Genomic DNA, 144,179 nt, shown 5'->3' on the forward strand with positions numbered 1-144,179 from the left:
AATAATACAACTTGATAATTTTATTTTTGTAGTTGTTGAGTCAATCAAGAATAGCTCTAGGGTCCTGTCACTGTTTTGCATTCCATCAGGACTGCTGGTGGCTGAGTGCTTCTGTAAAAGGATAGAAAGGTCTGACATAGATAATAGGGCTCAAATTTTTCCAAAGCTATTATATTAACATACGAAAGATCCTTCAGCCAGACTAGGTCATGGGACCACAATCAAAGACCCTGCAAGAAATCTAGCAGAAACAGGAGAACCCGAGGCAAAGCTTTATTTATTGTTTTTACCAGAGGCAAGGGGAAAGAGCTGCCGGACTTTTCTCAAACAATGGAGAGAGAGAGTGAGAGACTGAGTGAGGTTTATAAAGGGTTGTGTGGCGGGAGAGCATTGTTGGGGTTGAGGATTGGTTGTATTGCTGGGGCAGGTGACAGAGTTTTAACTTATTGGCGGATGAGTTGCAGGAGGGGTGATGAGTTCAGTTCCACCTTCCTGGAAAGGAAATGGCCCATTTAAGAGAAGCGGGCGCCATTTTGAGTAACAGATCTCCCTGCGGCCATTTTGTCTAACAGACCCCTAAGGAGTCAGGGATTTAGTTCAGTGGCACCACGCCTTCCCAGTACAGGGGGGGGAAAAAAAAAAAGACCCCCAAAGAAAGTTTATTATTGTTTTGGTCTATTCCTCTGGCATCCCAGTGCTTGATGAAATTGAATAATGACATCTATGATGTAGCTATATGTTGTTTACACTTCACAAATCAATGTCACATACACTATTTTATTTAATACACCTGTAAGAAATGTGTTCACTGGGTCAGGGATTTAGCTCAGTGGTGCCACCACCTGCCTGGCAAGCACAAGGCCCTGAGTTCAAACCCTGGTACCAAAAAAAGAAAAAAGAAAAGAAAAGAAATGTGTACACATATCTGATTTGTAGCATAGAAAACTAATTCCAGAGCACTGCCCCAAATTTTCATGGGAACAATTATCAGAGGGCAGTCAATCCTCTGACTGCCTAGAAAGGGGGATAGCAGGGGCTAAAGAAAAAAAGACAACAGAGACCTGCATAATTTCAAAGTATATGGGGGAGCTAGGAGGTCAGTGCCTCAGAGTGGGTGGAGACAAAGACTCTCCATTGGAGGGAGTATCTGGTGACTTAGGGGCTGTGGTAATCCTATGTGGATGCAGATCTTATGCTGATGAGGATCTTAGGTCATGAGGTTCTTACATGTATGAGGGCTCAGTTGTCAAGGAACCAGGATGTCTTTAGCTGATGTAATCTTGCCCTTGAGTATCACAGCATCATGGGACCATTGAGGTCCCTCTGTGACAGGAGACAAAAATGGAATTGTTTCAGTGTGTCATAGCCAGCCTGTAGGCAAGAAGACTAAGCCTAATCATAATTTAATTGTGAAATGATTTTTCCCCAAAATTATGTAGAATGGCTCCTGACAAACAATGAAAAAGACAACATGCTTCCTTAATAGAAGGAGGTCAGTGCTACATCTAACTAATGTAATACTTTATTTCATATGTCAAATTGACTGAATCATAAGATGTCCAACTATCTAGAACTATTTTTCTTGGTGTGTCAGTAAAGGTGTCTGAAAAAGATTAGCTATTGGGATAGTGAACTAAATACATTAGGTAGGTGGCCCTCCTTGACATGGATAGGCATCGTGCAATTCATTGAGGATCTGAACAGAATAAAAAGGATGGAAAAGTGAATTCAGAGGGAGGCTGAATTCACTGTCTGCCTGATTACTTGAGCTGAGATGTGACATTGATCTTCTGCTCTCTGCGTTTCTGGTTTTCAGGCTCTCAGATTTGGGCTGGAGCCTACACCAATGCACCTACTGGATCTCAGGCTTTTGAACTACACCCTAAACTTTTCTGGCTCCCCAGCTTGCAAATAGCATGTTCAACTTTTCATCCTCCCTAATTGCATGAGCTAATGCCTTATAATAAATTTCTTTCTAGATGTGTTCTATTAGGTCTACTTCTCTTGAGAATTGTAATACAATTAAAAAGGAGATGCATCAACAGTTTCCCCTTAACCCCACCAGAAGAAATTCAAAATTTTACACACACACCCCCAAAATAGAGAAGTGAATTGTAAATGAAGAACAGTTAAAGCCTTCATGCAGTGTCATTTCCCAGAGTACTGCCACTGTGAAGAGTTCTGTCCTCTAATAGTCCTCTCTCTGTAGTTTATAATCTTATTCATCTCAGAATCCACTTAAGGCTTTCCTTTTATGCAGCTTTCCTCTTCCTTTCAGCTTTCCTTGCACACCACATCCAGAAGTGAACACTCTTTCCTTTGAACTTGGACAGTAGAAATACTGACTGGACAGAAGTCATCATATAATCTCTTGCATAAGGGTTAGTCACAACCATGGCTTGCAGCCTATTTTGAATGTAGGCTCTGAACTGCAGGAGCTGTATCTTACATGCAAGACAAAATAGCCTTGTATGGAAACCATGGACTTTGAAGTCAGCTATATGTGGGATCAAATCCCAGTGTTTCTACTTCAGAGCCAGGAAAACTTTTTTGCACATCTTTGAGACTGCTTCATATAATATCTATAAATTTTGCATTAAATTGCCACAAATTATAAGCATAATAATATATATTTGCCAAATATTTTATTTTAATTCTTAGCATGGGTATCCAGAATGCTCTCAAGAAGTCCAAGGTGCTCAGCTCCATTCTGACCAAAGATCCATAGTACAGTATCCACTGCATCTTCTTTTATTGATAATCTTCATCTGCAACAAACCTCCTGCTAGTTTGCATACTAGATGTTGAAAACATTTTTTACCCCTTGATGAAACCAACACCCTTTTAATTTATATGATAGATAGAGAGTGAGTCTCATTAACAAAATTAGAAGCACTCAAGACTTGTGGATTGATCAAAATGACTGATAGTCTGGCATACCACTGCAGGAAGAGGGGATAAGAATGCATTAACCACTACATCTTGCATCCCTTGGAGACCACACTTGAGGCTGGATTCCAAAATGGTCTTTTGCCCAGCCAGCTCTTTAAGGGATTCCTAACTGTAGGATGCTTCTAAAAAGGATGTTAACCCTGGTTTAACCTTTCACATAGGTTGTGCTCATAGGTCCTAGAAGGCAAGACTTTATCAATTATTTGTCCTTTCTTGAGGTGTTTTATTAACTGAGCTTCATGATGACTATTCATTCAAATGATGCTTTTACTTCACTATTCACTTTTTCTTCTTGTCCTTGGCTGATTCTTCTTTATATCCCTGACCTTCACAAGTTAGAGTGGCCAGGTCTCAGTCTTCAGTACTCTCCATCTTCACTCACTACCTATGAGCTCATCCATATCTTTAAATAAACTTTGATAAGGTGACAGTCTTGTCTAATTAACATTTCCAGCCACAACATCTCTCTTGGACTCCAGACTCATTTCTTTTATCCTATCCTGACATCTTTAGGATACCTAATATATATCTCAAACTTGGCATGCCTATAAGCCAAATTCCTCACCATCTTTTCCATCTTATGTCAGTTCACAGCAACTTCAGCCCTACTCCAGCTGTACAGGGTAAACTGTCTTGAAGTAATCTTTGATCTTTTTCTTTATCTCACATTCCATATCTAGTCCACCAGCAAATCCTGTTGGCTTTTATCTCAGAACCCTGCTTCTCTCCAACGGGATCCCTATTGCCCTAGTATTAACTATTCTAGGTTATTGCAAGGAATTCTAACTAGCTTCTCTGCTTCTTCTTTGGCCTTTATAGACTTGATTCTCTACACAAGAGATGAGGCCATGCTCTTAAAAACATTTCAACTTGTCGTGGTTCTGCTCAAAAAGCCAAAGTCCTCTTAGTGAGCCAAGAGACCCTGTAATCTGGTCCTACCATCCCCTTTCCTGGTTTATTTGACCTTATGTCTCCTCATTCACTTCTCTAATTGTATTGGTACTATTGTTGTTCTTCTGGAAAACCAAGCACACTCTCCCCTTAGTATCTGAAAGAGCCTGGCTTTTCGTTCTGCATGGAAACCTCATCTCCAAGGTAACTTCATTGTAAACAAAGTGATTTTCATATGTCACATGATTGGGGAGGCCTTTTCTAACTATCCTACCTAAAAACTATTCTTTAGTAGCTCTAATCTGCGTTCTTTTCCTAAAGACTTTATCATTAGCTGACATATATGATAAACATACCTGCTCACTTATGATTCCTGTTTCTCTTCATAATAATGTGAACCTTATCTATACTCAGAGGTTAGAAGTAAGCCTTGGGTACATAGTAGCAGTTCAATAAATGTGTATTGATTAAATGAATAGCAACTACTCTGTAACTTTCACTGTTGCCCTTGTCATCTTCATCATTGTCTCATAGAGTCTCACCCCAGGGCTTACTCCAGGAGAACAACATGGTTACTCAGTGCTGATGGTTTATATATAGTATGTGGATGGTGATGAACATAAATCTCTGCTTCCTTCTCAGTACTGATGGATATATAACCCTATGATTTAAACAGAAATCCCAGAGTAAATTATATGGTGATGGGAGAACTACCTCTATCCACACAGAAGCTCTTGAGGGTGATACTGATTATGCTGTTTTTAAAGGAAAACCGAAAATAGCATTGTGCACTGAATAACACATAGGAAAAACAATTTTCTTGTTATTTCATCTACAACAGTTTCTATAGCCTAAAAAGTGGTGAGACTATACCATTTTCTAAAATGATAATATCTATTTTTATATTGACCATAAAAGTTAAGTACATGTAAATTTAATTAACATCTTCTTTGTTCTAGCTCCTCTTTACCTCCTACCATCCAACTTCCACATGAGAATTAACCCACCATCAATCACAACTTTTTAAAAAAACTTACTAGGTCAAAGTGTTTTCCTAGTCATACTATGTCATCTTCTACATTTGTTTCATTTTCCTAAAGTCCCATTTACAAATTGTTCCTAATATCAAATAACCATAAATGATTAAGCACATAATAATTGTAAATTGAAAAATCTACATATGGGATTAGCTCAATTACTCATTTTTGTGAATAATTTAAGCCTCCAAAGAAACTTGCAACCCATTGCTATGTTATTTATTCTGGAACTATGAATACAGCAAGACTGTATTTATACAGGGTTCACCAATTTGGAATTTGAAGAAATTCAGACAAGGTGAAAGCTGGAGGTTATCTTTGATTAGGATGCTCTTCTTAATAGGTTGGCTAAATTAATCTTGCAACCAAATACAAAGGGGAAAAAAGTTGAGAGGAAGTAGTATTGAAGAAACTTTGGAAATAATAGAAATAACCTTTTGTAATTCAAAGTCAAAAAGTACTCAAATATTCATTCAATTATTTGAGTATAATTTACTAAAGTGTCCAAACTAACAGCATAGTCCTTTTGAATCTGACTCAAAAGTTCCCTCAAATATTTTATTTTATTGTTTTAATCTATAAATACTAGCACTAACCCTATAATTTGTACTGATTTATAACTATTATATTATTAGTAGCAGTTTAAAAGCAATGAACTGCATTACCATTTCTTTTAAAATACCATAAACTAGGTCGCTTATAAAGTACAGAAATTTATTGCTCTCAGTTTTTGAGGCTAGGAAATCTAAGATCAAGTTGTGGTAGATTCACTCTATGGTGAAAGCTATGAACTTTCTGGTCCATAGATGGCATCTTCTAGCTGGGCCTGGGAAGGAGGTGGTAGCAAGGCAGCTCTCTGATTCCTCTTATAAGAGCACTAATGCCATCCCCAAGAACCTCAGCTAACACTGTAACCTTGGAGGGTAGGGTCTCAACATATGACTTTGGGGAGCACACAAAAATTCAGACCATACCAGCAATGAAAATAAATTATGTAATTCAATATTGCTCTTAGACTTGCTCTTCCTCATTTAGTAGGAATTATTAATGTATTAGTACAAAAGAATTCTATAGATGCACACAAAGAACTTTAAAGACCACTAAGATTTTAAATTTTTTTTTTTTTTTCAGTACTGGGGATCGAACTCGGGTCCTTGAGCTTGCACAAAATTTTTTTATTTAGGTGTTTAAAAAACTTTCAAATTAATTACATTGTAACTTCCATGAAAATTATATATTCTGAATTTCACTGACTAATATAAATAATGATATTACTTCAGTGTGACTTTAACAAGGACAGACTTTCAAAGCTGGTAATTAACTTGGAAGACTTTGCTTTAACTTTCCCATTTAAAAAAATGAAAAAGATTGCTCTTTGTTGACCTTCAGAATTTATTAATTCACTACTTATTGGCCTGTTATTTTCATTGTTTGAAATAACTCAAAGAGCCATCAGACCCACATATCAAATAATTCAGGCATAAATCATATGAATCAGTACCATCTCAGCACACACAATGTTAGGATATGGAAAAAATATATTTTGCACCTGATGGTCAACAAGCTAGCAGTTTGCTTTTCCAGAAGGAAAGGGAATTTCAGTGGCAGGAGTCCTCCAAAAACTTCTGTGTCTGCTTACCTGAGATTCAAATATGGTCTTGTTCTTTCAGAGCCTCAAGGCTTGAAAGTCATCCAAGAGCCAGGGACCAATCTAAAGTAGATTGGCTTATACCCAAATTTAATGAAACTTCCTTGGAGGGAACTGATTTCCCTCATTATCCTCTATGTAGGTAATATGTGGAATTAATTCTCCTTCACTAAGTTATCATTACATCAAGCAGACAAACACAGATATAATGTTATTAAAAGTAATGGAATGAGTTCAGCCACTGTTAACTGTAATGCTTTGTATCCTCTCCAGTGTCCCAGAGAAATGCCTCTATCTCACTGCTTAAGCAGATTAAAGGTCAGGGCTAAGGTCACTAATTTCATGCTCACTAGATACAGATCTGCTCTCTCAGGCCTTACTCCCTTGGAGTGCTGAATAAAGGTGGGAGGAGCAAATATAAGTCTTCTGAAAGACTTCTTTCTAACTGTGGTGGTGAAAGATATTTCCACACATTTATCATTGTGTGGAAATGCAATTTTATTTTTTCAATGAAATTATTTAAAATTATGCATGAGCTATTTAACTAACATTTGTTATGATTTTTTTCCTTTCTGGTCTTATAACTGGTGTTTCTTCTTTAATATTCAACAATCGTGCTTACATACTTATTAATATTCAATGTGAGTAAAGATTGAGCAAGTAACACCTTTACTTTCTAAGCATCAATCTTGTTGCTCATTTTGTCTAAATAAAACCTAATCAACCTTTTTTGCTGCAAAAAGCATCTCTTAGCAGTGCAAAAAAAGGAATTGCAGAACAGTTAATTCCATCTAAGAGATAAACACATGTGTATATTCATCAATGCATACACTCACATATATACATATATACAATGTGCATTCTATACATATATCTATAAGATATAATAATAAGCTATCACAGAATAACACACTTATACTCATTTGGTTTCATTCATTCAACAAGCACATATTGAACTCTTACTCTGTGTTAGGCATGATAGTAGTACTAAGAATACAGAGATAAAGGATAAAGGCTTTGTGCTCTTAAATTAATAATTGAGGAAGAAGGAAGACAAGTAAATATTCACAATTATAATTACATAAAGACTGCTCAATGCACTAAAACAAGTTCTTAGGATTCAAACAATAATAAGAAAAATAAGGCTTCCAGCCAATATGTAGTAACATGAACCAAATTTATTCTCCTGTTTGAAACAACTAAAATACCAGAAAAAATATGTAAAACCATAGTTGTCAACACATTAGAAATGCAGGTAAGTGATCTCTGTGAAACATGAAACAAAGGGATTGAGCCCTATCTAAAACTGCCCCAGTGTATTTACCCAAGAATGTGTCCAGGCTGGGACACACAAAAAGGAGCCAAGTAGAGCCGGGTAGACTTCCTTAAGTGAAGAAACTCAGCTGGGGGTCCAGGGAAGTCAAGATTCCTAGTGTTTGCCAGCAGAATTCCTAAGAAGGAGAAAACACAGAAAGAGAATTCTGGGGAACTGCGTATGGTCCCCATACTTAGCAGTTAAATACTGAAGCATAAATTCATGTAAAGAAACTGCCCAAGGCCTGCAAAGGAACCACTCAAAGGGTTAGAGGGGACAATACTCAGGAATCATGCTTGTCCTCAATAGAACAATGGATAACCTCATCCTTCATTGGTATCAGTTAAAACATGAAGAAGAGTGTTGACTCAAGTGGTGCCAAACACATCTTTAGTTTCACCTAATAAAGACTCAAGGAAAGACCCTATAGGATTAACCTAGTTTCAAATAATTTAACCAAAATTAAATATAAGGCTCAAAAAATACAAATATAATACCCAGCATTCATCAGGGAAAAATTCATAATGCCTGGCATCCATAAAAAATTATAAAGTATGCAAAGATGGAAAATACAGCCCACAATGAGGAAAAAGACTAACTCAGATATGACACAGATGGTATTAAAACCATTATTATAATCTGATTTGATATATTCAAAATGTTCAAAAAGATTGAGCATTTTAAGAAGAAACATAAAAAAGATACAATTTGAGTTCCTAGAAGTAGAAATTATAACACCTGCTTTGTAAAATACTGCTGGGAATAATGGCAGATGACATTTCAGAAAAAAAAGATTAGTGAACTTGAAGGCATAGTAACAAAAATGATCCAAAATCAAAGACAATGAAAAAATGCTGACACAAAATGAAGAGAACATCAATGAAATGTTAAGACAATTTCAAGTGACCAAATTATATGAGTAACTGAAATCTCTAAAAGGGAGGAACAGAAAAAATATTTGAAAAAAATAGTGGCTGAAAAATTTCCAAACTTGATGAAAAGTATAAACCCTATTTCTAAGAAAGTAAGAAATTTCAATTAGCCAAGCACAAATACATATATGTATATATATATATGTGTGTATGTATGTATATATCACATATATGAAGATAGAACATATACATGTAAAGCCCACATATGTATAAGTCAAGTATACACACACATACATACATATATGTAAAGAAAACTACACCTGACACATAATAAGACAAATGTTTACAGCCAGTTATAAAATCTTAGAAGCAACTGAGGGAAAAATACAAATTACATACAAAAGCAGAAATGTATGGATGATAACAATATCTTGTGAAAACATAAGTAAGAAGACAGTAGAGCAATATATTTAAAATACTAGAAGAAAAAAATTAACCTAGAATTTTCTATCCTACAAAAATATTTTTCAAAAACTAAAGTGAATTAAGGACTTTTTTCAAATATTCAAATGCTGAAATATCTCATTACTGGCAAAAAGAAACTTTAATAAATGTTAAAGGAAGTCCTTCAAGCAAAAGGAGAATAATGCTAGATCTATTCAACAGAAAAGAGAATGGTAGTGATTCATGCATGGGGAAGCATCAAGGTTTTACTTTTATTACTTAAATCCCTTAAAAGATAATTGATCACTCAAAGTGAAAACAGTAACTGTGCATTGTGGAGTTTAAAACTTATATTAAGTACAATGTATGACAATAGCAGCACAAAATGTATACTATAAACACTAAATGAACTACTTAAATGTCAACATCAAGAGTTTTAGTTAATAAACAAATAAAACAGAAAAAATACAATCCTAACACACTGAAAGAAGAGGCCAAGTAAACACAGGAAAGATGAGACAAATAGGAAACAAAGACTAGGTTGATATATTTAAACTAAAATATATTGTAATTACATCAAAAGTAAATAGTCTAAGCACTCCATTTGAAAACCAGAGACTATAAAATTTAATAAGAGAAAAATGACTGTATGCTACCTGCAAGAAATCCATATTAAATATACAGACATAAACACGTTAAAAGTAAAAAAATGGGAGACAAATGGAAAGTAGGAATGGATACACTGATGTCAAACAACTTAAATCTCAACAATAAAGGGAGTAGCCCAAAACCTATGAAATAATTCGGATTTTTAGTTAAAAAGCTTCCCTCAAAGAAAACTCTGGGTCCACATGGCATCACTAATGTATTGGTCACATTTCCCATTACACCACACCTACAACTTAAAGGAGGAGAGACAAAATTTGGCTCACAGTTTCAGAAGATTCAGTAAAGGATCAGTTGGCTCCAACGCAGAAACATTAATACAAAAGGGTGTGGTTGGGCAAAAACACTTAGTTCATGGCAGCTGAAAAGCAGAGAAGGGAACAGTGACAGAGAAGAATGGATGAGGGATGGGAGATAGTACCCAAGGTCCACCTCCAAGACTCACCCAGACACTCCCAGAAGTGTGCTTTACTGATGCCCACAGTGGCTCCAAAGTCAATCAAGTTGACCTAAATTTAACCATCATAATCCATCCACTCCTTTTCAACTTGACATCTCAACATATCTTCTTAAATCACACCCAATCTCCAAATAAACACAAGTTAATTCTCCTAAAACATCACATCTATCTTGCTGTCTTAGTCACTGTTCAATCACTAGGACAAGTTATCTGACAGTCACAAATTTAAGGGAGGAGAAGGCTATTTTGGCTCAGGGTTTCTCTACTTGATTTTCTGGTTCCAAAGCAGAAATATCATTGTGGAAGGGCTGTTCAACCCATGGCTGCTAGGAAGCAGAGAGAAAAAGGAGGAGCTGAGGATGAGAATGTATCCTTGCAGGTCACACTCCCAGTAACTCACCTCTAATCAATCCTCACCTCCTATCACCAAGTCATCAGCAAGTAATCTGATAAGTATAGTGCCTCCATGATCCAATCAACTTTCAAACACATGTGACTTTTAGGGAATATTTTAGATCTAAACCATAACATTGTGTTCCCTGAGCCCCCAAAAGACCCAGGTCCATCTCATTATGCAAAATCCATTTATTTTTCTAAGAGTCACCAAAGTTTCAACAATATTGCTGAAAAATTTAAGTTCAAAGTTTCTGAGATTCAAGGCAAATGCTTAGCTGTGCACCCCTATCAAAAAAATAGTTAAATACTTCCAAATAACAATGACACAGGGAAAATATTATCATTCCAAAAGAGAAAAATCAAAGAATAGAAAGGAAAGGGACTAAAGTAGGACCTCTGAAGAGTTTGGGCAGCACCACTTGTGTAGCACTGCCACCTGTGGCCTAAATTGTCCCTCTCATGGGGTAGCTCTGTTCACTGCCTGAGCTTTCCTCAGAAAGTGTTCATATTCCTGACATGTCCAACCTCCTGGGATTTCTGGTTAATGTTGTTTTTTTTTTTTAAATGTTTGTAGTACCTGCAGTTTGCAGTCATCTTGGTGAGTGGGTACATGCACATATTACAGCTTGATTCTTTTTTTAATAAACCTGTCTGTCCCTCCTACTTTCCTCCTTCCTCTTCTAAATTCTCTCCCCATTTTCATTCTTGTTGATATTATTAATCTTATCTCATGTTTATGACATAATGTTTACATTCATTTAAGTTATTAGGTTCCTGTACATGGCATATCTTTATTCTACTTCTTTCCCCTTCCCTTCCCTCTCTCCTCTTGCCCATATTCTCTTGATCCCTTCTCATTTGCAAATGATCTATTCCCTTGTCTCTTTCCATCAATCCTTTATTGTGCTCTTTGTTTGTACTTTGTCTCACCCAAATGAGAGATACTACATAGTATTCAAACTTGTTCATCTGATTTATTTCACTCAACATTATATTTTCTAAATGTATCCATTTTCCTACAATGCCTTAAATTTGCCCTTCTTTATAGCTGATTAGTATTCCATTATATATAAATGTCATGTTATCTGTATCCAATTGTCTGATGATGGATATATAGGCTGCTTTCAGGATTTAACTATTAGGAATTGCAGTTGTATGAACATTGGTATCCATGTATCACTGTTTGGTTTCATTCTCATAGCTTTACATTCTTCCATCTTAGGAGCACACTACCTTACCACCCAGGCAATCTTCTGAAATCTTGGTGAATACATCCATGACCCTGTAACACTTTCATTCTGCAAGCCTATAAAACTAGCACTACATGGATGATGCCAAGGTCTGCAACTACCTCGCGCAATAGTATGGCTCCCTTGAATCATGGCTACAGAAGCCCCTGAGGACCTGGATGGCTGAGCATTTTGAAAGGAATCCTGGAGAAGCAACTTGATAGATGGCCCTTTTCCAGCAGGGGGCCTAGAGGTTCTCTTCCAAAATGAAAAATTTAGTTTTGCTAGAAAGGGCAGAATCTTGATGATTTCCGAGGTGTGTTCAAGCCATCTTTTATGTTGTCCTGATGCAAAATACCTGGCTTCTTTTTTGGTCATCTTTTCAACAACCATGCTCTCCATGGTTCCAATTTTACAGGCACTTCTTTTCTAGTGAAATTGCAAACTTTTCACAACTGCTTTTTGCTCTTAATGTTCAATGTAGATCTGGCTAAATCCAGCCAGCAGTACCCATGCTGCAGCCTGAACATTCAGCTGCTTTCAAATTTGCTCTGCCAGATTGATTAGTCCAGAGTCCTCAATCTCAGTGCCCTGAAAGTCTCATGATTAGGGAAAAATGAAGACAAATTTTTTTTTGCCAATGTTTAAGCAACATGCCCACTAATCCACATGCAAACAGGGTCCTTGTTCCCAACTGAAACCTTCTGAACCTAGATTTTACTGTCAGCATTAATATCAGCATTCTGGATTCTCAAGCACAAAAAAAGAACCTCCCAGGCTGGGGATTTAGCTCAGTGGCACCATGCCCACCTCACAAACACAAGGTCCTGTGTTTGATCCCCAGTACAAAAAAAAAAAGATCCCATTAAATTCATCTAAGGGTTCTCTAGCTGGCATCTTCTAACCTGTCCAAACTCCTCCAGTAAACCAGCTCCAAAGGCTTCTGAGTTACATGGTCAGAGAGTCCCCATAGTGAATCCACTTCTCCTGTTCCAAAATATATCTTGCCCACTTTTTCATTGCTCAATATATTCACATCCACAATTTAAAGAAGAATAAGAGAAAACACCAAATCAGCCTGCTGCAGACAGGCAGGTCTGCGGACATGGTCCCGAGGTGGCCAGTAGTGCTGAAAACAACAAATCAGCCCGCGCCCTAGAAGCAATCCACTGGATGCCCCCCCAACTGCTGCTTTGGCCTCTTCTCTGTACAGACACCTGGTTGCACACTACAAAGATGCAGAGGACACCGGACCACCAGACCACTGTAATGGAGCTAATCAAGTTCTCAACATTTAAAGAATTCCTGCCCAGAGGTAGGGGCTTCTGAGACGCCACCCCACTGCTCCTGGTACAGAAGAAGGGGCTTCCAGGATGCCAAACATCCCGCCGCTCCAGGCCCAGAGGAAGGGGATTTCGGGCCACCATCCCTACCGCCATGGCTGGCCCCTGGCCCACCTCTCCCAGCTCAGAGGAGGTGAGCCAAGTGGACGGCAACAGCACTCTCCCTGCCCCCCTCAGTGAAAATGAGAAAACACCTAAATAAGTCTCAAAACCAGACTTTCATTTCACCTAAAGCAACCCCAAAGGGAAATGAGATGGAACACTCTGATATCCAACCACCTGGACCCACTGAAATGGCACCAAAAGGGGATATGGAAAAAATGAAATCAGATACTGTCTCATATAACAAGAGAAATTGTGCTAATAGTTCAAGACATGATTAATAAATCTAGAGAGGAGCTGAGGAACATGATGTAATCCCAACATAGGAAACAAATGGAATCCATAAAACAGATGCAAATAGATTTCCAGGAGATTAAAAACTCCATTGAATGTATACACAGCAGAATGAGCCAATGTGAGGACAGAATTTCAGATATAGAAGATAAGATTGCAATTAGTGACCAGGAAAAGAAAAATTGCTTCAAAATTATAAGGGAACATGAGAAATCAATCCAGCAGCTGCTAGATGATGCAAAGAAGAATAACGTAAGACTGATTGGGCTCAATGAAGAAACAGGAGAGAGTGGAGATGACATAAAAAATCTCTTCACAGAAATAATGGCAGAAAGCTTCCCAAGCATGGGAAAAGAGCTTGACATACAGATAAGTGAAGTATATAGGACTTCAAATAGCCTTGGTCAAAAAAATCTACACATAGGCATATAATTGTTAAGATTCCAGAAACACAACAGAAGAACAAAGTTCTACAAGCAGTTAGAGAAAAGAAACAAATCACATACAAAGGAAAGCCCATCAGAATCACAGCAGACTTCTCAACACAAACCATCAAGGCAAGAAGAGCTTGGAGTGATACATTCCAAGCCCTAAAAGAAAACAGCCTCCAACCCAGGTTGATCTACCCTACAAAACTATCTTTCAAAATGTATGGAGAAATAAGATACTTTCATGACAAAGAGCACCTTAGGAACTTTGTGAATACCAAACCAGCACTCCAAAGAACTTTGCACAATATCTTAGGAACAGACATTGAGGATCACAACCCCAGGAAGCAAAGCAGAATGAAGCCATCTGGCATGACAAGAAATTAAATGTAAAGAGGGAGAACCCAACAAAAAGAAAAAGTCATGGAAATGACAAGTCAATATATTTCAGTTATAACCACCAATGTTAATGGTCTCAATTCACCAATCAAAAGAAATAGACTAGCAGAATGAGTCAAGAAGCACAATCCAACAATATGCTGCATACAAGAAACACACTTAATTCAGACTGAAACTCATAGACTGAAAGTTAAAGGGTGGAACACAATACTCCATGTGATGGGAACCCGAAAAAAAGCAGGAGTAGCTATCCTCTTATGCAGATAAAGTAGATTTCAAACCCACACTGATTAAGAGAGACAAAGAAGGACACTACATCCTTGTAAAGGGAACAATCCAAGAGGAAGAGATGACAGTCATAAATATATATGCACCAAACACTAGTGCACCCAACTATATAAAACAAATACTAATGGACATAAAAAGTCATTAATGAACTAATATAATTGTAGCGGGGGACCTCAACACCCCCACTGTCACAAATAGATAGATCAACTAGACAAAAAATCAGAAATAAAATACTACAACTCAATCGAACTCTTGAACAAATGAACTTAACAGATGCTTACAGAGGCTTCCACTCCATAAAATCAGAATACACATTCTTCTCAGCTGCACATGGGTCATTCTCCAAAATAGACCACATACTCACACATAGAACATGCTTAAGTAAGTGCAAAAGAATTGAAGTTATCCCCTGTATATTATCAGACCATAGTGCGATGAAATTGGAGAACAATAGCAAAAGAAACCACAAGAATTTCATAAACACTTGCAAATTGAACAACACACTTCTGAATAACCAATGGGTCACAGAGGAAATTAAAGAAGAAATCAGACAGTTCCTTCAATTAAATGACAATGACAATACAACATATCAGAATCTATAGGACACAATGAAAGCAGGCTTACGAGGGAAATACATAACAGTGAATACTCATATTAGGAAAACAGAATGAGCCCAATTAAACCACCTAATGCTGAACCTCAGGCTTATAGAAAAAGAAGAGCAAGACAAACCCAAAGCTCATACAAGGGAGGAAATTATAAAGATCAGAGGAGAAATTAATGCAATGGGGACTAAGAGAATGATACAAAGAATCAGTGAAGCCAAGAGTTGGTTCTTGGAAAGAATCAACAAAATTGACAAACCTTTAGCCAACCTTATCAGAAAAAGGAAAGAAAAGGCCCAAATCCATGCAATTAGGAATGAAAAGGGTGAAATTACAACAGTCCAAACAGAAATCCAGAGGATCATCAACACATGCTTCCAGAACCTATACACCAATAACATGGAAAACACAGAAGAAATGGACAGATTCCTAGATACATATGAATTGCCAAAGTTGAATGAAGAAGACCTAGAAATTCTAAACAACCCAATATCAACCAATGAAATTGAAAACGTAATGAAAAACTTATCAACTAAGAAAAGCTTGGGCCCTGATGGCTTCACTGCTGAATTCTACAAGACATTTAGAGAGGAACTACTGCCACTACTGTTTAAACTCTTCAATGAAATTGAAAGGGAAGCAATACTCCCAAATTCATTCCTGGAAGCTAGCATCACCTTGATCCGCAAAGCAGAGAAAGACCCAACTGAAAAAGACAACTATAGGCCAATCTCACTAATGAACATAGATGCAAAAATCCTTAATAAGATACTGGCAAGTAGAATGCAGAAGATCATCAAGAAGTCATACATCCTGATCAAGTGGGATCCATCCCAGGGATGCAGGGATGGGGCAACATACACAAATCAATCAATGTAATACACTATATCAATAGAGCCAAGGACAAAAACCATATGATTATCTCCATAGATGCAGAAAAAGCATTTGACAAAATCCAACATGCATTTATGATAAAAACCCTACAAAAAATTGGAATAGAGGGTCTCTACCTCAAACTGATAAAAGTCATCTAAGAAAAACCAACAGCCAGTAGGATACTAAATGGTCAGAAGTTGAAATCCTTCACACTAAGATCAGAAACAAGACAAGGATGTCCACTATCACCACTCTTGCTCAATATAGTTTTGGAAACACTAGCCACTACAATTAGAGAAGAGAAAGAAATAAAAGGAATAAAGATAGGAAATGAAGAAATCAAATTGTCATTATTTGCAGATGACATGATACTCTATATAGAAGACCCCAAGAACTCCACCAAAAGTCTTCCAGAATTAATAACCAAATTCAGTAAAATAGCTAGATACAAGATCAACACACAAAAATCAATAGCTTTCCTCTACACGAATGACAGACTCACTGAGAGAGAAATAGGACAAATAATTCCTTTCACAACAGCATCCAAAAACCAGAAATACCTAGGAATCAACCTAATGAAAAAAATCAAAGACTTCTTCTCTGAAAACTATAGCACTCTGAAAAGAGAGATTGAAAAAGTTATCAGAAAATGGAAAGACATTCCCTGCTCCTGGTTAGGCAGGATCAACATAGTGAAAATGGCCATACTTCCAAAACTGCTATATAGATTCAATGCAATCTCAATTGAAATCCCAGCAGCATCCTTCACGGACCTTGAGAAAACAATCCAAAAATTCATTTGGAACAAGAAGAGACCTAGAAAAGCAGAAGCAAATCTAGGTAACAGGGATATGGCAGGGGGCATCACAATCCCCAACCTGCAACTCTACTACAAACTACTGTGATAAAAACAGCATGGTACTGGCAAAGAAACAGACCTGAGGACCAGTGGAACAGAATAGAAAATGCAGAAACAACTCCAGACACACTCAGCCCCTCATTTTCAATAAAGGAGCCAAATACCCTCACTGCAGGAAAGATAGCCTCTTTAATAAATGGTGCTGGAGAAATTGGGCTTCAACTTGCCAAAGATTAAAACTAGACCTATATCTCTCACCATGCACTAAACTAAAATTGAAATAGATTAAAGATCTAAATATTAAAATAGAAACTCTGAACCAGTTGGAACACAGGTTAGGTAGAACTCTTGAAGACATTGGTTTAGGAAAATATTTTATGAACAAAACCTCAGTCACCTGTGAACTAGCACAAACAATCAACAAGTGAAATCTCTTCTTATTAAAAAGATTCTGCACAGGAAGAGAAACCACCAGCAGTGTGAAGACACAACCCACAATGTGGGGAAAAAATCTTCCCCTGCTTTTCCTCAGACAAAGGTCTACTATCTTGAATCTATAAAGAACTTAAAAAGATCAGATCTCCCAAATTTAAAGACCCAATCCAAAAATGAGCATCTGAGATGACCAGATATTTCTCAAAGAAATAGAAATAGAAAAGAAATACATGAAAAAATGTTCAACATCAGTGGTCATTTGAGAGATGCAAATTAAAACAATGCTGAGATTTAACCTCTCCCCAGAAAGAATGGCTGCTATCATGAAATCAACTAATCACAAATGCTGTCAGGTCTTTGGGAAAGAGGAACCCTGCTCCACTGTTGTTGGCAGTGTAGACTGGTGCAACCACTGTGGAAATCAGTATGGAGATACCTCAAAGAACTAGGACTGGAAGTCCCATTTGACCCCGCTATTCCCCTGCTGGGGATCTTCCCCAAAGAATTAAAAGAATCATACCACAGTGATATATGTGCACCCATGTTTATAGCAGCACAGTTTGTGATAGCTAGAGCTATCACAAACAGCCCAAATGCCCATCAACTGGAGACTGGATAAAGAAAATGTGGGTTTTTTTATAAAATGGAGTACTACTCAGCCATAAAAAATGAGAAATTAGAGACATTTATAGCTAAATGAAAGCACATTGAGGTGATACTCTTAAGTGAAATAAATAAGACACACATGTATAAATACCAATTAGTTTCTATGGTGTGAGAAAGTGACAGTGTAAATAAGGACTAAAACTTATAATGGTAATGTGAAATAGGATGAAAAGGGGCAAAGGGGAAGGAAGTGGGAGGGGTAGGGGAAAGGAAAAAAGGGAATGGAATTAATATGAGAAAATAGAAAAATAGGAACAAAATCTTTGTAAATAGGGAGCAATGGAGGGGGTGAAGGGAGGGCTGGGCAAGGGTGAAAAATAAGAACCAAGAGAGATTATATAAATGTGCAAATTTCCAATGATGAATGTCATTATATTATATTCCTAAAATGTACCAATGATTAGGATGAATTATCGATAATATAAAATAAGAAGAAAAGGGCCAAAGGGGAAGGGGTAGTGGGAGGGGCAGGGGAAAGGAAAGAAGGGAAAGGAAAAATGATGAGAAATGGAAAAATTGGAAATAAAGTCTTTGTAAATAGGGAAGGGTGGAGGAAGTGAAGGGAGGGCTAGGAATGGGGAAAAAATAAGAACCAAGTTTCTTCATGTAAAGGTACAATTCCCAGTGAGAAATGTAAATGCGTTGTATACCGAAAATGTACCAATAAAGAATTTAAGAAAAAAAAAAATCCCACTTCCTAACAGCAGAAAAAATCCACTAATGAGTACAGTGCCCCTGTGATCCAATCACTTTTCATACCTATTAGACTTTGGCAAGCAAGTATTTTAGATCCAAACCATAACACCTGTATACAGTTGAGTTTCAGCAGTTTCAGCAGTTTTAAAAGTTCAAATCTACATTTCTTTTGAGACTCAAGGCAAACTCTGTGCTTTAAACCTCTGCAAAACTAAAAAATAACTTATGTAATCCTAAGGTACAATGGCCAACATAAACATTCTCATTCCAAACGGGGAATAATGGAGAGATAGAAAATAAAGATAGAAAACAAAACAAGACCAAAATCCCTCAAGGCAAACATTAGGTCTTTAAATTCCATATCCAGAATTCTGGCCATTTAATGGTGAGATGTGAGTTCCAGAGTGCTTGGACAGCCCCAGCCCTCTATAACGTTGCTCGGTATAGTCCACATGGCATCTTTCTTAGGCTGGCTCTGCTTATGGCTTACAGCTTTCCTCAGTAGATGTTTCATATTCCTGGCATCTCTGATTTCCTGGATTCCTCAAAGAACTTTTGGCTTCATTCCCACAGCTTTACACACTGCTCTCTCAGGGACTTAAGCCTTGGCCTCCAGGCCTTCTGTAGAAATCTAGACAAAAGCTTCCATGAATTTATAATTCTTATATTCTGCATTCATGATACCAAACACTGCCACCAGCATGAGTAGTAGCAAGGACCCCATTGGAACATAGCTGCAAAGTCAACTAATTGTGAACATGGCTGAGCATAATGAAGCAAATTCTGGGCGACCAATTCTCAAGACAGCCTCTTAAGCGGGGGACCCAGAAGCTCTCTCAAATGAAAGATTTATACTTTCATTCCCCTGAGCCTGCAATGAGAGGAGTCCTGCTGATTCATGAGATGATCTCAAGGCATCTTTCTTCCTCTCCCAGTTCAAAGTAATTGGTTCTTTATTAGCATTAATCTCTTCAATAACCACATCTTCTTTGGCACCAAATTTACACATGGTTCCTTTGGGCCAAAATTGCTTTTCAAGTTTTTTGGAAGTTGTGCTTTTGGCCTCTGATTCTAATTACAAATCTGGCTAAAAGTAGCCCGTTGTACCAATGCCACAGCCTGAACACTGGGACACCTTGAAATTTCATCTCTCTGACCAATTCATCTGATATTTAACCTCACACAAATTTTAGGACTTGGACAAAATGTGTACAAATTCTTAGTGAGAGTGTAATATGCATGGCCTCTAGTCTAATGTCCCACAGAGGCCTCATTCCCAACTAAAACCTCATAAGGCTGGCCTTTTACTGTCCACATTCTTATTTGCACTCTAGTACTCTTAGTTTCACCCAGAATCACCTATCAGGCTATGCTTCTAGCTTTCTAGACTTTCTCCATCCTGACTTTCCAAGTTTTCCAAAATAACCTCATAAACCAATTCCAAATGTTTCTGAACCACATGGTCAGGTATACACACAGCAACAGTCACACTTCAATTATGAATATTTTGTATTAGCTTTCCCATTTTTGATGAATGTCTTAAAAAATAAGAGATTTGATATGGCTCAAAATTTCATGGGATTAAATAATTTGGCTGGCTCTATTGGAGAAACATTATGGTAAAAGGTCATAGCAGAACGAAGATATTTAGTTCATGATGGTTGGGGAGCACAGCATGCAAACAGAGCTTGAGAAGAAGGTTAAGGGACTATAGCACCTAAGGTCATGCCTACATGACTCACCTAGACAGACTGAGAATGTGTTTTACTAACCCATTCAGAAGTTTGGTATTTATGAAGTTTTTCAGGTGCTGTTTGTCATGAAAGTATCTTATTTCTCCAGTTTTGAACGATAATTTTGTAAGGTACATCAATCTGAGTTTGAAGCTGTTTTCCTTTAGGGCTTGGAATACATCACTCCAAGCTTTTCTTGCCTTACACTGAGAAGTCTGCTGTGATTCTGATGGGCTTTCCTTTGCATGTGATTTGTTTCTTTTCTCTGTTTGTAGAATTTTGTTCTTCTGTTGGGTTTCTGGTATCTTAACAATTATATGCCTACGTGTTGATTTTTTTTTAATCAAGGCTAGTTGGAGTCCTATATGTCTCACTTTTCAGTATGTCAAGTTCTTTTCCCCTGCTTGGGAAGTTTTGTTCCATCACTTCTGTGAACAGTTTTTTCATGTCATCTCAATTATCTCCTGTTTCTTCTTTGACTCCAATCAGTGTTATGTTATTCTTCTTTGCTTCATGTAGCAGCTGCTGGATTGATTTCTCATGGTCCCTTTCAATTTTGTAGTAATTTTTCTTTTCCTGTTCACTACTTGCAATCTTATCTTCTATATCTGAAGTTCCATTCTCACATTGGCTCATTCTGCTGTTTACACTTTCAATGGAGCTTTTAATCTCCTGGAAATCTGTTTGCATCTGTTTTATGGATTTCATTTATTTCCTATATTGGGACGCCATCATGTTCCTCAGCTCCTCTCTAGATTTATTAATCATGTCTTACTATGGGCACAATCTCTGCTGTCATCTTTTTCCAGATCCTCCTTTGTTGCCAATTCACGGAGTCCAGGTGGTTAAGTATCAGAGTGTTTCGTATCATTTCCTTTTGAGCTTGCTGTTGGTGATGTGGAATCCTGGTTTTGAGACTTGTTTAAGTGTCTTCTCATTTTGAATGGTGTAGGGGTACTGCCGCAAGGCTTACCTCCTCTGCACTAGGAGTGGTGTTATGGTGGCCTGGAAGCCTCCTCTGCCAGAGAAAAACATTTATGAGAAAAAAACTACACATTGTATATATAGATGAAAAAACTATAAAATTTAAACACATCAAATCCAAGAAAATATAAAAGAACAATATATGTTGACCTATATAGGTCTAACCCAGCATTGTAAACTTGTTGTTGAGTTTGAAAATTGGTGTTATCCACTCTGTTGACAAAATGAGAAAGAAAAACTACATGCTTTTCTCTATAGATCAGCAAAATCTTTTGAAAAGACCGAAATTCTAACACATACTCCTGACTTTAAACAAAAATAAATCTTCCATCAAATAAGGAACTGAAAGGCATTTCCAGGGAAATCTATGAAAAATCTATAGCTCCAGCATACTCAATTGTGAAAGACTGAATGCTTTCCTCATAAGATCAGTAAAACACACAATTATGTCATCTAATACACTTTCTATTTGGCATTGTATAGTGTAACACTTAAGAATAAAGAAATAAAAGTCATTCACAATGGGAAATAAGAACAAAATAGCCTTCATTCATAAATAACATGACATCTACCTACACAAACTTATGAAATCTACAAAAAAAGCTGCAGAATAATAAGTGAATTTAACAGGTTGCTAGATATAAAGCTAACATACAAAACTTAGTTTCACTTCTACAAACTATCAACAAAAATGAAAAAAAAGTATTTATAATAGTGTATAATTTCATTTACAATAGCATGAAAATTTTAGAAATACTGGAAGGTAAACTTAATAAAAAGTAATACAACATCTGTACAGTGAAAATTACAAACATTGTTGAAAGAAATTAAAGATGAGTTAAATGAAATGGAGAATTATACCATGTCCTTGACTGACAAAAAGATCTACAATTTATACAGCAAGGAAAAGAACCAAGAATAGCCAAACCAGTTCGGAAGAGAAGAATGCAGTTAAAGGATGGCACTGTCTGGCATTCTAAAGCTATAGTAATTAATATGGTGCAGTATTGTCATCAAGACAGACAAATAGATCAATGGAATAGAATAGAAGGTACAGAAATAGATACTCATATACAGTGTCAATTGATCGGTAACGAGACAAAGACAATTCAGTGGAGATAGTACAGACTATTAAAAAATGATGAAGGACCCAAGTTTGATCCCCAGTACCGAAAAAAAAATAGAAAAGAAATATTCCCGGGGATTTAGCTCAGTGGTTCCCCTGCCTGCCTCACAAGTGCAAGGTCCCAAGTTTGATCCCCAGTACAAAAAAAAATGATGATGGAAGAAAAAGATTTTCATACAGAAAAGATGAACTTTGATTCATATTTTGTATTATAGATCTAAAATCTAAAACTATAAAACTTCTACAGAAAAGCCTAGAAAAAATATTTTCACTGCTCAGTTTATAGCAGTGATGGATCTCTTTATTAAAATTAAAAAATTGCTCTTCAAAAAAAAAGTCATCATTAAGTGAATGAAAAGAGAAGCCATAGACTCGTAGAAAGTATTTCCAAACCATAAATCTGACAAAATACTTGTATCTAGATTATATAAGAATTCCCCAAACTCAATAACAACAAAACAAACAGCTAAATTCCTAAAGTTTGCCAAGATTTGAAAAACACATTTCCAAAGAAAATATCTTTATGATAAGTTAGCATACAAAATGATGCTTACCATCATTTTTCTTTAGGGGAATACAAATTAAAAGCTCAGTTAGAAACAATTGCACACTTACTTAAATGCTCAATATTAAAAACACTTGTCATACAAATATTTGCAAGAATCCAGAGCAATGCAAACTCTCATATACTGCTGGTGATAATATAAAAATATATATTCATGGGCTAGGGATTTAGCTCAATCACACCATGCCTGCCTTGCAAGCACAAGGTCCTGAGTTTTATCCCTGGTACAAAAAAGATAGATAGATAGATAGATAGATAGATAGATAGATAGATAGATAGATAACACTTTGGTAAATGATTTAGCAGTTTCTTAAACACTTATTCATAAAAATGACCCAGGCTTTTCATGTTTAGACATTTATCTACTCTCTAGAAAAGAAATCAAAGTAATTTGACACTGTTTTTGTTAGCCTTCCCGTTTCTGGGACAAAACACCTAAATACACAACTTAAAGGAAGAGAGGTTTGCTTGGCTCAAGATATCAGAGTTTTCAATCTATTGTCAATCGGCTCCAAGGAATAAACATCGTAGCAAAGGAAAATCATTTATCTCACAGCAGCCAGAAGCACAAAGAGGAAGGATTGGAGCACAAAAACACACCCTTCTGGGTCATGTTCCCAGTTTCTCACCTCCTCCAACCAAGTCCCACGTCCTATGGCACATTCAGCTATGAACTCATCAGTAGGTAAACCCATTGATGAGAATAAAGTTTCCATGACCCAATCATCTTCCAAAACCCCGTCCTTTGAACACACGAGGCTTTAGGGGAGTAAATTTGATTCTAATCATAATCACACACACACACACACACACACACACACACACACACACACATGCACACAAAGACTTAAACATGACTGCTTATAGCTGCTATATTTATTATTTTGACTGTATATTAATAAGTAAATGTATAAGCAAATTATTTATTAACAAGTAAATGTAGAAACAACTACACAATGTGCTATAGTTTGGATGTGGAATGTTTCCCAAGCCCCTAAATGTTAAATTTTTGGTCCCCATCTTGGCAGTATTTGGAGGGGGTGGAAGCTATAAGAGATGAGACCTAGAAGGTCTTTAAGTCATTGAAGATGTGACCTCAAAGGGGAGAGTAGGATCCCAGACTCATCTTCTCCCTCTTTTTCACTTCCTGGACATGAGTGAATGGTTTGCTCTACCATGTGCTTCTTTGGCATGTCTAAAAGAAACAGAGCCAAGAAATTCTGGATTGGAACCTTTAAAACTGTGAGTTAAAAATAAGCTTTTTCTCTTTAGACATTATCTCAGTGTTTTTGTTATAGCAATAGAAGGGGGACTGATGCACAATGGAAACTTGGGAAGAAAAAGAATGGACTATTGACAGACAAAAATATGGATTAATCTCAAAATAATTACTCTGAGTGAATGAAGCCAGATCAAAAAAGAACAAGCACATATTATACATGTATGAATTTTTATTAAATTCCAGAAAGTAAAAATTCATATATAATAACATAAAATGGATTAGTGTCTGCTTGGGCATACAAATAAGGCAAGAAAGGGCTAAAGGGGTTGTGGAAACTTGGAGGGGTGTGGACATGTTCATTACCTAATTGTGGTGATAATTTAACACTTTTATACATACTCAAATGATATGCTTTAAAAATGTGTAAGGTGTATAACATATGAGTTTTACTTCAGTGAAGTTGAAAAATTAGGAAGAATTATGCTTGATATGTTCAGAATTTAAGGTAAAATGTAAGTCAAAACTGGATATCTCAAAAAATGACAAGGAAAAATCAGTTTGGGACTTTAGCCCAGGACACCAAAAGAAAAAATATATATACAATTGTAAATGGTTTTCAAGATATTAAAAGGCTCAAGTATGTATTTCAGAATATGAAGAAGGTAATATAATTTGGCCTTTTCCAGGCACTGGTGATTTTTTAGGAACACAATTTGATTAGAGGGTGAAGTCATGTTAAAATGAGATTAAGAAATAAATGGAGATTATAGCAATAGAAATGGTGAAAATATTTTGATGCGGGATGAAAGAAATGGAATTAGAGAATGAGGAATCTGTATCTTTAAGGGGGCAAGATCAGACTTGGAAGGGTTTTCTGGGATGTGGATCACTGAGCATGTTTGAGGACTGAGAGGAAGGAACAGTGGGCAGGTAAAAGATGAAGCAATAGATGAAGTCTGTTTGAGTGGACAAATTGATAAGAGTTGATACTGAGAGTAAAAGTGGATAAGGACATCACAGGAAAGAGGATGCTTACCTTCCATTAACAAAGGAGTGAAGAAATTTTTAAAAAGACATTTCTATCTCCTTTATTTTATTTGGTGGTATTAGGGATTAAACCCAGGGCATTTACACTGAATTACACCCCATTTTTTTTTATTTTTTAGTTTCAGAGACAGTCTCACTAAGTTGCCCAGCCAGCCTTGCACTTAGGATCCTTCTGGCCCAGCCTCCCAGAGTGCTGACAGTGCCAAGGAAGGTAAACATAATCAACAGTATTATACCAATAGCTTTAGAAGAGGGCTACAACCTTAGAATAGCTGTTTCAGGATCACCTAGATATAAGTAAAAATTTGGACAGATCAGAGTAATGGCTTAACCAAGATTTTAAAATGCAAATATAAAGCTAATAAATGAACCGATACTATTTTCTTTATTCTACAAGCAAAAGCAGAAAAAACAAATTGTTGGTTTGACTAAAAGTTGAAAGTTGACCAAGTAGATATAAGCAAAGATCAAGAGAGAGACATAGTTGTGGTTGCTGGTTTTTTTAATCGGTACGTGTTTGCATTATATAATGATTATACTTATTATGGGGATCTAGTACCTGTTCATATACATCTTAATTCACCTTGTATTTTCCTCTTAAAGTGTATTTGAAATGGTTATTAAATTCTGACACACCCATCCACTCACTGCAAAAAAAAATATTTAATATATTGTAGAGCCTGTGTTGTTGAGCATGCAAGAGCAATTATCTTCAATGAAGGCTAATAGTATATAATCAGTAGAAGAATAAAAACATTTATTGATTGCTATTCTCTGCTCTGGACATTAGGCTGCAATTGAATCACACTCTTAAAACCAGAACAGATTTTGTGGGGTATAAAACTCAATCCTGTTATTTATTGTTGAGGAAACGTGCAGAAAAGTTGAAAGTTTTTCCAAAGGTAGTAGGGGACAGAGCACAATTTTTCTAGTTTCCAGTCAATATTTTGGTCATTCACCAAACTTCTTTCAAATATTCTGATCATCATTAAAGGTAGCATATTGTGCATTATATTTACAAACACCTACAACAACAAAGAACTTATTTTGAGTAATAAATTGGGTAGGGGAACACTACTGCACAAGTGAGTTTAAAAGTATACTAACAGTAGATATACCATTATCTCCAAGGTAGTTAAGTAAATGGGTTTTCTTTTACTTAAACATGCTTTAAACTTGAGAGAATTCTAACACAAGGCAATACCTGTTAGCATATTCCAATTCTGACATTGTTCTTTACATTTAAACTGAAAATACAACCATTCCAAATAATGACATTTTATAGCCCAGTTTCTCCAGTTTCTAAATAATTTCCTAATTATAAAGAACAAGTCATCATCTGGGGCTGATGTGAACTAGACATTCTGGAATTACAGCAACAGAAAACAAGCCAGAAGTTATTCACAAATGGGCACATGAAATTACAGTTTCTTTGAGGTCAAGGACTACATTATCACCCAGCACTTAGAACATACAGTAAGTGCTTGAAAACACTCATTGAATGAATTCATAAAATGAAACAAAGGGACACAACTGATATTAGTAGCAGATGTGTACAGTGTTTAATGTCAAAGGAAATGAGCTTTGTTCATGTAGGCATTGAGGCCTTCAGGGAAGGCCTAATCCAATAAATGTAGTTCCAGGCAAAAGGAAACTTCAGTATTCATTACAGCAAAGGAATCTAAGCAGTGCATAGAAAATTCAAGGGCTGGAAAAGTACAAGCTTAATGTATCACTCAGTGGCTTCACTGGGTTCTGAGGATTGAGCCCTAGTATGCAGAATGGGCTTTGCAGCAAAGATGAACTGGGAAATAAGTGGATGTAGTTTGGAGTCCAAGACAGTAGGTTCCAAATTTAATTCGGTTATAAAACAGTAATATAAATTGAGCAATTTTCTTCACTCACTGCCATTCTATATTTACCTTCCTGCTGTGAGACTGTACCATGTCACCACTAATTATATCACTGACAAAAACAGAGAACATTTTATATTTTGTGTAGCTAAAACTCTACTGCCTTGCTGTACAAACACTTGTTTCCCAAACATTTCTGTTGCTGCTTTCCTACCATATGCTCTGGGGAATCACTTTTACACTTTCTTTTGGGAATTCTTCTTCTAAAAATTAGACAGTTTCCCCAAATATTCTGTTCTCAACCCTCTTTCTCATTCTGTATGCTCTCCCTGTCAATCTTATCTACTGCATTGTTTTAAATGTCCTATCTATAACGCTAGGTTTCTTCTAAACATCTCCATCCAAAAGATCAATTTTCAATCCCTTGAATCTGAGATATGGGCAGGAAGAAATTCATTATTTTTTCTCCTTGTCCCCTCCTCATCTCAACTATCTTTCTTCTCCATGAGGTCTAATGGTATCATCCCGTTACTGAAACCAAGACTGGTTCTAGATACTACCACCTTCCTCATATATATATTTAAGCAATGATTAAATTTTGTATTTTCAACCTGTTAAATATTGTTATATCTTCCTTTCACTTCTATTCTCATTGCTATCCAGATCACCCTAACTTCCTCCTATAGTACTTCCTGTAAGACATTCACCTGCCATATTCTTTCCATGTGAATTAACCACTTTTTCTGTTGCTGGACACAATATCTGACATCCACAATTTAAACGAGGAGAGGTTTAATTTGGTTCATGGTTTTAGGGGATCCAGTCCATGATTATCTCACTCCAAAGCAGAAAAATATCATGGTGAAGGGGCATGGCAGAGCATGTATGCTCAGTCCATGGTATTCAGGTAGCAAAGTAGGGAAACAGTGCCACAGAGGAAGGGGCCAGGGACTGTATATCTATACCACACAAGATTATGCCTCCACAATCCACCTAGATACACCCAAAAGTATGCCCCACCAAGTCTCTGATGGCACCCATGGCAATCAAATTGACACAATCAAGCTTAACTGCCATACTATTGAGCTTCCACAGTGATCTTCTAAAGAGGCAAGTCTAATCTCAACATATTCCTATTTGAAGTATTTTAATTCCTCCTTAGAAAGTTAACTATATGTTATAGTCTTCCTGGCATATTTGTTAATGATGCCTCCTTCACTACATATTAAATATGAAATATTATAATCACTCTACCCTTTCCTAACGTCCAAATTCACAATCATTATGTGCAAAACACCTTTCATGACCCTAACTTTCTGAACTCTTCAGTCTCATCTCCAGTCATCTTCATCTTGTTCCAGTCATATTGAATTACTTGCTATTTCTGCATGTGCCAAATTCTTCTTGTGTTTTTGTGGAGAAAGTCGTCTCCCACCTAAGTCACAATATAGTCTTACCCATCCTTTAAGACTGAAATCAAAGATTTTCTGTGATACCTTACCTAACCTTCAGGGCATCTCTGGGAAGGATGAACCTTTTTTCTTTCTTTTTTTTTTTTTTTTTTTTTTTTTGCACATCTACATCTTTTATAACAGTTGTCCAATGTCTTTCTTCTTTCTTTTAATTATATCAATATTTATGAAATTGTAATTCCTTAGATATCAGGAGCTATGTCTTATTTACATTTTGTTTCTCAACACATAGTACTGTTACTGGCACTGTGCTTGACAAATGTTGAAATGACTGATAATTGAAATAATGAGCATGTCGGAAAGTTCTAGTGGATGAGAAAGTGGAAATGAGTAAAAGAATTTTAGGATCAAGAACATGAATCAACATTGTAAATTCTGTAGCCTATTCTACCCCCAGTGTCTGAGTTTTAATCTCTCAGTTCGGATTCCATTTATGTACAGAAGTCTTTGGCTTTGAAATATCACCAGCAGCAAAGCCAGCCTCTGGCACCACTGGATCTCACAACAGGAAATCAGGGAATCAACTGCCTGTAGGACTCTTTATAAAAGTCAATTTTCAATTAAAACAGTAGGGAATTGCCATTTAAATAATTTTTGTTTTGCTAGAAACCTGGAACCTAGAATGAGTCAGTCTCAAAATATACATAAATACCATCAATAATTTGATTTAGAAAGCTTCATTCCCACCCACATAAAGCTGCTTATTCTTCTAGGAGAGGCTGTTGGTTTCCTTTCCAAGTGATTTACCTCACTATTTCAGAGCTCACTAAACCTTATCCTAGAAAGACTTTGGACTCCTTTAATATTTATCTGAGAACCGTCAGAATTGGACTGGTCTTTAGAGATGCCTAACCCTACCCCATCTTATTTGTGGAACTGAAGCCTAGGGAATGTTAAGTTCCCAAGATCAGACTCATGCCCTGTGAAGCCAAGCCCTTCTCCTTTCTACTCACCTTAATCACCCATTTATCTATTTGGAGTCAAATAAAATCAAGTAAATGAGGCAATATCCAAACACTACCCACATCTACTATTGTTGGAAATCTTGCAACACCAGATATACTCTCAGTATTCCACTACTCACTGCTCAAGACGCAAGTTTGAACCAAAAAGATCACATCCTTTGCCATGTGTATTTTTAACCTGCCTCTTTGTTCCACCCTCTATTCAATCCTCTCTGAAAAGAGTGGCAGTTTCTGCTTTCTTCCTACATACAAACTGAGAAATGACTCAGTAAACCTCATAACCCTTCGGTCTAGCAAACACTCATCTTATATGAAATATCATTCTTTTTTCACTTCATCACTCTGGACTCTCCTATCCTTTACTCCCTTTAAATTGATAATTATGGTAATGATCTCATCATCAGGTGTTTTTTGGGAATTAATGATCAACAAGGTTAATGGTCCACAGAATAGCCATGGTCCATCAACTCCACCCAGTCTGGCATTAATCCCCAGGAAATGTCCTGCTTCCCAATTGTTATTGCTTAATTTAGACTCTCTTCATTTTCCTCAAGCCTTGCAATATTGCTACCTGCACCAAGAATCTTTGTGTTTTATTTTATTAGTCTATGTCCTAATGATTCAGTAAGAGTGGTTTTCCTAACTGGTGATCAAATAAAACTAGAATATACCGTATTAAAAGTTAGCTTAGAAGCCATTAAACATCTCTAGACAGTTTAATATTTTATAAAATTTTTACATGACTTTTAAATCAATAAATAGGATAGGTGCTGTGTCCGTAAAACAATAAACCTTTACACACTCTCCAATTCACCTATTTCCTTTCTTCACCTCACAGAATAAATCTAATCATTTTATTTGTTTTCACAAGTTGCTCTCTCAGGCTCAAAGTGGTTTTAAACACTAAATGGTGTCGTAAGTTGTGGTCAACACTAAATGTTACATATCCCCTATAAGCAGTTTCCAGACATTACTCAGCCCACCACATTCCTACCTTTTTTAGTTGCTGTATCTACAATTCTACATTTCATCCAGGGATGTACAAAGCTTTGCTGGCCCTCTTTTTGATTCTTTCCTTTCTTCCATTTGACAAATGAAGCTATGTAGGGCTAAGGGAGTTGGAAACAGAAGGCATGAAGAGAGAGGTCTAGGAATAGCACTTCACACACCAGAGCTCTTTCAACACCAATGTGCATTTTGAAATTACAAAAAGGTCCATATAGTTGGCAAATATATATATATATACATATATATATAATCAACAAATAATGCTTAATTAAAATAGAGAATAGTATATATGTATGGTAATATTTTCTTAGCACAAAGAATTAGAAAAAATGGAGGTGGAGGCACAGTATGAAACAAATCCTTCTTGTTAATTTCATAATAATTCTTAAAGCAAGTATAATGCTGATACAAATATTGAGAGATTAAAAAATAAGTATAGGTTTCAAAAGCACTCATCAGTAAGATCAGAGACCTATATTCTACAATCTATCAATGGCTATATGAACTTTCACAAGTTGTTTACTATCTTTAGATCTCAGATTCCTCATCCTCAAAGTAAGGTATTGGTATAGTTAACATCCCTGTTTCTTTTCAGTGATAACCTATCAATGAATCCATATAATAACCATCATTAATAGAATTTCATCATATATGACATGGAATTTTTTTCAAAGCATTTATTTTGTTTTTTCCAAGCTCAGTTATTAACTTATATATGTATTTGTTTCCTAAATTTAAGAGCACATGCAATGAGGCAAACAATGTAAATATATGGGGAATGTGATAGTGTTAACATTTTTAAAGGTATAGAAACCAATATGTGATCTCTACTCCCATGCCACATAGCTTAAAATCTAAGGGAGGAAACAGAAAATATTATTCATAATGACAAACAGAGATAAGTGTAAAATGAGGGCAAAAAAAGGAGAATAAAATGGACTTGGACCAGGAGGAAGTTGAGAAACTGAAGCTGAAGAAAATAGTCATATATTTAAGCTGAAAGCATGGAGAAAGAAATGAAGGTGGGAAAATACACAAGGTTAGGTCAAGTTAGATTCGTAGTTCATAGAAAGAATTTTGGGTTTTAATTGAAGTGAAATGGTAGCTATTGGAGACTTTTAACAATGATTCATAGCTTAATTTTTAACCATGTCAAAGAAAACAAAAAATTACTTTTTTCAATACTTCATTAAGATGAGAAAATATTTTAGGCCTACCAAACTTTGAACAAAACTTTTTAAAACATATTTTTTAAAAGTTAGTACATTCGATAAATGGCTAGAATAATTGGTTGAATTATTTCTTCTATGCTAAATTTATACAGTAAGTCCCCAACTTACACACATTTGAGCTGTGAACTTTCACAGATACCAATGGCCCTCACCTTACAGACATTCATAGATGAGAACAAATGGTGGAAGTAGCTCACCTTTCTGCAGAACATTGTCAGAGATGTGCTGCTCTGTGCTTACTTTATAGTGTGGTACTATGTAGTAATACAGTGCTCAGTGAGAGCCCAGGATGTCTGAAACCAAGACAAAAGGAAGTGGCAGTGGTGACGTGGAGGAGACTACTAGGAAGCATAAAGCAATAATCATGGAAACAAAAATGAAAATAATTGAGAGATTGGACCTAGGTAAAAAGATGGTAGACATCACTCTTCTTATAACATGAATCATTATAACACATGTGAAGTTTTTTATGCTTTACATTGTATACTTATGTCAAAGGTGCATAAGAATGTTCAAAGACAAGAAGAACAAAAAGTCACTGCAGGCATGCATCAGGAAAGGAAGAGAGCTATGTTTGAACAGCAAAACCTTACAAATGACAGCAATGAGGTAGAGGAAGCTTCCAGGTCGGCTTGCCACAGCTCCAAGCCCAGAGGAGACCTCCAGATTGGCACACCACGGCTCCCAGGAAGGACAAGGCATGCTATAGCTCCCAGCATAGAGGAAGCTTCCAGGTAGGCATGCCACAGCTCTGAGTCCAGAGGAGGTGAGCCGTGTGGATGCCAGGAACACAAACCCACTTTACCACCCCTGCCACATCAAAATGAGAAGACAGGAAAACAAGCCACAGAACCACACTGCCAGATCACCTACAGCAACCCCAAAGGGAAACAAGATGGAGCACTCTGATATTCAACCACCTGGACTCCCTGAACTAGCAACAAAAGAGGATCTGCAAAAAATGAAATCAGAAATAATTTCTCACATAACAGCAAATATTGTGCCCATAGGGCAGGATATGATTAATAAAACTAGAGAAGATACAGATAAAAAAATAGAGGAGCTGAGGAACATGATGGAATGCCAACATAGGAAAAAAATTGAATCCATAAAAAAAGATGCAAACAGATTTTCAGGAGATTAAAAACTCCACTGAAAGTCTATGCAGCAGAATGAGCCAATGTGAAGACAGAATTTCAGATGTAGAAGATAAGATTGCAATTAGTGAGCAGGAAAAGAAAAAATTCTTTAAAATTTTAAGGGATCACGAGAAATCAATCCAGCAGCTGCTAGATGTTCCAAAGAAAAATAACGTAAGACTAATTGGAGGCAACGAAGAAACAGGAGAGAGTGCAGATGACATAAAAAAATTGTTTATGGAAGTGATGGCAAAAAACTTCCAAAGTAGGGGAAAAGAATTTGACATACAGATAAGTGAGGCATATAGGACTCCAACTAGCCTTGATCAAAATAATCTACAGATAGCCATATAATTGATAAGATTCCAGAAACCTAACAGAAGAATAAAATTCTACAAGTACTTAGAGAAAAGAAACAAATCACATACAAAGGAAAGCCCCATCAGAATCACAGCAGACTTCTCAGTGCAAACCCTCAAGGCAAGAAGAGCTTGGAATGATGTGTTTCAAGCCCTAAAGGAAAACAACCTCCAACACAGATTGATGTACCCGGCAAAACTATCTTTCAAAATTGATGGAGAAATAAGATACTTTCATGACAAAGAGCGCCTTAGGAACTTCGTGAATACCAAACCAGCACTCCAAAAAATTTTAGACAAAATCCTAAGAAAAGACAATGAGGATCACAACCCCAGGAAGCCCAGCAGAATGAATTCACCAGGCATGACAAGAAATTAAAAGCAAAGGAGGAGGATCAAACAAAAAGAAAAAGTCATGACAATGATAACTCAATACATATCAGCTATAACCATCAATTTTAATGGTCTCAACTCACCAGTCAAAAGAAATAAACTGGAAGAATGGGTCAAGAAGCAAGATCCAACAATATGCTGCATACAAGAAACACACTTAATTCAAAAAGAAACTCATAGACTGAAAATTAAAGAGTGGAAAACAATACTCCATGAGACAGGAACCCGAAAAAAAGTAGTAGTAGCTATCCTCTTTCCAGATCAGGTAGATTTCAAACCAACACTGATTAAGAGAGACAAAGAAGGACACTATATCCTTTTAAAGGGAACAATCCAAGAGGAAGAAATGACAATCATAAATATCTATGCACTAAACACTAGTGCACCTAACTATATAAAACAAATACTAATGGACATGAAAAACTATATAAGCACTAATACAATCAATAGTAGTGGGGGACCTCAATACCACATTGTCACAAATAGATAGATCAACTAGACAAAAAACAATCAATGAAATACTAGAACTCAATCAAACTATTGAAGATATGAACCTAACAGATGTTTACAGAGTGTTTCACCCAATAAAATCAGAATACACATTCTTTTCAGCTGCACATGGGTCATTTTCCAAAATAGACCACATACTTGCTCATAGAACACATTTAGGTAAGTGCAAAGGAATAGAAGTTATCCCATGTATATTATCAGACCATAGTGTGATGAACTTGGAGATCAACAGCAAAAGAAACTGCAAAAACTTCATAAACACATGGAAATTGAACAACACACTTCTGAATAAACAATGGGTCACAGAGGAAATTAAAGAAGAAATCAGACAGTTCCTTCAAATAAATGACAATGACAATACAACATATTGGAATCTATGGGACACAATGAAAGTGGTCTTACAAGGGAAATTCATAGCAGTGAATAATCATATTAGGAAAACAGAGTGAGCCCAATTAAACAACCTGATGCTGAACCTCAGGCTTCTAGAAAAAGAAGAGCAGGACAAATCCAAAGCCCATAGAAAGAAGGAAATTATAAAGATCAGAGCAGAAATCAATGCAATGGAGACTAAGAAAACAATATAAAAAAATCAATGAAGCCAAGAGTTGGTTCTTCGAAAGAATCAACAAAATTGACAAACCTTTAGCCAACTTATCAGAAAAAGGAAAGAAAAGGCCCAAATCCATGAAATTAGGAATGAAAAGGGTGAAGTTACAACAGACCCAGCAGAAATCCAGAGAATCATCAATACCTACTTCCAGAACCTATACGTCAATAAGATGGAAAACACAGAAGAAATGGACAGATTCCTAGACATGCATGCATCACCAAAGTTGAATGAAGAAGACCTAAAAATTCCAAACAACCCAATGTCAATCAATGAAATAGAAAATGTAATTAAAAATTTACCAACCAAGAAAAGGCCAGGTCCTGATGGCTTCACTGCTGAATTCTATAAGACATTTAGAGAGGAACTACTGCCACTACTGTTTAAACTCTTCAATGAAATTGAAAGGGAAGTAATACTTCCAAAATAATTCTTGGAAGCAAATATCATCTTGATCCCAAAAGCAGAGAAAGACCCCACCAAAAAAGAGAACAATAGGCCAATCTCACTAATGAACATAGATGCAAAAATCCTTAATAGGATACTGGCAAACAGAATGCAGAAGATCATACACCCTGACCAAGTGGGATTCATCCCAGGGATGCAGGGATGGTTCAATATATGCAAATCAATCAATGTAATACACTATATCAATAGAGCCAGGGACAAAAAACATATGATCATCTCAATAGACACAGAAAAAGCATTTGAAAAATTCCAACATGCATTTACGATAAAAACTCTACAAAAAATTGGACTAGATGGTCCCTACCTCAATCTGATAAAAGCCATCTATGAAAAACCAACAGCCAGTATACTAAATGGTCAAAAACTGAAATCCTTCACACTAAAATCAGGAACAAGACAAAATGTCCACTATCACCACTCCTGTTCAATATAGTTTTGGAAACATTAGCCCCAGTAATTAGACTAGAGAAAGAAATAAATGGAATAAAGATAGGAAATGAAGAAGATAAATTGTCATTATTTGCAGATGACATGATATTCTAAATAGAAGAACCCAAGGACTCCACCAAAAGTCTTCTAGACTTAATAACCAAATTCAGTCAAGTAGCTGGTTACAAAGTTAACACACAAAAATCAATAGCTTTCCTCTACACCAATGACAGATTCACTGAGAGAGAAATAGGGCAAACAACTCCTTTCACAATACCATCCCAAAAACTGAAATACCTAGGAATCAACCTAATGAAAGAAACCAAAGACCTCTTCTCTGAAAACTATAGCACTTTGAAAAAAAGATATTGAAGGGGATATCAGAAAATAGAAAGACATCCCTTGCTCCTGGGTAGAAAGGATCAACATAGTGAAAATGACTATACTCCCAAAATTGCTATATAGATTCAATGCAATCCCAATTGAAATCCCAGCAGCATACTTCATACGCCTTGAGAAAACAATTCACAAATTTATTTGGAACAAGAAGAGACCCAGAATAGCAAAAACAATTCTAGGTAACAGAGACATGGCTGGGGGTATTACAACCCCCAACTTGAAACTATACTACAAAGCTACTGTGATAAAAACAGCATGGTACTGACAAAAAAAGAGACCTGAAGACCAGTGGAACAGATTAGAAGATGCAGATACACTCAGCCGCCTCATCTTTGACAAAGGAGCCAAACACCTCACTGGAGGAAAGTAGGCTCTTTAATAAGTAGTGCTGGAAAAATTGGGTTTCAACTTGCCAAAGACTAAAAGTAAATGTATATCTCTCACCCTGCACTAATCTAAAATTGAATTGGATTAAAGATCTAAATATAAAAACAGAAATGCTGAACCAGCTGGAACAGAGGATAGGTATAAGTCTTGAAGACATTGGTGTAGGAAAAGACTTTATGAACAAAACCTCAGTTGCCCATGAACTAGCACAAATAATCAACAAGTGGGATCTCTTCTTACTAAAAAGCTTCTGCACAGCAAGAGAAACCACCAGCAGTGTGAAAAGACAACCCATAATGTGGGAAAAAATTTTCACCAGCAGTCCCTCAGACAAAGGTCTACTACTGTAGAATCTATTAAGAACTTAATAAAAATCAGACCTCCCAAATTTAAAGATCCAATCCAAAAATGGGCATCTGAAATGAACAGACATTTCTCAGACAAAGAAGTAGAAATGGCAAATAAACATATGAAAAAATGTTCAACATCACTGGTCATTAGAGAGTTGCAAATGAAAACAAAGCTGAGATTCTGCCTCACCCCAGAAAGAATGGCTGCTATCATGAAATCAACCAATAACAAATGCTGGCAGGGCTGTGGGGAAAGAGGAACCCTGCTCCACTGCTGGTGGGAGTGTGGAGTGTGGACTGGTGAAACCACTGTGGAAATCAGTATGGAGATACCTCAAAGAACTAGGACTGGAAGTCCCATTTGACCCAGCTATTCCACTGCTGGGGATCTTTCCCAAAGAATTAAAAGAATCATACCACAGTGATATATGAGCACCCATGTTCATAGCAGCACAGTTTGTAATAGCTAAAACTTGGAAACAGCCCAAATGCCCATCAACTGGAGACTGGATAAAGAAAATGTGGTTTTTTTAAATAAAATGGTGTACTACTCAGCCATAAAAAATGAGAAATTAGAGACATTTATAGCTAAATGGATGCACATTGAGGCGATACTCTTAAGTGAAATAAATAGGACACATGTAAATACCGAATAGTTTCTCTGCTGTGAGAAAGTGAAAGTGTAAATAAGGACTAAAAGGTATAATAGATAATCTGAAATAGGAAAAAAAGGGGCAAAGGGGATGGGGAAGTGGGAGGGGGTGGGGAAAGGAAAGAAAGGAGTAGAATTAATATGAGAAAATGGAAAAATGGAAACAAAGTCTTTGTAAATAGGGAGGGATGGAGGGGTTGAAGGGAGGGCAGGGGAAGGGGGAAAAATAAGAACCAAGAGAGTATGTAAAGGTGCATATCTCCAATGATGAATGTCATTATATTGTACACCTAAAATGTACCAATAAAAGGATACACACACAAAAAAACCACAAATTACAGCAATGAGTATGCTTACTATAGGTTTCTGGAGCTATTTTATATGATCCAATCTACTATGTGATGTGTAATCTTCCAAGATAAAAGCCTCAGCAGCTGGGACTATTAAACTCAGACTGGATAACATGTTAGGAAGGATTTTCAAGGAATCAGTTCTGCACTAGGAAGAATCTGAACTAGATGACATGTTTCGTCCTTCTACATTTGTCCTGAAATAAAATTTTAAAGAATGTGAAATCTCTTTGCTACAGTTGAGTGTTTGTGTTCCTTCAAAATTTATATGTTCAAATCACAAACTCTAAGGTGACCTTATTAGAAAGTAGGGCCTTAGGCCGGGGATTTAGCTCAGTGGTTTTGCCTCCTGCTGCGCAAGTGCAAGGACCGGAGTTTGATCCCCAGTACCAAACAAACAAACAAACAAACAAAGTAGGGCCTTTGGGAAGGTCCTTATATCATAAGGACAGAGTCCTCATGAATTGTTTAGTGCAATCTATTGAAAAGAGTACCAACTGAGGTCACAGAGATAAGGTGCCATGTGCGAACAAGGAACAAGGCTTCACCTGGCTCTGAATCCGCTGGTAAATTAATCTTGGCTGTACCAGCTTCTAGAACCATGAGAAATACATTTTTGTTGTTTATAAACTACCCAGAAATGGTATTTTGTTATAGCAGTTCAAATAAACTAAGACAGACTCTCTACTTTAAAAAAAAAAAAAAAAAAGAATGCGAAAGGGAAGATTATTCAGAATTCTTTTTATTTTCACATATATATATTTTTTCCTCTCAAGAATAACTATACTAGTAACACTAATAAAAGAAAAACTACAGCTCTTATTATGCCATTGCAACTTTGTATGTATAATAGTTTAAGTGACATTAAGGAAGTAGGTCCAATTTCCAACTGACTGGAAGTTAAGAAGTCACTGGTTTGACTGGGTCTTGAGGCAAATCATGCAGCTCCTTTGCAGCTCATATTTTTCTGTTGTAATACGGGAGGACTAGGATTAGATCTGTGTATAGCATGTTTACATGTTAATCTATTTTTCATCAACATTTAAAACATTATCAACATATAACATGTTTATAAGTAATAAATTCATCAATAAATATATTCTTACTCTTCAGTAAATAACCTTTTTCTAGCAAATCAAAATTGATCTAAGCAAAAGAAAAAAAAAAAGGAAACGTACAGCTCCATAACAGAAAAATCTACAGAGAATTCCAGGCAGTTTGATCCAGAATCTAAAATAATGTTTTCCCGAGTAAACTCTATACATTAAGTATGAGGATTGGGGTGTAGGTGGGGTTGTGCTGGGTGAAAGGGGAAGATGTACAAACACTCTGAACAAATAAAAACAATAAAATCAATTGAAAATTCAAGCATAATGCTTTCATATGCATTGGCTTCAGCTTCTAGTAAACAGCCATCCACATTAAGACAGAATTTGATTTCTCTTTTCCAACACAATCCACATATAAATAATCCAGAGCTGGTTTGAAAGCTCCTCTATTTGAGACTTCTGCTCTGCCATCCCGGATGTGCCTTTTTTTTTTTTTTTTTTTTCCAGAATGGTGCCCTAGCCAATATATCCATATGGCAAGTATCAAGGAAGAGGAGGGAGGAAAGGCATCAATGAGACTTATCAATGCTCTTTGAAAGAAATTGCCTGGAAGCAGCCATACTAGACTGGACTACTTATTCCAACTGCAAGGAGTGTTGTGACTTGTGTTTATTCAGGCTGCTATCTTTCACCTTAAATTTGTGGCCCCTAAGAGGGAAAGTATGCATTTTAAATAAGAAACTAAATATTTGCCAAAATGTTGACATATATAGTAAAACATAAGTGCAATGATTGGAGTTCTCTGTGTTTTTTACTCCATCCAAGATTGCTAAACAAATTTTGAAATACAGTAATTACTCAAATTATACATGTTCAGAGAATAAATCAGTGAATGCTCACATACGTAGATGCTAAAACACCTAAAATATGTTATGAGTAATGCAGCTTACCAAAACTTTGTGTTAGATTGCAACAGCATAAAAGCAGCTTCTTTGTATTCTACAAATGACATGGAGAGAACATGAAATCTGAAGTCACACAAACAGTACAGTATTGTTATGCCAAGTCTGCCACTTGCTAACTTTGTGACCTTTAGAAATTTATCTTAACTTGCTCTTAAGATAAAAAAACTGGGTCTAAAATCTAAATTTGCAGGATATTTTAACTGAGTTAAAGTATGTGAAAACACAGAAGATAGTGTATGACACATCATAAGCCCTCAGTAATGACTGCATCTTTTCTTTAATCTGTATTCCTACGTAAACTCTGGACAACTAGAAGATTTCCTCCAAAAGATTCTGTGTTTCTAAATGTTTTCTGTGGATGGGATTGATCAGTCCTCACATATAAGAACAGGTACTAGCAACTTAAGTCTTACAAAATTTTAGCCCAAATTTCCCTTTGGTAGATTTTTACAGGCAAATATATTAAACTCAAAAGTAAATGAATAACAAACAAAGCCTTTAAAGAGAATGTTAAATTTTGGAATATAATTCTATTAATTATGGACATATTTTTGTTCTTAAATATATACACATGCATAAAATAATTTAACTTATTAATAATTATAAGTTATCATAAATTGATACTCACAAAAATCTAATTTGAAGAAAGAACAGTGGCAATAATGGAAAAATATTATGGTGTGCTTCCTTACTACAACACAAAACAACACATAAAATATGCTACCTATTTTCAAAATTATTTTTCTTCAATTGATATAATTCTAAAAAGAAAAAATAGATAACAGACTAAAATATATTAAACCTGGTCCAGATACATTTATCTTTCAGAAGTCATCTGAAGAAAGATTTGTGGCTAAGATAATCACTAAAGGTTGAGTTTACTAAAAAAACTCATTTTGAAGTAGGTCAAGAATTCCTTCAAAGCATAGATACCCTTAAAAACATCTAAACTGTCAACTGCAAATTGAGTAACTGTTGATCCTGCAAAATTTCTTAGTGTCACTATGAAGTGAACTAAAAAGAATGAAGAAAATGGTCAACATCATGAAAATCATAAATTGCTTTTAGGATTTATTTTTTTCATCCTTCTAAAGGCAGCATTTAATAAAATAATCTGATTCTTTCTCCAAATCAATCATAATAAAACAGAGATTCCCAAATCCAATTTGTTATTATTTTTTTACTGAGATTTAAGCATTGTTCATCCTTACAACCAGAGTCTTGTTATCAGCAAAAGTATTTATCAGTAAGCTCAGTAAGTGTTATAAATTTTTGAAAGAAGATAGCAATGATCTACTGCTGAGGTGTTTTCCTTTCTAAGCTACTTGTATGGACAAACCACTAAATGACATCAATCCCTGTGAATTTACTTGGCCTGTGTTTGTGGGAGTTGTTGTTTTGTCTCTTGATAGAGAAGAACAGAGAGGGAATTTGTATTTGTTGAATGCTTACTTTTGGTCCTACATTTTACATCCAATAGCATCTTATTCTCAAATAATACAGGCAAGTAGAAGTTAATATTCCCATTTAAATGTGGGAAATTGATCCTCCAAAAAGCAGTGAAAGATAATCTATCATGGCGGGATCAGACCCTGATTAAGGCAGGACTCTGTCTTTATCAGAAGGCCCCTGTTTTTTACAATAATGTAAAGCTATACAATGCTGCTTTCCCAATGGAAAAAGCCAAAGAAAGCTGGGAAAAAGATATACTCTGTCAGGGAGAAGTGAAAGGCCTTCTTGCCAAAGAGAGGTAATTATCTAGGAAAGAGCCCAAAGTAGTGAGCTGTCTGTCATAGGCAGAACTTTAGAACTTTAGAATAGCAAAGTGAATTTTCAGTCACTCACAATTCTTACCTGCCATCTCCTATATCCATAGCCCACCACAGATACCAAATTTAAACTTGTGATCCCAGTAATCTTTCAGGGAATAGATATTTGCAATTTATGTCAAATTTTCAGCCAAGGGAATAACAAGCATTGAACCTCATTTGGGAAAGTTTCCTTCCTTTCTGTGATCAGAACAGTAGTAAATACAGCAATAATAACATATGCCATTTATTGAGAGTTTGCTAGGTAACATATAAGGGCATTCAAGTATTACATTAACTTATCTTCAATAAATCTTGAGTGGTAACAATTATTATTTCTCCATTTCATAGCTGTAAGCCATGTGAGTTAAGATTAAGAGGTTAAGCAACTGAGTTGAGGCTGCTCAGATGGTAAGCAGCAGTCTGGAGACTGAGGAGCTGACCTGTCCGATGCCCAGATCCATGCTGCTTGGTGCCTCCAACACTACTGAAAACCCTTCTGATCTTCATCTGCATCCTTGCCTCCTCGCATGGACAGATTTATTAAAGCTTCAGAGCAAGCAGCACAGAATTTATGAATAGCAAATTTTCTCTAATTATGCCCTAAATACTTTCTCTAATTTTTACAATTTATATGATTTATACAAAGTAAATTTTTCTTCTTTCAGCATCTCTTATTACAATCAGCTTTTCTCCTTTTACCACCTTTTCAAGATCTACATAACTGAAAATGTGGGGCTCCATTCCCAGACTCTCTTAAGCAATATAATTTGAAAACAAAAGAGACTCACTTGTGAGGAAGACAAAAATCTTTCCCTATTCATTTTCTTCATTTATCTCCTTTGGAATATTTTCTAGTGCCTTTGTTTAAAAAGTGTCTCAGTATCTTTCCTCTTTTGATTTCATTAGCAGTGTCTCATTTATTTGCAGTCTTCTCTTGTTATCAGAATTTTGTTCCTATCTTAAAAGCAGAGTTATGAGATTTCTATCCCTTCAGAGTTTATAAGATAGTAAAAATATAACCCCATGGAGGCTTTTAACTTATTCAAATTTTTACTCAGCTTACATATCTGAATCAAATCATTTCAGCGTTAATTGACTGGAAATAGTGGTTTACTAGTTCACAACTAAAAATAAAAATTGATGGATTCAACCTTGTCTCTAGGGACATATATCACCAAGTCTTTGTCAGGAATTCTATTTTTAAAGAAGACAAAAATGAAAATAGCCAGGTGAATTTTGTTGGCATGTCACTTCAAAGGATGGGTGTCAGAAATGAGGAATACATTTTTCTTTTTTTCAGTCTCTTGGACACTGTTGTTCTGTGTTGTGAATCTCTAAAGTAATGAAGCTGGCTCCATCATGTTTCACTTGACAATCTCCTTCTAACTTTCCAAGCCCCTTTATTTATACATTTCTCTCCATCCATCAGTGGGAGTATCCACTGCCATGTCCCACAATATTTAAAAATCAGAATGTTGTGTGGCCTCAGAAAATTTAACTGACAATCTAAAACACAAGACTTGGAGAAAGAAACCAAAACCTCTGCTATTGATAGAAGACTTCCCTGTTTATTCTGCCAGTCATTCTGATTACCTGAATCACAGAATGACTTCCTTCTAATTGCTGAAAATATCCTCTTTAATTGAGCTTTAAAGGGGTTTCTAAATCACTTGTATTTCCTGTTCACATTTGGAGAGTAAATACTATATGAAAACTTTAGAATTGATTGTAAAATTAAAATAAAGTAAGTAAAGTTCCAATGATTCGACCTCTTTGGTCATTTTTTTCTTCCATTCTGTGAATCAGGATCATCAGTTTTATCTCAGGCACTCTTGGAAGACTAAAATCACTTAGCAGCCAAAGTAAAACACAGTTGTAGGTGGGAGGTTTCCAGTCACACCTCTGATACAAATCAGCTAGAAAGCCTCAGGAAACAAGACCAAGATATTAGCTCACTGGTCTGGAATCACTGGCTGCAGGCCTTAATAGAAAGCCTTCCAGAAAGTCAAACACGGACAGCAGGTAGTTTCAGTAGTGGCAGATCTCAGTGAGGAAGGAGGGACGTTTTTGCTATTGTCACAGATAATCTGATATGTCTGTCACTTTTGTCAGCTGCAAAATCCATGTTAAATCCTGGCTGTATACAATGATCACATATTTAGGATTAGTGGAGCAAAGATCATAGCCCTATTCACTAATTGGATTCCAAGTAGATGACCTGCTATGTATAGTTTCAAGCCCAAACATAGATGGGGAAATTAGGTTTATCTGTTCTTTTCTGAAATGAGGAAGGACTTCCATTTTTCAATGGAGAATGGTAAGTTTCATAATTAAAAAATACTTTCTTAAAATGAGGAGAGTAGTAGCACCTGAAATACCTCTTTTACAGGGATCTGGGGGTTGGGGCCTTATCTTCAGCATCCCCATGTTCTCTTGTCTTCAGGGGTTACATTTTCCCCTAGATGTATTCCATACTCCCAAAATAATGGGTCAAAACTTCATGATACACAACCTCAAGAGTCCAGCATTTTACCAAGTTCTCCTCCCTGCTGAGGGCTTCTTACTCACTAAATAAACAATTGGGGAAGCAGACAGATATAGTGCTCTACACATAGTAACAGGAGCATGAAACACTTCAAAGAAAGGAATAAAAGAGTCTGAAGGCTCTTTTGTGTCATTCTCCCTGAAATACTTAAATGGCCATCTTCAGGTAGAATGAATTGCTCCTGAGGATGAAGTGTAGTGTTCTACTACCTACCAGGTGTGATCACAAAATACAGTGAATGTTCATATTAAACAAAATTTATTACAGTAAAAGACATATGGCCATTAATCCCTTTAAAATACTCCCCCTCACTTTAAACATACTTATCCCATTGTTCTTGCACTTTCTGAAGCAGTTCAAGAAGTTCTTTCCCAAGCGTCTTTAGTAGTGCTGTCATGGCTACCTCACTGTCCTTAATCAAGTCAAACCTTTACTTTTCATGGTCATTTTTTTTTTTTTTTTTTGGTACGGGGATCGAACTTGGGTCTTTGCACTTGCAAGGCAGGCGGCGGAACCCCTGAGCTAAATCCCTGGCCCTTTCATGGTCATTTTGACATTGAGGACAAGCAAGAACACTAAGGGTACCAGATCCAGTGTATAAGGTGAATGAAGACACTCCATAATGTTTTTATGAGCCTGAATTTCCATTGAATGGCATTTGGCAGCACCATTCACTGTAGTTTTGATCACACCCCATTAAGAAATGAAAGAAGATATTCAGAACTGCTTTTGAAAATGGCAAGAAGGGTGGGATAAGTATGTTAGAAGCAAAGGGGAATATTTTGAGGGGTGGGGGGATTAACAGTAATGTGTCTTTTACTATAGTAAATTTTAAAAAAATTTAATCATTCATCATATTTTGTGATCACACCTCATATCTCTCTCTTCCTACAGACACTTTGGATCTGGTACACTATGTCCTGCTTTGTAGTATCAATATCTAGCACAACTCCTGGTATACCAAGAATGCTTAATAAATGTTTATTGTTTAAATATTTTTTTTGAGACAAGATCTCGCTCTGTGGTTTAGGCTGGTCTTAAACCCACTATGTAGCCCAAGCTGGCCTTGAATAGGCTGCAATTCTCCTGCCTCAGCCTCTGGGATGCAGGGAGTACAGGGATTACAGGAGTGAACCACCACACCCAGCAGTTTAAATGTATTTTGTGTGAAGGAAAACTATAAAAGTTAGGCATTTAGCTAATATAACTGGGTCTGGGTACCTACAGTACTTGTAATGACTTAAATTATTTCAAAGATGCCCTGAGAACAGACTAAAATATATTTTTCTCCTTCTTACTCTTTGAAGACTATTAGGGGACAAGTTTTCCCTGGTGAGTTTGGCTATTCACATTCATGGGAGAGTGAAAGTAAAGTAAGCAAATGTACTTATTAATCTTTTACAATGTACTAAGTATGAGAGAATAAGAGAAAGATTTATTTAAGCCACTTATCAACATTGCAAAATTAATGTTTACAATGAAAGACAATTGACTGAAAAATAAAAGGAGTATAAATTAAGAAACATTCATTTAATCGAGATTCTTAGTAATGGATTTTTAAAAACTAAAATGATAACATTTTAAAATACATTGATATTGTTAAATCGTAAAAATTTTTATTCTTTCTTGTTGATTTCTATTGCATGTCTAAATATGGTTCCTTAATCATTCTTTTGTTATGGTTCACATTTTAGTTGTTTTTAAACAGAGAGACAAAATGTTTATACATTAAATTATATTTACATAGTCTCATCTCATCTTTTTTTTTATGATATTTTAGGTCGAACCCAGGGCCTTCACAGAGAGCTACATCCTCAGCCCCTTGTTATTGTTTATTATTTATTTTTTATTTTTGAGACAGAGTCTCACTAAGTCTCTAAACTACCCAGGCAAATCTTCCCTAAGTGTTGGGATTACAGGCATACACCTCTGTACCTGGCTCTAATCTCATCTTTTAAATTATCATAAAAGAGTTTTCTCCAAAGTTTCCTGCCCCTGATCATAAATTCACTACATCACTATTCTCAAATGTTTTATACAAACTTAGAACTTTTTTTAAAGACAAAAATCTTACCATAATAATTTTTTAAAAGACAAAAATCTATATCTCTACATGGCAAGTTGCTGCCACAGCTTACTGTAAAGTTAAAAGTTCTCATCCTAAGGCCTAAGTGGGCTCCTAATAAGAATGAGGTTCCCAAAAAGTATTCTAATAAATAAACATTAAGTGCAGTCTCATAGATATTTTATAATTAAAACAAATAACCAGGAAAAGTTCATACATGCTGATTAGTTCATTTAAATAACGCCTATATCTATGGCCATGAAAATAAGCATTGGTTCTCTTGTGCCAATAAAAATTAAGATTAAAAAAGTTGAGTAATGTTTGGAAATTAATATATTCAATTATTCTTCTAATTTTTTTTTGTTTCCTGGGATTGTCATTATGTTACAACCTCACAGGGTTAATAATACATAAAAATTCAACAAAATACATAAGCAGCAACTCTCTAGCACATAATAATGCACAACTTTTGTTTCACTTTGCAATTTTTTTACATAACATTTCATTCTTGCCCAACTTTAACAAGAAAGACCTTCATTTCCTTTTGCAAATGAAGAAACTAAGATTCTTTAATGTTAGTGATATTTTCAAAAACCTGTTATTCATAGTAGTAGACTAACAATTAAATTTTTGTTTCTCAAAATGACTAGTGCTTTGCTGCCATGTATTGTTAAGTAATAATTCTTTTTTTTTTTTTGGTACCGGGGATTGAACTCAGGACCTCCTGGTTGCCAGGCAGGCACTGTCCCACTGAGCTAAATCCCCACCCCTAAGGATTAGGTTTTTTAAATTAATTTCATTGGTACATTTAAGGTATACAATATAATGACATTCATCATTAGAAATTTGTACCTTCACATAATCTCTCTTGCTTCTTATTTTTCCCCATTCCCCTGCCCTCCCTTCAACCCCTCCACCCCTTCCTATCCAAAAAGACATTATTTCCATTTTTTCCTTTTCTCATATTAATTTCATTCCCTTCTTTCCTTTCCCCTACCCCTCCTATTTCCCCTTCCCCTTTACACCTTTTCGTTCTATTTTACATTATCTATTATACCTCTTAGTCCTTATTTACACTTTCACTTTCTCACACTAGAGAAACTATTCAGTATGTACGCGTGTGTGTCCTATTTATTTCACTTAAGTGTATTGCCTCAAAGTACATCCATTTAGCTATAAATGTCTCTAGTTTCTCATTCTTTATGGCTCAGTAATACTCCATTTTATATATAAAAAAAAAAACAACATTTACTTTATTCAATCTCCAGTTGATGGGCAATTAGTTTCCTTCCAAGTTTTAGCTATCACAAATTGTGATGCTATGAACATAGGTGCACATATATCACTGTGGTATGATTCTTTTAAACCTTTGAGGAAGATCCCCAGCACTGGAATAGCTGGGCCAAATGGGACTTCTAGTCCTAGTTCTTTGAGGTATCTCCATACTGATTTCCACAGTGGTTGCACCAGTCTACACTTCCACCAGCAGTGGAGCAGGGTTCCTCTTTCCCCACAGCCCTGCCAGCATTTGTAATTGGTTGATTTCATGATAGCAGCCATTCTTTCTGGGGTGAGATGAAATCTCAGCATTGTTTTCATTTGCATCTCTCCAATGAACAGTGATGTTGAACATTTTTTCATATGTTTACTTGCCATTTCTACTTCTTTTTGTCTGAGAAATGTCTGTTCATTTCAGCTGGCCCATTTTTGGATTGGGTCTTTAAATTTGGGAGGTCTGATTTTTTTAAGTTCTTTATAGATTCTAGATAGCAGACCTTTGTCTGAGGGATAGCTGCTGAAAGTTTTTTCCCACATTGTGGGTTTTCTGTTCACACTGTTGGTGGTTCCTCTTGCTATGCAGAAGCCTTTAGCAAGAAGGGATCCCATTTGTTGATTGTTTGTGCTAGTGCACATGCAACTGAGATTTTGTTCCTAAAATCTTTTCCTACACTAATGTCTTCAAGAGTTCTACCTAACCTCTCTTCTAGAGGGTTTAGTATTTCTATTTTAATATTTAGATGTTTAATCCATTTTGATTTTAGTTTAGTGCATGGTGAGAGATATAGGGCTACTTTTAATCTTTGGCAAGTTGAAACCAAATTTTTCCAGCACCATTTATTAAAGAGGCTATATTTCCTGCAGTGAGGGTATTTGGTTCCTTTGTGGAAGATGAGGTGGCTGAGTATGTCTGGAGTTGTTTCGGCATCTTCTAATCTGTTCCACTGGTCCTAAGGTCTGTTTCTTTGTCAGTACCATGCTGTTTTTATCACAGTAGCTTTGCAGTATAGTTTGAAGTTGGGGGTTGTGATACCCCCTGCCATGTCTCTGTTGCCTAGAATGGCTTTTGCTATACTAGGTCTCTTCTTGTTCCAAATGAATATTTGGATTGTTTTCTCAAGGTCTGTGAAGAATCCTGCTGGGATTTCAATTGGGATTGCCTTGAATCTATATAGCAGTTTTGGAAGTATGGCCTTTTTCACTAAGTTGATCCTTACTACCCAGGAGCAAGGGATGTCTTTCCATTTTCTGACATCATCTTCAATCTCTCTTTTCAGAGTGCTACAGTTTTCAGAGAAGAGGTCTTTAATTTCTTTTGTTAGATTTCCTAGGTATTTCAGTTTTTTGGATGCTATCGTGAAAGGAATTGTTTGCCCTATTTCTCTCTCAGTGAGTCTGTTGCTCATGTAGAGGAAAGCGATTGATTTTTGTGTGTTGACCTTGTAACCAGCTACTCTTCTGAATTTGGTTATTAAGTCTAGAAGACTTTTGGTGGAGTTCTTGGGGTCTTCTATATAGAGTATCATGTCATCTGCAAATAATGACAATTTGACTTCTTCATTTCCTATCTTTATTCCTTTTATTTCTTTCTCTTGTCTAATTGCTGTGGCTAATGTTTCCAAAACTATGTTGAACAAGAGTGGTGATAGTGGACATTTTCTCTTGTTCCTGATTTGAGTGTGAAGGATTTCAGTTTTTGACCATTTAGTATGATATTGGCTGTTGGTTTTTCATACATGGCTTTTATCAAATTAAGGAAGAGACCATCTATTCTAACTTTTTGTAGGGTTTTTATCAAAAATGCATGTTGGATTTTGTCAAGTGCTTTTTCTGCATCTATGGACATAATCATATGTTTTTTGTCCCTGGCTCTATTGATATAGTGTATTACATTAATTGATTTTCATATACTAAACCATCCCTGCATCCCTGCAATGAATCCCACTTGATCAGGGTGTATGATCTCCTTGATGATGTTCTACATTCTATTTGCCAGTATCTTATTAAGGATTTTTGCATCTATGTTCATTAGTGAGATTGGCCTATAGTTGTCTTTTTTGGTTGGGTCTTTCTCTGGTTTGGGGATCAAGGTGATGCTTGCTTCCAGGAATGAATTCTGGAGTACTGCTTTCCTTTCAATTTCATTGAAGAGTTTAAACAGTAGTGACAGTAGTTCCTCTCTAAATGTCTTGTAGAATTCAGCAGTGAAGCCATCAAGACCTGGGCTTTTCTTAGTTGGTAAGTTTTTAATTACATTTTCAATTTCATTGATTGATATTGGGTTGTTTAGAATTCTTAGGTCTTCTTCGTTCAACTTTGGTAATTCATACTCGTCTAGGAATCTGACCATTTCTTCTGTGTTTTCCATGTTATTGGCGTATAGGTTCTGGAAGTATGTGTTGATGATCCTCTGGATTTCTGCTGGGTCTGTTGTAACATCATCCTTTTCATTCCTAATTGCATGGATTTGGGCATTTTCTTTCCTTTTTCTGATAAGGTTGGTTAAGGCTTTGTCAATTTTGTTTATTCTTTCAAAGAACCAACTCCTGGCTTCATTGATTTTTTATATCATTCTCTTAGACTCCATTCTATTGATTTTTGCACTGATCTATAATTTCCCTCCCTTGTATGAGCTTTGGGTTTGTCCTGCTCTTCTTTTTCTAGAAGCTTGAGGTTCAGCATCAGGTTGTTTAAGTGGGCCTGCTCTGCTTTCCTAATATGAGTATTCACTGCTATGAATTTCCTTCACAAGACTGCTTTCATTGTGTCCTTTAGATTCTGATATGTTGTATTGTCATTGTCATTTAATTAAAGGAACTGTCTGATTTCTTCTTTAATTTCCTCTGTGATCCATTGGTTATTCAGAAGTGTGTTGTGCAGTTCCCATGTGTTTATGAAATTCTTGCAGTTTCTTCTGCTTTTGATCTCCAATTTCATTGCAATCTGGTTGATAATATACAGAGATAACTTCAATTCCTTTGCACTTACTTAAACATGTTATATGAGCGAGTATGTGGTCTATTTTGGAGAACGATCCATGTGCAGCTGAAAAGAATAAGAATAATTTCAAAAAGTAAAATTGTAACTCTCAACAAGCATAAAATGAATATTGTTGATCGTTTAATATAATTTATTTAATGAGGTCATTATTACGATGATTAAAACTGGTCCAAAGACATAAATATATGAACCAATGGATTGTTGAGTTAGATATGAAGCTGGTTAATATCTAACAGAGCCATAAACCAAAACCTTTGGAGTTATCTGCTCTCCTTAACAAAAATCTACAAATTAGCCTCTGCCAATATATATTTAAGAATATCCTAATAAATAAAAAGTCAAAGTTCAGCTCTTTTCTGAAAGAACACCCATTATTCTCTTTTGCTTATTTCTATATTTCACATAATTTTTTTGACAGTGTATTATGGCAGTTCTATTACAGATAGAAGAAAACTTAAAGACACATTGCTATGAATTTTTTCAAATAATGGCGAATTGGCTGTGAAATGTAGAAAAATTATAGTACTGTAAAGTGAAAACTTGGCCTGAAGGCATTAGAAATAGTAGCTATTAATTTTCAGTGAGGGAATCAAGAGTGTCTGACTAAAAGGAAGAATTGCAAATAATGCTAAGCTCAGAAATAACAGTACATCCATAAACTAAAAGTTTATCTTTATGATTCCATGCTCATTTCCTTCTTTGCAAAGTTCATGCTCTTGGCTAGGTAAATGGAGAACAAAAAAAGGCAAAGCATTACCTGCCTCTGAGGTACAAACTGTACAGAGGGGAAACTATTTCTGCAACAGTAATCTGGTGGTAATAGACAGGTTCCTTGTGGAAACTGAGGAAGAATTGCCTCCATTCTGGAGAAGAGGTGAAGAGATTATAAAAGACTTCCTGGAGTCCTGGAGGACTTCCAGCCCTTGTGTTTGATGGAAACATGACAGTTGCACAGGAGAAGGGGAGGGAATGCTATGGTGAGCAGGTGAAAAGTTCTGAAGTACTTAGTGTTACAGAGCAGGAAGTGAGGGGAAGGCAGAGACTAGGAAATGAAGTCAGGTGACATCAGGAGGAGACAAGAGAATCTTTGTTTTGCTGAGTGGATTCTTTCTTCTTGCAGACAAAGGAGGCTGGTGCAGGATTTTACACTGGGAAATATAATGATACAATTGTATCGCTGATGTCAGGAAGAATGAAGAATGTACTTAAAAGGGAAGGGACCAGTGTAGAGAGACCAGTTAGACATACTGGGTATAAGATACAGAGGTGATAATGGAGATATGAGAGTCTTATTCAAGGGTGTGCTAACATCTGGGGGAAGATGCCTTGTTCCTGTGGAATCTTGCCTAACTAGTTCTCTTCCTGCTGGCTCTGACTTCTTTGACAACTGGAAAAACTGACTTTCTGCTTCACAAGATGAGTTAACTGGAGAAGAGCCATGACCAATGTCCCTATAAGCCAAAGGCAGGAGGCAGGAGGCAGCAGGCTGAACTCAGACTGCTACTCCATCCTCACTGTCCTTCTTCTGTCCTCCTCCCTAACCTGAAACCACATATGTTATTTCTTCAGCTCATTTTTCACTTTCCACATTCCAGGCACCATCAGTGACTTTTGAAAGGAAGCACTTGTTCCTGAACAAGCCATATATTTTAACACTGAAAAATAATTTAAGCTGCTTTATTCAGAAGTTTCTTCACAATTAACTGTTTCTCAGGGCCAAAAAATTTAATCAGCTTTGAAATCCAAATAAAAGCCCAAGAACTACTAGGTACTTCATTTTAAAAGTAAAGGAGTCAGGGTAAATATATTTACAGTGCAAGGGGCGGGAGGGAAGGAAAGTCCTTTCTTCTACCCAAATCCATCAGCTGCCTCCACATTAGTTCTTCAAATTTTCTGTCTTGCCACTTCCTGGGAAATATGTTTTTGTGAGTTTTTTTTCTCTTCTTGTTTTTTCCTTCCTTTTTGCCTTTTGCATCTCCCTTCCTTCCTTCCTTCCTTCCTTCCTTTTCTTCTTTCTTTCTTTTTTATTTCTCTCTTTAAGGTATGTACTGAACAAGAGTTACTGCTACATCTTTTTTGACATTTTCTGAGTGGAAGGGTACTCAGGAATGAAAACACACAGACCCAGTCGAAATATAGAAACATCCCATGGATGCTGAGAACCTCAAAGATGCTTTCTAATTTTTTATCGTTCAAGACATGAGACCTTTAATTAAGAAAGGATATAAATATAACAAATGTGGAAGAATTCCCTGACGTTTAAGATAGGGACCCCAACATTATGCCAGGGATAAAAATTGTGCCTTGAAAACTCTTGATTGACTCCACTAATGAGAGGCTGAGATTTCTTCCTCATAACCCTGCGCTTGTCTCCCGATTAATTTCCTGCAGTACTTAATCTTCAGTGCATGACACTTTAACCACTAAGCTTATTATTCTAAAAATAGTATTCTAGCTGTGCCGTCTTAGCAGATATATGTGAAGACCTCATTTCTACATGATTTCCTTGGTTGTTTAAATGTTAATATCAGGCTTGCACAAAATAAAATAAACAACCATACCAACAAAGATAAATAAATTTTTATCCAGCTCAATTTCCCAACTCCTATATGTAAAAAGATTTTCACATATTTTCCTACTCAGAAACCTCACTGGAATTGATAGATGTTCTTTTATGGGAACAAAGAGGAAATTCACTATGTTTCCATCTGAGAGCAGCAGTGTATCTCTATCTATACAAACAGATCAAGGTAGCTCATCCCATACCACCTTGGGCTGTGCCTTTCAGTGAATTTTTATGACAACTTCTAAGATAAAAATAAATTTTGGAGGATTTTATTGAGACTCTGGGTTAAGAAATTCATTATGCCAAGGGAACAAGGCAAGAGTCAGGCATCCAGACAGAATCAGAGGGAACAATTTAGGTTTGGTAATAAGATGAGATTTATGTTTCAATCCTTTTCTCTCTCTTGGCAGTATTAGGTGAATGGATGCACAGAAAGACATTTCAGTTCACATAAAACCTTTACTAGAAGAATGAGACATCCTAACACCTCACTGTGGTCTATTGAAAGCAAAGTACTTACTGTCATGAATGTGGTTGCCTTGCTGTATCAGGTTTTCCTAAAATTATAATGTGATGCCTGCTATTACCACTTGCTGAAAATATGGCCCTGCTTCCTGGACACCCTGCTCCCTCCCTCTCAAGCAAAAGACTCAGATAGCTGGAATTCAAGATGAGCTTGGCTCCTTGCCAGTTTGCCCAGGAATACATAATAAGAAAAACACACCGACCTTGAATTTCTCCTTCACCGGTCTTCCAAGGACAGGCTCTTACCTCACTCTCTGCACAAAATAATTAAATAACAAAGTTTTAAGACTCAGGTTACCCATCTATTTAACTTTTTAGATAACAGTGTTAAATATATTTCTGGAAAAAAAAGACCTCCTCAGTAGCATATTAAAGCACATCCTAAAATTTTTCTCTTCTTCATCATAGCTTTTAACCCCAGTGGTTCAGGTATGAAACAATTTCCTGGTCACTTCAAAAGTCTGGGAAATCATAAACACAGACGAATGATATTGTGCTTTCAGTATTTTTTAAGTGCTTATTTTAAATAAGGTCCAGTAAGCTATTTACACTTTCTTGTGCATTGTGCAAGGACCTTGAAATTGAAGTGCTTAATTATGTGACAGCTATTTTAAGATGGTCAGAAAATATCACACTCCTCTGACTTTATCCTCTTACCAACCACAACAAAATAGAGGAAAAAGATGGAACATGTGTAAATTGAAAAATCTCTTGGCTGTACAATGCCTAACACATGTTTGCTTCTAGGTATCAATAATGCAACAAATTCATCCGTGTCATCTCCAGACCTCTGGGTCATTCTTCATCCATTAAGTCCCTACTCCTAGTTCAAGGTCCAGTATTATCCCATAGTCAATGGGCAATATGTACATGCTGGTTTGTTAAGTGACTTGTCTTCTTGTTTTTTGTTGTCATCATCACTAGAGACAGCCTCTCTCACATGTGAAGTTTCCATCTGCTTTATAATAGTATTATAGACACTGACTCCTTCTCTTCTGAAATGATAAATTTAGACAACCCACTCTCTCACCAGGACTTGGTAGCTTTCCACTATTCTTACACATTACTACAAATGAGCTTTCTACAGGATTCCTGAACCACAAGCCTATCTTCCTTCTCCATCTTTATCAATCTCCTATAGGGTTCACTTTCCATTTCAGATTAGTCCATATTATCTCCAAAATGCTGTTACCCACATCACCTTCTTCCCTTGACTCCCTCCTCCAACCACATTGAATCTCTGAATATCTGTGCTGCTCTCTCTTACCTCTATGGCTTACTATAGACACAATGTTCTATCTCTCAGGGACAAGATCCCCACTATTTTCCTGTCTAGCACATGCTTGATCTCTAATATTATAATTGTTTCTCTAGGGAAGCTTTCCCTGTCTCCAAGGGAAAAATCAAGGGTCATACATCCACACGTCTATACTCCCTTCCTCATCACACCTTTCTCCCCAGCATATCCTATAATTGTCTCTGTCTGTCTCTGTCACCACATGAACTCCATGAGAACAGAAATCACATCTGTTATTTCCAATACTAGGTATATTAACTACCATATATAGTTGGTGAATAAAAACATGTTCTGAAATGCCAAATAAAAGCTCTTTTTCTTTTTTGCTCATTGACACATTTCCATAAAACAATGTCCTGGCACATGAATAAATAAAAGAATGACTGAAATCTATAGGCAGTGTTTCTACATGTTCTTTTCATAAATTAGAAATTTTTTAAATGTATAACTTTACTCCACCTATGTCTGAAAGTGTGTAAACATTCAAATATAGTGAAGCTAACTCATATGTATTAAGTAGATTGAGTTACTCAAAAGCAGCAGAGCATCCTATAATTACATTTGAGAATATTACAATTCTTGGAAAATAAATTCAATAGATAAGATAAGGAAGAAATTCTGTTGTATTGTTTTAATTTCTCTGACAACAAAAAGGGTAAAACTTGCATCTACAGAGCCAAAACTGTTCTTGCAATTGTTATCATGTAGGAATTTATTGCAGTACTTCCTGTATAAGTACACGGTCTTACAAAGGATGATATTAAAAATTACATTTTTAACCAAAGGCATAAATATAAATAGCAAGAGGATTATTCTCTCTTCAACAGAAGGCATATCATTTTATCATAACTCAGCAAAAGCATTTTTGTAAAAGTTTGATAAGATAGGGTCTAGACATTCTCCTTTTGGTATTCCAGCAATACAGACAAACAATCTTTGTGGATGAAAATGAAAATAGAGACAAATTAGCATTGTACTGTGGAAGTTTAAGAGGCAAATATAATATATAATAACATTTTTAAAAATAATTTTGTCATATTGAAAAAGCAGTACCTTTTAATTTTTCAAAATTTGTGATATAAAATAGAGTACACACACAAAGCAACAGAAATCCTGCTATCATGCTACTCCAGAACTTGTGTTGGTATAAATATTTCTATAGAAATCTTCAATACACACACATCCCCAGTCAGTTTTATGTAAAGTGAAATTAATAGATCATTCTCAGGTTATGAGAATATTTATTTATACATTATATATCTTATATTTATATAATTATGAAATATTTATATAATTATATGTATTATATGTTTTAACTGAAGTAGTATCTTAATATACACAATGTTTTATAATCTGGCCTCTCTTTAATTATAAATATGCCACAGGCACCATCCACTTAAGGTCAGAACTTATGTATTTTATTTTATTTATTTATTTTTGGTGCCGGGGATCAAACTCAGGACCTTGCACTTGCAAGGCAGGTGCCAGAACCACTGAGATAAATCCCTGGCCCAGAACTTAGGTATTTTAAAGCCTAATACACACGTGCGAGCACACACACACACATATTTTTAAGTTGTTTCATACTTTCTTACTAGTAATTCATTGTAACCTTAAAGTTCAACATCATATAACGTATAACAATATAACCTGAGAATATTTTTAATTTGTTTAATGTAATTATCCCTTCTCTTCGACAAAGTAAAGGAATGTGATCATTAATTGTGATACGTCAACTGTTAATTGTGATATGACCTGAGTAAGACCACTGAGCAGATTAGTAAAGCTCTGGTTGTGTCTGTAGATGATTGACATATAGGCTGCACACCTAGGAGGGGAGACCCACCTCCATATGTGGGTGGTAGCAACCAATAGGCTTGCAGCCTGGGAAGAATAGAAAAGGAAAGAAGGAAGTGTTCCTTTTTTCTTCTTTAGAGGAGCTTTAGTTTTCACCATTGCCTTTGGATGTTGTCTCCAGTTCTCTAGTTACTTCAGCCTTCCTGCAGAGACTTTTCTGCCTTTGAATGCTGACCCATTAGCTATCCAACACCTGTAGCATGAGTCTCTGCAGTAGTCTTTGATCTTTAATCTTTTACTGGGTCCTCTGGCTCTCCAGTGTACAGATGGCTACTTTGAATTCTTCCACCCTTGATTCTGCAAGCAGCCATTGTAAGATTACCTAGGAAACCCTTTATAAAATCATAGAACTATAATGCTATAGTTTTAAACCTGTTCCTCTAGTGAACCCTGATACAAGGAGTATCAGTGAGTCTTTGCTTATGGAGCACAAAATGCTCCTGGATCAACAAAATTATTTTAACTGCAAAATAGATCCTTGAATAACTGAATAACTTTGTTGACTGACATGCTCTAACATTTAAAATAAAGAATATCCTCAGATTGAAGGATATTGCTAATTTTAAGTCATCTCTTTGGGATAACTATGCCATTGTATCTGCCCAATATCCTTTATGTCTGTTTACTTTTATTCCTGTATCATTGAAACATTGTGGAGATTTTAGAACCACAGGTTTCATTATGCACAGAAATAGTATTGGTTAATATCCATTTTTATGTTTCAAAATGAAAGTCCAATAGTATGTAGTAAGCACACCCGGGTCTCTGTTGTTTACAAAATTATTTCAATAAATTAAGATGCTTCTTGTTCAATATAATTTGAGATCACATCTAACAAGGACATTTCTGCCTATTTTGAGTTCAGCAGTCGGAAAGATGTGTGTCTATCTCAAATGTAATATTAAAATATTAAGATCCTGTAATCTTACCACATAGATGTAGATGACTGCAGTCTGTTGTATTGATAACTAATGATGATTTCATGGATGCTGAAAATATTCTTGGGTTATTTAGATAACTTCATCAATAAGATAGATCAGAGAATTTCAATGATTAACGTAACTATTTTTATCTCAATTTAACCCATTCTTCATACCAAAGATTATTTTGAGAAAAACCAGCCCTTCAATTTAGGGCAATTGAAGAAAAGGTAGTATATATTTCTTAACAGCATAAAATAAAATGATTGGTCTGTCCATATGAGGTATAGAGTGTATCTTCTCAGATAAAATTGACTATAATTTATATGAATTTTGAATAACTTAATTTGAGTCAATGATTTATCAAGAAATTTACTCCTTATATTAGTCAGCTCAGAATGTAACAAAACACCACAGACTAGGTAGCTTAAGCAATAGAAATTTATTTCCTCACGGTTCTGGTGGCAAAATATCCAAAGTCAGGGTGCCAGTATGGTCATGTTGAGCTGAAGTTTCTCTCCTTGGGTTTAAGTGTTCACTTTCTTTCCCTATGTTTCCATAGCTTACTCTCGGTGCAATCTCTTTCTCTTCTTATAAGGCTATCAGTCCTATTGGATTAGGACCCCCCTAATGACCTCTTTGAATTTTAATAACTTTTTAAAAGATCTATCTTTAAATATGGTCAAGTCATATTAAGGATTAGGGTCCCAAAATATGAATTTTGGAGTGATACAATCTGGCATATAATACTCTTCATGATAAGCTTTGAAGAGTAACAGTGGAAGGAGATTTTTATAGAGTATTTAAATTTTTATTTTGTTATGAGTATCTTTGGGTAAAGGCAGTTACTAATTCCTTGGACAGAAATATTTATACCACCTAAAAACTGAAGATTTTTTCAGAGATTGAATTTTTTAGTCAAATATTGATTGAAGGGGAATAAAAATTTGAGTTTCAATAATTTCTTTTAATATCTAAACTCATCAATTGATAATATTTATTGAACTCATAAAATGTGCCAACCACTGGCCCATGCCATTATTATGTATGAATAAGCAAAATAGATATAAATCTTTGCCCTAATAGAACTGACTTTCTACAAAAGGGCAATAAATAATTAACATACATAAAGTGTAATTATTTTTAATTTTGGACAGTATGTTAAAAAGGGGACTACTATATAACAGATAGATTGTGGTAGTGGGATAGGAAGTTATAGGGTATAATTCTGAAAGAGTGGTCAATATAAGACAACATTTGACCTAACACTTAAATAAGACAAGAAAGATAAGATGTAAGGCTTCATCTTCTATTCCCTTGAATCATGGTTGGCTTGTAATTCTTCAATGCATGTATTATGGTAAGAGGGAGAATTTGAGAGGAATTGGTAGATTTTACTTGGTTTTCTTAGAAAACACACTATTACTATTTCTTGGAAAACTCACTCTCAGAGCCTAGGCAGTAGTCTATGAGAAGTCCAAGCCAACTGAGGACTCCTAGCAGGTGTTCCAGCTGGTAGTCTTGGCTAAACTCTCAGCCAACAGCTCTCAGCCATCAATAGTTTGCTATGTGAATGAGACATCTTCTGTCCAGCTCAGTTGGATTTCAGATAACCGCATGTCAGTTGACATCCAATTTCAACCACATGGAAGGCCCTAAACAAGAACCTCCCAGATGATAACAGTCAAATCAGATAACTGTGGAAAATACTTATAAGATGTTTTAAGCCACTAAGTTTGAGATCATCAGCTGAAACAGATTCTCAATTTGAGGTTGTTTATATCACTACAATGTTCTTACTTGGTTCTTCAAATAAATGTTCAAAAGCATCTACTACTTTAACATGTATTACGTGTGTGTGTGCGCACGATGGATATGAGGGGAATAAGAAGTGTTGAAATTGTGGAAGAGATTGAATTTCATATCAAGTTTAAAGAGAAACCATAAAAGCACATGTGTAAACAGACAGCAATGGCAATGGCAATCATGAAAACATTAACTTGCTTGGGAATATTCTGTAAACATGGAGAGTGACTTAATTCCCTCATGATATACTATTAGGGTCTTGAATACCAGGAAAGCATCAACTGACATGGGTTTATCAACATCTTGAGGTAAGGAGCAGTGAAAGTTAAATTTCATCCACTTACAAACTATCTTAATTCAGTGCCTAAAACCATAAGTACCGCATAATTGGTGTTCCTAAAGGTTTTATTATTCACCATAGAGTTAAGAAAGAAGATAAAGTAAAGGGCTTTTCATTTTTAAATCTCAATAAACTGACAATAGAATTTGAGATATTCTCATAAAACCTTTTCCTTTTTATCCCAAAATATCACCCCTGTAAGAATAAGATTAGGCAATTTGTGAAAGGGATATGATGCTTTTCTAACAATCTGTTAGTAAAGATTAAAGAATAGAGAGAACAATGATACTATATTTGGTATTTTGACACCATAGTCCTAAATATACATATATATATGCCTGCTTTCCTCTAAAATCATCCATGAAGCTTCCATGTCCCCCAAAAAATGATAAAGCAATTTCAAAGGGTGTTTTCTTATTTGGTTTAACCAAATATTCCTGAAAAGTGCCTTCTGATTAACTTTAAGTTAAAGTTGGCATAGACATAATTCTTAAAATTTCCAGAAGTAGCATAGAATCTATTATTATCTTACAGACAAACACATTATTTATTTATCCCTTCCTTTATCCAAAATACATTTGAGTCAATTAAGAACACCATTTCAACAAGAAAATCAAACAAAACCAAGAAAACTAGGAGTAGTAAAATAAATAATCCATAAAACAGTGAGCAAACATTGAGCCTTACTTGCAAATTTGCCTCAGAGTTTTCTAACCTAACAGTCAAAAGAAGATGGTATAGATCTCATAATCAGAAAGGACTTTAAGGATATACTCAAAGTCTGTCCAATTGATTCCAAATAGCTTAAGGTTTGTTACATAATATATTAGATTCAATCTATGTATTATGGACTTGTAAGAATATGAATGAATAGGTTTGCAATGAATAGTTCAACAAAGAAACTCTAGTTTAGGCTAAAGATTCATATACTTGAGGAATGATATTCACATGCCAAACCCAAGTTAACAAAACATTCAACATAGAGATACATTGGTACACCATGTTAATCTAATGGTCAGTGGTGGCGAACCTATGGCACATATGCCACAGGGGGCTATTTATTATCACTGAAAGCTCTAAAAGGTTTGCCATCCCTGGTAGAATAGAAGGCTCTGTCCTTTATTCTGTTCATAACAGCAAGTGTTGTTAAGAATATTCATATCTGCTGATAAAATTTGAAAATTATATGTAACTGGAATATCAGTTAATATTTTCTCAAAAATAATCAGAATTAATAAGAAACACAGTTTTAGCAGATAGATCTAATGGACTATTTCTGCTTATGGAGCAGAGCATACCAATGTCCATGTAAATGTACTCCACTCAAATGCAGAGATCAAGGGGAGAATAAAGAGTATTGGGATCCATATGGGATCATATACTAAATACTTTCTGGGTTTCAGAAATATATCTGAGTCAACTCACACAGACAAATGGATCCAGAGAAAGAAGAGATGAAGGCAGAACACGCCGAATCAGCCCGCTGCAGACAAGCAGATCTGCCCACACCCTACCAACGTCCCCAGTTGTGCAGAATAGGCTGAATCAGCCTGCTGCAGACAGGCAGGTCTGTGCACGCCTTACCGAGGTCCTGAGTCTCACAGAACACACCAAATCACCCCGCTGAAGACAGGCAGCCATCTGGTTCCACACTACAAAGATGCAGAGGACACCAGACCACCAGACCAAGGTACTGAGTCCCGGTCCTCCCGGCCCAGAGGTAGGGCTTTCTGACCCGCCATCCCTACCGCAGCTCCCAGCCCACAGGAAAGGGCTTTTGGGTCACCATCCCTACTGCAGCTCCTGGTAATTGTCCCACCTCTCCCAGCTCAGAGGTAATCCGTGCAGGCACTCACAGCCCCCTGCCCCAGTCGAAATGAGAAAACACGTAAATAAGTCTCAAAACCAGACTTCTAGATCACCTACAGCAACCCCAAAGGGAAATGAGATGGAACACTCTGATACTCAACCACCTGGACCCACTGAACTGGCAACAAAAGGGGATCTGGAAAAAATGAAATCAGAAATAATTTCTCAGATAACAGGAGAAATTATGCCCCTAGTGCAAGACATGATAAATAAATCTAGAGAGGAGCTCAGGGACATGATGGAATCCCAATATAAGAAACAAATGGAATCCATGAAACAGATGCAAATAGATTTCCAGGACATGAAAAACTCCACTGAAAATCTACACAGCAGAATGAGCCAATGTGAGGACAGAATTTCAGATATAGAAGATAAGATTGCAATTAGTGACCAGGAAAAGAAAAATTGCTTCAAAATTATAAGGGAACATGAGAAATCAATCCAGCAGCTGCTAGATGATGCAAAGAAGAATAACGTAAGACTGATTGGGCTCAATGAAGAAACAGGAGAGAGCGGAGATGACATAAAAAATCTCTTCACAGAAATAATGGCAGAAAACTTCCCAAGCATGGGAAAAGAGCTTGACATAAAGATAAGTGAGGCATATAGGACTTCAAATAGCCTTGATCAAAAAAATCTATACATAGGCATATAATTAAGATTCCAGAAACACAACAGAAGAACAAAGTTCTCCAAGCAGTCAGAGAAAAGAAACAAATCACATACAAAGGAAAGCCCATCAGAATCACAGCAGACTTCTCAACACAAACCATCAAGGAAAGAAGAGCTTGGAGTGACATATTCCAAGCCCTAAAAGAAAAGAGCCTCCAACCCAGATTGATGTACCCTGCAAAACTATCTTTCAAAATGGATAGAGAAATAAGATACTTTCATGACAAAGAGCACCTTAGGAACTTCAGGAATACCAAACCAGCACTCCAAAGAATTTTACACAATATCCTAGGAACAGACATTGAGGATCACAACCCCAGGAAGCAAAGCAGAATGAACCCATCTGGCATGACAAGAAATTAAATGGAAAGGGGGAGAACCCAACAAAAAGAAAAAGTCATGGCAATGACAAGTCAATATGTTTCAGGTATAACCATCAATGTTAATGGTCTCAATTCACCAATCAAAAGAAATAGACTGGCAGAATGGGTCAAGAAGCAAAATCCAACAATATGCTGCATACAAGAAACACACTTAATTCAAAAGGAAACTCATAGACTGAAAGTTAAAGGGTGGAAAACAATACTGCATGCGACAGGAACCCAAAAAAGAGCAGGAGTAGCTATCCTCTTTGCAGATCAAGTAGATTTCAAACCAACACTGATTAAGAGAGATGAAGAAGGACACTATATCCTTGTAAAGGGAACAATCCAAGAGGAAGAGATGACAATCATAAATATCTATGCACCAAACACTAGTGCACCCAACTATATAAAACAAATACTAAAAGACCTAAAAAATCATATATGCACTAATACAATTGTAGTGGGGGACCTCAACACCCAACTGTCACAAATAGATCGACTAGACTAATAATAAGTAATGAAATACTAGAACTCACTCAAACTCTTGAACAAATGAACTTAACAGATGTTTAAAGAGTCTTCCACCCCACAAAATCAGAATACACATTCTTCTCAGCTGAAGGTGGGTCATTCTCCAAAATAGACCACATACTCGCACATAGAACATGTTTAAGTAAGTGCAAAGGAACTGAAGTTATGCCCTGTATATTATCAGACCATAATGCGATGAAATTGGAGATCCATAGCAAAAGAAACTGGAAAAATTTCATAAACACTTGGAAATTGAACAACACACTTCTGAATAACCAATGGGTCACAGAGGAAATTAAAGAAGAAATCAGACAGTTCCTTCAATTAAATGACAATGACAATACAACATATTGGAAACTATGGGACACAATGAAAGCAGTCTTATGAGGGAAATTCAAAGCAGTGAATACACATATTAGGAAAACAGAACAAGCCCAATTAAACAACCTGATGCTGAACCTCAAGTTTCTTGAAAAAGAAGAGCAGGACAACCCCAAAGCTCATACAAGGGAAGAAATTATAAAGATCAGAAGAGAAATCAATGCAATGGAGACTAAGAGAACGATACAACAAATCAATGAAGCCAAGAGTTGGTTCTTGGAAAGAATCAACAAAATTGACAAACCTTTAGTCAACCTTATCAGAAAAAGGAAAGAAAAGGCCCAAATCCATGCAATTAGGAATGAAAAGGGTGAAATTACAACAGTCTCAGCAGAAATACAAAGGATCATCAATACCTACTTCCAGAACCTATATGCCAATAAGATGGAAAACACAGAAGAAATGGACAGATTCCTAGATACATATGAATTACCAAAGTTGAACGAAGAAGACCTAAAAACTCTGAACAACCCAGTATCAACCAATGAAATTGAAAATGTAATTCAAAACTTCTCAACTAAGAAAAGCCCAGGCCCTGATGGCTTCACTGGTGAATTCTATAAGACATTTAGAGAGGAACTGCTGCCACTACTGTTGAAACTCTTCAATGAAATTGAAAGGGAAGCAATACTCCCAAATTCATTCCTGGAAGCAAGCATCACCTTGATCCCCAAAGCAGAGAAAGACCCAACCAAAAAAGAGAACTATAGGCCAATCTCACTAATGAATATAGATGCAAAACTCCTTAATAAGATGATGGCAAACAGAGTGCAGAAGATCATCAAGAAGATCATACACCCTGATCATGTAGGAGTCATCCCAGGGATGCAGGGATGGTTCAATATATGAAAATCAATCAATGTAATACACTATATCAATAGAGCCAAGGACAAAAACCATATGATTATCTCCATAGACGCATAAAAAGCATTTGACAAAATCCAACATGCATTTATGATAAAAACCCTACAAAAAATTGGAATAGATGGTCTCTACCTCAAACTGATAGAAGCCATCTATGAAAAACCAACAGCCAGTATTATACTAAATGGTCAAAAACTGAAATCCTTCACACTCAAATCAGGAACAAGACAAGGATGTCCACTATCACCACTCTTGTTTAATATACTTCTGGAAACATTAGCCATGGCAATTAGACAAGAGAAAGAAATAAAAGGAATAAAGATAGGTAATGAAGAAGTCAAATTGTCATTATTTGCAGATGACAGGATACTCTATATAGAAGACCCCAAGAACTCCACCAAAAGTCTTCTAGATTTAATAACCAAATTGAGTCAAGTAGCTGGTTACAAAGTTAACACACAAAAATCAATAGCTTTCCTCTACACCAATGACAGACTCACTGAGAGAGAAATAGGGCAAATAATTCCTTTCACAATAGCATCCAAAAAGCTGAAATACCTAGGAATCATCCTAACAATAGAAATAAAAGACCTCTTCTCTGAAAACTATGGCACTCTGAAAAGAGAGATTGAAGATGATATCAGGAAATGGACAGACATCCCCTGCTCCTGGGTAGGAAGGATTAATATAGTGAAAATGGCCATACTACCAAAACTGCTATATAGATTTAATGCAATTCCAACTGAGATCCCAGCAGCATACTTCATAGACCTTGAGAAAATAATCCAAAAATTCATTTGGAACAAGAAGAGACCCAGAATAGCAAAAGCAATTCTAGGTTACAGAGACATGGCAGGGGGTATCACAATCCCCAAACTGCAACTATACTACAAAGCCACTGTGATAAAAATAGCATGGTACTGGCAAAGAAACAGACTTGAGGACCAGTGGAACAGATTAGAAGATGCAGAAACAATGCCAGACACACTCAGCCATTTCATCTTCAATAAAGGAGCCAAACACGCTCACTGGAAGAAAGATAGCCTCTTTAATAAATGGTGCTGGAAAAATTGGGCTTCAACTTGCCGAAGATTAAAACTAGACCTGTATCTCTCGCCATGCACTAAACTAAAATCAAAATGGATTAAAGATCTAAATATTAAAATAGAAACTCTGAACCAGTTGGAACAGAGGTTAGGTAGAACCCTTGAAGACATCGGTGTAGGAAAAGATTTTATGAACAAAACCTCATTTGCTCATGAACTAGCACAAACAATCAACAAGTGGGATCTCTTCTTATTAAAAGGCTTCTGCACAGCAAGAGAAACCACCAGCAGTGTGAAGGGACAACCCACAATGTGGGAAAAAATCTTCCCCTGTTTTTCCTCAGACAAACGTCTACTATCTTGAATCTATAAAGAACTTAAAAAGATCAGACCTCCCAAATTTAAAGACCCAATCCAAAAATGGGCATCTGAAATGAACAGACATTTCTCATACAAAGAAGTAGAAATAGCAAATAAATACATGAAAAAATGTTCAACATCATTGGTCATTCGAGAGATGCAAATGAAAACATCACTGAGATTCCACTTCACTCCAGAAAGAATGGCTGCTATCATGAAATCAACCAATAACAAATGCTGGTGGGGCTGTGGGGAAAGAGGAACCCTGCTCTACTGCTGGTGGGTGTGTAGACTGATGCAACCACTGTGGAAATCAATATAGAGATACCTCAAAGAACTAGGTCTGGAAGTCCCATTTGACCCTGCTATTTCACTGCTGGGGATCTTCCCCAAAGAATTAAAAGAGTCATAGCACAGTGATATATGTGCACCCATGTTCATAGCAGCACAGTTTGTAATAGCTAAAACTTGGAAACAGCCCAAATGCCCATCAACTGGAGACTGGATAAAGAAAATGTGGGTTTTTTATAAAATGGAGTACTACTCAGCCATAAAAAATGAGAAATTAGAAACTTTTATAGCTAAGTGGATGCACATTGAGGCAATACTCTTAAGTGAAATAAATAGGACACACACGAATAAATTCCGAATAGTTTCTCTGGTGTGAGAAACTGAAAGAGTAAATAAGGACTAAATGTATAATAGGTAATGTGAAATAGGAAGAAAAGGGGCAAAGGGGAAGGAAGTGGGAGGGCTAGAGGAAAGGATAGAAGGGAATGGGATTAATATGAGAAAATGGAAAAATAGGACCAAAATCTTTGTAAATAGGGAGGAATGGAGGGGTTGAAGGGAGGGTTGGGCAAGGGTGAAAAATAAGAACCAAGAGCGACTATGTACAGGTGCAAATTTCCAATGATGAATGTCATTATATTGTATACCTAAAATGTACCAATGATGAGAATGAATAATCGATAATGTAAAATTGGAAGAAAAGGTCCAAAGGGGTAGGGGTAGTGGGAGGGGCAGTGGAAAGGAAAGAAGAGAAAGGAAAAATGATGAGAATTGGAAAAAATGGAAATAAAGTCTTTGTAAATAGGGAAGGATGGAGAGCATGAAGGGAGGGCTAGGAATGGGAAAAAAAATAAGAACCAAGATGCATTATGTAAAGGTACAATTCCCAATGAGAAATGTAATTGTGTTGTATACCTACAATGTACAAATAAAAGAATTTAATTAAAATTTTAAAAGTTGATTATAAAAAAAAAGAAGAGATGAAGGCCTCAGAGGTGTAGAGGAAGAGTCTGTGTGGCAGAAGTCTAAACCTTTCATTTTGCAAAGAGAGTTCCTGAACTCACTGCTTGAGAAGGACTGCCTAGGGTATTAGTCTCCCAGGATTCATTTCACCATGTTCAGCCATTCAGGCACTCAGAGGCTGCAGCTGCCAAGGTGCAAGGGAGTCTTCCTACTGTCCTCACTGGTGGCCAACCTTCACTGTCATCCACAGGATGCTGGTTTTACTAACATGCAGGATACAAGAGATGGTGTCATGGAGGCGTCTACCCAGATTTCTAAAGAAAGCCTGAGAAACCAGGCAAGTAGCCCCTGAGAGGGCAGTTCATGGAGGTGTGAGAATGAAACCAAAGTGGTATCTTAGTTGTTTTCTTCGTTGCTGAGACAGAATATTTGACACCACAAATTACGGGTGAAAGGTTTATTTTGGCTCACAGTTTGTAGAGGTGTGAATCCATAGTACACTGGCTCCAAGGCAGGATAGCATTTCAGAGGGGTATGGCAGAGAAGAAGGAGCTATTGAGGGAAATATGCTGTTCCAGTCACACTTACAGTGACCCACCTCCTCAGATCGGATTTCACCTCCCAATATCACACTTCACTTTAAACTCATCACAATCCCATGATCCAATCACCTCCCAAAAGCTACACCTATGAGTGCATGAAGCTTTAGGGGTACAGCTAGGTATAAACCATAACAAGTAGAGACTCCCAGAAGTCAGAGATGCCAGGAACATGGCAGGAAACCTGCAGGTTGTAAGCAGAGCCAGCCCAAGAGACAGGGCATGAGGTCTGCAACCAGCACAGCCATAGAGGTGGGCTGCCCCAAGCCCTCTGGAACTCACACTTCTCTACTATGTACCTGGGATGCCAGTTATGGAGCTACAGGACTTTATGTTTGCCCTGCTGTGTCCTGCCCTTGTTTTGTGCTGATTCTTCTTACACCTCACCTCATTCCTCCTTTTTGGAATGGAAATGACTACCCTGTGCCATTGTTTGTTGGGAATGTGTAATTTTTTTTTTTTAAATATATACAGAAGTTCACAGCTAAGAGTTTGTATTGAGTCTCAGAAGTGTTTTTGCCTTGTACTTTTGAGAAGTGCTAGAATATTGAGACTTTGGGGAAGGGATTATTGTATTCTCAGCTGTATGCAGGGTAGTGGTAACATGTTACACCAAATATTAACGTGTTATTGTGATTATCTGGACAAAAATTGTAGTTAAAGGAGATGTGTTTGGATGTCAAAATGATGAAGGGTCAATGTGGTGGTTAAACTTAATTGTGTCAACTTGATTGACTCGGGAGCCACCTATGGGATTAGTAAAGCAAATTTCTGAGTATGTCTTGGTAGGTCATAAATACAAGACTGTGAGTACTACATCTGTTACTTAATCCCTTCTTCTGGGACACTGTTCCCTTGCTCTGATTCTCAACCTTTAGGAACTAAGCAGCTTTTCGCCACCATACCCTTCTGCCACCATTTACTGCTTTGGAGCTAGCCAAACATGGACTGAATTCTCAGAAACTGAGCCAAATAAACCTCTCCTCCTTTAAGTTGTGGGTATTGGGTACTTGGTTCCAGCAATAGCAAAGATGATTAATACAGACTATTCCCTAAGACTGCAGAAGATCACAATAGATCTTCCACATAGCGGTTATAGGAAAATAAATTTTGATTTAATGTAATATAACTGTGCTTTAATAATGTAATCTTTCATTTAGAAGATATGCCATAGTGTTGGCACTGCAAGAGGTGGTGGGACACAGCAATGCTAAAGGTAGAACTCCTAACTCTACAGCATATTCTGAGAAAAAAATATAAATTTATTTTTTTAAAAAAGGAAGTATAGGTTTTTATTACTATTGTAAAAGATATGGTCAGGCCAATGAGAAAGCCTGTAACTGAAAGAGGCTTTTACTAGGAGGCCCAGAGAAGTCTCACTAAAGATGGAAGGATAGAAAGACCCAGCCATGTGAAGAGCTACAGGACAGAACAATATAGACAAAAAGTTAAAAGCATACAGAGCTTGGATTGTCCAAGGCACAGAAAAAAGATTCATGTCTCTCAAGCAGAATGAACGAAAAATGAGAATGGCATGAGATGCAGCCAGAGAGGAAGGCCCAAGCCAGAAACTACAAGAACTCATGGGCTACAGTTAGCAGGTTTGATTTTGATTTTGTCCCAAGAACAATAGGATGTTTCAGATGAACTACAAACAGAGCAGTAAAATGATCAGAATGTATAATAGGAGAAGAATAACAGAAGACCAGCAGGAGAATTTGAGCCCATAAATAACTGTAAATGACTTTCTTGTCTTGACATAAAAGGAAATGAATGAATAAAGATAATAGAGTCAGTAGGAAACAGAAGAGAAAGATGGCAGCCATCCATGAAAATAATTGAGTTAATTCCCACCTGCTGGAATCAATACAGGTTCTGTGACAAGAAGACAGAAAAAAACCAAAGAATCAGTGATTACATGGCACATGAAAGGTGACAGAGGAACAGGAGATTTTGTAGGGTAAAAGTGAGAAGATTTTCACCTAGCTCTATTGCTAATGTATATTAGAACGTGAGAAGCTTCATTCTGAGGACAAAGTGAACTTTTATTCATCTCAAAGAAGAAAGAGTCAACATCAAACTGGGAAAACATAGTTATCTTTAGGTTCAGGAGTACCTTGGAAATACTGGGAGCCTGAACCGAATACCCTAATAGATATTAGGATATTCCTGTATTCTTCAAGAATATTAGGATATCTAGATCTTGCCTATCTAGAAAAAAATAAATAAATCATTGACTTTGCTATTTATTAGACAAAGTTGATTATGGGAGGTAGGAGTGTATATTTAGAACTGAATTTTGTATCCACTCTCCAATGGGTCCTAACCTCCAGTGTAGTAGTATTTCCAGATGGGACCTTTCAAGGGTTAGGGTTAGATGAGGTCATGAGGATGGAGGCCTCATGACGGGTTTAGTGCCCTTCTGAGAAGATATACCACAAGCTTGCTCTCTCCTCTGTGCTCACACAAAAACAGTAGGAAGGGAGCCATGTGCAACAAAAGAAGAAAGCCTCACCAGAAACTAAGCATGTTTGGGCCCTGATTCTGAACTTTCAGCCTCTGGAACTATGAGGAAATGAATTTTTATTGTTTTAGCCATAGTCTATGGTATTTTTGTTATGGCAGCCCAAGCAGAATATTTGTTCTAGAATGAGAGTTGTAATGCATTAAAACTTGTCTTTTGGAGCATAGAACACAGAATAGGGTGCTCAGTTAGAGTAGCTTGTAATAACTACCTCTTAAAATGTAAATCATCCTAATAATCAGTTGATTTTATTATTTTTTAGAATATTTGCTACCCCTCTTTGGAGAAAGATTATATTTCCCTACCTTTTGGATGTGAGACTTGGCCTTGTGGCTTGCTGGCAAATTAAATATGAGTAAAAGTCACATATCACTTATAGACAGTAGTTTAAGATCATGAGTGTGCATCTTTAGTCACTGCCACAAGACCAATAAAGCTCTATATAGTTGCAGCCAACCTATATTGAACATGCAGTTTGAGCAAGAAATAAATTCTTTGCTGATTTAAATCACTGATATTTGGGATTATCTGTTACTATAACACATAAGAATATTCTGGTTTATATATGATTCATCTAGACAATAAATCTGAAAAGATGAGAAAGATACTCTGACATAGGGAATCATTACTTTCCATGGGGGTCATTCTTTGGCCTTAATGGTCCTTTATTTCTTTGTGTGGTTGATGGGTAATTTTAACTCATTTTGGAAGCAGAATGTGGTTTGGGAAGCATATTTTTCTTTTACCAGAGCACTTATTATTGATGTTGGCTCTGGTGCTGGTAGAAGTCCAGAACTTCTCTAAATAAATATTTCTGTTTCCTTTCCAGGTAATCTTGCCAAGCAAGTTAGAAAAAAAATGAACTGTGCAGAATATAGAGCAATGGAAGTTGAACTGTACAGAATTTAGAATAGAAGTACTGCTTAAAAAATGAAAATCTTAAATGGGGCCAGCTAGAAGTAAAAAGCCATAGGACTCACATAACTATAACCTCAAGGAATATTAAGAATATTAAACAAGAATACAGGATGATAAGAAGTGAGCCAAAAAGACTTTCTATTCATGTGTCTTTTCCCAAGATTTATGCAGTGAGTACTATTCTTGTATTATTCTGGATGATCCCAAAGTTACCCTAAGAGTCAATCTGATTGGCCTAAAACTTCCCAGGTACTGATGATGTTAGCATATCAGTCAGTTAGAAGTAAGATAGAGAAAAAACTGTGAAATACAATATCCTACCTTGATAGTCTAATGAATTTTTATATATCAATTATCCTGTAGTAAGGTAAAGGGAAAAATCATGTTGCCAGCAGTGCTCCCTGTTTATTTGTTATATTTGCTCTATTTTCACATCAGCCTGTTGCTGGGAGGGGTGATTAGGGAATGCAATCTAAAGCTCTAGAAGATTTCCTCACTCATGAGAGTGACAAAGACCTGAGCATTCTATGCCTCACTTTAAAATGTACCCTTGTATTCATTCCACAAAGGCTCTACAAAATAAGCTAAACTGTTGTCCTTATTTCATAAATGAGACAATGGTTCTATTGAGTTTACATTGGTCTTGGATTAGCTGCCTGTTCAGTCACAGTTTGCCAGAAATTCTCAGAAGTGGAACCCTCTTATATATCTTGTGGTCCTCTACATTCTTGTGGAAGATATTTTCTAGATACTTTGGATTACATGACAGCAAAAACTCCCAGAGAATCACAGTTCCAAAGAATGATATCTAATGCTCCACCTAGAAAGCAATTAGGCTGCTAACCTCAAGCAGGGCCTTGGTAATGGAGCAAGATAAGAAAAGACTTTCTAGCTAGATGTGACCAATGAAACCAAAGTGCAATCCAGGAAGTAGAATCACAAAGCAAATTCAAAATAAATGGCAAAGTTTCTTTATTTCTTAATTGGTAACACAAATGTCATAGCAAGTTCACATTCATGCTTGCTCTCTAAGTAAAATCCTGTTGGAAATTTTGACCTTTAGATACTGTCTTTTCCTCATACTCAGCTGTTTTTAAATTTTTCTTTGAGGAAAGAGGAGGCCAGCTACCCCTTAACAGAATATGAGATGGTAATCTCTTCAAAAAGGTCACAAGTATTAATTTCATGTTCAGAAATTCTCTACTAAGTTTTTGAGATCCTGCTTTTCACTGTGACTTTCCTAGGGATTTTTGTTCCATAAGCCAAAGATCTTGCTTTGTTTTACTTTGATAGGATTTTCCTAAACTTTATTTGGTAGTAAATATTTGCCAAACTCAAATGAATTTTACTACATAAAATGTAGAGTGAGATTATTTAATAGACAAGCAGACAATTTTTTCTATATTCAGAGAGAAAGAGAAGACCTAGATTACCTGATCTGGGGCCCTTGGAAAGACAGGTGTGAATGAGTTTCTAGTATCCTTAGAACAATACCACATCATACCTTACCTAGGTAATATATCAGGACTGTCAGAAAACTCCTCAAAATCCCTCCCCTGCAAACACATACGCACAGGGAGATTTATTCTTACTGCCTACTGTTCCCTAATTTGAGCAACAGTGATCTCCAGGCTTTGAAGGAAAAGATTAAAGTATCTATCTTTTCTTTAAGTTCCTTTCAAAATGCTTAGGGACCAGTGACAGGAGAAAACAACTCCATTTAACAGCTCCCTTGGAACCTCTGTTTTATCTAAACTGTCCTCCTAATAGAAGGCATATCCATTGTAAGTATCTGCATTGTCCACCTCCAGGAGGGTCCAGGGAGGCCCATCAACCACCCCATACAGTAAGCTGGGTTCAGATGGGATCTCTAGAGAGCTACCTGGAAAGAAAAATAAATCTAACCTACCTGTTGGGACTAAAAACTTGATGGAATACAATAAATTTAGATAAGATATGTGATAAAATGCTCTGAGGTATTTATGTCTTTAATAAACACCTAAGTTAAAAATGGATTAAGGATTATATTATTAATAGCTCTTCTATAATAATAAATGGCTAGAATAGTCTCTCAGTATTTTAAATTAATAAAAATATGCCAGTAAAAGTATACTGGGGAACATACAAAATGTAGATGATACTGTCTTACGTGAATCAATTATAAGACAAAGAGCAATACTAAGCTTTCTTTATTGACATTCACTTCAAATATTAACAATTACAACTTGTAATTCCAAATTCTATAAAATACAAAGCCACCCTGAAATAGAATTAACAGGAAGCTTTAGATATTTATTAAACTGAACTTCAGTGGCAGCATCATTTTTTTGGCTAATACAGAAATATATATCTGTATATACACTATTTATGATACCATTTGAGACTCAGATAAAATATAAGTTGAAAGAATGTGTTGCCTTCAATAATTTACAAAGGTAGAAAATAACAGCAAGGGGAATTGAGAACAAATCTCGTCTTTTCTCATACTGTAATATACAGATATTACATCTGTGGCTTCCAATACAGACTCTTAATTTGAGCCCAGACAACCTGGTACTATGAAGAGATTAAAGAAGTATCTGAGGGAAGAAGCATAGATGTTGTTTCTGGCTCATAATCATGTTTGCAAAAATGTTAATCAAATTGGGCGCTTGCTAACCTGATAATTAAATTTACAAATGATTGGAAATATTTGCCACAGAAAGCTTTAAAGTCATTCCTGAAATCCTAATGACAGCCCTAGCAATATGTGTATGCCTCTTGAAGGCTGTCTGAGGATAGACAGTATTAAACACATAATTGGTTTTAAAGCACATTAGATTAAGATTTTTTCCTACCATTCATTCTTTCATCTTTTTATTCACCTTTCAGGTCATTTCCTACTCCCTTAAAAAGGTCTCCGTAACTCAAACTTTCACATAAATGTGTTATTTTTCATTTAACCCAACAAAATGTTCCAAAATATTCCCCTTTCATTTAAAATTATATACTTTGAACTGAAAAGATTAAGCATTCAAATTAATATTTAGAGGAACCATCAACAGTATTTGAAATCTGAAAAGGATCATACTGTTAAAAAAAAAGTTACACAAAACTAAAATACAACAGCAAACCTAAGATAAGCAAACCTGAGAACTTAGTTGAAGTCATTATATATTAAATTTTTTTTAATTTAACTTACTAAGCCTACTTCTAGCTCTTCCATATTGTTTCAGACCAGATCTGACTAATTTATATGACGAATAAAAGCATTCTGGTCATACAGTACAGGAAATTTATTAATGATGCCCAAACTTTCTCTTGCATTAAATAAGTTTCTAATAGAATTTCCAATCCCTCATTGGTGAAGAAAAAAAATGAAAACTTCCTAATTTTTAGTGGTTGCAGCTAGCAACACTGCATGGAGTATTCTTTTGAATGCACAAATTAATATGAAGTCAAGGGTCTTAGGAGTAAATTGGTTGGCGAACAATATCAATGGTGCCCTGGTCTGACCTTGCACATAATTGTGCAACAGAGCTGAAAAGCAACAACATGGTTAATCTGTGCATGTTTATTTCTAGCTATCTACAGACCTTAAGGGTCAATACGATTTACTAACATTCGCTTAAAGTTATTAAAATTGTTGTACAAACTTGATGGAAAGGTGTTATTGCTTTTGTAATAAAAAATGACTTTCATGGGACAGTATACATATAATTTTCATTAGATTTTACTTCCTGTCCTCCTCCTCACCCTTTCAGTTTCATAATTGATAACAGTTGATTATTTGTGCTGTCTAGTGGCATTCTTTATTTTTTATTTGTATAGTATGGTGGAGGTGGATAGCGCTTTCCAAGACTTGAATTATAAATGTAGTAGCCCTTTGCCCCCGATAGCTCCAAGGCTCCTGCCTTCACACAGGACACCAGGAAGAAAGCAGTCAATATGCCCAATATCATCATGGTAACTGTGCAAATTAAGAGATTTTAATAATACTGTGATACTGGAACTTTCATACTTCTCCATATTACTCCAGGCAGCCTAGGAGATGCTATTTGAAAAAGCATCAGCTGAATTGTCCTTTTCCCCCTGAAAATAGAGCCACCACTGTATAAACACCCCATAGCTACCAGCAGACATAAAACAGCAAAGATGAGCAGCACAAAAATCTAGCAATGTCTACATGTATGGAGAGAAAGAGACAGACAGAGATGGAGAAACAGAGACAGAGAGAGACAGAGATGAAGAGAGACAGAGACAGAGAACAAAGAGAAGGACAGAAAGCAACAGATTATCATTATCACAAAAACATTTATTAAATGTAGCATCAGGCCAGGTAAAACATAGATATATTTCCTTCCTACTGGGAATTTAACATGAAAGATGTCACTTGAGAAAAACTCCAAGCAAAATCAAAAGAGTTATTCAGAGCAAACCTAGAAAAAGAAAAAGCCAGGCTGGGGATTTAGCTTAATGGTTCTGCTGCCTGCTTTTCAAGCGCAAGCTCCAGAGTTCGATCCCAGGTACCAAAAAAAACAAAGAGGGAGAGAGAGAGAGAGAGAGGGAGGGAGAGAGAAAGCCATAGGAAGAAAATATAAAAATAAAAACTAGCCAAAAAGATGGTTTAAAAATATAGTTGAATGGGCCGGGGATTTAGCTCAGTGGTTCCACCGCCTGCCCTGCAAGCGCAAGGACCTGAGTTCGATCCCCGGTACAAAAAAAAAAAAAAAAAAAAAGTTGAATTAGAGCACTACTATGAAATGACTATAAAGTTATGGTCATATTTATCTAATATAATCTATATAATATAGTCTCATTACTACAGTGCATTTTATTTCCCACTGCTTCATACTAAAGCCTCAAGCAGAAAATGTATCCAATTTAAACTGGCCTGGTCTTCAGAGGAAAGTAACAGGGCAAATGATTCTGATTCAGGATTTAGCAGAGACCTAGTGAGAGCTCAATAAATTTTTTTTAAATAAATGAGTTACTCCAAAATTAATGTTATTCATGATTTACTATAAGGAATTACAGATATATTTTTCACTTAAGGCACACTTTAGTAGTTCACATTCTCTCTCACTCAATGCATAATACTTCATATACAAAGAAATATCATCATGTTTCTATCACTAGAAATCACTGCAAAATCTCAGAATACATAGCTTGTAATTATAAAGTAATTTCACATTTTAATTTAGATTGTAGTTTATTTTCTTCTTTAGGAGTAAGAACAAGAAATTGTAATGAGATTTAGATTAAGCTAATATTTATTGAATACTAAATATATGCCATATCCTATCATAACTACTTCCCCAGTACAATCAAGACCAGTGGAATTTTTAATTTGTCACTGTGAGAAAAGGCCAAAAGAGGAAACAGCAGGAAGAAGAAAAAGTTAAGGGAAAAAGAGTATCAAGGATTTCCCAGGCCTACTTAAGGACAAACAAAGGAAAACATCCTTTTCCTGCGGAAATAATAATTAGAAAATAAGGAAAATTTTAAAGTATAACTTATGATTTTAAAATAAATATATAAAATTTTCTGGAAAATCATTTTAAATAGTGAAAGGAAGAAGAGAGGAAAATGCAAACAACATTCCCAAGAAAGTATGAAAGCCTGAAACTGAATCACAAAATAGGAAAAAGTTCAGCAAAGTGCTGAACTTCAAAGAAGGTAGGAAGCAGTGGAGAAGTCCAATAGATTATCAGAGAAAAGTAGCCAAGAACAAATTTTCTGAGAGTGGCAAATCTGAAGTTTAAAAGAATACAAAACAAACAAAGCAAAAGCAATAAAATACTTTCAATAATGAACAGACCATGGAGACTGGACCCCAATTGGCACAGTCTTGAGAAAGCAAAGCATGAGACTGGCTCACACTAAGTAAGTAAGTATGTCTGAGGAACAGAGGTAGGCAGTGGTACAAGAAAAAATATATGGCAATATGAACAGCTCTGAAGGGCATATAAACCTCCCTCATTCTCCCTCATAAAACACACACACACACGAAGTGTGTGCATGCCTGTCATAAGGAGAATTCTAGCTAGCCCTGTGCCCTTCCCACCATGAACTTCCTATTATAGACAGTTGAGAAAAACTGTAATTAAGAATGAGAATATAAACAAATAAAATATGAGCCAACAAAAGAACTATATAATATGTAATACCACAAGGGAAAATTAGAGGGACACTGGGAATACAAATGTCACATGATATACATGCACATAAGCACAGTAATGAGAAAAATCAAAACTTTGAATTATCATAACATAAAAAATAAATGAGTTTGCTTAATAAAAACACATAGAAGAAGGCAAGGCCCTGTCTTCAAGAAAGGAATGTAATGTATGTCTGTGCAAGTTGGGGTGGGGCAGAGAAAGCAGTGTATACAATCAAATCAACAAACACAGGGAAGCAAGAAAAAGAATGCTCAGATTTGGTGAAAGCATACTAAGGATGATAAAAGGATATGGCTGAAATAGCAAGCTAAGTGAAGGCAAAATAAAGAGTTAAAGAGATCTAGAATGAAAATTATAACAGAAGGTGGGCAAAAAGACTTCCAAATTACAAAATAAGAGAATGAAAATAGCAGAACAAAATAAATATTTAAGGATATAATTCAAAAAATTTTCTAGAACTGTAAAAGGATTGAAATCCATAAAATATAAATATACAATGTCCCACAAAAACAAAAACTGATACAGAACAATCAATTCAAAGACATTCCTTAAGGAAGTTACTGGATTTCCAAGATGAAAAATGACTGCCAGAAAAGGATGTCACACAAATAAAATAAAAATAAGTCACCTATAAATAGAAAAAACACTAACTTTTACTAAGTTTCTCCATAACAACACCCAAAATGAATGGATAATCCCTGCAAGGTATTCAAAGAAAGAAAAATAAAGACTGATTTATATTTCTAGGAAAATAGTATTTCAAGTTAAATGAAAAGATATGAATATTTACAAACTTCCTTTTGAAAACAGAATTACATAGAAAATAAAATTAAGCCAACAAAGTGATGAATGGAAAATCTATGTGAAAATGTGTTGCAGTGAGTCAATTTAAGACTCAGCCTAAGGTCAAAACAAATGTGAATACTATGGTTAGAGAAGTGAATGAAAATGCAATGTATGCTGACAAAGCAGAAATGAGTAGGAAATGGGAAAACATGACTTTTAGAGCTAGGAGAAGCCAAGACTCCTTAAGTGATAAATCAAATAATGGTAGTTATCAAGTTATGAAATTACAAAGATGAACATTGAAAAAGGAAGAACTAAACAGAAGTGAGTTCTGTCATTATTCAGAAGGCATAACATAAAATATGCCCCAAAAACTCCAAAGTAGAATATATATATTTCATGTAAAATGCAAATGAGATAAACTCACTTATTAAAATGAACTTGCAGATCAGTCTAGAAAGTAAATCTCAATTACTTACTATATTCAAGAGAAATATCTAAAACAAAGTGACTCAGAAATATGATAAAACCAATAAATACACCCATGAACTGGCTGTAGACACATAGACACACACACACACACATGCACAAAGCATATTGATACATCAATAAATAGTCAAAAAATTGAGAAAACTCAAATATGCAAAATAGAAAACAACTATATAAAATAACTCAATACACAAGAAATTAAAAGAATATTAAAATTCTAGTGTACTTTGAATAAATACATTTGAGAACAAGAATAATAAAATGGATCATTTCATGGGTAAGAGAGACTCTGCTTCTATTTCATTACAAACAGAAAGCATCACTAAAATATAACATATTCCCAATGTACTTGGCCCGAACAGATTCACAGAAAAGATGAGAGAAATAGATAACTATAATATTATTTAAAATGATCCAGAGCATACAAAAATAATGAAACTTCCAAAAATATTTTTACAACCAAAAGTTAAATAATACTTTCAATCAATCTCTGAGTATGGTTGCAAACAAACTAAATAAAATTCTAAATAATACAATAGTAAATAAAAAGTAGTCTTCCATGATAAGGACATGGTATATTTTAGGAATATAAAGGAAGTTCTGTGTTAGTATTATTTTCCATAATAACAGATTTAGGATGAAATCTTATATGTACTGTCATCTCAGGGAAGCCTAACCAGTAATCTAGTAAAATTTGACATTACATCTTACCCTGCTAATTTTGTCTTGTCTTGTTTCATTTGTTTTCTTTCTGTGTTTTTTTTTTGGTACCAGGGATCGAACTCAGGTCCTTGAGCTGGCGAGGCAGGTGGCGGAACCACTGCGCTAAATCCCCGGCCCTATTTGTTTGTTTTTAATAGCAGCTGACCCCATACCATAACTAACATCAAAAAAGAGAGAGAAAATATTCTATATGGTCTTTATGAAGAAAATTTTAGAATAATATTAAGTGACCAAAGAAATTTGAATAATATTAGAGTGGAAAGTTACATCATGTTTTAGGTAAGAAGACAACATAAGAAAGATACCTAGTCTTTTTCTGTTAATCTATAAATGTAACATAATCTGAACAATAAGTCTCAGCACATTTCCCTTGGTAATAAGTAAACTGAAAAGAAAAATTATTAAACAATTCATGAGAATTCTGCAAAATAATGTGTTTTTACAGAACCTGGGAGTATTAGATAATGAAACATTATAAAGTAAGATACTACTGCTACCTGAATATGAGGACAGATCAATGGATTAGAATAAAAATTCCATAAGAAATTTCATTGATAAATTTTATATTTCAAATCAGTGAGGAAAAGATAGATTATTTAATAAGTGTTGTGAAGATAACTCTCTAGCCATATGGGAAAAATAAATTGGATCTATATCTCATGCTTTATACAAAGATAAATTCCAGATTATTAAAAATTATTAAAATATTTAAAATGAAGGCCCAAAACATTTAGAGAAATCAATTTTATAATCTAAGATTGAGACAGGATTTATTAAATATGAATTAAAGCCAAATGCAATAAAAATGATAAATTTTGTTATATTTTAAAAGTACAGGACATAAAAACAACATATTAAATAGTTAAATGGCAAACAGCAAATGTGGTCAGTCCTTGTAGTTCATATCACAGATAAAAGCTAACTTTGTACAATAAAAATTATTATGAATCAGTTAGAAAAAAAATCCTTTAGGGGAAAAGCAGACAAATATTCAGTTTGGAGAAAAGAAAACACAACTCTTAAATCTACAAAAAAGCACTAACCTTCACAACCAAAGAGAATAAAATAAAATGCGCAATGAATAATTTCTGATCCAAAGTATGGGGAAGAAAATATATAAGCTGTATCTGAGACATCTGGTTGTACCAGGAAGCAATGAAATGATCAAATACTAAACTGACCATGTCTGAGGAACATCGGTGCCAATGTGAAGGGGATGTGATCGGCCAACATGTGGCAATTGAAGCTCAAAAGAGAGTAATGAATACAAAGGGTGAAAAAACTTAAAATATACAAATTCAGTGATTCATAATGATAGCCCCTGCAAAAAGAGAGAAAAAACCCTAAGATTTATTAACAGAAAATTAATAGAATACCACTGGAAATAACTAGCGCTCTAAATCCTTATTCTGCAAATAGGCATATAAGGATAAATACTTTATCCTGCCTTTTGTATATGAAGTACACTTCAGGGAAATTAATTAGCTCTAATTGAAGAAACATTCTTTACTGGAAAATTCTAACTAATAACTCTGGAAGAAAAGGTAGAATCTTTAAAAATCATTATTCTTGAAACCCTCATAGTACAACTGATTTAAGCAAGAGTCACACAAACGGAACCATTCCATAAAAGGCTAATGGGGAATCAGATTACAATAGAGGGATCAGATTAGCCTGAATCCACTGATCATCAATCCACAGAGAGTGGCAAAAGATGATAATATATCTCCTGCTTTGATGCAATATGAAGTATACTGTAACACCTAGGAAGTGTACCGACATACTGAGCTACAATGCAATCACATGTCAGGTATTAATGTTTCTCTGGAGAGGATAGATGAATAAGTCAAGTTACACCACAAGGAAGCAAACAGATAAATCCAGAGTGTGGAATTCTATGTGAGATAGTCATCCAATTTCTATTAGCCAGAGTCATCAATTTGAAAGGAAAAGATGCTCTTCTGATTTTGAGACACTTAAGAAACAAAAGCCAAATGTAATGGATGGCCTTCATATAGATTCTGAATTGGATAAATCATTTGTAAAAGAACATTTTCTTCTCATATGAAAATTTTCTTACATTTTATTAGATGACATGGGACAATAAGTATTTATTAGGTATAATTATGTCAACAATGTGTTAATATGTTTTAGATGTTTGCATTAGGGTGAAAGGAAATGATATCTGGATCTTTTTACATACTTCAGCAATGAAAAGGGGAAAAAATGGGAGGAAGGAGATCCCTGAAACAAATATGAGAGAATCCTGATAATTAGTGAATTTGAAATATGATTATATTTAGGTCCATTTTTTTCTATCTGTGAGTACCATGAGGTCTATTGTAAATTAGTTTGAATTTAAATCTGTATAAGGAAAAGTTACTCTCATGTGTAACTGACAAATCCTATATCCAAACATGGCAGTACTGTATTTATCAAAAGTTAAAATGCACACACCTGCATTTATTTCTCTAGGTGTTTATAGATATAGTCTCATATGTACAAAGTGAGATTCACTGGAGCATTTTCTGTGGCAGCTAATGATGAAAACCTCTTCTTAAAGTCCATATATAGAGACTAAGCAAACCATTGTGCAGTCAGAAAACACAACACCCTAGCATTTAAGAAGGAGAGAACTGGTTCAAGTAAAGTAACAAGCAAAATAATCTAAAGGTTAAATGCTTTAAAGTGATTAAAATAATTTTAAGTCCTTATAAGTAAATGGATCAACTGTCCAGAAAGTAAGGAAATCTTCAAAGGCTAGAATACATCAGAAGCAAGGATAGAGGGGAGTAAGTGAAAGCTTTGGCTGCCTGAAGGACACCTAGCAGTCCTTTGGCCTAGGAAAAAAATTTTCTGCCTCCACACTAGACAATTCTTTGTTGGTTCTGTCCTGCACCTTGTGGGTATTTAGGAGGATCTCTGGCTTCCACCCACAAGATCCCAGTAATATCTTCTACCCTACATACATTCTCTCTCTCTCTCTCTCTCTCTCTCCCTCTCTCTCTCTCTCAAACAACCCCAAACATCTAATCTTTAACATATGACTCCTCAGGGGAAGATAAGGTATCAACAATACAAAGCCATGGAAGACAAAAAGAAAAAGACCTCCTTAAACAAATCTGGAAACCAGGAAATGAAGAATAAATATAAAATCTAACCAGAAAACCAAGACAGCATTGGCTGTGATATCAGCCTTCAAATGGATTTGGGTCCCCATATTGATTATCTCTATAATAATTCAGAGAAATAAAGCACAAGTTAATATTTTATTTTAAAGTAAACATATGTTAGTAGTGGCAACTGACAAGTAGAAATACCATCAGGAAGAAGAGTAACAAAATGCAGTCTTCAAATAATTCCCACACATAAAGTTATAGTAAGCAAAACTAAAAAATAAACACAAACACAATTAAACAAGACACTGTGAACAAGAGACCATAAAAAAGCCACCAAAATAGGTACAAAAAGACACACAAGTACAGGAATACAGACCACAAAATAAATACATTTGAAGAATTGAAAATGTACGTAAATAGTATTTATCCAAAATTACCAGAAAGATTTGAAGAACTAAATAAAAAAATCTAGAAATTAAAACTATAATTGAAATTAGAAACTTATTAAATCAGGATATGAAATGACAATACATTAGACTGAAATGAACAATTATTGAACTGAAAGCTAGAGCAGACCTAATTTATTCAATGCAATTTAAGGAGAATACGTTACAAAACATGAAATACAGCCTGGGAATAAAAAATGATGGCTAAAATTAGAATGTTTAATACATATTCTTCAGAAATTTTGAGTGAATCTAAAAAATGAAAAATATCGAAATGCGGTTATACTTGAATAAATGAATGACCAAAATCTTTGCAGAACACCAAAAGATACCATAAACTTTCGAGTCTATAAACTACAATGATTTCAAGCAATTGTAGTCAATCTTTTGAAATGTCACAGTAATATGAACCATGATAATAGTTACCATATTGAATGCATACTGTGCACCAGGTATAAAACCAACCATACTGCAAAATTATCTTAGTTGATAATAATTTTGGGGGGGATTGAACTCAGGACCTTGTGCTTGCAAGGCAAGCAGCGGAACCACTGAGCTAAATCCCTGGTCCCAATAATTTTTTTTAAAGAGGAAGGCACATGAAATTGCCTTAGATCATTAAAAGAAATTTGTTGGGGGGGGGGGTTGTTTTGTTGTTTGTTTGTTTGTTTGTTTTGAGACAGGATCTCACTAGACAGTTCAGGCTGTCCTTAACTCACTATGTAGCCCAGGCTGGCCTTGAACTCTCAGTGATTCTCCTTTCTCAGCCTCCTGAGTGTTGGGATTACAAGCATGTGCCACCACATCTACATGTACATTAAAAGAAATTTAGGAGTAACTGAAACCAAATGCAATGGATAGATAGTGTTTGGCGCCTGATTCAAGCAAACCAACTGTAATTATATTTTTAATCTTTGTAGTAAGATTTAAACCCACATTTGGATGATTACTCAATGTTTGCCCCAGATTTTTGCAACACTATACTATACAAAATTCTAAAAATTTGTAACTGTTCTTTCTTTTAATTAAATTAATATTAAATTAATTAAAATTAAATTAATTAATTTTATAACTGTATTCTTTTCTCCCTTAAAGGAAACAATAGTTGATTTTTAAAATATTCTGTACAGCTCCTACTAGAGTAGCAGAAAATGAGTATGATGACAAAGATTAAAAACAGTGTAAACAAAAAAGAAAATTTTATAGTAATAGCCAAAAATGAAACTAATGACAGCATAGTTGATTTATTCTTATTATGCACTGAGTTTTCTCATAAGACTATAATGCACTTAGTGATGCTCTATCAGAGACTTTTACAGCAATGATGTAAGAAATGGGTTTTTGAAGATACTATTTTAATCTAAGACATTAAATAATATGTATAAAGAAGCTGAAAGTCTCACTCCCCCAGTATACCACATGAAATCCTACTATATAAAATATATTCTGTTAGGGAGAAACTTTTCACATGTTTTTCCTATTGCTTTGCTGCAGAGAAGGATAGAGCACATCTATTTCTGTCTTACTATTATCCAGTCCTTGTGCCTGAACCAAGATAAATCTGAAGCAGAGACCTAGGAAGCGCTGATTCTTTGGACCCCTAGCAGATAGGTGAGGGGGTTAAAGAGCCAGAAGCACCACCAATGCACACACAAGTTAAAACTAGGATGAGAAAAACAGTAGGCAGTAAGGAGGTTCAAAATGGGAATTACTAGATGTAAGGAGGCAACCAAAGAACTTGATTCTGAACTAAGAACCTGAAAGATAAGTACCTTTCCAATGTCATTCTAGTATTGAGTATTAACAAGTACCCTATATGCAATTAAGCTAGAAACTACTCCCAGCTCCCATGAGTTTTGCCTCCCTAATCATGATTATCTATGCTGAATCTCTAGTCCTTTTGTACTTGGGCTAAGTCTCTTGGGGCCAATATTTTTTTTTAAAAGAATATAACTTCTTTACAAAACTTATTTTGGATAAAGAGGTGACCTAGGCATTATATTCAGCATACATCTGGACAAAATAACATAATTGAATGATAACAATATTTGCTAACTTTTCATTCCATTTTCTTCTGATGGACATTTCTCTTTGTACATGTTTCAAAGAAACACTTTAACTTTTATTACACAGCTTCAATACAGATAAATGTATTTTAAAATATTTGATTTTGTCCCAGAGGAGAACCTGGAAAGAAAAGGTCAGATTAGAGCAGGAGAGGTCTTGCTATGAAGGCACACAAACTTGTTAGTTCCTTTCTCAGGGAAGCTTGTACTTAGGAGGAGTTAAAGGCAGAGGTGCAGGAAATAGAAAAATTTTATTAGAAGAAAGTCAAGAGGAAAACACATGAATGTTGTTATATTTCCCATTTTATAGACACACAAGGGTGTAGAAGAACATACACACCTTCCATTAATGCTCTCTTTGTTGCCAAGGCCTGCAAAAATTACACCTGATCAGAAAGGCAAAAGAAAAGCTACCAGACACCAAGACACAGGGATCATGAATTGTTTTGTACCTGGTCCCATGTGAGCAAGAAAGAAGCCATCTACTCAGTAAGGAGGAAAAAATAAAATTAGGTTGTCACTTCCAGAAGAAAAAGTTTAGATAGAAAAGCATTATTTACTTTCAATATGGCAATTGCCTGGTTTTTGCTTCAGTACTCTTGCAAATAATCATGTTGCTGATTTTTTTTAAAAAGCAATGAAATATAAAGGCATATTAATTATCTATGAGAAACCTTAGTATTCTAAATAAAGGTTATGATCAGAAAATCAGATCTTGCACTTGGGAGAGCCTGGAAGCAGGAGAAAGGGAAAGGATGGGTCGCATTTACTTTCTCTGTGTTGTGCTAGATACCAGCAGGTGTGCTGCCTCATTTAACCTTCAAAACAGCCTCAGGTGGCAAGTATTTTGCCACCTTTTTGAAGAAGAGTCAAATGAGATGGAAAGAGGTTCAAGGATCCACTGAAATAAATCTACGTAAGTGGTCAAAACACAATTTAAATCCAGATTGTCTCTAGAGAGCTTTCTATGATAGACTGTCTTGGCAATTTGCCTTTAATAAATAAACCTGAATAATAAAAATGAATGGCTTAGCCATATGCTTATGAAAATTTAATCAGTGAGAAATGATTTGGTGGTGTCTACTGTAAGTAGTTTTCTCTCTGCTTAAAATTATAAGTTAACTTTTACTGTTCTGCTACTCATAGTGTCCCAATTTATATAAATTTTTCCTTATAGACAAATTGCTTTTCAAAAATTACTGACCCAATGACCAGGTAGGGTGCACACCTGTAATCCCAGCACTCTGGAGGCCAAGGTAGGAGGACTGCTGTGAGTTTGAGGTCAGCCTGGGCTACATAGGGAGTTCAAGGCCAGTTTGAACTACCAAAAAAAGAAGAAGAGGAAGAGGAAGAGGAAGAGGAAGAAGAAGAGGAAGAGGAAGAGGAAGAAGAAGAAGAAGAAGAAGAAGAAGAAGAAGAAGAAGAAGAAGAAGAAGAAGAAGAAGAAGAAGAAAAGTGACTCAAGTAGTCAAAAATATTTATTGAGTACTTGATTGTGCTGTACTTTGGAACAATGACTATGAATAAAAGAGATACGATCATGTGTATTGTATAGCCTAGTAAGAGTTCACTTAATTATCTTTAAAAATATAGGAAAATATATCACTGAATATTGTCCAATTCACCCCCACATAGCAACAGCATTTTACTTCTCCAATTATCAATATAGTACTACAACTTTCTAGAAGTACAAAGAGAACTGAAAGAATGTAGATAGGTACCTTTGCCACCAAGAAATTGTCCAACACAAATAATAGAGGAGAACAAAATCAAATTTAGTCTTCATAAAGCTCTTAGAGATTTTTGCAAATTGGTCATATTATTAACAGTACATTTCTTCTGAAGCAATTAACAGTATTTCTCAAATTTGAATTTGGAATTTTCTTTGTTTCAAAGATGCAGTATTAACAAATGACTACCTCACTGACTCAGTTAAGAGAAATGTCACTAAACTTATATTATCCATCTTAGTCATTCATTAAAAAAAGAGATTTTGGCAAGTACTAATACAACTGTGTAGGAGGGAGATTAATGGAGAGCAAATTGGGGAGTAATTAATCAAGCTGCATAAGAAAGTGAAGGGAAGAAACAAAGATTCAAGGTTTGACAGGAAAATTCTAAGCTCTTTGTACTTGGCACCAGTCAAAAAAAAGGCATAATAGGGCTGAAAAGTTCATGAATATGCTCCAATTAATCTGTATGTGCACCGAAATGCTTTTTAGTTTGGTTCATTTAAATCTGAAATTCCCTTCCCCATTGATGTCAGCTAGTTAGCCAAGATGGTGCTTTACTGTTACGATCACTGCAGCGCAAATAATTTAGATTTATCTCTTTGGGGACTGGACTCCACCCGCTGCTAGCTAATATGCTCACCATGTTTAATGATGCAAAAAATTTCCCTGAGTACAGGTTATTTATCTTTATCAGGGGCTGCATTTGGCTGGCTGTCTGTTATCAGGCGAGTATTTGTTCCTGAATGGCTGGTTCTCATAGATATTCCAGGGAAATCCTGAGGCCCATATTATCACTTAGATTTGCAATAGAAGTGTTTCAGTTCTTCAGATACACCTTAGTAATACTGATTTATGAATTTAAAACAGCTGAAATTATGATTCAATCTATGAACCCTGAAATCCTGTCATGAAATACAAAATCAATCTAAAATCTGAGAAAGGACTTTCTTTGGGGGAATTTGGGAGATTTGTAATAAACAACACAGGAATATGAATGTATATAATAAGAAAAAGCATTATGCATGATCTCTAAATAATTGTGTTGTCAAACTATAACCTGAGAAGAAAATCTGAGAGACAAAGAAGTGAGTCCAAATATAATAGTCAGTAACTAGTGGTCTCAGGGATGTGGCAGATGGAAGATGGTAAAGCTCTACTATAAAGGCAGAGACTCTTTGTCTAAGGCATGTCCCATCCACTTATATTCCTAAATTCACCAGTAGGGGAATATACAAGTTCTTAGTTTCTAGTACTCTCCTTACCTACAAAGGAAAATATTTATGACCAACCCAAATTACTACTAGAAACTTGGGTGGGGGGGGGTAAGTAGTGTCATACTGAGAATTGAACCTAAAACTTTTACACAGCTACATCCCCAACCCTTTTTTATTTTTTATTTTGAGACAATATCTCGCTAAATTGCTAAATTACACAGACTGGGCTTGAATTTGCAATCCTCCTGCCACAGCCTCTCAGAATGCTGGGATTACAGTATTGTACTACCAGGCCCACCCCAATTACTACATTTTTTTTTTTTTTTGGTATGGGGGATCAAATTCAGGTCCTGGCAGTAGTGGGGCAGGCAGTGGCACGACTGAGCTAAATCCTCGGCTCATTCAATTACTACAATTTTTTTAAAAGATAACAAACTTTACAAATTACATCAGAGGAAGCAGAATGAAAAATACAAAACAAAAAAATCAAATGGAGATATTTTTAAAAAGACAAGAGATAAAACAAGTTAGAAGGATGAAAAGCATTTTATAATAGGAACCAACAATAGGAAGCTTAGCAAGTATGATGAAGAGAGGAAGTTACTTCCAAATACTGAATAACAAGCTGTAACAACAGGTCAAAACAACATCCCCTGATACCTTCATATCAGAAATCCAGAAAATGTAAAAAGTATAATTATAAATTTAAAAAGTAAAATGTATGGAAAATAGAAATATCCAAAACACTTATACCAGAAATGCTTTAGAAAAGAAATACATGAATTTGGGGATGTAGCTCAAGGCCCTGGGTACAATCCTTAGCACCTCAAAAATAAGACAAAACAAAAAATAAAGAGATAAAAGAATATTTGAAGAAATAATGTTTGATAATTTTCCATAGTTAAAGAAAAATGGAAGACCTTAGGTCAAAGGAGCTATAGAATAGCGATCCAAGTAGAAGAAGGAGAAAAAGCAATTCTCTGATACACTGTAGTAAAATTTAATAATTTCAAAGGGTGAAAAAATTATGAAAGCTTCCTGAAACAACAGGTGACTTTAAAAGATGATGAGTTAGAATATCAGGTTCCTTACAGAGATATTACCTACAAAAAGTTCAAGTAATGTTTTTAAATTAAAGGAATGGAATTAGAAAAATTTATGAAATTTTATGCATTGCTGAGCTTTTATTTAAACTTGAAAATTAAATAAAAACATTCTCAGCAATATATGGCACGTTAGAGTTCTCTAGAGAAACAGATTCAATATAAAATAAACTTATGACTAATAAGGAGTTTATTGAGGCAGTCTCACAGGTTCCAAATTGCAAGAGTTGCAGTGGCCATCTACAAGATCAGAGACAGAAGATTCCAAAATGACCTTCCACATACTGGAAAGCTGGAGGATTCAGTAGCAGTCAAAGTTTGAAGGCCTAGAAATTCAATGAAGAGTCACCAGTGTGAATCTGGGTCTGTTGGGAAGTGAAAGAGTCTGGGCAGAAGCCTGAAGGAAATGGAGCCCAATACTGTACCTAAAGGCAATGGCGAAGACATTGCTCTTCTAAAGAAAGGGAAGACCTCCTTCTTCTTTCCCTTTTTATTCTGTCCAGACTACAGGCCTGTTGGATGGTGCTACCCACATTCACACTGTGTCTTCCCTCCTCAGTTTGCAGCCTACATATCTATCATCTACAGACACACCTAGAATTTTATTAATCTGCTAGACAGTTCTTACTCAAGTCAAATTGAGGTATCACAATTAATTAATGAACACATATGGTCTCAGAGAACAAAAGAAACTGCAAAAAAATTTAAAGCTTTTCATGGTGGCAATACTTAATCAGAAAATGAAATAAATCCAAGAATACCTCAAGACATATAGGAAGCGAGCGTGGGTAGATAACTTATTAGATAATTATTTTCTTATATATGAAAGTAAACCCCTTTCCTCAAAGGAATTAAAATGCTAATCAAGATCCTCTAGGGCCGGGGATTTAGCTCAGTGGTTTCGCTGCCTGCTGCGCAAGCGCAAGGACCCAAGTTCGATCCCCGGTACCAAAAAAAAAAAAAGATCCTCTAAAGAAAAAATATGAGAAAAGGAAAAAAATGGAAACAAAGTCTTTGCAAATAGGGAAGGGTGGAGGGGGGTGAAGGGAGGGCAGGAGAAGGCGAAAAAAATAAGAACCAAGATACGCATGTAATGGTACAAGATCCCAATGATGAATGTAACTGTATTTTATACCTAAAATGTACCAATAAACTTAATGAGAAAAAAAATCCTCTAAATCCCTAGGCTCAGATAGCCATATAAAACAATTCTTCAATAGTATCAATAATTGCATCATAATAATTGTTTTGAGTAGCAACTTGTAAAAACTGGAAAGTTTCATAAAATATAATACACATGTAATTTCAAAACTGAATAAATGTAATAACAGAAAATAAGAGTCTTATCTTATAAACATATAAAGAAAAACTCTAAATATTATCTAATAGTCAAAAATATACACTAAAATTATGCATCATGGTCAGGCATATCTTATATTAGCAATTCAAGGTTGATTTAATGTTATTAAATACAGAAATATAGTTTGTAATATGAATGGACTAAAGTATGAAAAACATAATCTCAATAAGTTAAGAATAAATAGCAAACTTTATCAAAGCACATTTATAATTTACTAGAAACAAAATTACATTTTTTAACTTGAAAAGGGCTGTCAAACTCTACAGCAAACACCATATAAAATGGAGAAATTTAATTTCTCCTTTAAATTAGTGTAATACAAATATTTCAAAAATCAATTTTTAAAAAATTCTTGGATATAAAGAGGCAAAGTTACCATTATTTCCAGATGACTTGATTATCTATAGAAATTTTATAAACCAATAGTTGCCAGATAAAACTCAACTTGATAAAATCCAAAAATATTCTCTCATATCTATAATAATAAAGTGGAAAGTTAAGTATTATTTAAAATATGTGGAAATCTATTAAATGTCTAGTCATTATCCTAGGAAAAATGTTCTTAAGCTTTAAAAAGAAACTTTTAAAACTAAAAAGACTCAAAGAAGAGTAATATTATGTTCATTTGTAGAATAAAAATTCTACCTACATTAATCTATAATGTAAATCTAATTAATTCCATGGGAAATTTCTGATAAAACTAACAAATTGTCAAAATTTATATAGAAAAGGGGCCAGGGATTTAGCTTAGTGGTTTCACCACCTGCTGCATAACCACAAAGACCTGAGTTCGATCCCTGGTACCAAAAAAAAATTTATATAGAAAAATAAAGATCTATGAATAGGGAGGTTAATTCTGAAAAATAAATGAAAAGATGAAGATCAAGAAATTCTACAAAGATCTAAGGATAACTTTTTAAATAATAACAGTGAAATACTAAACTAGGCTCTTACAAAAGAAGAAACTGAATATACTAGAAAGCTAAAAACAAACAAAAACAATAACAAAAAATAACCCAGGTAAGTATGGAATCTAACAGGCAGCTCCATAAATCAGGGGGAGGTAGCTTAGTAGAAGTTATTGAGAAAACTGATTCAATGTGGAGAAAAATGAAACTGGATCCCCATTTTATTTCATACATAATAGAATAACTAATGAATAAAGTAAGTAAATATTAAAGGGAACATTGTAAAGAAGAATAAAGATACAACTTCTAAAGGCAAAAAAAAGATTTGCTTTGTGACTTTAAAATCTCAAATGACAAGAATAAAATAAAAAGGTCAAATATGAAAATTAATGCTATTCTTTATAATACATCTCAAAGTTATAAAATGTGATATACTGAGAGAAAGTACTTGCAAATTTTTAGAAAAGCAATGAATTGATAGCTAATGTATATAAGAAACTCCTATAGATTAACATAAAGAATACAGGAAATACAATAGAGGGAATAAAGCAGGTATCAATGAGAACATATACAAATGGAAAAACCTAATGTATATGTACCAGTTTCCCATGGTGAGTGTATTTATTAGGTATCACAAAGATTACTGATAAAAATAAAACATAAAATGTATACAAAGAGATACTAATTATTACTAATAATCAGAGCTATACATTAACATACCAATCAGGATAGATTTCACACAAAAACACAAAATATTTGGAAACACTTCGAAAAACTCTTATCTTGACTCACTGCTGGTGGAAACCAGCTCAGAAAAGCTTGGAAGTGCCTAATAAAATGATATATAGGCATACTCCAGAGAAAGAGAGTGTCCATTGCCAACTAAGCTAGTTATTGGAATAGGAAGTTGGAATCAACCAAGATGACCGTTACTAGGAGCAACAAATCATTAAGGTGCAGTAATTGCACATGAAGGGATGTGAAGTGAATATTTTACAAGGCTTCTGATTACTCAGCCATGTTTAAAATATCCTTCCTACTTTTAGAGGAATTTCTAACCATCTGAATCCCATCATGTCAATGTCTGAAAGTTGCTATTCTAGAGTTTTCCCAGCTAGGTTCAGGCATGTGACCTACATCCTAGCAATTAGTGGCTCCTGTTGAAGACTATGATTCAGAGGAGAGTGAAATAAAGAAGTAGGCTTTAGAAGTCAATTGTAAGGATGGTAAAGGATCACAGAGTTGCAGAGATTTCAGACACATGCAGAGGCAAGCAACACTGGCAGAGATCCAAAAGGTAGCACACCATACCCTCATCAGTGAGCTATGAGGCCCATTCAAATTGCTGGGACAAATAATTTTTTTTTAATTCTTTTATTGGTACATTTTATGCATACAATACATTTACATTTCTCATTGGGAACTTGTACCTTCACATGATGCATCTTGGTTCTTATTTTTTCCCCATTCCTAGCCCTCCCTTCACCTCCTCCACCCTTCCTATTTACAAAGAATTTGTTTCCATTTTTTCCATTTCTCATAGTTTTTCCTTTCCCTGCTTTCCTTTCCCCTGCACCTCCCACTTCCCCTACCCCTTTGGACCTTTTCTGCCTATTTTGCATTATCAATTATTCATTCTAATCATTGGCACATTTTAGGTATACAATATATAATGACAGTCATCATTGGAAATTTGCACCTTTACATAATCTCTCCTGGTTCTTATTTTTCCCCCTTCCTCTGCCCTCCCTTCAACCAATCCACACCTCCCTATTTACAAAGACTTTGTTTCCATTTTTCCATTTTCTCATATTAATTCCATTCCCTTCTTTACTTTGCCCTACCCCTCCCACTTCCCCTTCCCCTTTGCCCCTTTTCTTCCTATTTCACATTATCTATTATACCTTTTAGTCTTTCTTTACATTTTCAGTTTCTCACCTTAGAAAAACTATTCAGTATTTATACATGTGTGACCTATTTATTTCACTTAAGAGTATTGCCTCGCTGAAGATTTAGCTCAGTGGTTTCACCACCTGCCTTGCAAGCACAAGGACCTGAGTTTCATCCCCAGTACAAAAAAAAAAAAAAAAAAAAAATGAGTATCCCCTCAATATGCATCCATTTAGCTATAAATGTCTCTAATTTCTCATTTTTTATGTCTGAGTAGTACTCCATTTTATTTTTTAAAAACACGTTTTCTTGATCCAGTCTCCAGTTGATGGGTATTTGTGCTGTTTCCAAGTTTTAGCTATTACAAATTGTGCTGCTAGGAACATGGGTGCACATATATCACTGTGGTATGATTCTTTTAATTCTTTTGAGAAGATACCCACCAGGGGAATAGCGAGGTCAAATGGGACTTCCAGTCCTAGTTCTTTGAGATATCTCCATACTGATTTCCACAGTGGTTGCACCAGTCTACACTTCCACCAGCAGTGGAGCAGTGTTCCTCTTTCCCCACAGCCCCGCCAGCATTTGTTATTGGTTGATTTCATGATAGCAGCCATTCTTTCTGGAGTGAGGTGGAATTTCAGCATTGTTTTCTTTTTTTTCTTTTTTTTTTTTAAGTAAATATTTATGTGTTATTAACCTAAGAGAGTGAAAGACTGCTACAATGAAAATTACATCACTCTGAGAAAGTTAATCAAGGAGGACATAAGAAAATTGAAATATATTCCCTGTTCCCGGATGGGCAGAACTAACATAATCAAAGTGTCTATATGCTTTCAAAACTGATAAATAGATTTAATGCAATCCCAATCAAAATACCAACATCATTCCTCACAGATCTAGAAAAAACAATCGTAAATTTTTTTTTCTTAAATTCTTTTATTGGTACATTTTAGGTATACAACACATTTACATTTCTCTTTGGGAACTTGTACCTTTACATGATGCATTTTGGTTCTTCTTTTCCCCCCATTCCTAGCCCTCCCTTCACCCCCTCCACCCTTCTCTATATACAAAGACTTTAATTCCATTTTTTCCATTTCTCAGCATTTTTCATTTCCCTTCTTTCCTTTCCCCTCCCCATCCCACTACCACTACCCTTTGGACCTTTTCTTCTTATTTTGCATTTTCCATTATTCATTCTAATCATTGGTACATTTTAGGTATACAATGTAATGACATTCATCATTGGAAATTTGCACCTTTACATAATCTCTCTTGGTTCTTATTTTTCACCCTTGCCCAGCCCGCCCTTCAACCCTCCATTCCTCCTTATTTACAAAGATTTTGGTCCTATTTTTCCATTTTCTCATATTAATTCCATTCCCTTCTTTTCTTTCCCCTGCCCCTCCCATGTCCTTTCCCTTTGCCCCTTTTCTTCCGATTTCACATTACTTATTATACGTTTTAGTCCTTATTTACACTTTCAGTTTCTCACACCAGAGAAACTATTTGGTATTTATACATGTGTGTCCTATTTATTTCACTTAAGAGTATCGCCTCAATGTGCATCCACTTAGCTATAAATGTCTCTAATTTCTCATTTTTTATGGCTGAGTAGTACTCCATTTTATTTTAAAAAAACACATTTTCTTTATCCAGTCTCCAGTTGATGGGCATTTGGGCTGTTTCCAAGTTTTAGCTATTACAAACTGTGCTGCTATGAACATGGGTGCACATATATCACTGTGGTATGATTCTTTTAATTCTTTGGGGAAGATCCCTAGCAGTGGAATAGCAGGGTCAAATGGGACTTCCAGTCCTAGCCATAAATGGTGCTGGGAAAATTGGGCTTCAACTTGCCAAAGATTAAAACTAGACCTGTATCTCTCACCATGCACTAAACTAAAATCAAAATAGATTAAAGATCTAAATATTAAAATAGAAACTCTGAACCAGTTGGAACAGAGGTTAGGTAGAACCCTTGAAGACATTGGTGTAGGAAAAGATTTTATGAACAAAACCTCAGTTGCCTGTGAACTAGCACAAACAATCAACAAGTGGGATCTCTTCTTATTCAAAGGCTTCTGCACAGAAAGAGAAACCACCAGCAGTGTGAAGAGACAACCCACAATGTGGGAAAAAATCTTCACCTGCTCTTCCTCAGACAAAGGTCTACTATCTCGAATCTATAAAGAATTTAAAAAGATAAGACCTCCCAAATTTAAAGACCCAATCCAAAAATGGGCATCTGAAATGAACAGACATTTCTCAGACAAAGAAGTAGAAATAGCACATACATACATGAAAAAATGTTCAACATCACTGGCCATTGGAGAGATGCAAATGAAAACAACGCTGAGATTCCACCTCACTCCAGCATTGTTTTCATTTGCATCTCTCAAATGACCACTGACGTTGAAAATTTTTTCATGTATTTATTTGCTATTCCTACTTCTTTGTATGAGAAATGTCTGTTCATTTCAGATGCCTATTTCTGGATTGGGTCTTTAAATTTGGGAGGTCTGATCTTTTTATGTTCTTTATAGATTCAAGATAGTGGACCTTTGTCTGAGGAAGAGCAGGTGAAGAATTTTTCCCACATTGTGGGTTGTCTCTTCACACTGCTGGTAGTTTCTCTTGCTTTGCAGAAGCTTTTTAATAGGAAGAGATCCCACTTGCTGATTGTTTGTGCTAGTTCACGGGCAACTGAGGTTTTGTTCATAAAATCTTTTCCTACGCCAATGTCTTCAAGAGTTCTACCTATCCTCTGTTCCAGATGGTTCAGCGTTTCTGTTTTAATATTTAGATCTTTAATCCATTTCAATTTTGATTTAGTGCACAGTGAGAGATATAGGTCCAGTTTTAATCTTTGGCAAGTTGAAACCCAATTTTTCCAGCACCATTTATTAAAGAGGCTATCTTTCCTCCAGTGAGGGTGTTTGGCTCCTATGTCGAAGATGAGATGGCTGAGTGTGTCTGGCGTTGTTTCTGCATCTTCTAATCTGTTCCACTGGTCCTCAAGTCTGTTTCTTTGCCAGTACCATGCTGTTTTTATCACAGTGGCTTTGTAGTATAGTTACAAGTTGGGGATTGTGATATTCCCCTGCCATGTCTCTGTTACCTAGAATTGCTTTTGCTATTCTGGGTCTCTTCTTGTTCCAAATGAATTTTTGGATTATTTTCTCAAGGTCTGTGAAGTATGCTGCTGGGATCTCAATTGGAATCGCCTTGAATCTATATAGCAGTTTTAGAAGTATGGCCATTTTCACTATATTGATCCTTCCTACCCAGGTGCAGGGGATGTCTTTCCATTTTCTGATATCATCTTCAATCTCTCTTTTCAGAGTGTTATAGTTTTCAGAGAAGAGGTCTTTGATTTCTTTCATTAGGTTGATTCCTAGGTATTTCAGTTTTTTGGATGCTATTGTGAAAGGAATTTGGGACAAATAATTTCTATTGGTCTATCCAGGATTGTAATTAGGACATTATTCATTATTCCTACTTGGGTAACCTCCCAAGTATGTGTTCTCTCTCTTTCTCTCTCTCTCTCTCTCTCTCTCTTCCTTCAGCCTCTCACCCAATCCCCCACTATCATTTGGGAACACAGGAAGAAAGTTCTGTCTGACATGCAGGAAGAGGACTCACATCATAAAGTGACGATGTAGGCTCTTCTAGAATCCAGAACTATGAGAAAATAAATTTGTGTTGGTTATGCCACTCAGTTTGTGGTATTTTGTTATGTCATCCTGAACTTACTGAGACAGCACATGTTCTTCTAGAACTGGAAAGATAATGAGATAATCTATAGGTAAGAATTTTTACATTACACAGTTGAAGATATTAAGTCATACATTAGAAAGCATTCCTTCCCTCTGCTTGAGCCACAAAATTTTGCGGCAAGTTTTTAAAAATCATGCTTACAAAATGATTACGCTTTTTCCTGGTAGAATAAAAATAAAAATCTCTATTTTAAGGCTTTTCAAGGAGAAAGAAAAACTAGTAATGACTCTCTAAAATGTTAAACTCATGTAAAACAAAGGAAGACACACCCAGTACCAAAAAAAAAACAAAACAAAGGAAGATTTAGAAATTGCTACAGATTGAAAGAAACTGAGGAAATAGGGTTTAATATAATATCACATTCAGAATTAAATACTGAGACATCAACTGGCCTAATATTACTATTTCATTTCATCTTTTATTATTATAACATGCTATAACTCCAGAGAAGCACCTTCTTTTGGGATTCCCTTGCTAATTCTCTGCACACTCTCCCAACTCTAGCATGGAGAGTATAAACTCCCTGTAATCTCTTTCTTGCAATCCAAATTTTTCACGTTTTTCAAAGCATAGCTCAAGTTCCTTTCTTCCATGTTACTTCCTCTGATTAACATAGCTCATAATTTTTATTAGAGCCCCGAAATCCAGAAAGCAGTTGAAATTGCAACTTTCTATCATTTAAATGATTATATATGTATTATTTTTCACTTCTCTAAATATTTCCTTAAGTTAGCCCTTAGTATCCAACTTACATTTTGAAGTCTTCAAACTTAGGATTATCTCCTAGTGTTTGTTTTGTGTGTGTGTGTTTTAATCTTCTCTAACATCTAATCCATTACTGGCTGTATATTCCCCATATAATCTATTATTTTCTTCAATACATCATTTCTGAGAGACTAAACTCATTTGGATTGCTGTTTGTGAGGGGACATAACTGATACAAGAATGTAAATTAACTGCAGTTTTCCATAAAATTCTTATTGCCATTTGAGTCAAATAAAATTTTGTCCAAGTTCTGGGGAAAATACTTGAATAAAACAATTTTCATAGGAAGTTGTTAACCTGCTAAAACCCTGAGAAATATAGAAAGCACTGAAATGAGCTTTAGCTGTGTACTCTTTAATTCAACAATTCAGTGTATTTTCATTTGTATGAGCTGTACTTTAGAGAGGTAATAGTATTTTTTTTTTTTTTTGGTACCAGGGATCGAACTCGGGACCTTGCCCTTGCAAGGCAGATGCTGTAACCACTGAGCTAAATCCCCGGCCCGGTAATAGTATTTTTAATACAATTTTAGTGAGACAGTAGTCCAGTGGTACAAGTTATATTAAAGGGATAAAGAGATGCTGAGGCAGACACATTTATTTACACTGATTCATGCCTTATGACCTCCAAAGGGATTATCAGGAGACAAAATTTCACCAAAGTTTTCTATCTTCTCAATTCCTGTGTCCTTTCTGCAGATTCTGCCAGCATGGAGTAAAATATAGGACCTTGCAACTGCCAACAGCTTTTTTTAGAATCTTCCATACACCTATACCCTCAAGATTTATATTCCTTCCAGAAATGCACACAAAAAAGGAAGCTAGAATGCCTAGATGCTGCCTCATCATGTAAAATGATCTTTAAAGTTAGAATTTTTATAGCCAATTTTTATATAGTAGAGAAATTTTGAATCCATGTTAAATAAACACATTTTTAGCAAAAGTAGAGAGAGCAATTAAAATATTTTCAATAATTTCTAGATTAGCACATGAGAAGGAAAAATCCTATTTAGAGACTGAAAAAGAAAAGGAGAAAAGTTTGTAAATATACATATTTTGATAGAGAGGTAAAAAAACAACAGAGAAGATTTTAGAGTTTAGGTCATGTGTAAGGGATTTATTGACCTAGTTAAGGCAAGTCTTACACATACACCTGGGAAAAAGTATCTCAGTTCTTCAACAAGATTAAATGCTGGCTACAGTCCATGGTCTATCAAAAGAAGCGCTGACTTCTGACTGCAGTGATTGTGCCGTCCTGAGAAATACAATCTACTGTCAATCTAACCATCTGATGCACATCCTGTTTTCCATATTCCTTTGACATGGTTAGCAGAAGAACCCTCGACCTGTGGTCTTCTCTAAGCTACCTGGAACACACTCTATTCACCTTTGGCAGACTGTGAAAGGAAGATTGGCAAGTTCCCCTGTGATACAATTGGTGACTACAGCTGCTGTGCGTCAGGCTCCAGATGATACCCTACATCCTCAAAGCTCTGGAATTAAAGCAGCAGAGCACAACCACATGCACTACTAGACATATTTTAGATAGCTATTTGACATGGAACATGTCATCATTTAAAAATCAGAAAACTTCATACACAGACTCAGATTTGTTATTTGTTTTGCAAAATTGTAGTTTATGTCAAAAAAGTACCATACCCTGGGCATCAGCAAAGAAGAGGTATTGATCCGCTTTGAAACAGGACAGGCATTCCCCAGTGCCCACAGACCACTCAATCTTCTGTGCCTCTCACACTAAAGCTTAGTTTCACTTGCCAGTTCCACTGAGCTTTTGATGTGGCTTTAATGAGTTTCACTCGCTGTATTCCATGCCCAAAGGCATTGTGTTTATGACTTCTGACCATGATTATAACTCAGCTGTCTCTGAAAGTCAGAGACTTGGACATTGAACTACAGAGGTCAAGTGGACAGGGTCATAGAAGTTTATTTTGTTCACTGTATCCCAGCATTGTTAGTGCTAGGAACAGTCAGCGATAAATGTATGTTGGATGAATGAATGATCCTAGGAGAAGGGATAATGTGTTCTCTTTGTTTGAGATCACATTTCTGCCAGAGGTTACTTAACTTGCTTAAACACCACCATTATAGTCTCCTTATCCACGTAATGTGTAATGGGTTTATTTTGATCCCCTCACCAAAAGACAGAAATCTCTATATTGAAATACTAACCCTCAGTGTCTTGGACTATGACCTTTCTTGGAGACGGGATCTTTGTAAAGATAATCATGTTAAAATGAATCCATGGGGTAGATATTAATTTAACATGACTTGCATCCTTATAAAAGAAAGGAAATCAGTGCACAGACATGCACACTTGTAGGACACTATGTGAAGAAGGAAGCAGGGATTAAGATGATGCCTCTATAAACAAAGAACACAAAAGACACACAAAAACCGGCAGAAGGTAAAGGAGAGAAATGGAATGGAATCTTCATCACAGACCTCAAAAAGAACCAACCCAGCCTATACCTTGATCTGAGACTTGTATCTCCAGAATTATGACAGAATAAATTTGTGTTGTTTTAAGCTACCTATTTTGTGCTATTTTTTATGGTACCCCTAGGAGATAAGGGAACTGAAACTTTGCCCCAGGCATATTGTACTTTGTACTTTCCTACAAGTTTTCTGCTTCCCTTCTCTATAGTGCTGCTGGATCAATGCTTTCCCTTTCACTAATCAATACATAGGAGAAAAATTAATGTAACTCTTTATGGACAAGACCCTGTCATCTTTATTTTTTCTAGACCAGAGTTCTTAGAAATTCCTCAGACATACATCCTTTGGGGTTTAAATTCAGTGCTTTGGGGTAGGTATGATCTATGAGTGAGTTTTAGGAGAAATAAAGTAGATGATAATGGTTGTACACCATGAGGATGGTAAAACACAAATCTGAATGTGCATTGAGCATGTGTGTCTGTTTGTTAAAATATACTATTAGTGTAACAGGACTGAGAAAACTGTATAATTTTGGCAAAAACTAGGGATAGTTTTGTAGGCTTGATGGGCTTTTCAAGTTTTTATTAATTATTTTGCTTTCCAGTTTTAAATTAATTTTGGTCATTTATGCCTCTCCAAATTATTTGGCAACAATTTGGGATTACTAAAATTTTGCTTCTGCCACTAAATGAAATGTTCACAAACAAATTGGTCACAAATGAATATTTCTAATCATGACCAAAATATTTTTGAATACTAAATTAATTTTATTCCCAGCCTCAATTTTATCACTTTTAGCAATTACGTACTGACTAAAATTTAATTTTCAGCCAATGATTTCTTCATTAACTATTGAACTATACTTTTATATTTCTTTTAAATTTTAGCAGCTATCATAAGGCTTTCTTCATTTAAAAATATCCAATAGCATTGAAGAAATGGTTAAAGCCTGTTGGCGTAAAGATAGCATTAAGATTTTAAGTATTACTTTCACACTGTGATGTGGATAGTGCGTCATAATTGGCAGGATCATTTTCATTAATCATGGACATTACTTTATCATTCATCCCAAGCACATCAATTCAGAACTGGAAAGTGCTTTTTTGTTTATTTCAACAAGTTACTTTATAAAGGTCAAGCATGGCTCAGTGGCTGATTATTACCAATGGAAAAACAATGACAAAGCTATTCTTTTAGTAAAACAAACATCCCACCAGTCAAGTTTCTGTTATCAAATAATACTATTTTGTTTTTATCATTTTCACACTCCTGTATTTTAATAGACTAATAAGCTACTTTAAAACTTATTGACACCTGGATGTAGGATTGAGCTATAGGAATGAAAAAGAAGGGATAAGTAGGTGACATAATTGGTTTGAAAATCCTAGTTTTTCAAATCAACCTAAATGGTTCTAGGTGAAACCTAAGTAATCATTTTCCCAAATTTGACAAGTCTAAAATGACAAAATGGAAAATGAAAAGTCAGTGTAAAATTCTGTGCTTCTCAGTTAAATGAAAGACATGCAAATTATAACAAAACCCTTAGTATCTTGACTTTATTATTATGTAGTCAGAATCACAGGCATAATAGTCCTACAGGACTAGAAGCAGGATAAGAATTCAATGATTCAATGAGCTTGAACATACAAAGATAATCATCTTAAAGTGACTCTTCTATGCTTCCCTGGGAAATGAACAACTGAAGCATCATCTTCAATGATTAGGAAACTTAAAAGAGTGGAACACTTAAAAGACAAAGACATTTATTCTGGTTGCTCCCTTCTTAATCTTTAGAAAGTCATGATGATTTCAGGTAGCCACATCCATTTTTAAAATAAGAATTAAGTCAACAAGAAAATGTAGGAGTTTAAGAGTAAAGTGACTGTTATTTATATATGAATAGTAGAGGAAAATGACACTTTGAAGATGTGACCAAAATATTTTGAAGGGCATGATCACAGGATGATGGCTCTCACCTTAGGCTACCTTAGGACCCCTGAAACCATCCTCAGGAGTCTAGCAACAATAGCAAATGAGAACTCTCCAATAACACTTAGCTTGAAAGGAATTTCTATCTATTTTGGAAAAATATAATGTACAGCAGAATTTTCAAAATGTGCAAAGGTAGAAAAATAAAGAGTTCAACTAAAATGTTTAGACCATTGTGGGAATAGACCCACTTTAATATGCTTTTCAATTCCGAACACATTGGCAGTGCTCAAAACACATTATAAAAGTAATAACATGATAATGGAGTTGGGAATCTTGTAAAGGTTACATAGAATTCAATTTATAAATCAAAATACCTAAAAATCAAACTTGGGCCAACCGCCTAAAGGTACTGAATTTTCACTACATTGAATAAGACAAGGATCTCATAACCACAAAAATAAACAGTGACCAATATGCTCAGGGCCTCATTTTAAACTACTTAGACTCTTAGCTATTTTCTCTCTCCTTTAAAATTTTCTCTACAATTTTCATTGAAATATGAGCTTAGAGGCTAGAATATCTTAAGTGTTTGATAATAGTGAAATATTTCTGAATGTGAGAATTGAGAAAAAGAGATAGCATGAAGACAGACGTTCAAAAGGAAATTGGTCACAAATGAGTATTAGTCAAACCATATGCTCTGATATAATTGCCAGCAGTGTAATTAAACCAAAATAAATAAATAAAAACCACTGAACATCTATCAGTTGAATTATTTTGACTTATGCAAAACTTTTAAATATTATTCTTGTTGAAAGAGATTTGTTTCCTTTAACAGCATAAGGTTTAGGAATTTGAGAGGACTGACTCTGAGTGTTGGAGCTTTTTTGACAAATAAAAATATGAAGAATTTTTAAACAAAAGTTTCTTATTTTTTATTACAAAGTTAGCTTTATATTTTCCCTAATGACAGAAATAATGCATAATATGTAATCCTGTAGAAAATTCAAGAAATACAAAAGATTAAAAGAAAGAAAGATAAAATCATTCAAACAACCTCTCAACATTTTGGTAAAAATTACTCCAACCACCACTCAATGATAAATTTATATGAATGAACTGTATTCTACCTGTTTTTCTTTAGTATGCCCAAAGGTTCTTTATTATCAGTAAATATATTATATATTTTTTAAATTAATACACAATTTTTAATGACATTGAATGCACAATTGTTCCTGTGAACAAATTTTTAATGGACATATAATATTTGTACATATCTGTGGAATACAGTATGATAATTCAATACATATATTAAATAGGTAATTACTGACTCAGTGTAATTAACAATATCATCACTTGATTTGTGGAATCTGAAGTGAAATATTTCACTGTGAATTTAAAAAGGAAACTTAAAATAACATTTTTGATAAGGACACAGAAAATATGCTTCTCTTAGGTAAGGATCATTTCACTCCATAAATGCTAAGATTTATTTCCCTCCATAAATGAGCTCTTTCTTTCCTTCTCCTATTAATGGATAGAAAGACTGCAAACTGAGGCAAAGAAAAATGGTATGGCCAGAAGGTACTCACTACACAATGAGAAGAAATGACATATAACTTTGACGTTGAAAACAAAATACTAGAAAAACTCTTGGGCCTCAGCCCTACCTAGGATTTTTGTAGTGACCCTGGTATGTGTATACTCAAAAATAAAGATTCTTCAATAGCAGGAAATTCAAGGAGAGATTTAAGCAGTGTTTCTGAAATGTATTCAGGCTTAATGTACTTACTCATGGCAGAAAATTATTCATTCATTTAACCTAAATATATGCAATTGTGGCAGTTTTATTCCCAACTCATGTCATTCATAATATAGAATATCACAAGCCAATTGTCAATGGGAATAAAAAATACTAAACTAAAATGTAAAGCTGTCTCCTAATTCCATCTGTATTCATTTGATATTAGATTGTAAATTTTATTGTTTTCTAGTAAAATCAGATATGTAAAAGTAGTTATCAAAAGTTTAAGGAAAAAATAAATGTACATATTTGGAGCTCAGACACCAGGCTCTCTTCTCTGCATTTTGCAACTCATTTAACTCTGTCAACTACAGTAGGAGACAGGTCTTATTGACATCACCATTTTACAGATCCAGAAACAAAGGAGAGAAGTATAAATTTAGAAAATTATATCCATTAAAATAATGCTTTCACAAAAATGGGAAAGATGATTGTTATTTAATTAAGCAAAGGACAAATACAGTTTGTTTCTGTGAAAATAGTATATAATTTAAGAATGACTGAGTATAGTACTGATACCATTTAGAGATAAAGTTATCAAATAGATTTATGTATTGCATTCAGTAATTTGTTTCCTTCTCAAAATTTTGTACATTTGTGTGAAAAGAAAGTTTTGACTTTTAAATTTAACCATGAAAGTCATTAGGCTTTCAGATTGAGTCTTGGATGTGTCACTATGGCTGGGGATTTCTCTCTTGTCCTCATGCCTCACCTTGTCCTTACGGATGCCAAAGTATCTAAGAAAAAAAAAATAACCTCTAAAATATGTGTCTTACAAGTCCAACTAAAAGCTTTCAAAATATTATAAGCAAGTCAAATTTTAATATGCATCCAATTCCCAAGAGACCTCAGATGGGTAAATTTCATGCATATAGGATGCTAATAAGATACATAGCAAAGTCCATGGAAAATAATGAGTCAAGACATTTTGAAAGTAAAATGCAAGGGAAAAAGGTTGTCCAGGATATCCAGATTATATCTAGCAGGGTGTTTTGTACATTTGAGTCACTTAAATATTTATTGCATTAAATATATGCATGAATAAAGGAGAATGAAAATCGAATCCCCTTTTACAGATAGGAAAAGTACAAGTAAAAGTCATTCTGAGAAACTGCACTCTTCCACCAAAATATCTTTATTACATCTGAAAAGCAGGTTTCCTAATGTCAACAATATCCAAAATCACAACAGCAAAATCAACTAAAAACCCTGCACATCTGGGAACCCGGCTTAGATACTATATGTAGAAAGAAATATTGAAAGTTATACTTGATATACATTCAGAGCATAAGAGCAATTGCTTCAATTTTTTATCCATCCGGTTCTATTTTTCTAGGAATAAAATTGAAAGTAACCTCTTTTAGTGGTAAATTTATATACCATTCCTTAAGTAACATCCCTAATGATATATATTAAACTAGGATGCTAAAGTACTTAAATAACTAACTCATTTTGAAAGTATATTCTAATAGACTTAAAAAGTATGCTATAAGAACACATTCAAGTCAAAGAAATCATTACAGTTTTAGAATTTTTTCATTTTTATTTGACCGTCCACAATTATTGTTCATTAACACAAAAATAATTGTATAAATTAGTGGCTTTCACTATGAAATTTCCACATGTGCATGTATCATGTAGTGATTGATGATGTAGAATTATAATAGATGTTTATATTATGATCTTGAGAAAATAATGATTATGTGTGTATCTCTTACATTTTTGTATTCTCCAAATACAATTTTATATTGTCCATTACAAAAATTACTTATTGAATATATCTAATTTTTACAATAAAACATGAATATATAAACTAGATATATATCTGAATAGATAATCAATAGATCCCAGAAAGAAAAAATATCTTTGAGGGTCAGCACTTCTCCAAGAATTTTTAGCTTCTCTACACAGACCTATCAGTACAAAAGTTTCAATCATGTCTTCCTGATTAAATTGTTACATGTGTACCACTCTATATTATTGTGAATTATATAAAGCCTACTTTCAACATAAATTAAAAGATACAAAACTAAAGATTACTAGGAGTTCAAATTTTCTTCTTTCACTTCAATGCATTATCTTGCCCACTAGAAATGACACATATTCCACTTTGAGTATTTCTGTGTTGGATGGCATAATAAAAAATGAGTAAATAAAATGAGAGAGAAGGATTATAAAAGAACAGGTATGATATTATGATCTTGGAATTTTCAACACAGAATTCATAACAATTAGAATCTGAGATAGACTCTATATATGTACATCCTTTCAATCTCCCTAATGAATACTGATGTAAAAATCCTCAGTGAGGTGCTGGCAAACAGAATGCAGAAGATCATCAAGAAGATCATACATCATGACTAAATGGGATTCATCTCAGGGATGCAAGGATGTTTTAACATAGGCAAATCAATAAACATAATATACTATATTAACAGAGCCAAAGACAAAACCCATGTGATTATCTCAATAGATGCAGAAAAAACATTCGACAAAATCCAACATCCATTCATGATAAAAACCCTACAGAAAATTGAAATAGATGGTCTTTATCTCAGCCTGATAAAAGCCATCTATGACAAACCAACATCATATTAAATGGTCAAAAACTGAAATCCTTCATGCTAAAATTGGGAACAAGAAAAGGATGTCCACTATCCCCACTCCTGTTCAATATAGTTCTGGAAGCATTAGCCACAACAATTACACAAGAGAAAGAAATAAAAGGAATAAAGACAGGAAATGAAGTTAAATGGGCCTATGTATTTTTTTTAAATTAGAAATATTATCCTACTCTATAATACATTTTATTTTCAAAAGAAGAAGTTATAATGTTACAAATTTTATTGAAACCATGCCTGCAGATATGGTGTTTTTAAAACTTTGATTTCTTGCCTGTTTCCTGGCTTTAAAAATCTATGCCATTTACCCTTTAAATTTTATTTCCTCTATTTTATATTTCACCAGTCTTTGCTATTACTTTCCCCCTTCAATCTGTTACTTCTATGTTTTGATTCCCAAATTACAACTCATGATGTGGCCTTGGAGATCCTCTGTTACACTCTTTCCTTTCTAGAAAAGCTAACTTGCTCAAATCATAGAACTAGCTAATGGTAAACTTGGGTTTAAAACTCAAATTTTCTTTCTGTAAATACAGTGCTTTTTAGGACATATATATTTATATAAAATGTATGCCACTGTCTTATTTTAGCTAATTTATACTGATTGAAAGTAGAATCAAAAGCTGTTATTTCACAAACAGTGCTATGTTCTGGTTCTCACAAATCTAGAATTTTTAAAATCCTTAATGCTAAATTTCATGGGAATAATTTTCCATTTATGATTTATGACAAAACTGGAGAACTTATTAAAGGGCTACACTTTGGCAAACTATTCACCCTTCCTTTCTTCTTCCTGAAACAATTATTGATTTATTTCATTAGGCATAGGAGATAAATTCAGAGTCATCCAAAAGCCAAGGTTGACTCTTTTCTTTTGACTCAGGGTCAAAGTAGAAATCTTTATGAAATAAATTCTTTATTAAAGGATAATGATTCATTTGAAAATCCTCAGTGAGAATATTAATGAACATTAACATCATAGATTTAAGTACTTTTGCCTGAACTAAAATTTCAATAGCCATAGCTTTGCTGTTCTTTGGTAACAAAGAGATTTGACAACAGTGATCTGACAACAATAAAGGAATGGTGTGCTTGAGAGGAAATATACTGTAAACAAAGAAAAGCAATTCCATTATAAGGCTTTGTGAATGTCAGTTAATTAAGTCAACAAATATGCTTTGTAGTGTTTTGCTTCCTTATTTCAAGTGGTGAGACTCATGTGGTAGCAGGCAGATATGTAAACACGAGCCACCATAAAACAAAAGTGCAGTTTCCAAGATAAATAGACAGTAATGGTTTTTTCTTGTCTCAGTGAATAAGTACTATAGGAAACCCAGGAAAAAGACATCAATGTCCAGAGTGGACACATACAGTGTCACAAAGGAGTGAAACAACTTTTGGATTCTGGATTTACAGAAACTAGAGCATTTAGAATGCAGAAAATGATAGTGGTAAGAGAGTAGAAGGAAAGGGAGGGGAGGCGATAGAGGAGAATAGAGAGAGGAAAGAGGGGAAAAAGAAGGGAGGGAAAAGGAAGGGCAGAGAGAGGATAAGAGAAGTTTTTTATGGCCCAATTGCAAAGAAGTATGACTACTGTACTATAGGCAAGAGGGATTCATTGGAGGTGGGCACACAGCAAGTGCACTGACTATAGTTGGGTTTAAACTTATTCAGAATCACTCAGATATGGGAAAAGGGGAATCATCACCATTTTTATTTTCTATAAATCTCTTTTTCCCTACAAATGTCCATTCTGGCTGATGACAAAAATAAAGAAGGAAATTGTACCAGTTAAAGATAATTGATTTCTTTTGGCTTACAAAAGTGCCACACATTGGAATCAGTTCAAAGTTTAAACTCTCTATCAAGCTGATTCTTCCCTTTAAGGGTGTTTCTCCATATTCTCTATTCCTAATTTGTTTGTAGCAATAGGAAACTGGAGCTTGTACACTTTTAAGGAGCAAGAGGTATGCTTTCTTCTGAGTCCTTGCAGACTTCATGAGGATGGCTATGCTGATGTGCTTTCAAATACAGTCTTTCTCTCCGTCCTTTGGGTTACTGGGCCTTTGTCTGTATCATACCAAATTATGCCCCGAAGAAAACCATGCATCCAAACCATTTGCATGAGTCTGTGCTTTGACCCCTGCTCCAGCAGGCAGAGAACACTCTGGCCATGGGTAGCTGGGAGGACAGTTGTCCTGCTCCTGATCCATTTGTCTAGATACCCACCTCTGCCATCCTTTTGAAAGCAGCCCAGTTCTGGACAGAGGTCTTCTACAAGAGGCTTGCAGAATGCCAAAGGCACACATAGAAAGGCAATGCACTACTTTCAGCTTTCCCTGATTCCTGAAGACCTACCTAGGTTTGTCTAGAATTCCCCTATCTCAAGAGTTGCAACCATGAGGAGGAGTCTGAATATTCACATCTGAGCACTGCTGCATGCTTTCCCTCTCCTAACTGTTCTCTCAGCATCGTCATATGAAATAATCAACATGTCAGTGTCAGAAGTTGGCTCATTTTTTCCTACTAAAACAGAATGTAACCAGAAGTATGAGGCTCCACTGCCAGTAAAGCAGTAATCTGTGACTAAAAGGAAGTAAAACTCTATGATGAAAAAAAAGGAATTAATATATGTTATGTACATGTACCAGCTCCACATAAGGAATGTGAACATTATGTATTGCAAACATGTATGAAAGAAAAAGGAACGGGATCAAGACGTGGATGCAGGGGTGAAGGAGGGAAGGGAAAGGGGATTAAAAGAGGAATTAGGGTATTATATACATGTACCATTTCCCCACAAGGGATGTAAACATTACGTACTACAAGCATGTACTAATAAAAAAAGTCTCTATGATGCTATTAGGTCGACCTTGAAAACAGAAGTGTACCAAGGCCAAAAAAGGCCAAACCTATATAGGGAGATCTCTAAATACAGAAAGCCCTTTCATTCCTTAAAAGAGCCATTTTAAAATTTTAAAAAAAGACTCATTATGTATTTTTAAAAGTTCAGGTGATTTAATAATTCATAAACACTCCCCTAATTACGAGATAGTAGGAAGTGGTAGGCTGAAAGGGAGCAGTAGCATTAGATATGGGTTGTTAATGAAGCATGCAGGAAATGATAGAACCCAATCCAGGAAGTGCACAGCCAAGTTGAGGAAAGAAGTAAACTCTGAGTGATAGCAAAAGGTAAAATAATGAGAAGTTATTGACCAACTGGTTGTGCAAACCTGGAGCAAAAGAAAGTAGTAAGTGTTGCCTGAAGGCTCATACACTTGGAGAATCTAGTGAATAACAATAGCATCAGTCTCAACAAGGGATACAGAACTGATGGATGTGTTGGGAAAGCAAAGTAAAACAAGTTTAAGTTGAAGCTTAAGTGGTTACATGTTTTACTCTGACACTAAAAGGTGACCAACAAACAAATGTTGTATGGACAAACAATTTATCACAAAAATGTGAAAATGTTATAAACAGTCAAAGCAACAGTCTGAATTTGGCTTCTCTTCTCCAAATAAAACAGAATCCAAAATCATTAATTTAAGTGAATTATGGAACTCGTTTAACAGAGAAACAATCTGTGCATACAAAAGAAAAGCAACAAAAAATAATGTTATGCAGGGATATCCAAAACCTCGAACATGGACCATTAAATGCCGATTATTCTGCCTTTTCTATTTTGTCCTAACATTTACTCAAGAAATACTTCAGAAGGAGTCAACAAAAATAAAACTAAATGATAGCTTTCTATTCTTCTGTCTCTCATAGTAATAATTCACCCAAAGGGCTAAAAACCCAAATCATCATAATTCAAAGCAATTCATTATAACCTTCTAAGGAATTTATAAAAACGTCAATGAGTTAGCCCTAAGTAGGAAATGAAAATAAATTAACATTAGGCATCTATTTAGTTCATTTGTTGAATATATAGGACTACTATGATAGACCTGAAGCAGGAGAATTAAGATGGCAGCAGCAATATCACACAGGGAAAAAACCCACAGTATTTCTGTCCGGTCTGACAGTTTAGTCCTACTCTCCATTTCATATCCCCAGGACTCATTAATAAATGAAGATACCCAAAGGATATCTCAGCAGAAATTCTCCAACAGGCATTAAATAGAGACAATGACAGGCTATGGGATCCACATTTTTCCTACCAGCACATTAGGGTTCCTGGAGCTACACTGGACACAGCTGGCCTTGGATTTTTAAAAATGCCTTGAGAAACTTATACATTATACCAAAATTCTGAATTCCATTTTTAATCTTTTTACATTTATCCATTACCAGAAATAATGAAATCTTAAGTATGCCTGGTGTATTTTCAAAAAATTATGAGTCAGCCTGTTAGATGGGAGAAGAGTGAACTTGGACTACAGTTCATTTTACTATCTAATACAGCTTAAAAGAATGTGGCTCTGTTAAAATGTAGGCAGTCTGTAGTCTGCATCCGAGACAGCCTTGAGAGGGGGAAATGAGAACCAGTGAGGTCTGGGTGACAACACTGGCCTTACATCCACAGCACAGCTCAAAGGGTTTAGTTACTCAGACTGCTGCCTACCTTTTCAGAGAGAGTTGCATTTGTTCGCTCAGGCTGTCATAAAAATTGCCACCAACTGAATGGTTTAAAACCGTGGAAATTCATCTCTCACCGTTGCGGAGGTGAGAAGTCTGAAATCAAGGTGTTCAAAGAGTTGCTTCCTTCTTGATGGTCTGGGGGAGGATTCATTCCATGCCTCCTCATCACCATCCACCAGCAATCCCGGGGGCTTTTTGTGGACAACAACATACTAATCTCTGCCCCCTCTTCATATTTCCCTCTGATCATTGTCTCTGTTTCTTTTTTCTGTCTTTTAAGGACAGTGTCATTGGATTTAGTGCCCATTCCATCATGTATGATCTCATCTCTATCCTTAATTTAATTAAATCTCCTATCTGTGAAATTCCAGGTGAACATGCATTTTGGGAAGCACTATTCAACCCACTAAAGATATTTATTAGGAAGAAAAGGCAAAGTTGAGAGAAGAAATTTGAAGGACCAAGAAAGACACTAGGATATTAACAACTTAGATTTTAAAAATGACCACCATCAAAATATCTAATCACCAATATCCAATTCCTTCTACAAGCAGATATAAAGATAAAAGAAGTAGTAGAAGAGGTAGTGTACATTAGACTGCTAGGAGCTAGTTGGCTTAAATTCTGATTAAATAATACAGAAAAACCAGATATTGGAGGGAAAGATGTAATGATCAGTTTAAATGGAATGGTGCACTTATTCAAACCAAAAAGATTTTTTGTAACATAATTTAGTTCATTTTCTGTTGAACTAAAAGTAATTAATACTGATAAAATAATTGATAATTAAATTATAACTAAACATTTTCTTATTAGACATATACTCGCATATAATTTTCCCTGGAATTATTACAGTTTTTTTTCATTTCTAAAAGTTTTCATTAGTAATCACTCTGTGTAGTGTTCTAGGACTATACAAATTAATAGGTAAAGGCTGCAATTCATAAAGGAGAATTTGGAAGAGAAAATTTCCCACACTGAGTTGGAATTTTACTAAAATCTCAATCATGTTGGATTATCATTTTGTGTAAGTAGTTTAAGACGTTTACCTAGTTGAGGATGTTAAAACCTTGAAGGCCTTTAAGAAATTAGGTCTTTCAACCAGTATTTGTTTAACACCTAAATTCTATCAGACCCAGTTTTAGGAACTGGGGTATACAAGTAACCAAGACAAATGAATTCCCTGGATTCAAAATGTTTGCTAGAATAAACATTTAAACTATCTAAATGATTTAGATAGTGACCAATACTATAGAGGAAATATGAGATAGTAAGGAAGCACATTGTGCGGTAAGTGTAGATTTTATGACATCTGGTCTGAGAAATAAGTGTCACAAAGATCTGCAGAGAATGCATTCCAGACAGAAAGCACAGTGCTGGGATCTGAAGTTGGAGAGACCTGATAAGCTCTATGGAGCAGATTACCACAAAGAAGACTACAGGCACGCAGGCAACCCTCCCATCAAATTCAAGGAGACCAATGCAATCAGAAGTGAAAGTGAGACTGACTTCATATAGAAGAATGTTAGCATCATGAAGTTCAAGAGACAAAAAGAAGAGCACTGGTCCACAGGCCCACAACAAAAGAACTAATGTAACTCAAGGCTGAAGGTCCCAGTGATATTGATCAAGTCAAGCAAAGACTTGCTATAAAGATATCATAGCTCCCTGAGAGGAGTAAGTGGGCCTAAACTTTTATACCAGAGTTCCCAAACAGACAAATTAAACTCTCAGAACAGTTCAGGGGTGAACATTTCACAGTTAATAAAGGAATTCTATCATCCTGAAAGATGCCTTTCTTCCAACATTGAGTGTAAGACAGCAGTTTCACTTGTCACTACTTCCCAGGAAAAAAGGAAGTAAAAGATAATGAAAAGCAGCCAGTTTCTTTTTAAGGGCATATTACAGAAGTAAAATGAACTCCTATCTTCTGTCCAAAAAGCAGTCACATAGTCATGTCTATGTGCAAGAGGTTAGGAAATGTAGTTTCTTGCTAGGTGGCCTTTTGTTGGGGTCAAATGGATATTGGGGAATAATTAAGAGTTTCTGACAGAAATGAGGAGAAGGAAATTTGTAAAAAAAACAAACAAAAAACAACTTATACTCATGAGTCAGGGTAGAGATTTTGGTGAGCTATCTTCCAAGCCTATCCTACTTTCTAATTTATGGCTACCTACTCAAGAGATGAGTCTGGCAAGCATGGGAAAATAGTAAGTAGTGACCACTGATACGCTACAGTGGATCTGTGAACAACAGTAATCCACAGTGAAGTGGATTACAGAGCTGGGACCTTCCCATTACCAAGACCAAGTGGAATCTCCTTCCCAAGTGGAGATATTAGAAGAGCTGTATTTCTGAGAAGGGGGCCATGTTGGGAACCAGAGACTAACTTATGACTGCTATCTTTATTATCATGGTTTTCTGACTGAGAAGAATGTTTTGGGAAGTAACCCTGACATCAGTTAAAATTATGAAGATACACACACACACATCCCTCTCTATGTGAATACTGTATATCAATTCCTGAGCATAGATTGCAAGTTTGGAAATTGGATTCAGAGAGGAATGCTGAGTAAGTGAAATCAATTTGTCCCTGACTTTTACATAGGGAGACAGCAGAGAGATTCATAATTGAAGTACTGGATACAATATTGAAGTCCCACTACTTCCATATTTCATTGTGGATGTTTCTTTATTGGCATAATCTTTATTATATTTCTCATTTTATATTTCCAGTAATTCTCTCTAGTTTCCATTGCTTCATATAAAATTGGCTTTTTCCTATTCATCAATTGTTCTAAACTGTCGGGAAAGTGTTTGCTCTTTCTGAAAGTTCTTGCATTAAATATGGGTCTTATAAATTACCTAAGAATAATTCATCAATTTTTTTCTCTTTATAATCACCACAAAGCATTTATAAAGCCAATAATTTGTATTACATATATGCATGCATTTTGTAAACCTGTGGCACATTCTTTAAATATTCCCCTATCCCCTAAATCATTTGACTAATAGAAGAGATTGAAAAAAATATACAGCAAAGAGCTCCCTCTCCCAATTCAGCACCTTAATGATTAGATCCAGAAAGAGTTAAAATAGGTGAGGTCAAAAAGTAGGGGCAAGTTTATGAACAATTTGGCTCTCACTATGTAGAATTCTTGCTGGGATCTGAGAGGACTTAGAAGTTTGGTCTAATTTTATATTAAAGTTCTGAAGAAATGGCCTGTGTATTAGTTCTCAAGATATGACCATGATCCTAGTGGTTGAGTTGTTGAGATGCACAAGGAGGAAACTGTAATCCAGCTAAGCCTTCCAGTCAATCTCTCGCCCCTACCCTCTTCCTCCTCCTCTCTCTTTCTCATCTTTCCTCACCCTTCACCTCCCTCCCGCTCCTGCTTTGTCTCTCTCTTCCTCACTCTCTCTGTCTTTCTCCAGCCACCGTAGCCAAATTTTCTTCTCCAAATTTCCAACTCTGGTTTGCCTACCAGAAAAACAGGATTTTATCTAAAGCTGAGTAAGTCAGTCAGTGTTAATTAATTATGATGAACTCTACCTAAGTTCTAGCTAAATCACTCTTAGATCCATGAAGAGCTCTGCATCCCATATTTATTCCTTTAAAAATACACAGTGAGGGCTGGGGATTTAGCTCAGTGGTTCTGCCACCTACCTTGCAAGTGCAAGGTTCTGAGTTCGATCTCCAGTACCACCAAGAAAAAAAAACCCACAGTGAGTATCCATTGTACAAAAAGCTATTTTCTTGGCACTGAGGAGTCAGCAATGAAAAGCCAGGTAAGCTGTCTTCTCTGAATGACAGAATTTACATTCAGTGGGTTTGGTCTCTAAATTCTTTACTGTATAGTCTTAACCTGATACTAACCCTTGGCTTCCCGCACTGATTCCCAAATATCAGTTGATATTTTTTCTCCTTCTTCACAGGAACTAATTTTGATGACAGTATCTATGAGCTCCAAGCCAAGTCACATAGTTCACAGGATAATCTCTTGGCTTTATCTCCAATTTAAGCTTCTGCTTTCAATGTTTTCCTATGTCTTGAGTCCTACCAGTTCTTGCCAGTTTCCTGAGTTAATATTCAGAGACATTTCATTAATTCCAAATAGTCTAGTCTGGGACTAGGCACCCATCAGTGGTTGGCTCATGTGGTCTTTGAATATCTCATCTCTGGGTATGACTTTCATACTTAAACCAATAGTTGGAACTGATGATACCTAATATAAGAATTGTAAATGTTGACTACATTTCTGACCATCACTAGCAATTGATAAACCATCATGGACTTTGTTCATTGCCTGCTTAGCTTCACATCTTCTTTCATTTCACACTTTTTGGATAAACACACCTATTCTCACCCAGGAGTTTACTGTTAATCCACGCATGTCTATATTATTTATTTAAATTATAGGGAAAGTTATAGATTCAAACTCCCTCATCTATTTCTCCATTTCGTCAAGTATACCATATGCTATTGGTAAATTGTCATCACAGATCTGTCAGTGCATAATGTGATATAAATCTTTTGAATTATGACTGGTAAGCCATAAGTTTCTCTGGACCTTGGCTCTGTTGTAACAGCAGTCTTTTTAGAAAAGTCATTCTCTAAATGAATGTCCTTTTACAATGGTCCAAAGGCTATTAAAAACATCAGTTGGTCATAAGCTAACATTTTATTCAAATGTAACATGCTATAAAAACACCACACATCAAAAAATTAACCTTAAAGTAAAGTATTTAATTTAAATTATGTTATGGCTTGCTCTCTATTTTCATCTGTAAGTGCACTGCTAACTGATGCTATAACTTATTTCAGCTCTTTCCTTAGTAATGTGCAACATATCCATCATGCTGAAACACTTAAGTTACAGGCAGTTTACTCACATTAGATCTCATTAGCAATTACACCACTGTTCAAAATACATTACCTTATTTGTCTCCTAGCCCATATACTTTTTTACATAATGAATTAGACCAATTAGTCTCACATGACAGAAGGAAATCTTAAATAACATTGTCCTTACTTTAAGACAAGCTTGACTGAAGTACAATGAAAGAAACTATAAAATTAATTTGTTTTGTAAGATAACAAAGAGAATTAGATAACCATACTTCAATCTCAGTGTTTGTGGTCTGGGTTGAACATCAGAGAAAACAAAAGAAGGAAGGACAATGTTTCACTCAGTTTGTTTTATGAAAGACATAACTTCAATATTTCCATAGCTAAGAGCAATGCTTAAATGTCCAAACCAACTTGCATATAGACTTTTCAGTTAAGGTCATTGCTGTCCTTTCGGAGAAAACTTGCCGATGGTAATCAGCCAAGAAACTTAAAAAACTTATTGCACTGATCAATAGCTAGAGAATTTTTGGAAGCTCAAAGCCAGCCTTCTCTTCACATGTTAATTTTGCTAATACAAAGTTTGTCCTTTGAGTCCCTATTGTCCCTTAAATGATTCTTTCCAACATCAAATCCAATTTCCTATCCACTGTTAATATCTTTACCTTCAAACTGAGATGGAATCATAAGATACACAAGATAAAAAAGTGTTACCCAACAATGGGTACCTTTTTACCTTGAGCAAGCACTCAATTTGTGCACTCCATGACCCTGCAAGAGTCCTATGGCTCATACTCATCACTATAGTAATTATCTATCATCTTTGTAGATCCTAATTACTTTCCTCATTGTTCTATCAAGGTCTATCATTGCCATGAAATGACTCTGGGCTGGTTAACTAGTTCAAAGTGGCCCTAGTCTTCCATTTATGGGCATAATAAATTGTCTCACCTAAGGAGTCAACAGGAGATACAAATCTAGTAGCAAAGCAGTTCCTAAAACTATGTTCAAAAACCTTGAGGTGAAATTTGACCCAATCATTCCTCTTTAATCAAGGTGACTTTTAATATGTCTTTTTTAATGCCATAGTAGTTAAAGATAATTTAGAACTGAAGGGGAAATTGAAATAAGGATTCTAGGTCAGTAAGGAAGGAGGTTTTCAGAAAACTCTTGCATTATAAAAATGAATTTTCCTTTTCCTTCTAAATCAAGCATACTTTTTCAAAGGAAGTATACATTAGAGAAAATAAATCACAAAGAGAGTAGAATTAGAGTCTTCTGAACATGTCTGATTGGAAAGCTCATTTTCCTCTTATCATTTTCTTCTGCTTTTACAAAAACATTTCACATACAAAAAATATCAACCAGACTTCACTAAAGCATGGGCCTTATGTTCAAATCACATCTTTTAAACTGGCATAGTTTTTAAAAATAGGCTTTTAAAAATGCATGTTACTGGCAGTTTGGAAAATATTGAATCCAGTATTTGCTATTCAGAATTGTCTTGACTCAGTCAAGAACTTTCCAAGTTAACTTTCTTTTTCTCAACTCCCACAGTTCTACAGTTCTCATTACACCTGACGGGCAACTCAGGGAATCTTATGCAGCTGCATTAGGACAAAATAGAAATGTTAATTCTGAATTTGCATCCTTAAGAGACCTTGGATATGCCTTAAAAGCTCAAAATGACCCAATTTTACAAAAAAAAAAAAAAAAATGCAGAATGTCCTCTACAAAGGTGGATGAAAACTCATTTCAATTACTCTTTTTTTAAAGTAAACTCCTGCTATTTAACTTTTTGCTAGTCACATTTGGAGATTCCTAGAATTACAAGAAATAATACCCCCACACACACACATGCACACACTACCACCACACACAGAGAAAGATTTGCTGTCTACTTGGGGAAGTGATTTATGCATGCAAAATAAATTTAAAAATTGTACTAGAAATTATAACTTAAGGTGACAACTCATACTGTTAGGGAGAGAAAAGATCAACTGAGACAAAGAAGATGGGGAAAGTGACACTGAATATCTTTAATTCTGAGAAAGGTTTGGCTATTTGGATATGGTTCAGAGATCCCATATGTTCTCTCAAGAGAATTTTTAACTTTGCCTAATTGATCTCTAAGTAGAACTCAGTCCTTCTCATGTTTAAGAGCCTTTCTGGCACAAAAAGGCCTGTGGCTCCCATCTGCCTTTAATAAATGACTCACACTATGTGGTCTAAAGTCTCACAATAGGCCTGTCTTGAAGAAGCAGTCAGGGGCTTCTTTTTACCAGTCAAGATCCAATGATTGTGTTAACAGTGGATCTAAATTACAATTCTCAATTTTTTTTGTCCAATTTAACTCTATTAATATCTTTATTCCATTAGAAAGTCCCTTTGGCTTCCTTGCTTTCATTGGTCGCAATCAAAAACAAAACAAGGTAAACATGCCTCTGGTGATTGCTCAAATACATGGCTTCCTTGGGTTATTTCCTAGGATCTTGTATTCTTGGACAGCATAGGCCAGAAAATCTGTTTAAATCTGTTTCTCTGATTATTAAAATTCTCCTGTAGTTTGAAAGCCCAGTAGATTTACAGTGATAGATCTATATTATTTGGGTGTGACCCCAGGCCCTCCACAAAGACACTTTCTTCAATCATTTCTGAGTTTCAATTCTTCAGTTCTCTAGTCCTGAGTAACCCCTTCCAAGGGAGATACTATACCATTAACTGGCATAATAACAATAGCAATGATGATAATAATAATAATGGACATTTATTGCATGAGTTATACATGCTGATCACTGCACCATGATATTTATGTATAACAGCTCATTTAATTATTTCAACCATGCTGCAAAGTCACTATCCTATCTCTATTATAAGGATATGAATCAAGGCTCAAAGAAGTTAAATAAGTTACTCAAGCCTACATAAAGAAAATTCAAATCCATTTCTAATGCTGGGCCTCATAATAAGGGAGGGCATTGTTTGAGAATGAAAAGCAAATCCCTTCTGCTCATTCCCTTACAGAAGAGTGCCTGCCCATTGTCTTTCTGAGAGCCCCATCTTCTTCTGGAAATCTCAATACAGTAACTTCTGGTCCTAGACAGTGGAATGGAATGGACAAGACATTTCTACATTTCAGGAGATAAGTGGTGCCATGTGTGCTCACACTGCATTGGTGAAAATAAGTCACATGGCTGCATCTGGATTGAACAGGGCCTGAGAAAATATATCACCCATCAGATATGTGTCTCCCAGTCCAAACACTACTCTGGGGAAGGAAGACAATACATTTTTGGAGAACAACTAGTCCTCTCTGTCACATTTTTTCTGCCATATATTTCTTAATTAATAAATTTCACTTTCAAATATGTACTAGTAATTTGAATTGGAAGACCTCTGAGTTCTGCTACCCTTCAAGACCTGAGTGTGATAGGCTGTGTTCTTTCATCTTCTAACTCTTTACTACCTCCCTTAAGAGAATCATTCATCTATGCTCTTTGTATGAGTCTATAAATATGAGTCTATATCTCTCACTGCAGCAGATAAACCATTTTCTTATGCCAGTGATGTTAAGCTTGATGAGATGATTGTTCTAGCCAGTGAATGCTAGTAAAAGTGTGCCAGTTCTGTGATAAGCCTTTAAGAACATACTGTACATTATGTGAGTAGCAAACATGAATGAAACACACATACTCACAAACTGTAATATTTAGGAAACCAAAAAATGGACAATGACTCCAAAAAAAATTTTCTTCCTAAAGATAAAAGATAATTAAAATATGCAACTGCAATATGCATCCAAAGGAAGTAAATGGAAATAAACTAGTTGTGGCTGATAGGAGGCAATGTCAACTTAATTGGTTTCCAGATTCCCTCCCCTCCAGGGGTTGGTGGAGCAAACTACCGGGTGTTTTGGGGTGAATCATGGAGCTGAGAATGTAATTCAGCCTCCCAAGAATGCTGAAATTACAGGTTTGCATTGTCATGCACAGCTAAAAAAGCATGAATTTTAAGAATGGAAGAAATGCATCGCAACATGCTTTAACAACATGATATTTAGAAAAGATACTAAAAATGAAAAAAACCAAAAACTTACAAAGTTTGGAAGTAAAATGAAACAGTTTTAAAATGCAAATACCATTGGAAAAGAAATGTGGTACTGTGATACTAATACTAGAAGAAAATAAACATTAAAATATTTTATTAGAGATAGAGTCACTTTATATGGATAAAATTATTCACCAAGAGGATACAACAATATTTAATGCGTGTGTGCCTCTTAAAATATATACAAGATTAATATAATATGGTCATACGTCCCAGTGGTAGAGAAATTGCCTACCAGGAGCAAGACCCTGGGTTCAATCTCTGACATAGATAGATAGATAGATAGATAGATAGATAGATAGATAGATAAAATCTATACAAAGAAAAGGTCATATAACCACATAAAGATGATATTGCAGCTACAAGCTAAGAAAAGAGTGAAAATCTACCTTGTTGGCACTTTGATCTCTGGAACTTTGAGAAATAAATCTCTGTTGTTTAAACCACCTGGTCTGTGGTATATGGCTATGTCAGCCTGAATTGACTATTCCACTGAAATAGACTTCAGAAAAGAATAGAAAACCACAAATTTTATATAACTACTAAAGAACTGAATTAGTACTCAAAAATCTTTCCACAAAGAAAACTCTAAGCCAAGATTGCTCCTCTGACAACTTCTACCAAATACTCAAAAAATCAATAATTCCAATCCCACTCAATGTCATCCAGAAAAGAGGAGGAAAATAAAACACACTTCCAATTCATTTAATGAAGTCAATATTTCCCTGTTATAAAAAGAAAAATTGCACGTAAGGCTCACTCATAAACTTAAGTCTAAAACACCCAAACATAGTAGTTGCAAATTATATCCAACACAATAAATAATATATAATGACCAATTTAGATTTATTCATCTGAACATCAGAACACTTGACCACATTAATAGATTAAAAAGAAAAATTATGTAATGATCAAAATTGACAGTCATAAATTTTTTCAAAGATTCATAATTATGTTAAAAATATAAAGTAACTAGCTATCAAAATTTAGAGATGTTATAAAATACATAAAGATATGAGGAAATAGATTAGCTTTTTAACCTGGTTTGAAAAATCAATATTATAAAAATATTAGTTCATTCAGTTTTTAGATTCAATATAACCCAATTAAAAGCTCAGAAGTTTTATACAAAACAAAAATGTGGCCATTAAACTTTATATGCTGAAAACAGTCAAGTATAAAGATGATATTGAATAAGAAAAACAAATTTGGAAAATTTTCCAAATAATATATCAAGATATATTATAAAACTTCAATAATTAAGGCAGTGTAATTATGGTACAAAAAAGGAAAGCAGGCAAATGAAACAAGACAGAAAGCCCTGAGATACTTGTACATCTACAGACATTTGCTTTATCATAAGTGTTAGTGCTGATCAGTGAAGCTAAATCAACTTTTAAATAAATGGAATTGGGGCAATTTGATGTCCATTTGGGATGAACAACCAAATTAGACCATAATTTCAAACCATGCACAAAATCAATCCCAGGTGGAATAAAGATCTAAAAATTAAAGGCAAGGCAATTAAACTTTTGTATGATAATAGAGGAGAATATCTGTGTAACTTCATGGTATAGAAAATTACCTAAGATACAAAAAGACAAAATCATTTATGGGCAAAACTGGTAAATTTAACTGCAGTAAACTAAATACTTCTGTTTATCACACGCGCACACACACACACACACACACACACACGTGAGAAAGAAGGATGGATGAAAACACAATATATACCAGGGCTCCAAATGCACACACAATTTCAAAATGGGTAAATGACTAGAAACATATGTTAAATTCAAGGAGTACCAGGTGGCCAGTAAACATATAGAAAGGAGCTTGACCTCACTGGTAACCTAGGAAATACAATGAAATCAACTACTATGAGATAATACTATGTGCCTATAGCTATCTAGTATCTACCCTGGAGAAAATATTTTGGACACATGTCTAAAAATGTTCATCATAGCATTGTTCTTAGGAAATCCAAATTGAAAATGCCTAAAGATACACTAGCAGAGAACAGGATAAGTAATTATGGCACATTAGAATGCAGCATTAAGAACTACTGTAAAAAATAAACTATATACAATACAGATAGATCTTATAAATATAATATTGGGTAAGAAGAAGACATACTTTGAATTCTGAAATTCAAAAATACAAAAAATAGGCTGCATTGCTCACACATGCATGCATATGGGATAAAATATTTTTTAAAACACAGAAATGATAATCACACAATTCAGAGTGGTCATTATTTTTAGGGAAGAGTTATAATAATGAAGGTAGTATAAGGGGATATTCCAGGTCTTTGCAGTGTTACATTTCACATCCTAAATCATGGAAGACATACGTGTTCCTTTTCTATTATGTATTAAGCCATGCTTTCATGATTAATGAATGTCTCTGTATATTATTTACTCCAAAAGAAAACATTTAAAGATTTAGATGAAAAATACTATGTTATGCTCATTTTCTTTGCCTCGAGTGGGTCAATCCTAAGAGTCACACTATTATTCTCTAACACTTTCATACTATATGGCTGTATACTTAATATATAACATGCCAGTGGATTTTTTTTTTACTGTGATGAAAAAGGAGATTAAAGTAATGATTGTATCAACAGATTCATCCAGGCACTAAAAATGTATTTGTAAAACCTCATATTCTCTTTGGATAAGTAATCATGATTTTGCAGCACTTTAAGTTTCCTCTGAGGTAGTTCAGTGATGTGGAACTGAATCATTAGCCAGTTCTTCAATGTGTAACTTCTCTTACCTGTGAAGAGAGGCATAAAATGAAGTGTTTGGAGTAGAACAAAAAATCCTCGTTAGCTGAATGCTGAGAGAATGGCACAAGTGGCTATTCCTGAGATTCAAATATCTCTTAAAGAAGTCCTGAGGGATAAGGCAGCCCCTACTTCTCACAAGGTTGATGACTATTACCTGGAGATCTTTAATAAGCACAGCTGGTGGGCTAATGGAAAATAGAAATGTAAAGAGGCACAGCAATAATTCCAAGAACAGTTATGTGCAGGAAAATTACTCTCTCTTAATATCATTACTTCCTCAGACTTCCACCTACATAATCTGCTCACCTAGAGTGCCCCTCACAAGTTACTGGCCTTTAATCTGTCTTATAACCAGTCAAACTGTAATGAAGCAAGGAAGAGAGGGACATGAAATAGCATCGACAAAAGATTTCTGATCTGGAAGAAATGGAGTAACAAGGGCCACATTTATCCTGCCATGTTAAACAACCAGAAAACAGGACAATATATAGGAAACACACTAGGCTAGAGGTAGCACAAACAGTGGTTCCTGAGAGAAGGGAAACAAAGTGAGAACTTTGGTGGGACCTAGTTGACCACTCAAAGAGTTCCTAAGCCACAGTGCAGAGACAAGGAACTCAAACAAATTTTAGTCATCCTACTGAATTGAGAAGACAGAGACAGAGAGAGATTCAAGTTTAGAAAGGCTAAGGCAGCTAGAATGTGTAAAACAAAGCAGCAGAGAGGAAGCAACTATACACTGCTCTGTAGGTGTATGAAAAAACTACACCAGTAATCCCACCACAGGAGACTGAGGCAGAAGGACTGCAAGTTCAAACCCAGGCTGGGCAACTTACCAACGTAGTGAGACCTTGTCTCAAAAGAAAAATTAATAAAATCTGGGGATGTTGCTCAGTTGGAAAACCTTGGGTACATTCTGCAGCACCAGAGAGAGAGAGAGAGGAAGGAAGGAAGGAAGGAAGGAAGGAAGGAAGGAAGGAAGGAAGGAAGGAAGGAAGGAAGGAGGGAGGGAGGGAGGGAGGAAAGAAAGAAAGAAAGAAAGAAAAAGAAAGAAAGAAAGAAAGAAAGAAAGAAAGAAAGAAGGAGGAAAGGAAAGAAAAGAAAGAAAAGAAAGAGAAAGAGAAAGAGAGAAAACTTACTTGAGGATAAGGAAGGAATCACCAGAAAAGAGTAGTTAAGAGATAGAAATTATTTTGCCTTCACCTGCAAGAATGATAAGATATGCAGAATGGGTAGAAGGCTCAGAGTATCATACTGATGGGAATAAATTAGGCCTAGTCCAAAGGCTGCTTGGATTCAACTGAATTAATTCAACTTATGTGCATACTGGTATTAACACATCATTATTTATAGAAATATAATAAAATCCAACAAGCAATAGTGCAAAAGTCACAATGTATTCTATTCAATCAAAATTAACAATATCTGGCATGCAAAGAATAATACTCTATGAATTAGCAAACATTCAAAGAAGGAGAAAAATATGATCTAAATCAGAAAAGTAATATCCATTAATGGAAACCAACACTGAAATAACAGAAATGATAAAAAAAGACATGGATATCAAAATAATTTATAATTAAATTTTAAATATTATGTAGGATAGAGGAAAACAATATTGTAAGATGAGGGGAAAAAAGATATAAAAATACAAATAGAACTTCCAAAAAATATAATAAATGACATGAAAAATAAACTGCATGAAATTAACAGATTAAATACTGCAGTAAAAAGATCAGTGAACCAGAAAACATAGTATTGGAAACTCTTTAAAATGAAACGATGAAAGGAAAAGAGAAAAAATGGACAGCATTATATTACTGTAAGACTTTATCAAGCAGTCCACGGTGTGAAAAAACAGTTGCAGAAGCAGCCAGAAAAATACTCAAACAAGGTATGACTGAAAATGTCTCCCATTTGATGAACCCCCAAACCTGTTCATCTAAGTACTATAATAAACCATACACAGAGTAAATCTAACAATTTTAATAGAAAACTGAATTTTAAAAAGTGGACATGTATATATTATGAGGATTAAGAAATATATTTCTAAGTAGTATGCAAAACTAGAGTGCGTAGATGGAAAAATCTGAGTTGCCTTTGTACATAACAAAACTATAAAACAATGTCTACATGGAAAAAATATTCACAAAGAGAAATTAGAATAATAAATGGAATTAAATATTGTGATCCTTAGGACAGAGAGGACAATATTCTTAATGAACGAAGTATTTGTCCTCAATTGCCTTTCCCAGAATCAGATCCTGAGGCAGGAATTGGTGTGAAAATGACCCATTATGAAATGTTCTAAGGGGAAAAAAATGGCAGAGGAGTGAGGCGAAGGGATAAGGAAGGAAAGAAAACCAGGAAAGGACAAAATATCAAACAAGTACTGTACCTGGTCATGTATCCAGGGCCTTTGGGTATGGGATGGGTTATACTCACAGTTATGCCCCTTGGGGCTGAGGGAGCTTCAAATTTTATTCCTCTGCACTTATCCATCATTAGTTTGGGCATCACTGCTTACCCTCTCACACATACTCAACCCTTCTAGCACACAAGCAAAGCTACTTCTGGAGGCTTCAGTGTAGTCCATCTAAAAAAGATACACAAATGTTGATTGTTGAGAACAGAAACACACTCAGAGCCAGTGTCCAGGAAAAGAGGAATGGATTCTGAGGACATGCAAGAGGGGAACCAATATTTTCTGCTAGGATATCCTTTCAACCACATGGAAAAAACTGCAGTCTCTTAGGAAAGCAAGGAATTCACAAAACCAAATAGAAATAATGAATGGGCCTAACAAAATACACTCATTCTCACAAGTGATCAAGAAGCATGGTGAAAACAATGGAAAATATCATGTTAAACTTATCCAACTAGCAAAATTTTAAGACTGATTATACTCTAGAGGAAGAAAGGCTTACTGAATCCTTGAGAAATTAAGGTGAGTAAGCTTAGAGAAAAGTAATTGAAGTACATACCTTAAATGATATATTCTGTGTGTAAACATGTCTGCAGAGGTATGCTGTGAAAAATAGCATTTGTAGTAAGAAAAGATTAAGAAAAAACTGAATTTCTCAATTTAAAGATCTGTTTTTAAAAATGAAAATCAGTCTATACTACAGAAAATTAATGTATCTATTAAAGTGATGGTATCAATTTTTATTTGTTCAAAAATGAGGACAGCATTAACCAGCCCTGTCTTATACAAACACATGCACATGAACATTCACCTCAAATTGCTTCTGGCCCAAATACATAGTCTAGGACCACATTTTTAGGAGTCCTCAAAGTGACTTTCTATCTTTCAAGGAACTGAGTCACTTCAATTTATTATAAGACAATGTGAAAATAATCACAAGTGATAAAATATAAACATTTACTTAATAAGCCAGATGTGGTGGTGCACACCTGTAATTCCAGCAGGCTGAGGCAAGATGGTCACTATGAGTTTAAGGCCAGCTTGGGTTACATAGTGAGTTCAAGACCAGCCTGAACTACATAGTGAGACCCTGTCTCAAAACCACAAAAAAGTACTTAATAATTAAATTAATAAAATTATTGTGTTAAGAAATTCATAACATCTTTGAATAGTGTGACACAAAAAATCATTTATTGTTAATCCCAACATTCCTTCTGTTCCATTTAAATTCAAGTTTCTCTTACAATTCTTTCATTTTTCTTCTGATTTTGAATGATTCTTTTGGACCCAAGATTGCCATACTGAACAAACATCATGTAACAGAAGAAAGCAAACTGCATTCTTTACAGAAAATTTCATTGCTTGCTGGTCCAGTCTAGGGTCTCTTCCAATCACATGAACTAGAACATTGTCATCTTGTTGACATACACAGTATTTTTTTTTCTTCCCTAAAATAATGCTCCTTCAGCCTTGTCAATCACACCTCCTATGATTTCCTGGCTTCCTGCACCTTAACATCACAGCTTATCAAAGCCTTCCTATAGTGTAACACAGCACACACTGAACATGGCTGGGCATAGTCTGACCTTCCTCGACCTGGGAACCCTGTATGTATTATCATAATCCAAAATATATGGATTCTTAGAGTAAGAGTATCCCTATTCATTTGTTTTGAATTCATAACTACTTAAAATCGTGAAATATGTTCATGTGAACTACTATCAAGCAAAATCTGGACATTTACTTGATGAAATTGACTTCACGTATTTATTTCCAGTCCAACTTTTTTATTACTCTATCAACATCATTATAATTTTTAATTCTATAGTCCAACATATTCACCTTTTAGTGATTAGTAATAATAAACTTCGTAAACAAATGCTCCTTTCTTCCTTGATAGTCACAGTATGGCTTAGTTTATTAAATATCGGGACAAAAAAAATTAAGGACAAAGTTCTTTGGCAAAAAGATATTGATAAAAGAGAGACCAGGGAATGAAGAAAAAAAAATACAGCGATTTTGGAATGCCAGCAGAAAGCAGAGACCCAAGTTTCAAATTTGGACTTTGTAATCCTAGTCATAAATTATTAAATCTATATATATTCTTCAATGGATCTCATCAAAGTAGTGATGCCTTGTCCTCTGGAAAGGAACAGAAAAATAGATTATGGGAACTAGTTCAGCACTAACAACTAAAGCTAATCTTCCCTAAACTGAATGTTGTGGCACACACCTCTAATCTCAGCACTTTGGAGGGTGAGGCAGGCGTATTGCAAGTTCTAGCCCACCCTGAGCAATTTATCAAGACCCTGCCTCAAAGTTTAAAGTAGACAGGGGAGGCTGTGGATGTGCCAATGTACCTCAGTGTGAAAACCCTGCTTTCATTTCCCAGAACTGCAAAAACAACAATAAAAATTAATAGTGTCTAAATCTAAATTGTAACTAGAATTCATTTTTGTATTTTCTAGTACATTCACAGAATAATACTGAGTAGCACAACATGAACATTTACAGAATGAATGTAGCATTTCAACAAAATATATTAGCGGACACCACCTGACATACCACATAGTATGGTTCCTTGTATGAGAAGTGATGAAAAAACATCTATTTTTGGTCAGTCTTCCAGGGCTCATAGACCAGCTCTGACATTTATTGTGTAATCTCAGGGAGGTTATTTAACCACTTTGTGCCTCAATAAGTCATTTATGCATATGTAAAAATGCTTACCCACCTGTAAGAGAAGATCATCAGAGATACCATTTACCATTTACCATTTATCAAGAGCAGTTGAGAGTCTTAGATATTTTAATGCTTTTAATTATCATAAAAGGTTTGGCACTCCTTTCACAGTTAAGGAATGTAAGACACACTGAGGTTAAATACTTGCCCAGTTCATACAACTAGGAAGTTAGAGTCCAGGTTTATGCCCAGTCTGGATCTGAGATATATGAACTTAATCACAATACTATTTTCCTCCTCTATAGGTTAAAAATAGTACTGTATATACCTCAAAGAAAATTACAAGGAAAATACTAAGTTTATATATGTATTTGTCATTATTATCATTTCAAAACCAGACATCTTTCTGACTTTAATAGCACATCTCCCATTCACCCTTCAAGAGATTTTCAGTAGACCACAGGATAGCTTATCATTTTAAATGACTACATTAATTTGAACTGTTTTAAAATGATAATAATTCATTTTGAATACATTTTAAATCTAGTTGTCCCTTGTTATACAATAGGCACATGTATTAATCTATACGACATACATCTATAAATATAATTTTCACAAACAGAAGCAATTACGAATGCATTTGGAGAGTTTGGCATTTAAAGAAATCCCAAGATAAGTGCTTTCTCAAACAGTTCTTTCAAAACAAGAATCATCTACTTTATGTGCCCCTGTAAATGTATGTTTGAGTCTTAGGGCAAAACAAAAGTAAGATGTCAATGGACAGATAGATGCCTCCTTAGCTGTTGTTACCCAAGACAACAGGGCCATGATGGAGATGTGATTCTGTCACATGATCAGAAATACATGATGTTTCAAATGAGGCACTTCATGTGCAAATAGCCAACCACATACTTCAAAGAAGAATGTAATAGAAAAGAAAAAATTGCCAAGCAACTAGCAAGCTAAGCTATGTGCTTCTGCAAAATGTAAAAATAGACTCAGAAAATGATGATATGAAAAGAAAATACAGTTCTCTTGTTTGTCATCTGTTGGCAAGTGTTGGCAAGTGTGAAGATTTCTTTGCTAATGCATTGTCTGAGCCTGTGAGCTACTTAAAGGCAGAAGAAGGGCAGTACTGTTTTCTTCACAAAAGAGAGGATTGAAACAGTGATCAGCAAAACCAATAGCCTTAAGGAGTCAAACTATGTAATATGGATAAGGAGCCAGAGAAAAGTCAAGAAGGAGGTTTATGAGTCCCTAAGCAAGTCAAATAAATCCTTCACCACGTGGGTGTCAAGGCCTCAGTCTATGCAGCAGACACAGCTTGATGGATGGGTTTATCTGCCCCAAAAGTCATATAGAGATTGTTCTGCTTTCAGTTCCACATGTAGGTGTGATAGAGCTCTAGTGTTTTTCTTTCTATCCTATTTCAAATGTATTACATGTGTTCTACTCAATATTTCCATTTTTTAACTTCTAGTTTTAGCACTACAAGAGCAAACTTAGAACCTCAATGTCCAAGGGATGTGTTTGTATAGTCTTTAGACTGTCAAGACAACCACTCATGAAATAAATCGATACAAATATGGCATCTCCATTAATTCAACTCAATTGAAAGAGAATGATTTCTTCTAATGTTGCTTATCTCAGGCAGGAACAACATAGCACATTATCGATCTTTATCCAATGTTTTTCACAAGCATGTATAAAAGATAACATTCACTGTATAGACTCATGCAATATTTGAAAGGCAGCATACAAGATCACTTCTCACTCAGCACTATCTATAGACCAGGGATGAAGGTTGACCAACAGGTCCCAGAAGTAAATTATCCACCTTTACTTTGGAGAAGTTCAGCCCACAGGGATGTATCTTTATGAATTAGAGAGACAATAGTTTACCTCTGCCCCCAAACAGTTGAAAGAAGTTCACATATGAAGTTTGAATTTATAAAATTAGGATAAAAGATACTGGAAGATGTGCAAAGAACACACTGTCTTGAGAAGAGCTGAGCTCCAAGCCTGAAAAACTTGTTGCCAGAAATATCCTAGATGGAATAGTGTTTTCATCATACCATGCTATTCACCCATTTTCTTAACTCAAGACCTTTGAGATTGATGGTTCTTCTTCTAGGAGTACTCTTTTCCGAAATATTTACTGTCCTCCCCCACCTCTTAAACCATAACAGTGCCTTATTTATATTAGCAACACAAAATATGGTTCAAATACAAAATAATCCATTAATGAAATATGTTATATTGACAAATTAAAATAGAAAAAACTAAATAATTAGCTCACTAGGTGTAAAAAAAAAATGAAATTCAAGGCTTATGATTTTAAAATACAATTTTACCAAAAAGTTGTTCTAGTCTACTGGAAGGAGATTTTCTTAATTTATCAAAGGCATTATTCAAAAATTTCTAGCAATAATCTATCTGTGGCCACATTAATATTGAGGTCAAACAAGAAAGCCTTCTATTGCAGTTTCTATTCAGCATCATACTATATATGTTAGAAGTCAAAATCAGATGAGAAATAGTATTAAGTTTGAGAAGAAAAATATAAAACATGATTTACCTACATAGAAAATTGAAGGGTACCTACAAATAAACTATTAGGGCTTTAAAATAATAATGTAGTTCTATATGCCAATATGAACGAATTAAAATTATAAGACTGGGGAAAATCCTCCATTTAAAAGAACAACCAAAACCTTTAACTCCTTCTTAATAACCTAAAAAATGAGATTCAAAAATTTTATTTAAAATATTATCAAATACGAGGAAAATGTGAGTAAAGGGAATAAAATATGACCTGAAAAAATAAAGCACTATGTCATGGTAATGAATTAGAAAATATAATACACAGATATCAATTCTCCCCAAATTAATTTATACAATTAATCTATTTGATTTTAGATGTCAATAATTTTTTCATGGATTTCAATATATAAAATAGTAAAATGTTAAGAGTACCTGGATCATGTTTAAAAGCAACAAAGTATAAAAACTATTTTAACAGGTATCAAAATATATTTTAAAACTATTTTATAACATGGCATTGATTCAAGATATAAGCATTGATGAATAAAGAATAATCAGAGAGAGCTCTGAAGGAATCCTTGCTGCTAGCTACTTTTTATAGGACAGCTAGGCATCACATATCTATGAAAAATAAGACAGACTACTAAAAATTTTGTGGAGATAAGTTGGTAAGCTATATAAAAAAAGAAACACTTTATATCATAATAACAAATCCCATCTGAACAAAGATCTACAAAAATCAACACTGATAACTTTCACACAAGATATACACATGTGACTTTACTAACTTACATTAGGGTAAAATTTCCTTGACAGGGTGCAAAAAAGCTCAACCCATAAGGAAATAACTGAAACACTGAACTAATTATAAAATGCAAAAAAGATACAAGTCACAGATTCACAACAGATATTTATAACCAATACAGAATTATATCTAAAAATATTCCAAGAATTATTTCAAATCAACAAGAAAAAGAAAACAACAGAAAAATAGTCAAAGGAAAGGAACTGAAGAGGAATCACAAATGGCAAATAAAACATGAAAAGGGGCTCTCAGCCCAATTGATAATAAAATGTAAACAATGAGATGCCATTCACTCCCATTTCACACCCACTAGATTAGTAAAAATGTTACATTTGGCAAGGATGTGGAGCAATGGAAATTGTCATCATGCACTGACATTAGAAGCATGATCAGCCCAACTGTTTGGAAACCAATTTGGTAATGACAAGTAAACCTGTTGGTATTCCTATCCAGTGAGCCAAGAATTCCTCTTCTGAGGGTTCATCTTCAGCTGTTTTTCCATCTCATATGCAAGGAACTGCATGGGAAAAAAATGCTGCTTTACTTTTTTTTAGTTCCCATTGGAAAAAGTAAATAAATATTCATCAACAGAATAGATAAATATATTATGACATATTTAGACAATGGTATATGACACAGGAGTTAAAAGGATCTATCAAAATGTATATTCTTCAAAAATATAATGTTAATATAAGAGCAAATTCATAATGCTTATAATGTAACTTGTTCTAAATGCTTTGCATATATTATTTCATTTACTTTATATTTAATTTCTTCATATTAATATGTAAATTTTACCACAAATCACAATGGTAATAAGCTTAAGAAATTAAGACTATTATATCCCATTTAACAGATGAGGCAACTGAGGCTAGAAAGAATAAGTGATTTACCTGAGGTCATATAGTTAGCTGTTGGCAAAGGAGTACTCCAAACCAGTCTAGCTCTTAACTTCTCTATTTCACGACTTCTGAGTTTTTCTACAAAACATTGTATAGTATGATGCTATTAATATTTATTTTCAAAACTACCAAACAATACTATAGAATGTTCAAAGCTAGATATTGTATAGAGCCTTAAAATAAAAATTACAATCATATCTGTAATATATGATCTATAAAAATTAACTTTTATAATACTTTATAGTATAAAAACCATGTTCCAAATGTGTGATGTTTCTGCCTCTGTTTCAGCTCTCTCCCAGGTGAAGCAATTTGAGGTTGCAGAATGCAGTACAGACCTGCGGATGTACTTTGCAGTCCAGTTCATGCCCCAAGACCGTGAACAGCGATGATCTGGAAAAGCAGTCACCTCCAGGCAGAGTCATCGCGGCCCTAGTAGAGCAGGATTTGCTAATGCTCATGACTATAGCAGGAGTGTTTGAAGAGGCTAAAAGTGGAGAGAGGTGGGGGTCAAGAAATGGAAGTGAACACCACTCCTTCTCACATCTTGCTTCAATTCCTCATGTCCCAGCCTTGCATGGGTTTGTGCAGTCCCAACCACCAGTTTAGGCTTCACTACGGGTTCAGCCTACAGTGCTGACACTTCAAAGACTTCAGAGGTAGGGGACACAGTACTGTATCACAAGTAAAGCCAAAAATGTGGGATTTATCAGACCTTTCAGAGATGGTTCAAGGGCTTGATTTTGACATAAATATACTGCAAGTGAGTGACCAAAAGAGAAGAGAGAAAATTAAAAAATAATAGGCCAGAGGAAGATAAACATTCATTTTTTCCTTTTGTTTATGCTATAGAAATATCAATCCTGAAGGCTCAGTAAGATTTTATAAAACTTGATCCATGAATCTGAGCCTGACTTTCAGCAGCAAAATTCAGCAGGCTCTACTTTCATATTTTTCTACTCAGTTCCATTTTTAAATAATTGATAGGTAAAAGAAGAAGAAAGAAAAATGTAATAGGACCCTACTCTGTGGCAGCTTGCATGTTAGGAGCTCTCATCTGTGTTTTCTCTCACTCTCTCACACTTATAATCAGTATTAGTGCCTCAAAATCACAAATAAGTAAACTGAGGCCTGGAGTGGCTATGCCCACTTTTTCCACGAAGGCACACAATAGAATTTTTTTTTGTAAGCTGCAAAGCTCAAGGCTTTCCATAGTGCCATGGGGCTTTATGAAAATTGAACACAAAAATGGGCTAACCTCAGTAATCTTAAATACCATAGTTACTCCTAGTTAAAAATACTCATTTAAAAATTTATGTACAAGCTAAAAATGCTTTTTGGACCTTCTAAAAAACTCACTGGGGGTGGATATTGTTTGATTTTGGTTTCCTGCAATGTGCTTAGTGGTTTCATAAGGTTTTAACTAGTGCCCATCAGTAGTAATGTGTGTATTGCAATGGGGGCTCCAGGGCTCTGAGTTCATTCCCTGAAGGTTTACTGGCTTCCAGTGTTTGGGTTCTAAACAATTAGAAAACCTAGATATGATTTAGAGCACGAGTCCTTCTAATTGAAAAATATAGGGTTTTTAAAACCAATTTCTCTATAAACTGCCCTGGCAAAATGAATATTGTTTAATTTTCATTTTGAATTAAAGACCTAGAAACCTGAGTAATATAGAGGGTAGTGATGAACTGAGCAGAGCAGAGGCTCCTCTGAGAGCCACTGCAATGTATTAAAACAAGAATTATTTTGTACACGGTGCTATACTTCAGCATCAGATCCTCAACAGACTGCAAAATCACTTCCCAGATAATGAAATTATAAAAGAATTTTAATTTCATGTTAGAACTTGTATTACAAATTATTAGAAAAAGAAACAGGGGAGAAAATAATTTTCAAGCAAATTCCTCCTGTGGATCACAAAACAGGAAGACTTTCTGCTTAGACAACTTGTGAAAAGTTTTATCAAAGGCAACAGAAATACTTTAAATTTATAATACACGAAGTGTGTTTAAGGACCGTATGAGTGCATTTAAATGTTAAAGATGAGGCTAGTTGTGTGTCTCAGTGGTAGACCTCTTGCCTGGCATGTGCAAAGCCCTGAGTCTGATACACAACATTGAAAATTTCAGGAATATTTGAGGGCTGTGATTTAACAGCACTGAGAAGAATGATTTCAAAAGTATGCTAGACAAACATCACAAAACATTAGGTGTCATTATTCTTTATTTAAAGGGACCATTAGACCAAGGTCAAGGAATTCTTCCCCTGTGTGTGATGCCAGTCTGAACAACACTAAGAACATCACATTCACACATCTGTGCTGCCACATTTCTATGGGGGGTAATGAGCTAACTCGTTCCCCAAAGCACCTCTAACCAAGCCAGAGTGAGTTCCTTTGGTTTATATGAAATAATTTATGTACAAAACATTCTCAGATTAATGAAGTAAAAGAAATTTTCTTACAAGCAAATGATGTTAGAAGCCAATTCTATAGTAGATGAATGTTTAAGAGTTGGCTGCCAAGAGATGGAATCTTTCCCATCCTTAGGATTTGGAATTCCTGTAGTCCTTTATTTCAATATTACCTGAGTAGAGTGAGGGTTTCCCTAGTGACCCAATCACGCTAGAATGAGGTAGGGAAGCCTTTTTGGAGGTGATCAGAATTTGTGCTGGTGCATAGGTAGAAGCACCTGCCAAAATCCCAAGCTGATTCCTGTCTGTCATATATGCTGATCCCCAAACAGGACTGAACACTATTCATTAACCTAAGGAGAGACATTCTACAAAACAATGCATAGTCCTTTTGTCTAGAAAACATTTATAACTGAGTCCTCTCACTTTAAACCTAACTTTAAGTATCTTACATAAATCTGGACAAAACTAAAATATGCCCTAAACTGAGAAAACAAGTAGAAATTATGAAGATAAAAGCAAGTGTAACACATTTGATTTTACATTGGGAAACATATCTATCTCAGAGATCATAATTAAATATTAACAGTGGAATCAGGTTTTAAAAATCAATTTTATTCTAAACTCTACTTCAGATTCTGACCACCTTTAACAAACCCTCATGTGATGTGCAATCCATTGGAAGTTTGGGCCAGAAGAGATTTGGTGGTAAGAAAAAGAAACTGTGCTCTCAAGAGTTGCTTTCTATTGCCCTGGAACTAACACAGGGAAGTTCATCTTAGTGAAAAGCCTTCTAGTTCTGAAAGCATGAAGAGAAGCAGAAGGTCAGCCCAGGGCTAAGGGTGGGTCATGAGGGCAAAGCAATTGTGGCACAGGCACTGTGGGACCTTGGGCAAGTTACTTAGCATTTCTAGTCACAACTGTCTTACCTGCAAAGTAGAGACAAGCCTTCCTACTTTATGAGGCTGTGAAGAGAAATTGAGACAATACAGAATCTACATCTTTCTCCACAGTGTATCTCAGGAAGATCTTAGAACATCAGAAAAAGGAATTGCTTTGTACTGCCTTAAGGCAAGTAAGGTTGAGAGCTCTCAATAAGAGTCCTAGAGTGAAGCTTGAGGCAGAAGCACCATGTTGGGGAAACATGGTGACAGGAGCATGACCAGTGTGGGCTTAAGCAAGAGGGCTGTCCTCGGCCGGGGATTTAGCTCAGTGGTTCCGGCGCCTGCTGTGCAAGCGCAAGGTCCCGAGTTCGATCCCTGGTACCAAAAAACAAAAACAAAACAAAAGCAAGAGGGCTGCCCTAGGACATGCTGCTGCATAGACTACTCTGTGCTTTCTTATCACCTGCTTGGGAAGGACACACAGTAATGACCAGGACTAAATTCTCTGCCATGGTGTGGTGGCACTCAGGGTAGCAATATCCTTTTTTGAGAAAAATAATATGTCATAACTGATTATATATATGAATATATAAACATATTATATATATACATGTACAAATATATATACACCCTCATATATACATACATACATGCTGACAGGAGAAACTTATCCTCACTTTGATAATTCTAGCAGATGTTGGAATTCTTATTTTAGAGACTGAAGGGAGGAGATGACAATGATAATGGTACATCTATTCTCCACAATATCCAAACAAACTAGAATTAAACTGATTTAACTTCCAATAAATTTTCCGCCTCACATTACTGCTTTTAAAAATATTATATCTCAGAGGGCCCAGTAAGTCGATTGCTTATTGACTTTCTAGCAGGTCCATATAGTGTAATGAGTCTTTATATCTCTTTTTAAATTGCTTATTGGATTCTTAAGATTAAACAAAGAATATGAGAAAAATTACAGTGGTGAAAATTAGGAGACTTGGTCAAATGAGTATATTATCATCCTATCAAAGCTATATTTAAGCTTTCCAGAATAAATATTAAAGCACTATAAATGATGCTTTTTAAAAGCTTGTTGCAACAAGCAGTTCTTTAAAAATTGACTATATTTTTACATCTTCAGTACTATAATATGAATTTCTATCTCCATATAAAATTCTAATGGCTTTCTCCAGATGACAAAATAAGTTCCCAACTTAAAAAAATTTGCGCCAGTATGTAAGGGTCATAATGAGATTTCCCCCACACTGGAACTTAGAAATAACAGAAAAAATCAGAACTTTTGAAATTACATAATCAGAATATTATTACAGAGGTAAAACTGATGATATCATTCCTCTGTTTAAAATGCTTCTAAGGCTTTTCTTTATTCTTAAGAGAACAACATCTTTAATAAAACCTAGAAGTCCTGGCCTTGCCTGTCTCCTATTTACCACACCAGACTGCTCTACCACACTTTCCTACTTGCTTTCTGTCTCCACATAATGCTTTATCTCCTTAACCTATACAGCATTGAGCTCCTGACAGCTGTCTTCTCCTCCTCTGACTAAGCCTTTCCTGTTCCTTCTCTTATTCTTTCTATTCATCTAAGGAACCCTGCACACCTCCAAAAACCTCATGTCTCACCCAGCCAATTGTTCAGTGTTTAGCTTACCCAAGTGATTTGCCCATTCTCAGTTGTATGGAGCCCTAGACTGAGCAACAGTGTCTCAGAGTTCTTTCTATTAAAGGAATAATTAATGTCATCGTGGCACTTGACCCCAGCTTCCCCACGCCAGTTGCTGGGCAGTCTGTTTTCTGCATTTAAAAGATGCAGTGAAAAGAGTTTCCTTCTTGCAGCAAAGTGAAGGAAATCTCACTCCTCACTATGATGATTATGATGATTGTTCATGTATTAGGGACTTGTTCCTATTTTATTCATACATATTAAATATTACATTTGCTTTGGGAAAGTTTGAGGGTTTTTTTCACCCAACAAGCTTGGATTAAAAATAGTGAAGTAAAATAAACCTCTACCAAAATTTGGATATTCTCCCATCTTCTGCATCTTTTTCTTTATAAAAATCATCCTTAGGAAACAATAGTACTGAAGGGTAACAAAAGGCTCACATGAAAGACACAGTATAATACAAAGAATACGATTAAATGGTAGAAGTTACCTTAGACACGAAGCCCATTTTTTATAACCAAATCACCTTTACAGAAATTTCTGAATCAGGGAATATGTACTTGCCAGAACAAGTGGCCCAGAATGTGAATGAACTACATAAATCAGAACATAATCAGTTTTCACTCTACCTGTTTATTGCTTCTGATGAAATTCTCCTACCAAGTCCTTCTGAATTCGCTATTATCTGCTGTACCTGGAGGAAAAATGATCCAAAAATGCTCTAAATAATATTTGAAATACATTTTAAATATAAGGTCTATTTTGTCTGTGTGGTGTTTTACATTTTAAGTACAATGCTACACTATTATGTGTTTATTTTCATAGTTTTCTTTACTTATTTCACACAGTTTAGTTCAAATTATACTTGTAAAACTTAAGATAGACAAATGTTTAGGTCATATTTACTCTGGTCTTTTAAATGGCTCTGTGTAGCTACACAATGAAGCTAAAAAGACATGGTGTGAGTAACTGGGAGGATTTCTATTCATTTATGCCAAGTTCCACATTGTACTTATCTCCTTGCTATCACCCAAGTACAGGCTCAATTCATTAAAACATGGTCTTTGTGCGGCCCATTTGTGTCCATTCTTCTGGCTGCATAAAATTTATTCCAAGTTCCTATTGCATTTCTTTCAAAGTTTTTTTGTTTTCATTTCTTTGTATTCTTTAGTTGTGTTTCTTCTATTGCTCAACGATTTGGGAAAAACATGTAAAAATTCATTTTGTAAATTCTGAGTCCCAGGTCCATGGGGAGCCTATTTCTGCCTCACGTTCCTTAAACCAAGCAATAAAAATGTTTCATGAGGTGGATGTTTCTGGACCACGTGAAAGGCCTTCTTTTCTCTGTGCCTTAAATTAGAGGATTATATGAGTCAAGTTAATTTTCCTTCAGCCATATCTGCTCGGAGTGGAGCATTTCAAATTTAAAACCATTTTTCTTTTTATAAGCCTCAAATGAATTATATTTCAATGTGTTGGAGTATGTAAGTTAAAGAAAAATAAAGTGACAACTGATTGTGTCATCTCTCTAAAAGATAGCAGAGATTTACTCACTCTGGTTGAGATCCAAGATTGGATCATGTAATACAATGACCCAACCTAACATGAGAACCAGAATAATTGCCTGTTTCATAAATCAGGAAGAGCATGCCTGAGGGAACAGTGCCCACCAGAATGATATTGTTTTCCCAGCCCTGTCTGGTACGGCTATCTTGCTGAGACAGCACACAGGCTCACTAGTGGACGGCCTGCCCAATTTTAATTACTCATTTGTGTCCCTAAAGGATTATGTCACCATGGAGAAAGACACATTTTTTTAAATGGGGTATGATTACATTAAGAAGACATGTTACATTGTTCAAAATGAAAATGCTCTTTTCACACACAGCAACTCCATGCTGAAGGTGACAGGGTCTAAGCTGACATCTCCTTCCATGAACAAATTATCCTTGTGAACCTGAAGAACTAGGTGATTGCTATTGTTCAGCACACAACCATCAAGAAAATGTGCACACTCAGTGCCAGTAAACGGAGGACCCAAAAGGTGGAATTCTTACTGTGCTTTGAACTCAAAATACTCACTCCCAAGAAAGGCAAGTAAGGCAGCTGCCATTTTATTCACCCATCCTTCTTCCATTACTGATTTTGTGAACAAGCCCTAAACAGTTCAAAGAAGCTTCTAAAAGTATGACTGTTAAATGTTTATTTTCATAGTTTACTTATTTCACACAGGTAAGTTTGCCAAGTTTTTGATCTATGTTGAGGAAATGTATTCTTAGAGAGTTTTCTTCTGAACAAAAATTACATTAATTTGTATGTTTCTTGCATCTCAACATGCACCCTAAATTCTCACAAGGACTTTCAGTAATCTGAGAGGCTGAATACAAGAGATGAGTGAGAAACCAAAGTCAGCATGTGAAGCCAAAGTCTATCAATGGTGGGCCAGCAAACCCATATACTATCTAACATGGAAGTAGGATGGAGGAGAAAAAAGAAGTGGGGAATTCGGACATGAAAGAATGATTAAGCTAATAATAAGATTCAATGATTTTGGAGGGAAGCATGTCAAATAGCACACAGAAGTTATTTTTCATTCTTTTGTGTTTCCATTCCTGTTTGTTTCATGGTAGGATATCACTGGTCATATTAATTGTCATTGTCATATTAATTGCAATTTGAGAAAATGAGAAGTTTAAATCTAGACCTGCACTGCTTGGGACTACACCTCTTTAAAATGCAATACAACATCACCATCTAGTGTCTAAAACCTAAATCTTAAATCCAATGTCAATGACCTATAAAACCACAGACAGCAGCCTCAAGAAGTGACTATATAAGGAAACTGAAACTCAGAGAGCCAATGTGATTTCTGACAGAGCTATAAGAAAGCAGATCACAGAACCCAGTCCTGGTTAGTCAAACCCAGGTGAATGTGACAAGTGAACATGACAACCATGAAGTATTTATATGTTCTCAGCACAAGAGTGAGGATCCTCTTTTATAGCCACCTTCAACTTTATTCAAAGATCTACCTTTAAATTAACATATTTGGAAGATATCTGGAAATGCATCAAATGTGGACAATAATTTATGAGGAACTTAAGTAAATATAATCAAATAAGAATCTATCTAATCCCAGAACACAATAAAACAATAAGAACTTCAGGTAAGAACAAGTTATTTCCCAAAACGCTTTTTGTTTCATAGCTAGAAGATTCAGTACACCAGTATCAAAGAAAATATGTTTAACAATTTTCTTACAAGTCAAAAGTTTTGAATATTGTTTACTTTTTCCAGATTTTCTACCTAATCTTCACCTTCAAAGAATAGGAATTGAAAACAATGACTATGGTGACTCTCTTAAGATTGATTCTCTTAACATTCCATTATACAGTTAATATCTTCTGCTAAATGTCATATAGCCTCTAAGTTTGCAGAAAACTATATCGTTTATAAACCCATAGCCCTTTATCATAGTCCACAATGTACTGTGGCCAAGGATGAAAAAAGGGTGGGAATGTACTTGGGTATATATATTTTTTCCATCCCATTCACAGATTCAGCATTAAGCAGATTAAATATAAATCTGTCCCCTGCTTGCACCAAAGGCAGGTTTGTTGTGTAGTTTCCCATGTCCTTTCTTCTGGCTATTCATGGGTTATCAACACTCACTGAACAGTACACATGATGGAGACAGCTAACTGTGCTAATAATGCTTATGGCAATTTTCTGCCTTATGCTGCCTGGCTGGATAACCTGATATCTTTTGATTCTCTATGCCTTAGTTGACCTCTTTCGACAAAACTCCCTGCGAGTTAGAGCCCTAACCTAGCTGGAGTCTTGTCAAGGCCTCCACTGCCCTTAAGGCCCCAATTCCATTTTTGCCTGAGGGTTACAAGTTTTTAATCAAAGGCTTAATGCCAGGATTCTCAAGAAGGGTCAAGGAGCTTATCTGAATCACCTGGGGAGATTTTCCTAATTATAGCCCCCCACACACCTCATCTTTTCCTTATAGAGAGAGTGGTGCGTGACCCTCAGGTGTGCTGAAGAGGGAAAAAAAGAAGTTGAAGCCCATTGGCTTCAAGCAATGAGAGTAGTGAGGTTAATCTTCTTTTGATTCAGATGGAAAATACCTCAAAAGAGGGAAATGAAATCTTGTCTCCTAAGGATGAAACTATAATAAAAACGTAATTAATTTGGACCCCATTAATTCAAAATGTGTGATAATTAGAAAAATGGTAAGGTTAAAGTTTACCTTTCCTCTAGCTAGGGAGAAAGTGGCTGAAGATTACATTCCTGTACCTGGGAAAAGTGAATCTGCTAAGCAAATTAATACTTACAAAGAGGAAAGCATTTAACCAATGGACCAAGCAAGTAGGTTTCAAGCCATTTAGGTACACTGAGCAGATAAACAAGTTCTAGTGTAATTATAAATCATCCCTGTCTAGTCATCAGAGTGAACCACTCTAAGGACCCTTTCTAGGCAGCACTCAAGAAATAAACTTATCTGTTAAAGGTAATGAAGTTAACTCAAAAACTTTCCACAGTCTTAACTGATGTTCCCTTCAGTCAGGCTAAATGTCTATGGTTTTCTTGCATTCCATCTACTGATACACCAGAAAGCAACCTAAGCATCGCCCATTTCTTGACTCAGTCATCACATGCCATCTAAATGTTCTATCCTAATTCCAACAGAGAGAAAGAGAAAATATTTAGGAAATAGTATGAAACAAAGGTGGTGAGAACAAGGCTTTACAATATATGCACGTATTTCATTCAGTATCTACATTGGTTGAAATATAACAATGTTTTTTGGAATGATTTTTAGTTCCAGGTTATGAAAAAGCATTACTTGGTGTGGTAGTTAACTAATTGTGTCAACTTGAGTAAGAAATGCCCAACTACATTGGATCAGCATAGTTCTGGGTGTGGCTGAAGGGATTTACTAAGAACAGAAGACCTACCCTGGGTGTGAGTGGCACCGCCAAACAGGCCTGTTGCCTGAATGGAATAAAAAGGAAATTAAGAAGGAAGGCGCCCTTCTGTTTCTTCAGAGAATCTCCAGCCCTGACCTTCACCTTGGATGTTGTCTCCTGGCTTCCATCACAGACTCTTCAGCCTCTTGCTATGGATTTTCAAGGTACACTACAGTCAGCTCTGGGTCAACTGGATCCTTTGGATCTTCACCGTATAGACAGCCTTTTTGAACTCTTCCAAATCTGACTCTGCAGACAGTCATTGGTAAGCCTATCTTGTAAATCCTTATATGTTTATATATTTTGCATTAAATCTGTTTCTCTAGTAAGCACTATGTGATACACTTGGGAAAGAAGATGATGGGGAACTCTGCTCAAAATATTTGGAAATAAAAATGACACAAAGTTAAGCAGGAGACTTTGTAAGCAAATAGGCAATATCTATTTCCAAGAAAGTGTACAGTACTTCCTAAAGTTAATTTTTAAAAGAATCCTTTATTCACTCTACATCCTGGGAATATAATCCCCTATTCTATGTGGCCACTCTTTTGGAAACACTAAACCAGTTGTCTGGCAATTAATGAATAACCTCAGAATTCTAATAGTTATCTAAAGATTTTCAGTACTACTTCTGTCTCCTAATTATTTCAACCCAGAAAACAGATATAATAACAAAAAGTTATACCCCACATTATTATATTTATCCACCCCATTCCATTTGAGTTTCTTACAATTGCTGGCTATACCCTGAGGCCTTATGAACTGACATTCCTGTGGTTTGATTTAAAATATTTTAATTAAGTGAAGCTTTCTGCCCCAAGGCTTTCTAAAGCAATTTTAAAACCTCAGAAACAACAAATAAACATTATGCCAAAGGTTTCACCAGTTACAAACCAGAACCTTTTCCAGGCAGTCATTTCTTCCTTTGTTTTACTATGCATAGAAGTATTTTATTTCAAAGGACAATAATAAATCACTAAGTTAGGCAATGTAGTACCAATGTTAAATGCTCTGGGCATGGTGGGAAATACAAAACTCACAACAAGATGCCTTCGCTGCTGGAGGAGTCATCTAATGTACTGTTTACTGTTACCTATATCAAATACAAGACAAGCCAAGGGTTATTGAAGTTTTTTAATAGTTATTTCCAATTTCCCCTAAAAGTATTAGGTTTTCATTTTAGGATCATATACATGCATTTTCATTTGGGTTTTGGAGAGGCTCAAATAAGGTATGAGGAATTATTACAGTAATATTTCCGAAGGTATGATCCCAGTCCCACCAGCTTCAGGCTCATAGGAAATTTAAAAAAATGATTTTGGGGGCTCTTGCCAGACCTCCTGTATAAATCAGCCTCCCCATCTTTGAGACATAGTTCCTGACACCTTAAAGGAAGAGACGTTTATTGTGGCTCACAGTTTCAGTGGGTTTGGTCCATGGTAGGCAAGCTCCAAGGCAGAAATGACATGGTGAAAGGACATTGTAGAGGAAAAACTGCTTATGCTATGGCTTTCAGGAAGCAGAGAGAGAAAGGAGGAGCTACGGGCAAGAATATACCCATCCAGGTCATTCTTCCACTCACCAGTCTCTTTTATTAACCAGGTCCCA

This window comes from Heterocephalus glaber, unplaced genomic scaffold, assembly GCF_053883595.1.
Source record: "Heterocephalus glaber isolate CG9 unplaced genomic scaffold, H.glaber_assembly_v1.0 deba00001523, whole genome shotgun sequence".
Lineage (NCBI taxonomy): Eukaryota > Metazoa > Chordata > Mammalia > Rodentia > Bathyergidae > Heterocephalus > Heterocephalus glaber.